The sequence below is a fragment of the Mangifera indica genome, chromosome 9, assembly GCF_011075055.1.
Source record: "Mangifera indica cultivar Alphonso chromosome 9, CATAS_Mindica_2.1, whole genome shotgun sequence".
In the NCBI taxonomy this organism is placed as follows: Eukaryota; Viridiplantae; Streptophyta; class Magnoliopsida; order Sapindales; family Anacardiaceae; genus Mangifera; species Mangifera indica.
In genome coordinates this window covers 1525353-1641667 of record NC_058145.1, presented here as the reverse complement: position 1 = coordinate 1641667, position 116315 = coordinate 1525353, and the positions used below count along the sequence as shown (strand labels likewise).

The window sequence follows — 116315 nt, the reverse complement described above, 5'->3', positions numbered from 1 at the left end:
CTGTCCAAAAGATTGATATGGGATTTTTCATTGATATAAAATATTTGATGAATATTTTTGTTTTTATTTTGCTTTTGATAGAAGACAGAACTTTGCAAAGAATTTTCAGAAAAAGAAAATTAAATAACTGTGTCTACTGTACTGCAGAGCAAAAGCTCTTTCAGTGTAGAAGTTATTCTGCAACTGAAGCTCTCTTCTTTCCGTAAACAATATTTCTACCTTTTAATTTGTCAACACACTGATGCCTGAATTCCAAACCTTGGAAGTGATAAAGTTTTCTCGGCCATTTGATCATAATGTTAATTATAGGGCTGCTCAAAAAAATCCGTAGACCAAATTGAACTGGAGCAGTATACAAGCCGACAACATGTTCGGAAAATAGGGTAGCCTAAAATCCTATTCAATTATCGGTTAGGATATTGGCTAAACCAGTGATTTTTGTCGATTATCGATTTGGTAGTATTTATAAACATGCTAACTGAACCGAACTAGTTTGATGGTTTGTTCAGGATGTTGAATGCTCGTTCCATTTCACAGATTGCTATAAAACGAACTCGTTCTATTATATGTTCATCCTTTTAAAAGAACTGAGAATAAAAACCAGTTTAATCAACCAATTTTTTTTAATAACTGGAGAACCTTGTCCAATTTGATTAGACAGGTAAATCCTATGACATAGTAACTGGAGAGCCTTGCCTAATTTGATTAGATGGATAAATCCTATGACACAGTATTTGAATCTACAATTACCGTATCAGATAAATCAGAGTTTCACAAATATAATAGAAGCTCAAACCAAGACCTTCTCTCTGAAATTTCTACTATTTCATCAATTTTGCTAACCCCTAGGGTTTAGTTAACCATTTTTTATTTATGGGCAAGACCCATGAGAAAATAGAGATGGGTATAGCTGAATCTGTAGACAGACAAACACTCCGGCCTTGCTTGTAAAATTATCATATGTATTCTCATGGAAAGTCGAGCAATACTGAAAGATTTAACATAAAGAAGGAGAAAAACATAGGATAGGAGTATCATTCTCAATTGTTGTTTGAAAATGAGAGAAGGAGAAACATGTAATCATAGTTGTGTCATGCTTATTTGGAACATAATTATGATCGTAACCTAAGATGTTGTATAAGGGAATTTATTAAATAAAACTTTTAATATTCAAAGTTGTAATGCCAACACTACATCACCAAAATATTGTGATTAGGTTTTCTTCGTTTTGTATTTAAAGAGAAAATTTTTGAACAAGATGTTGTATAATCGTCTTCAGATTTATTAAAATTTTCTCTATTTACTATCCATGTTTTCCTGAATTGATTTTTCACATAGAATATTTTGTGTTCTTGCTTGTTTTTCAGTTGATTAATTGCTATTTATTTTTGGGCTTCCTTAACACATTTATATTCTAATTTTCCCGACTTCCGTTGATATAGCATAATAATATTGAATAATTCTATATATACAAACAAATCTTATCAAATTATTCATGCAAACTAAATCGATATTATATAATTAAATGATTTTGAAATGATAAAAAAAGTAAAGATTCATATCACCAAACACATCTTACCACGTTAGTTTGACTAAATAAATTAGTGAGAATTATTTGTGTATATAATTCTATTTAATCTCATTTGTTGTTGTAATGTCACTTATAAAATAAATTAATGAATCATATACTGAAGATTGATTAGTATCACATTACTTGAAGTATAAAAATTGAAGCAATAATGAAACATATAACTAGGGTTTGATTCAATTCAAGCCTAACCAAAACAAAAACCTAACTCAAAATCAATTCGAATATAAAAAAGTTAGCCTTATATCGACAAATTAAGACTCAAATTCAGCTTAAAAACAATTTTACTTTGGAGTCCATCCAAGTCAACTTGAACTCAAATATCTAAATCTAACTCAAACTTTGTTAATTTTATGAGAAATAAAACTATGTGCACATACTTTTGAATACACAATTAATTACATAAATGATGTGTTATCATGTGATTCAGTGATTTTAGATTAAAAATAAAGTAACATGCAATTACAAGATGACACATTATTTGTATACCCTATCGTATACTCAAAATTGTGTCTACATAACATTGTTATGATTTTGATCTTAGTTTAAACTCGGCTTATTAAATCTGAGCTCGAATCGAATCCAACCTTACATATAACATATCTCAAAGCTGAAAAAAAAAAACAAAAAGGCCAAATTAAGTTGGTTAGAGAAAAAGAGGGAAAGGCTTCGGTTTGTATATGTAATACTTGTCTATGGAAGAAGCAAAGTCTACAGATCTTTGTACTTCCATGGCATATCACCCGAATTTAAGACATCATTTTCGTACATTTTAACCAGTATTTTCAGATCTTTTTATAAGCATAATATTTCAGAAAAGCCTTCAAGAAAGATGAGAGCTTCTCAAAAATCGAATGCCAAGGTTCAGGTTAGTACATTTCAAGCCCTAGCTCCATTAACTCTTTCTGTTCCTTTTTTTTAGTTATTATTTTTGGCTTCAATTATTTAAGAAATAGATATTCTAATATTTTTGCTAGAATAGATCTTGGATTTTATGAAATTAATATATATAAATATATATATTTTATGATTTTGATCACTATTAAATCACCTGCTTCATTTTAATCAAAATCCAGAAAAGCTAGGGAAAAGAAAAGGCTTTTTTTTAAAAGAAATTTTAGAGATCGCTTAAAAGGATTTGGTATAAAAACAGACCTAGAAATTAAGTTTAGAGAGTAAATTCATAATAAAACAATTAAATTATTAGGAAAAACAAAAGCCCAGGCAACGGAACTTCGTCAGGCCCAGAGTCAGTCAACATTGGAGGAAACACTGATAAACAAGACCTCTTTGGGAACAAAGGACCAAATAAAACAGTTTAATGTGAAATGACTGGTTCAACAGTGCCAAATTTTACAATAAAATATAAAAATGTACAATCCCAAATAATGGTGCAAAATATGTGAGAAATGTCAAAAACATGGCGACCTCAGTTATTTCTGTTCTGGATTATTTATCGGAGTTTAGTTTTAAATATTTAATTAGATATTCAGATAATATATTATTATATATGATTTTAAATAAATTATTAAATAACATTTAACTATATGATGATATTTAATTTGAATATTCAATTGTACGCTTAGATTTAAGTCGAGTTTAAGCTCAAAAATAAGTTTAGTTCGAACAAATTCAAAATGAGATTAACTCAACCAATGTCAAGCTTAAGTTTGAAAGTTAAATATTTTCAGGCTCAAGCTCATGTTTGAGAGGTGTTCAACTTACTAAACTCACAAGCATGAAAAACTCTATAAGAATTAACCAAAACGATATTATTTTAATTAATACACATTAAAACGATATTATTTTAGTCCTTTTTACAATATCAAATTAAACTCAAAACTTGATTCGACTCAAACTTGAATCAAACTTGAGCTCAACTTTTTTATGCAAATCGAACCCAAATAACTTTGAAGTGAATTCAACAAACTCAAGTTTGATTTGGTTAAAATCTAATCTTACTTAATTGGATACATAAAACTGAATACCTACATAGCCGGTCATTTATTATTTATTATCCCTTTTAATATTGATCTTCAGGCTGTAAAGTTGGAACCCTTTTGTCCTTGCTTGTGATTTGCCTATGGTCTTTCTTAATATACTTTCCTAGCCTTTTCCCTTTTCTCTCACAATTTCTTTCATTTTCCCTTCCTTTTTTCTGGTACCTAGTTAAGCTCTAGCTTTTCATTTCTAAGTGCACCCCACATGAGATCTTATTTCAGGTATTTTTGCTTTTATATTAGTTTGAAACTCCCTCAAAAGTAACAAACAATTAGAAATTTGCAGTGTCTGAGCTTTGGGGATTTCATGGAGCTTTTCAAGGACCTGGTAATTGTAAGTCTTCACCAGGGAGATAGAGCTCAAATCAACTGAAGTCTCATCAGCTCCACCGGTTTCACGGCACCACCAAATTTGATCACTTTCGGAGATTCATCAACATGCGGCATGGATCAGGATTGAGGCCTCTTGTTTATTTCACAGACTCTATCAGGCGTCCATTATTTACGAAGTCATCAGCAAAATCTTACCGTCTATTCATCTTCTTCTTCGCCCTCGCCGTCGGCGCGTTAGTTTCCACGCGCTTGCTCGACACCACTGTGAGTAAAGTAGTCACTTTATTTTATTATTATTGATGTGAATGTGATATAATTATTTCTCTCATAAATAATGTGCTCTCAAGAAAATTGACAATTGCCGTCATTGATTATTATTAGCTTCTAATTCTAATTTCGTGTTGTGAACGGTGTCGTGTTGACTTGGGGCATCGACACGATTGCCTGTCTGGCCAATTGTTTCCTCTGGTGACTGTAGATTCTAAGGCTTAATGTGCACTGTGGGTGTGGGTCTACCCAACTACGTTGAGAAAAGGTTGTTAAAATAATGGCCAAACGACTATTTCCCACCCAAGGTATGCTGTAATGACAAGTTTCCCCCCTTTAACTATGGAAATACCAAACACCCACCCATGGCCAGTTAAATTTAACAGAACCCTAACGCCTGAAAATTTTATCTCCTTTTGCCCCCCTAAAGTTTGAAAACAAAAATTTCCCCCCAGCCTAAGTTTAAGAAAATGGCAGTTTCACCCTAGGGTTTGGTTTTGAAATCTCCGGCGACCTCTCCGGCTCCGTTGCCGACGGCTTCTCCCTCCCGAAGAATCCTCTCCTTCCGGTGATCGGTTTCCTCCCATTTGGAGGCCCGATCGTCGCCGGAAAAGCGGTGGGAGACGAAGAACTTCGTCGGGGAAGACGAAGTTCTTCGTCTTCCCAGACGAAGACGAAGCCGTCGTCTTCGTCTGAGAAGACGATCGGCTTCCCAGGGAAGACAACCGTCTTCTTCTGGGAAGACGATCGTCTTCCCAGACGAAGACGACGGCTTCGTCTTCGTCTGGGAAGACGAAGAACTTCGTCTTCCCCGACGAAGTTCTTCGTCTCCCACCGCTTTTCCGGCGACGATCGGGCCTCCAAATGGGAGGAAACCGATCACCGGAAGGAGAGGATTCTTCGGGAGGGAGAAGCCGTCGGCAACGGAGCCGGAGAGGTCGCCGGAGATTTCAAAACCAAACCCTAGGGTGAAACTACCATTTTCTTAAACTTAGGCTGGGGGGAAATTTTTGTTTTCAAACTTTAGGGGGGCAAAAGGAAATTATATTTTAGTTTATTTTTTAATATTATAGAGAAAATGACAATTTTACCCTTAACCCCGTTACTTTTAACTGGCCATGGGTGGGTGTTTGGTATTTCCATAGTTAAAGGGGGGAAACTTGTCATTACAGCATACCTTGGGTGGGAAATAGTCATTTGGCCTAAAATAATTGGAACACGTGTAGTAAGTTTTAGCTACATGCATGTGCACGTAGGACCGGATTACTGACTTGTTTGCAGCCCTTGATGCTACCTTTCTTCTAATACATACAAATCATTGTTTTGGATTCTTATACAAATCGAACCAAACCCAAACATCCAATGGTTTGAGTTTGATTCAAATGAAAAATAGTTTGGATTGAATTTGGTTTAAGTTTGTTAAACTAAAATTATGAGTGACTTGCGTTTGACCTAAATGAAAATGATTTAACTCAAGTTGGACTTAAGTTTATGGTTTCAATCCATGACTCAAATTTGTTGTTGAATTCACTATTTAAATTCATGACTCATTAATAAAACGATGTTGTTTTATTTACAATAGACAAAACAATGTTATTTTAATAATTACTCAAGATTTTTCGAATCGAATCATGAGCCAAATTTGGATCAAATTGAACCATCTGCCTGACTTATCAACTAGACCGAATTGAATTTACTCTAGTTTGAGTTCAGTTCGGTTTTAAAGACAAAATAAACCTCCTAATTCAAACTTTATTCAAATTCGAGTCGAGTTAACTAGATTTAGATCCAAGCCTTTGTTGGGACTAAAATCATGTTGTTTTAACAATAACTTAAGATAATTCAAATTGAGTTATAAGCTAATTTCAAATTGAATTAAACTATCCACTCGGCTTATGAGTACATTAAACCAAACTCTCTTTAGTTCGAATTTGAGCAAAATCGACTTTTGAACTCAAGAGATTGATTTGGGTCCAGCCCTACGTCCTGACCTTTGTTGGGACTAAAAACATAGTTAAGGCTCAATCTCCACCTAGATGAACCCATTTTTTACGCGTGGATTTGGAAAGCATGAAAGAGTTGTTCACGCGTGGGTTTGGAAAGCGTGAGACATTATGCCCAAACCAACGCGGTCTAGCTGAGGCACGAATACACAATTTATTTGTCAATGAATCAATATGTTTCCGTTTCTTTATGCCATGCTTGTAGTTAAATGATTATGATGGGAAGTAAATCACAATTCCCACCCAAGATTTGACCAGAAAACCTTTTTCCAACCTTTGATAATATAAATAACACTTCTTTACCAAAATCAAAAGCTGTTCATATAAAACAAAAAAGGTGTGTAAGGGGCAAAATAATAATTTCATCATCTATCAATTTTGAAAAAAAAAATTTAACCTGTCCATATGTCTTAAACATCACAATTTTTCCTTTTAACAAATTTAAAAATTTACACTTATAGCCTTAAAAACCCTAATCACCATTCGACTATAATCCCATTATTACCAGTTGTGAAGTCGACATCAAATGAATTGGGAAAGATTGATATCGGTGAAATGAGCTATCAAAAGTTGTAATTGACATTAGAGGGAGTTGAAAAGGAGGAGATTAACACGTGGGACATGCTACTAGACTTTGTTAATATGAAATGAGATAGGAACGATGATATCGTTGGGGAAATGAGCCAAAGATGGATAAATTGGCCCTAGAAGTGCTTGTGGAAATCAAATCCGAGTAAGAGGTGAGTCGTCGAAAGTGAGATTGTCGATTGGGTTCCTAAAAAGTTGAGGGTGTGGCGGAAAGAAAATAAGAATAATAGGGTTTTAAGTAAATTTAATATTTGAAGGGGGCTTTTTTAATTTTTATTAATTTAGGGTGATATGATAATTTTGAAAAGTTAAATAGTTAAAGATAATAAAGTAATTTCACATATCCTAACATAGTTTCAAAATTGTTTTTTACTAACAAAATTTGATTTGAGTAGGAAGGTATTATTTTCCCACACAAGAGGTCGAAAGGTGTTTTCAGGCCAAACCTTGGGTGGAACATGTAATTTCCCCAATGATGGGAACCTGGCCACCTGCAATTCAAAGCAAACATATATTGGTAGGGTCTCATGTATTTGTTAAGCATCATCACTTCCCTTCCATGTTTTCAATTATGTTTTCTAAGTTATTTATGGCATCGTTCTAAAAACCGAATAGGATCAATTAATTTTTTGAATTCAATTAGGAACGGAGAGTCAATCAGCTTGTTGACTTAGGCATAAAAAGTTGAGGAAATTTTTGAGTCCACCACATTAAAGTGTATGACATGCATCATCAATTCCATGGAAGATCAATCAATTCCATTGTTAGACTGATCAAGACTGGTCCTTTCATCAGATCAAAACTTTGTCCAAATGATTGATATAGATTGTTTAATTGATATAAAATATTTAATGAAAATTCAAAAATCAAAGAAATTTTTGAGTCCACCACATTAAAGTGTATGACATGCACTACCAATTCCATGGACGATCAATCAATTCTATTGTCAAATTGATCTTGACTGGTTCTTTCACCAGATCAAGACTTTGTCCAAAAGATTGATATAGAATGTTTCATTGATATAAAATATTTGAAGAAAATCTTTGTATATTTTTTTTAACTTAAGAAGGGATTTAAACTTATACTCACTTAGAATCTCTCTTCTTTAACACTCAAACTATTTTTTGTGACAAATCTATGAATACTTACATTAACATAAATCCAAAAAATAAACAAGTCAGCTTTACCATCCAATATTTTAATATGCTTTAGACACTAGACAGAACTCTGCAAAGAATTCTCAGAAAAAGAAAATTAAATAACTGTGTCTACTGTACTACAGAGAAAAAGCTCTTTCAGAGTAAAAGTTATTCTGCAACTGAAGCTCTCTTCCTTCTGTAAACAATTCTTCTACCTTTTAATTTGTCACACATTGATGCCTCAATTCCAAACCTTGGAAGTGATAAGCTTTTCTTAGCCATTTGATCATAATGTGAATTGCAGGGCTGTTAAAAAAATTCCGTAAGCCAAACTAAACCGGGGCAGTATACAAACTGATAACCGGATTGGAAAATAGGAGAGTAGAAAATCTGGTTCAGTTATCGATTAGGATTTTGGCTAAACTGGTCTTTTTTTTCAGTCGGGTTATCCATCTTGTAGTATTTATAAACACGTTAATTGAACCAAATCAGTTTGTAGGTTGAAAAGCCTTGTTCAAGAGTTGAACGCTCATTCCATTTCCCAGATTTCTCTTTCAACATACAACAACATTGTTCTATCGGTTGTTTATCATTCTGAACAAATTGCAGAAAATGTGAAGTCTGAACCCAAAAACAATGCCAAGTTTGGAACGACTGTCTCTGAAAATTTGATAGAAAAGTGGTTAACTGAAATTCAATCTGCTTGTACAAAACCATTGGTTCAACTCAAAAATAGTTAATCTTTTAACTGATTCAGTTTAGATTTAAAATTTTCTTCAAATCAAATTTGGTTTGGTTAAAAGAATAAACTGGTTTGGTTAACCCTTTTCGAATTATAGGTAAGACCCATGAGAAAATTGAGATGGGTCCATCTAAATCTGCAAACAGACAAACCCTCTGGCCTTGCTTGTATATTTATCATATATATTCCCATGGAAAGCTGAGCAATACTGAAAGATTTAACATAAACCTGGAGAAAAACATAAGAGTATCATTCTCAATTTTTCTTTGAAAATGGGAAAAAGAGAAACATATAGTCCTAGTTGTGTCATGCTTATTTGGAAGCATAATTATGATCATAACTTACGATGTTGTATAAGAGAATTTATTAATTAGACCTTTTAATATTCAAAGTTCAAATGGGAGACTTCAAACTATTAAGCATACTGACAGAAGAAACAAGTTGCCGTTAAGTTTTATGATAGCAGTGTAAAGCAGTATGACCCGGTTTACTGCACGCCTGGAATATAACTCTAGGTTTTGGAAACATCCTCCCTCTACCTCTATTTCGGTAATTCTGCATATGATCACCTGTAACTCCTCAAGCATTATGCATCTGATCTGTTCGAGCAGATGAACTATTAGCATAGAACAATTTTACATTACTCGCCACACTATCAGTTGTTGAGTTCCAACTCTCATACTCTTTTCTCACCAAATTTAGTAGCCACATTATTACTGCTATCTTGTATATTCATAGAGTAGCAAGCATTCTTATGTATTCTTTGTTCGTATATTTGCAGAATAAACTTAGACTCAGCTAATGTTATAGTTTCTGTTAAAGAATCTAATTTTGAGCTTATGTAAACTATAGCAGGATTAAACTCCAATCCAAGTCCATCAATTATGTGATTCAGCAACTCTTCATCTAAAACAGTTTGACCACTGGCTCCTAAAGTCTCAGCAATGTCCTTCATTCGTCTTATATACTCATGTGTACTCATAGATCCTTTCTTTAGATTCTGTAAAGCATCCTTGAGTTTCACTACTTTGACTTTCGACTCAGTTACAAAGTAATTCTCTAACACGCTCCACACAACACTAGCATTTCCACACTTAGAAACATGACTGAACATAGATTCGGAAATAGATGCAAGTAGCCAACTCATTAAAAGCTTATCATATCGTTTCCAAATATTAAAATGAGGATTTGGTTGTTTGACAGAAGTACCTGACTCATTCGGTAAAACAACAAACGGCGAAGGACACTGCAACACACTAGTCAAGTGATCTTCAAGTTATATGCTCCCACCGTATTTAGCACCTGTGCTCGCCAATATCGGTAATTTTCTTCAGTTACAGCCTGCAAATTTGACACTGGAAAATTAGTTCTTGAACATGCATCAAATTTTAGCAACGGTCCAGAACCAAACACTCTCTCTGGAGTGACAGAAGAATCAGATAAGGATGAGAAACTAGCTATTGACGCTAGTCGTTGGCTCTGATACCATGAACAATTTCTACAAAAATAAGAAAAGAGAAACAGAGCTCTTAAGCAATCCATAAACAATAGATTGAATGATATGCAGAACTGACTTTATTCCAGAAAGTTCAACCTATTTATACAAGTTTTACAATGCCAGCTGTCAACTCAACTTGCATCAAGTCTACACCATTCATTTACTCACACACAACTCATGAACATAGACTTACATACCCGTCACAAGCACTAATAGAACAGGATTTCTTCAGAGCAAAAGTGAAAGAAGAAGATGAACAGCACCTTTCAAATGAGCAAAATGATTTACTGTTGCTACAACGTCAAAACCACATCACTATACCTTTAAACAATTCGCAGTGTTTCACTTTAGTGGCAAACAGCTCCCACACTATTCATAAACTTAACGGCAATTTGTTTCTTTCTTCCAAACGGTTTAAAATCATTTATTTATATAATAATATATTATCGTTTATATACATGTTAATACTTATTATTACTGTAGATAATTTTGTATTATTTTTTTGTTTTGTTTTCTACTTTATTTACGAGAAATAAATGTTAATCATCCACCTTAAGTTTTATTGTATAATGGTGATCTAAATTTTCAAATGGGTAATTCAAATATTGAAAGTAAGGATTCGAAATATGAACTTTGAATAAGATCTACGAGGATAGAAGAGAGATTGAGTATTATTATATACTCATAAATTTGTAATGTCTACACTAGGTCCTTAAAATACTATAATTAGGGTTTTGTATTCAAAGAGAAAAATTCAATCTCTTTTTTCTTTTCATAATCATCTTTGGATTTTATAAAATTTTCTCCATTTATTACCGCAGTTTTTCCTAAATTGAGTTTGTCACATAAAATCTTTTGTATTTTTGCTTGTTTTTGAGTTGTTCATGGCTATTTATTTTCGAGATTTCATATCAAGCTTATACTGTAATCTCACTTGTTATAACATAATCTCATTAAGTAATCTATATTTACAAATAAATCTCACTAACTCATTGATACGAATTGATGTGACAAAAATTAAATTTAGAGAATAAATTCAAAATAAAACAATTAAAATATGAGGGAAAACAAAAGCCTAGAGAAGTCCAACACTAGAAACATTAAGGCAAAAATTATCCGATCATCATCTGAGTAATTTGTTGTTCTTTTTAATTATTTAACTTTTTGTTTTTCACTCAGTTTAGGATTAGATTTGAGCTGAGCTAGGTTTGAACATAGGTTGGCTCGAATCTTATATAGCTAGCTCGTGTTTCAATCCAACCTAACTTGGCTTGCTTAAATGTACACCAAGGGGGATCACAATTCTATAGTCTTTTTTGTTGATACCTGGAAGAGATAGAAACAGGCTAAATAAGGAAATTTATGAGAGTAAATTCAATAGGTAATCTTATAGAGTTTCTTACTCTTACTCCAATTCTCTTCAAGTTGGAAAAATGGCTGATTAAAACTAAATGATGACCTGTATTTTGTTATTAGCATTAGCATTCTAGCTAAGCGGTTGACTATTTGATATTATTCTATCCAAAGCGTGGCATCTTTTCAACCATCATTGAAATGATTTCAAGCCTAACGTGACAACCCTTATGCTCCAAGACAAACATAGCTACTAAATAATGTTATAGGTTTTGAGGTTTGGCACAAAGGAATTGTCCGTGAGACATCTTGAAGACTTGAATACATTCACTTTTTGGGTGTAGTTATGGTTATAGGCATTAGTTTTATTCTTTTTTGGACTTGTTAAAAGAGTGGTTTTAGCTCTTGATCAATTTGTGTAGAGATAAATTACTTCATTCTTTAATATTACAATTGACTCAAATTCTACACTGTCTGCCCTCAAGCATCTCCTCACCTTTGATCTCAACACAAACCAATAATCTTGTACTCTCTTGTTATGTTGTTTTCCATGTCACGATGATTTCACTTTTAGTCATATCCATATGCATTCTATTACACGCCATTGGAGCATGCCAATTATGCCCGTATGTTTGCATGTGTTCACCAATTTGAACCCCAAAAGTCTTGATAGTCACCAACCAAATCAACTTTCAAATGATTACCGCTGTTTCATTTAATTTTAAAATTATGTTATTTTTGTTGATGCGATTTTTGACAGGATGAATGCAATTTGAAACCCTGCATAAGTTATGATAACAAAGATAAAAATGTTATTAGACTTAGATATTTGTTACAGTGTTTTATCAATATAGAAGAATTGAAATACAGAGCAAAAAGGATAAGATACAAAATTTTTTACAAAGTTTGACCCGTTAGTTGGAATGTTTACATTCATATGGCTCCTGGATGATTCAGGTGGGATTGTTAATTTTGTGAATGAATTGAATACAGTACAAAACTCCAAGTGGCTTACCAGAATATAAGTTACGGTTTAATTAGATTAGATGTGAAATATTATAACACATTAAAACTATAACATTTTATGAAATATTATAACACATTAAAACTACAATATTTTATAAAATTAGAAAATTTTTCCCATTTTTTAAACCAAATAAAAGTTAAGGGTGTTCAATTTAGTTCGATTTGTATTCAACTTAAATTTATGACTCAAATTAGTGTCATTTTTAATTTTAATTTGACAAACTTGAGTCAAACTCAAATCAGCGTATTTTTTATTTAAATCAAACTTATGTTAAGGCTTTACAACTACAAACTTAATTTGATTTATATCTATTTTTAAAATAATATTATTTTATAAATAAATTATAAATTAAAATTAAAATCATGTATTTAATTTAAGTTAAACTATTTTTAATTCGAGATAATAAAACTACTTAAATTTAAATTAACCTATTTTTTATCCAAACGAAATGATATAATTTTTGAATAAAAGAATTTTAAAAATTGTCGTTTCACTCTCCAAACAGCCTCAGTCCGGTCTCTTCAAGCCCAGATGTTATTACATCTGACATCTAGCAAATCAGCAATTGACAACGACCCAGCGACGACCGATCAAGTAGTGACCAACCGAGGAAAACAGACGAGATTGTACGATGATAACCAAAAGGAAGAACGATCGACAGACGCCGAGGAGAAACGAAATCCGACCGACCGAGACCGAGCGATCAACTGAGAGGATGATCGACTGACCAATGACGATGAGAGACAATATCCGACAGAGAATCGAACTGAAATTGTAAATTTCTGTATTTTTATTCCTCCATTCGATTTTGTTCCAGAGGAATTATATTGGATTTTATGTTTTTTGTTGTAGAAGTTTCAGCTTGTTACATATTTGTGAAGTTGAATATTGGTTAAATTTGATGCTCTGTTGAAACCCTAACACATTGCTGCCGATTTGTAAATTAGAAGTTGAAAATGTTTTTATATTATGCTTATTTTAAATTGGGAATCTGTTTGTTTATTTTGTCACATTTGTATTTGTTTGCCGACCTATTTGAGAATCATTTTTGAAGGTAAAAATTTGTTTGTTCATTTTACCCGAGCATGGTTTGGATCAGTTCAAAGTCACGTGTTACTATGGCTTGGAGTCATGGTATGGATTTTACCAGATTATAAGGCCTACACAGATGGGACTGTCTCTGAATATTGGTTTATATGTACTACTGTCAAAAAAGTTCAAAGAAATTAACATATTCTTCTAAGTCAGAATATTTCTTTCATATTCTCCATTCTTTTGTTCTACACAGATATGGCCTCAGCTGCATTCATCAAGCCTCTCCCTGTAATAGAGTTTGTTACGCAGCTTCTATGCTAAGATGTGCTGTGTAGGACATTATCTGATTCTGATTTTGTGAAGGTACTTTTTCTTATATTAGTTTAGTGTTTGTTGTTGATTTTTAGTAGTTACTTTGACTTGAAAAGTCTTTTTTTTGAGGTTTACTAGATTAAGAAGGTCTTTAGAGGAGTGAAAGTAGAAGTTTCTCACCAAGGTAATGTCCGTGGAAAGTATTGTGTTTCATGATTGACAGCTCATCTAGGAAAAATCTGGCACATTACAAGGTGGTTAGCATAGCATGTGATGTTTGCCAACCAGCTGATGTGCAGAAATTGGCAAATTTTGCTGTCAGTGAACTTGGTTCTTGTGATATATTGGTTAGTGATTGTGCCTTTTGACTTGGTTTTAGACTTCTCAAAAATTTTCAGCTGCTTCAAGACTTGTAATGTTTCCCCTCCCCAACTCTACTCCTTTTCATGCGATCATTTTGCTTCTGCTACAGTGTCAGCCTGACATTATTATTCTGTTCCTATTAGAAAGAAACAAACATTTATTGGTTCTTGTTGACTAACCATTCAAGCTAGGAACTTACTTTCACCTCTGGTAGTTTTGGCTTCTAGTTAATTGATGTATTGATTTGACTCCATTGATTTTACTTTTGTCCCAGTCTGTTTTAATCTGCAAGCATTGGTTCTTATTAATTTTTTATTTCAATCAGGAATGCAAAGAGCTGTTGTAATTAGTGTATGTTGCTACCTTCTGTTCTCTAGACTTAGAGTCTCACAATTTTTTCTTGGCTTCTGATTTACTCTTTACTTACCAGCTATTTGACAGATCAATAACGCAGGCACTAATAAAGGTTTCAGACCTTTAATGCAGTTTACTGATGGAGATATTAAGCAGGTATTGAACATATTTATTGTGATTGATAATTCCAGATTTTTTAATAAGCAAATACGATTTCCTATTCAGAACCTGTCAAGTTTGCTCTAGTACTGGAAACATCAATTGCTGTTAAGTTGCCATATATTTTAGCAGGACCAAATATTAATCATCACCTGTCTGAAAGCTTTGCATTAGCCCATCCCTTTATTGGAAAAAGAAAAGAATATAGGCCTACGCTGATTACTCACCAAAGTATAACGAAAGCCTTGTGAATCTGATAGGAACCTGGAGATTTGCGTGCGGCCTGACTGACTGCTACGGGTGCGGAATGTGGCTTCCAGAGAAATGGGATTTGCTTGAGGACTGTTTTGTGTTTTGCTTCCAATGTAACAGTGAATAATTGCTGAAAACAGAATGCTATTGAATGCTATGTGATATTCTGATTGAAATAAAATTCATTAAGAAGCAAAGATGTTCAGTATTTTCTTCCCCTGCTCTGGGGTTACAAAATCACCCAGCCACTACCTGGGCTCACACAAATATTCTCCTCACAAAACAATAACTAAAACTCAGACAAATAGCTTCCTCCCAAACAAGGTAAATATGACTCTCAAAACAGTAACCAGCCACAAAGAAATGCAATACAACACAACTAAAATTCACACAGAACACTTAAACTAGAACCCTCCCTGATTTTAATGACCCAATGGATCCCCGAAGACTCAATGCCAACCAGCTTTCGAGAGGCTGGAGCTCTCCCCACTTCCTAGCTATTTTCCTCCCAAAAATTCCCCCATTTCCTTATCCAGGTTCCTATTTCTAACTTCCTCACAACTCCTTTTCCCATCCTGGCATGCCAGCTCAGCCTCCAGCATCTTCACAATTTCTTCTTTTTCCAGCAGGTCCCAAAACTTTTGCTGCTTGTCTGCTGCTTTTTCTGCTTCTGGGGTGCTGCCAGCTGGAGCTCCTATGTACTGCTTAATAAAGTCACCGCCACTGCTGCCATCTGCATTAAAATTACAGCCTTCAGCCACCATGATTTGCTTTCCAGTGCCTTCCTCTGCACTTGCCTCTCTTCTTGCCTTCCCTCTTCCTTTCTTCTTCTTCACGTAAACTCGGGTCCTAACAGAATCCTTCTCTGTCTTCCTTGGCTTTGTGTGTATGTGACTGTTTGAGCCAAGGCATGTGTGAGGAAGAAAGATAGGAAGGGAGCAACTATGAGGGCGTACGGCAGCAACCTAGGAGGGATAAGTGTCAAGCAGCAGGAAAAAGTGAAGGCAACCAACCACTACTCACCCAGTGAAGGTGCAACAGGGAAGCAACTAAAACAGGGGACCACCAAGATACTGAATTCTGAGGAGGCAATCCGGGATTGGAGAGACAGTTGTGAGGAGAGAGGCAAGGATATGGGCCTGGTGAGGAAGGAAGAGAGGGCGGGCGGAAATTGAGAAGAAAAACTGAATGGGAGAGACCCAGCCTTTCAAATGCTGGATGAGTTGTTGAAGTCCTTTTTTTTTTGTTTCCAGTTAGTATGTAAAAAGAATCAAACAGTGTAAAAAGAACTGTTGTATTTCATTTCCAGAAAAATCACTCGATACACATTCTCAGTTAATTTCATCTCTGTTCTATACAATTTAATTTCACAATTACAATATTTCAATCTCTGGTACTTGTTCTGTGGTGTTGTGGTTTGTTGAATACTGGTGGAACTCAGCTTTTGATTCTTCTTCAGTACAGTAACTCTGGTAACTCCAAGTTTGTATCAACGTAGTATTAGAGCATGATGCGGATGGAATCGAGGGTTGAAGGATTGGAGACCGACATGACGATGGTAAAGGGCGGATTATAAGAGATGGGAGTGAAGACAGGGGAACTAAACTCAAGAATGGGAAATATGGAAACTGTTAAGGAGTTTTTATGTGACCTTAGGGAGTCAATGCTCAGTAAGAAAGGAGGTGATAAGGGTGGACATATAGGACTGAATGTTCCATATCAATCCCCATGATATGCAATAATCATAAAATGTTTTGGATATAAATCCACTAGTATTATTTAGCTATATTAATTTGATCGAATAATCTGAAAAATGTGTCTTTAATTTGATAATTTGTATTAACAATTTAACAAAAACAACAATTCGAGTTTGCAATAAATAAATATAAGACCATCATACAAATACATCAATTAAGATCATTAAATAATGAAATGGCTCACTTGGTGGATGAATGGGTATATGTCCCCTTGAATCTTTTGTAGGAATGTTAGAGTTGTTTAGTGCATGTCCATGTGAATTTTTAATAATTTTACGTATCATTTTAGATCTTGGGTAACCTACCTGCTTAGGGCTCGAGGGCGAGCTTTATTTAAGAGAGAATGGGGAGTGAATCGAAAGGCTTCCATTTCCGTTCTTGGTTTGGGGGCTTTCAAGATCCTCTCGATCTTATTCGTAGTTGGGGGGAAGGGGGAAAAAAAGTTACGTCAAAGCATAAAAACTTTTGAATCAGAGAACTTCTAGTTTGATACTACGTAGGATTCAATTACCTTTATGCTTATATAATATAATCCAGATGATAAAACGAGGCAATTTTTCTAGTAAATGCCTTCTTCTAGAGACATTGCCAGTTATACAGAGAAATTTTACACCATTTTCACTCATGGTTTCAATATGATAATCATTATTTCTTATATCATTAAAACTAAGTAGATTTCTTTGAATCTACTTGAATATAATACATCATTAATGTTTTTTAGTCCCACTTTTCAATAAAATTATAGCTTTATCAGAGTTTTCAATTAGATTTACTGATTCAGATATAGTATTTATTTTAGCTTCAATTGACGATAAAGTTAAGACAAATTTCTTTTCCTCAAGAATTGTGTGCATTGTTGTACTATCAATTAAATATATATCTCTATCATCAGTTTTTAAAGTCAACATTTAAATTTTGGAGTCTATATCCTTTCGTTTAAAAATTAAATTAGTTATAACATACACAAAATAGTGAAAAAAATGAGAATATGATAATAAAATACAAAATAATATTCATGATTCCAAAATAATTATATATGATGGATTCTAATTATAAAAATCATGGACATTCACATCACTAGTCAAGTACTCTATATTCTTATTTTTGAAAGAAGTATTGAAATATCAAGATTCATTATATCAACAGGATCTAAATCATTAATAAATTTGATTATATTTTTATAGATGTTTAATATAGATCCACCTAATGTTTGTGCGTACTACAAGTATGTGACCAATGACATTTATGATCATATCGATTGTTTTGTGGTTTACTTTGCATTATTCTTTATTTTGCTTCAGTCTTAATCCACTTCTAATGGTATGACTGAGATTTTCTATTATAACCATTTTCAAATCGAAATTATTTCATTCATGGCCTTACTCGTACCCATGATAACTACTTATGATAGTTGTGCTCACTTTATAGAACGATATAATGTTTGTGGGGGGGAGTTTGATGGTTTTTTATTAACAAACAAATATAATATTAATTCAAAATTTTCTTTTTCAATATTGCTACTATAGGAGCATATTATAAAAAAATAAAAGGTGGAGAATATTTTTCCTTCCACATAATTTCAGTCGAGGAAAAATTCTGAATATAGTAGAATTGTACCAAATAACAGAGTCATTGGAAGCATTATTGAATCTAATGTTCATATTTATCTTTTAAATTTCTTCACGAATCTAGTAGATCTATAATTATATCCACATATTTGGCTTGCAATTCTTCAGAGATATGATGCTGATAAAATAGTGGCATTAGATTTGTCTTTCTAGGAGATTTTATTTAATCACTTTTTCAAGACTCATAAATTCTAAATAGAAAATCGTGTAAAAAACTCAATATTATCTATCCAATTTTGGAAACTTTAGGTTCAAATATTATCTTATATTTATAGAACTTTTGATTTTGTAAACAACATATATAAATTAATCTTTAAAACTTTAAGTTCATATATTATCTCATATTTACAAAATAGCTAGTCTTATAGAAGAAATATTGTAATTAATTTTTAAAATTTTAGGTTCAGATATTATTTCATATTTACAAAACTTCTAGGTTTGTAAATAATATTAAGATATTATAGTATTTAAAACTTTAATTCTGATTATATTTTAGACTTCAAGTCTATACTTTTCACAATTTACACAAACTTCAAGTTGTAAATATGATATAGTTAATATAAAACAAATAAATATTTTGAAATTTTGATATAGTCAATATAAAACAAATAAAATTTGAATATAAATAAATATTCAAATGATATTCAGGACTTCAAGTACAAATTTATAATTTTGTAAACTTCGGATCTAGATTCATGATTTTGTAAACTTTAAGTTACAAATGATATTCAGGACTTCATGTTTAGATTCATGATTTTATAAACTTCAGGTCATAAATAATATTCAAGACTTTAAGTTTAGATTTATGATTTTGTAAACTTTGGATTGTAAATAAAATACAATTATAGTTTGCATTTATAAATATAAAATAATATAAAAATTAACATAACTACAATTTGTTTTTCACAAACGGAATATAATGGAATGATTAAATAGAATAATAATAATAATTAAAATAGCCATAATTTATGTTTTATAAATAGGATAATATCAAAATTAAAATACCCCTACTTGTATCATATAAATAAAACAATAATATAATTAAAAAATAAATAATATTAAAATATACTTGGGTTAACTGTATTGATAACGTATTATCAATTTTAATAACACGAAAGCAGAAACGAAAGAAAGATGAAATTCTTTCTGACAGTATCGGTATCTGTATACGAATACAAAGGGAGGGGATGTCCTAAGCAAGAAAAATCTTGCCTACTTCTTCCTCCAAGGCAATGAATGCATTAAATACAAAATTCCAAAATGTCTTCCACGTGACCAGTCATATTCTGATTCTCTCTCCCTCTTGTCTTCCACGTGACCAGTTACTGATTTTTCTTTCTTTTTGTTCCTTTGCTCGGTCATCTACACTTCTCAGCAACTTTGTGGTGACTGAAAATGGTCTGGGTTATCTTGATCTCGCTACTGCAAGAAAAAATTCAAGTTCATTTATCTCTTTCATGTAAATTAGGTTCTTGATTTATCCTTGTTAACTTTCTTGGTTTTCACTGTAGTGTGAATAGGGAGACTGGATTTTTTAGCTCCATCCAACAGACCATAGACCTGAAAATGACTTGCAAGGCTGAGATTCTTGCCGAGAATGGGGGGCAATTTGTTTGACTGATAGCTCAAAACTTCGTGGCGGGTGCTTGTGATAGCTCATCATCTATGTGAGTCAATGGTCTGGGTTATCTTGATCTCGCTAATTCAGGAAACAATACAAGTTCATTTATGTCTTTCATGTAAATCAGGTTCTTGATTTATCCTTGTTAATTTTTGCCTTGGTTTTCTCTGTAGTGTGAAGAGGGAGACCAGATGTTTTAGCTCTATTCGACATATCTGATGAAAGCCTCTCATCAGTTCCAGTTGATGGCTTCTTCTTGCAACATTCCAGAAGTAAAGTATGATGTTTTCCTTAGTTTTAGAGGTGTGGACACCCGGAATAATTTCACAAGCCATCTTGCTGCAGCTTTGTGTCGTAAAAAAATTCGAGCTTTCATTGATTACGAATTCGACAGAGGAGAAGAAATTTCACCATCTCTATTGAAGGCAATTGAACAGTCAAAGATTTCCGTTATCATTTTGTCAGAAAATTATGCCTCTTCCAGATGGTGTTTAGAAGAACTTGCAAAGATCCTTGACTGCAAACAAATGTTTCGACAGATGGTAATACCAATTTTCTATCACGTTGATCCATCACATGTAAGGAATCAAACTGGAGCTTTTGGGGATGGGTTTGTCGACCTCGAAAAGCGTTTTGAGGAGAGCTTAGATGTGCTACAGAGATGGAAGACTGCTTTGAAGGAAGTAGCTAATCTCTCTGGATGGACTGCAGATAGCAAAAAGTACATACGTATTTTACTTGTACTGTTTGAAAATATTTTACTTTGTTCTATATTTTTTAAGCCAACTAAGGAAAAGACATCTTTTATCAACTAACAAATTGGTTAGATCAACTATTTTGGAATGAAATATACGATATCTTTTTCTCTCTATTTATTCATACTAACTAATATTTTTTACCTTTTTAGGTGTGAATCTGAACTTATAGAAGAAACTATTGTGGATATATTAAAGAGACTAAACAAAATATCTCCAAGTGATCATAGTGACTTAATTGGAGTAGAATTTACCATCAAAGAAATTGAGTCTTTGTTGAAAATTGGGTCTAATGATGTTTGTATTGTGGGGATTTGGGGCCTTGGCGGAATAGGCAAGACATCTATTAGTCGTGCAATATTCAACAAATATTTGAGCTATTTTGAAGGTTCTTTCTTCGCTGAAAATGTTAGGGAAGAATCAGATAATCACAGGAGACTAACTGCCTTGCATCAAGAACTTCTTTCCAAAATATTAGAGGATAAATATGCCAACAAAAGATTCACCCTCACAAAAGAAAAACTTGCTTGTAAGAAGGTTCTCATTGTTTTTGATGATGTGACTTCTTTAAACCAAATAGAAAATTTAATTGGAGATCCCAAATGTTTAGGTTTAGGAAGTCGAATTATTATAACATCACGAGATAAACAAGTTCTTAATAATATTTGTGGGCCAGATAAGATATACAAGCTTGAGGGATTATTTTATCATGAAGCTTTTCAACTTTTTAGCCGTTATGCCTTTAGACATAATGGGGATACAATTGAAGAGTACATGGAGCAATAAAAAAGGATAGTAACATATGCTAGAGGTGTCCCATTAGCTCTGAAAGTTTTAGGCTCTTATCTATCAGGAAAGACAAAGCAAGAATGGGAAAGTGCACTGAATAAATTAGAAAGAAGTCCTCCTATGGATATCCAAAGTGTGTTGAAAATAAGCTTTGATAGCTTAGATTATGAAGAGAAGGAATTGTTCTTAGATATTGCATGCATCTTTAAAGGGGAAAATAGAGATCTTGTAATATGTGTCATAGATTCTTGTGGCTGCTCCACAGAGATTGGGTTAAGAGTTCTCATTGATAAGTCTCTTGTTATTGAATCATATGATAATAAGATAACAATGCATGATTTGCTTGAAGAAATGGGTAGAGAAATTGTTCGACAAGAATCTATTGAAGATCCTGGTAAACGCAGTCGCTTATTTCACCATAAAGACATATATCATGTTTTGACAAGAAATAAGGTGAGGAAAATGCATTGCTTATTCCTTTGTATGTTATATGTAAACTTGAAAAATACATTAACATTCATGTGTATCATTTCTTTTGTTGATTAGGGAACTGAAGCAATTAAAAACATATGTCTAGATGTGTCTCGAGTAGGAGAAATTCACTTAGCTCCTCATGCTTTTTCAAAGATGTCAAACCTAAAATATCTCAAAGTCTATAACTCGCACTATGGAAAGGGTTTTATTAAGCTGTATGGATTTCAAGACGCGGATTTTGAATTCCTTGAGCTAAAGTATCTCTCATGGCCTAGGTATGCATGGACATCATTGCCTTCGAAATTTCATCTAGAGAACCTTGTTGCACTTGAGATGCCTAGAAGCAACATTGAGCAACTTGGGTCTGGGGTCAAGGTATTTATATGTTATTATTTTTATGAAATTATAGCATGTTGTGAATTCAAGATAATATATATGCTAATTTCTCTGGTAAATCTTATTTGTTAAATTTCTTTTTCATTACAGGATATTGTAAATTTAAAACATATTAACCTTAGCCAATCCAAACATTTACTCAAATGTCCTGACTTTTCAATGGCCAAAAATCTTGAGACTTTAGATTTAAAAGGTTGTATAAGTTTGATTGAGATTCATTCATCTATTCAGTATCTCAATAAGCTTTCTATTTTAAATTTGACAAATTGCACAAGCCTTTGCAATATTCCATCAGGAATTTATTCAAAATCTTTGCGAAAAGTTCTTTTCACAGGTTGCTCAAATTTGGATACAGTGCCTAGTCTGTCACGTAATGTTGAAGTGTTAAGCTTAGATGGAACTGCAATTAGAGAATTGTCTTTGTCAATCGAGAATCTATCTAAGTTAGTGACTTTGAATCTTCATGGTTGTAAAAGGCTTGAGAGTCTTCCTAATGACATTGGTAAGTTGAAGTCTCTTGAACATTTGATTCTTGACGGTTGCTCAAGGCTTGAGAGTCTTCCTAGTGGCATTAGTGAGTTGAAGTCTCTTGAAAATCTAACTCTTCACAATTGCTCAAGGCTTAAGAGTCTTCCTAGTGGCATTAGTGAGTTGAAGTCTCTTAGAGAACTGACTCTTTGTGGTTGCTTAAGGCTTGAGAGCTTGCCAAGCAGTATTTTTAGTTTGAATGCTCTTAAAACTTTTGATCTCTCTGGTTGCTCGGGTCTTAAGATAGTTTCAAGCTTCCCATGTAACATTAAGTATTTATCTTTATGTAGAAGTGGGATACAAGAGCTACCCTCATCAATTCAGTATCTATCCAAACTAAAGAGATTGGATCTTACAAATTGTTGGAGCCTTGAGAGTCTTCCGAGCAACATCGGTAAGTTGGAGTCTCTTATGTATCTTAATCTCTCTGGTTGTTTGAAACTTAACATTTCAGAAGTTTTGTGTCAACTTGATGCTAAAGGTACTGGTATAAGGGAAGTACCACCATCCATAGTATGTTTGAATAACCTTGAGTGGTTATCTTTTGAGGGATATAAGGGTGAGGAACACGTGGGTTTGATATTGCCTTCTTTATCAGGTTTGCAACGACTCAAGTATCTAAATCTATCTAATTGTTGTATCACTGAGTTACCCAGCAGTCTTGGCCAATTAACCTCACTAAAAGAATTAAATATAGGCAGAAACAAATTTGAGAGCATACCGGCAAGCATCATAAAACTTTCTAATTTGATCAAACTTGATTTGTGCTACTGTGATGTGCTTAAATCCTTACCAGAGCTTCCATCGAGCATACTACAGATAGATGCACAGAATTGTAAATCACTTGAATTGTTATCTGGTTTATCGTCAACTGCATGGAGGCTTGGGCTTAAAGACATTAATTTCATCAATTGTTTAAAACTGGACCAGAGTGCCCTTAAAGACATTGCAAAACCTGTTCTACAAAATTTTCAGCGTAGAAAAATTGTATGTCAATTTCTCCTTTTATTTGTCTCTCTTTTCTTTTTTAAAAAAATAGATAACAAATCTTATAATTTCATACTTGATCTGAAGATTTCCACTGTACAGGAATCAAATGGTTACCTGGTGCTTTCAAATGACTATATATGTTTTCCTGGAAGTTCAATTCCAGAGTGGTTTGCCTTCCGAAGTAAGGGATCATTTATGGAACTATCACCGAGCTGTTTCAATGATGATGCAGTGAATTTTTCTTTTTGCTTTGTTATATCACTCCGAGACAATCATGATCCGCCCGAAGAGTTGATAGTTGACTATAAGGTGCAGTATGAAAACGCCAAAATGTATTGGAGATGTTGGCACGTTCGGTCGTCTATTGACTCAGACCACATATTCTTGGGATGCACGGATTATGGGTATTTGTCCGCTTGGTTTTCTATCAATAGTAAAGTTTTGTTTCAATTCTGTATTAAAGATAGGAAAGGTAGACGTCTTGAATGTTACGAGGTGAAAGAGTGTGGCGTCCTGTTCTACGTTCTACCGGAGGACCTAAAACAACAATATGATTTTCATAGATAAAATAGATTACATCAGCATCGCCACTTACAATTACCTCAAGTCAGTCTTTTGACTCCGTGATGTATGTGAAACAGGTTACAGGTGAAATTGAAATTGATATGCATGTAATTGAAGACAAAAGCATGTATAAAATCATTTGCTACAGATTAATTTTATTTTTGTGATATTAACATTCAAGTTTTTACAACATTTACTAATTATGTAGAATGCTAATAAATGAAAAACGTTTACTATGTTGTATCGAGAACAAATAACATAAATATATATGTAAATATATAAGATAAACATTAAGCACAAAATTACCGTAACTTCACACAAGCTTTTGTTCAAATACCTTACAAACGATAGTAAATAATCCAAAACTGACCAATTTTCTTCCAAACAATCACTCCCAGTTCCCACACAAAACAAACAAGCAAAATTCAAACAAGCTTAATCATATTTTAAAAATCTCTCTTTTGTCTTTGTAACTCCGTCTTCTTATTGTTCTATTTCTCTTTGTTTTCCAAAACTAAAAATTATTTTACCTCTAAGTCGTCGTTTTGCTGAGATGGGGAGAGATTTTCTCAGCTTGGCTTTAAAGACTTTGCCAATTACTGCGAAAGAAGAGGCACGTGACGAAGCTAAAAATTCAGGTATATTTATTCGTGTAAGTCACAAAATTTAAGTGATGTAAATTTTTCTTCATTTTCACCGTTGCCTTCTAACATTCCCTCTACTGACTTTCCTCTTCCTCATCACAACACTGATTTTGATTTTAGAACTAAGAACCCATAAAAAGAGGGAAAAGGCTTCGCTTTGTCTATAGAAGAAGCAAAGTTTACAGATCTTTGTATTATTTTCCATGGCAAATCACCCGAATTTAAGACATCATTTTCTTACATTTTAACCAGTATTTTCAGATCTTTTTATAAGCATAATATTTCAGAAAAGCCTTTAAGAAATATGAGAGCTTCTCAAAAATCGAATGCCAAGGTTCAGGTTAGTATATTTCAAAGACTTTGCCAGTTACTGTGAAAGAAGAGGCATGTGACGAAGCTAAGAATTCAGGTATATTTATTCGTGTAAGTCACAAAATTTAAGTGATGTATATTTTTCTTCATTTTCGCTGTAATCAAACAGAACTGCAAGGAAACATCAAAATTGATGTGGAAACTGCTTTTGTTAGTGTATTTTTAAACAAAACTAAACCTGAGAAAGCAAATATAGTATTTCTTCAAAATAATAAACAGAGGATGAAATTGGAGACCTGAATGAACAATTAAATATCAATTTGAAACAGAGGTGAAGAGAAGAAGGGTTGACAAAGCTGTAGCGAAAATGGTGAGAAGCGGCTACTCTATTTTGTCAGTGTTATTCAATAAAATTGGAAAGTTATTTCTGGTATAAAATTGTAAATTCTAATATATAAAGGCAGACATAATTGAAAATTCATTAAAACTTCCTGCTCAGTCGGCCACTGTGTTCTACCCTCTTACTAGTGGAGCATCACACGCCAAAAGACAAAAGTTGGCCTGATGAAATGTTTTTAGTTGCTTGATTCATACTTTTGAATATTCAACTAAATATTTAAATGATGTATTATTAGTTTAAAAAATATTATAATAATTTTTAAAAACAACATCTTTAATTTTTCTAATAGAAAAATTTTCAACATCACATGATATGTACAAATATGTTGTATTTAGTTTAGATAAAATATTGCATAATGACAGATTTCATAAAAGATTATTGGTTTTTTAAGTATAAATAATTATTATGTTTGATAAAATTTGATAAAAATTTATAGGTATAATTAATTATCATTTTTTGTTAGAGATAATAAAATTAAGATTATCGAAATCTTTTATTACTTAACAAATTAAACAAAGTAATATAAATAATAAAAGATAAATTATTATAGTAATCTTTAAATTCTTCAATCAAATGCCCCCATAATATATATAAATAATAATGCAATATTATCATATGATTAGAGAGTAATACAATCAGTACTAATAAATTATATAAACTTATTTATATAACTTGATGCGATATTATTTGATTGAGTGATTTTGAACTTACAAAAAAAAAAAAAAAACAATCATATCATCTAATCACAAACACTCATATATTTTTGTACTTTTTACATATAACTTTGTATAATTTGTTTATATCCATAGTATTATTTATGATTGGATATTTAATTTAAAATAATTTAATCACATAACAATAAAATACATGAAGTATTATTGAACTCCAATAAATAGGGTCCCCAATTTGTCCACAAACAATTCATTGTGTATAGATATTACTTTGTAATATGCGTCAATTAGTTTCCATAATAGTATTAGAATCACATGTCAAATCATGTATTGAAAACCTAATTTTGTGGATCATATATTTTATCGTATAATACATCTTTTAAAAATAAAAAGATGTATTAATTTGTATTGATAATATGTATCATATCGTATAATACACCCACCATATCTTACAGTTTTTGATATATCTTAAGATAAATATCGCTTACTATAGTGTATCTTATCGCATTGTACCATATGTATTATATTTTGTACTATACCAATAACTCTAGCTTCCATTACTTGATTTTCATTTATATTTTTGGTAATTGAAACTAGGGCTAGATTTGAGCGGAGCTCAAGCTCATAAGCTTGAAAATTTTGATACAAATTCATTAAAACGATATTGTTTTAAACAATACGCTTAAAAAAACATTATTCTAGTATTGAACTGAACTCAAGCTCAAACTCGAATCAAATGAGTCCAGTTCGAACACCTTTGAGATGAGCTAAGTTTGTGCTTAATTCCTTAAACACCTTTGAAACAAGTTAAACTCGAGCTTAACTCCACTGAAAAAAGCTTGAGTTCAAATTTGGTTTAGCTCGAATCCAACCCTAATTGAAAAAAACCTAAAGATGAATAAGTTCATAGTCATAGGATCATTCATGCCGAATTGAACCACCCCAATTGCTATAATGACAAGAAGTATAAGTACAAACTCACAAAAATAATACTATCTACATCCAATTTTAAAATTCAATTAAATACTAGAAGATATGTCATCATGTAATTGAGTGTTAGTATATATTTAATTTAAAATCATTTAATCAAGTGATGATACATCATCTATGTACAACATTGAATGCTCAAAACTGGGCATATATAGTTTTACTAAAACACACAAATGAACCGAAAATTACAATTACTAAATATTAATTAATATGAATTGAAGTTTTTTAACACCTACAAAGAAGCATGAGACTCGAATATAAAAAATTTCATGGTGAAAATCACATATAATAAAATTATGCATCCACACTTTTGAATACATGATGATATTGCATCTTGTTATTGAGTTATTTTAAATTAAGAATAAAAAAATATTTAATCATATAATTATATATAATATATGTACCCAATTATGTATTCAAAAGTTTATGCACATAACGTTGCCCAATCACATGATAGTGCAGGCATGGGGATTGTCATCGCTGAACAATGAAGCAACAGTTTCATCGGACGCCACAACGACTGAATAAACAGTAGGAGTGTGGAAGAATGAATGAGCAGCATTACTGGTTCCATGTGTATCATAATAATGGCTGACAATGTAGCTTGGATACTTGTAAAATGAAGCAAAATAAAAGTAGGGAAATTTTAAAAAATAGCCAAAATGCCCTCCCATTAAGCCAAAATGCCCAAAATCACTATTTCCAAGCCAAAATGCCCAAAATCACTGTTTCAAAAAAAAAAAATGCCTATGACTTTTTTTAAATACCGAAATTACCCTTTCCCTCATATTTATATAACTCTTCCACTCACTATAGGGTTTTAATAGAATTTTAGATAAATATTGGGGGTTTTTAGATATTTTACACTATAAAAGATTTTGATATTTATTTATTTATTTAAAACTTTTTCTAAAATGACAAAATTACCCCTCCCTTCATTTATATAACTCTTCTCACTCATTATAAGGTTACATGTAATTTAGAATAAATATGGGGGGTTTTTGGATATTTTACATTGTAAAGGCATTTTCATATTTATTAATATATTATATTACTTTTTCTAAAATGTCAAAAATACCCTTCCCCTCATCTATATAAACTCTTCTCACTCATTTTATTTCCACACACTTCTCATATCACTCAAACACTTACTCTCACTTTCATTTTTTTTGTTAACATCAATTAGTAGGGATTCGTTCGGACGAAGGAAGTTCGTATTTCTGAATTCGACTCGAAAAAATACTATTCATCAAAAAAAGGTATTTATGTCAATCTTATCCTAAAACTTCATTTTATTTGTTAAGTATAGTTTTTATGTCGTAATATGGGGGTTAAATGCAATATTTGACAAGTATTGGGGGTTAAATGTAATTTAGGATAAATATGAGGGGTTTTTGGATATTTTACATTGTAAAGGCATTTTCATATTTATTTATATATTTCATTACTTTTTCTAAAATGTCAAAAATACCCTTCCCCTCATCTATATAAACCCTCCTCACTCATTTTATTTCCACACTCTTCTCATATCACTCAAACACTTACTCTCACTTTCATTTTTTTTGTTAACATCAATTAGTAGGGATTCGTTCGTGCAATATACCAGGAACCAATCAATCCTCTTGGAAATCAATGTGATTGGTTACACTCACCGGAAGACAGAGTTATATTGCCCCCCGTCCTCGATAGTCGTCGTCCAGGTCGTCCAGCCAATAGAAATCGACGTCCATCACAAGGAGAAATTGTTACACAGAGGATTTGTAGTCGTTGTCATGAACCGGGGCATACACGAACCCAATGTAAATCCCCAGCACCGGTCCCGAGCTCTGCCCCCCAGCGTTCACAAACAAAAGGCAAAGGAACGAGATCTTGACATGCTGCTACTAAATTTTATTTTTTATATGATTCTTCATTGTTGTACTTCAGGTTTATGTAACCGATGTATTTTTATTATGTTTCAAATGTGTAATTGTATTGTCATTTGATGTAATAAATTTAGTGTTACTTTATTTCAGTATTACTTTATTTTCTCTAATTGTTTCAATTGTGTAAATATTTGAGTAATTATACGTTTTTATTGTTTTTTCATGACAAGATCAAGTAAAAAATGAACTCAAATACGATACACATCCATATATAATCACAAATAAAGTATATCATATACATATAAACATACAGTAAATATATACATCTACACATAGGAATAACGATAAATATACATCCGTGAGCTACTCGATACAATGAAAGTACAACTGCGTCGCTAATCGTCGACGCATAGAGGTAGACGAAAGCCCTGTCACCAACGCAAACTCGAATGGACTAAACCTCACATCAACCCCGCTAACCCTAAACCAAAACTCGTCTCTGGCAAAGGGTGGATGTAACTGTCGGAGTAAAAATGCATGAACCAATATCCCGCAGAATTTGGTTTCGGGTAAACGAAGGAAGGACCCGAAACACGTCCTCTCAAATGGTCGCAGCTGCTGAGGGGTCAATGTAGAAGAAATCCGGGATAATGCCGTACGCTGTGCACGAGATATCGCATCTGCCCGAAAGTGTCTGGACTCATCGGGAATGCGCAACTCGCTCTCAATCCGTCTTCTTTTGCGAGAAATATCCTGTAACAATCACGTAAAATTTTTTAGATATTCACAAAAATAAATTTGTAAACAAATGTATTAGTGAAAAAAACATATAAAGATGAGAAATATCAAATAATTAAAAAGGAAACGACAAAACTTAACAAATAAGAACAGAAATTCGAGTTCTATACGTTCAACTTCTGTGGAATGTTAACAATCGAAAAAGTTATCCTTAAATGACGGAAAATAGAAAAAACGAAACTGAAATTCATACTTTATAGGTTGAAATACCTTGAAGTGACGATAATCAGAAAATTGTTTGAAAGTTTTGAAAATACGAATCGATATATCCTAAAATGGTCAAATTTGAAAAACGGATGTGAAATTCAAATTCTATACGTTGAAGTACCTTAAAGTGACGATAATAAAAAATTCGTTCAGAGATCGTGAAAATACGAATCGATATAACCTAAAATGGTGAAATCTGAAAAAACGGAACTTAAATTCGAATTCTATACGTTGAAATACTTTAAAGTGACGATACTCAAAAAATCATTCGAAAATCGTGAAAATAAGAATCGATATATCCTAAAATGGTGAATATCGAAAAAACGGAACTGAAATTCGAATTCTAAACGTTGAAATTCCTTAAAGTGACGATAAGTGAAAAATCGTTCGGAGATCATGAAAATACGACTCGATATATTTCGAATTGGTGAAATTCGAAAAAACGGAGTTGCAATTCGAATTCCATACGTTAAAATACCTTAAAGTGACGATACTCAGAAAATCATTCGGAAATCGTGAAAATACGAATCGATATATCCTAAAATGGTGAATTTCGAAAAAACGAAACTGAAATTCGAATTCTAAACGTTAAAATACCTTAAAGTGACGATAATTGAAAAATCGTTCGGAGATCATGAAAAGACGATTCGATATATCCTGAAATTGTGAAATTCGAAAAAATGGAATTGCAATTCAAATTCGATACGTTGAAATACCTTAAAGTGACGATACTCAGAAAATTATTCAGAAATCGTGAAAATACGAATCGATATAACCTAAAATGGTGAAATCTGAAAAAACGGAACTGAAATTCGAATTCTATACGTTGAAATACTTTAAAGTGACGATACTCGAAAAATCATTCGAAAATCGTGAAAATACGAATCGATATATCATAAAATGGTGAATATCGAAAAAACGGAACTGAAATTCGAATTCTAAACGTTGAAATTCCTTAAAGTGACGATAAGTGAAAAATCGTTCGGAGCTCATGAAAATACGACTCGATATATTTCGAATTGGTGAAATTCGAAAAAACGGAGTTGCAATTCGAATTCCATACGTTAAAATACCTTAAAGTGACAATACTCAGAAATTCATTCGGAAATCGTGAAAATACGAATCGATATATCCTAAAATGGTGAATTTCGAAAAAACGAAACTGAAATTCGAATTCTAAACGTTAAAATACCTTAAAGTGACGATAATTGAAAAATCGTTCGGAGATCATGAAAAGACGATTCGATATATCCTGAAATTGTGAAATTCGAAAAAATGGAATTGCAATTCGAATTCGATACGTTGAAATACCTTAAAGTGACGATACTCAGAAAATTATTCAGAAATCGTGAAAATACGAATCGATATAACCTAAAATGGTGAAATCTGAAAAAACGGAACTGAAATTCGAATTCTATACGTTGAAATACTTTAAAGTGACGATACTCGAAAAATCATTCGAAAATCGTGAAAATACGAATCGATATATCATAAAATGGTGAATATCGAAAAAACGGAACTGAAATTCGAATTCTAAACGTTGAAATTCCTTAAAGTGACGATAAGTGAAAAATCGTTCGGAGCTCATGAAAATACGACTCGATATATTTCGAATTGGTGAAATTCGAAAAAACGGAGTTGCAATTCGAATTCCATACGTTAAAATACCTTAAAGTGACAATACTCATAAATTCATTCGGAAATCGTGAAAATACGAATCGATATAACCTAAAATGGTGAAATCCAAAAAAACGGAACTGAAATTCGAATTCAGAAAAACGAAACTGAAATGACGTCGTTACATCATAAGTTGTGTCAAAAAACAGCAAAATTTGAAAACTCGAATTTGAAATTTGAAAAATACATATAGAAAAACCTAAAACAGAAAAAACGGATATAAAATTCGAAAACTACCCGATCAGAAACCGTGGATGAGAAAAATCTCAATTTAACCCCAAATGAAAATTCTTTAATTAAAAGGTCCAATGTTACATCCAAAATTTCCATAAAACCCCATTTCTTGTAATGAATCTCATCCAGCTCTCCAAGATTTTAAAAAACCCAATTTACCCCCCAACTAATAGGAAACAGGCGCTGCCGTGGGAAATCACGTTCTGCCGTGGGAAATTCCGTTCCCACGGCAGACTGCCGATCAACATTTCAGCCAATTTCGGCCAATTTTTGGTCGTTTTGACCTCCGATTTTTGCATAAATCAAATCCACACATTCTATAACATAAAACCCCTCAATCAATTCAACAAAAACAACCAAAAATCCAAACATTTCAAGCAATATTCAAAGCGTAAACCCTAGAATTTCAAACCCAAAATTCTCAATCAAATCTCAATTATATCAGCAATAAATTGATCCAAACAAGATTACGGGAGATATACTAACCTTCTTTGCCATTTTCGGTTGCCGGGAAGCTCCAAAATCGACGGAAATGACGTTGCCGTGGGATTGACGTGGGAGGAGGAAAATTTTTGCGATTTTTCGTGGAATGCACAGTAAAATCAGAGCTGCCGTGGGAAATTTTGCTTTGTATATAAAGGGGGGCAGGTTCGTAATTTTGCTTTTCCCACGACAACCTGCGAAATTACAAAAAAACCCGACGTGGGATAATGATTTCCCCGACACCCCAATGTTTTAAAAAAGCCAGTTTACACCCCCACAACCCATTGTTCATTCAACTGCCGTGGGAGAATTCGTCCTGCCGTGGGAAATTCCGTTCCCACGGCAGCTGCCGTTCCATTTGGCAGCCAATTTCGGCCAATTTTTGGTCGTTTCGACCTCCGATTTTCACATAAATCAAATCTACATATTGTATAATATAAAAACCCTCAATCAATTCAACAAAAACAACCAAAAATTGAAACATTTTAAGCATTATTCAAACCGTAAACCCTAAAATTTCAAACCCAAAATTCTCAATCAAATCGCAATAATATGAGTTATAACTTGATCCAAACAAGATTACGGGAGATGTGATAACATTAATTTCCATTTTCGGTTACCGGAAAGCAAGAAAATTGGCGGAAATGACGTTCGCCGTGGGATGGCCGTGGGATGTGGAAAAAATTCGAATTTTCTTTGAATTGCACAGTGAAAATTTGCTGTGTTTATATATGGGGGCAGTTTCGTCATTTCACAAAACATGGGCATTTTTGCTTAAACCTGAATTTTTTGGGCAATTTCGCTTAGACCCCTTTAATTTTGCCTAGTTTTTAAAATTTCCCATAAAAGTATCCTGAAAATGGCCATGGCTCTGCTGCTTTCAACACCTTCCTTTCCTACACTCCAAACCCTCTTACCGTAATCTTTTGCATCTCCATTTCTATCTCCACTTCTTCAACTCCTGGAAAAAAATATCACAACCCAAAATTGAATCCATGAATCTTAAGGTCCATCCAGGCAGGGGTGGATACAAATCGAGCCGAGCCTGAACACCCTTGGCTCAAATATGGTTCGAATGAAAAAAAATTTGAATGAAATTTGGTTTGAGTTTGTCAAACCAAAATTAAGAGTGATTCGAGTTTCATTTGAGTTTATGGTTCGAATCAAAGGCTTGGATTTGCAGTTGGATTCATTCTTTGAATTTGTAACTCATTTCCAAATGAAAAAATTATGTGTACATACTTTTGGTGCACAATTTGTATATATCGATAATGTGTCATCATGTAATTAAATGATTTTGAATTAAAGATGAAGTAACATCTAATTACATGAAGACAAGTCCTCTGTGTATCTAAATTATGTACAAAAAATATGTACACATAATATTGCTTTTGATAAAAGGACATTGTTTTATCTAATAATGACAAAACAATATTATTTTAACAATTACTTCAGATAATTAAAATCGAAACATGAGTCAATTTTGAACCAATTTGAGTCATTTACTGGACTTATGATCCAGATCAAACTGAACTTTCTGTAACTTGAGTTTAGTTTGGTTTTAAAAATGAACTAAACCTTCTTACTCAAATTTAGCTTGAATTTGAATTAAACCGTTTTTCAAGTCCAAGCTAGTTTTGTTCAGGTCCAGCCCTACATTTAGGCCTTTATTGGCACTAAAAACAAAGTTAAGGCTCAATCTCCGCTTGGATGAACCCATTTTTCTGCTTAAAGAAACAAGACAAGATTTTAAGCCATACCTTTGAGCTTGAAGAGGGCTTTCTTTATCTAGGAAGCACAGCCTTCGCAGTCCAGGTTTGGAACTCTGACCTCCACCATCTGAAAATGACATGCATTGTTAAAATCCCATTTCCAGAATGGCTCTTTTAGTGAGTTTTACATGCAAAGAAAGAGAGAAGAAACTTACAGACATGGCTACTACTAGGAGTTTGAGCTTAAGCTTTTCAACAATGGCGAAACTGGTTGGCAGGTGACAAAATAGTAGATAAAAGAAGTAGTTTTACGTATCAGTATTTAATGCAATTAATTGAGGCTCCTCCCTACAGAAGGTTTTGTAATGAGGAAAGGGTCAGAAGGCTGAAGGCTTTTAAGCCCCTCGGGTTCTGAAATTTGAAAGCATGAAAGAGTTGTTCACGCGCGAGACATTATGCCCAAACCACAAAATACACAATGTTTGTCAACGCATCAATATGCTTCGGTTTATTCATGCCATGCTTGTAGTTAAATGATTTGGGGTGGTGGAAGGGGGGAGTGGGGTAAATTACATGTTCCCACCCAAAGTTTGGCTTGAAAACATTTTTCCACTCCTTTGTAGTATAAATAACATTTTTTTCATTTAAAATCAATCTTCTTAATAATAAATTAACTGTGTAAGGTCAAAATAATAATTTTATCATCTATAAATTTTGAAAAAAAAATGTTAAAATGACTATATTATTATTAGCCCCATCTGTTCTAAACACATGATTTAACTTTTATTAAGTTTGAAATATTGCATTTATACACCTGAAACCTTAGCCACCATTCAACTATAATTTTACCATCACTGTTGATGAAGACAACATTAGATGAGATGGAAACAACGATACCATAGAGGCAATGAGCTAGAGATTGATAGATCAAGACTAAAAATGTCTGTGGAAGGTATATTAGTATCAAATATGAATCATCAAAAATAAGATTATCAGCTCATTTTAGAGGAAAATGATTTTAATGTAAATTTTATATTTTAAATGACTTCTTTAGATTTTTGTTAATTTAGTGTTCATAATTCATTTTGTTTACATAGTTTAATTTTTTTTTTTTTGGGCAAGAAAATGTTATGTATGTCGTCAAAGAATTAAAAAGTATGTTAATGGTAAACCTTGGATGGGAAAATGTAATTTAATCAATGATATTATCACCTTTGAATATAGCATTCTTCATTTTTTTGTTATTAATTATAACCTAAAAAATGTTTTGAAAGTTTGATTTGAGTGCACATACACATCGAACTCATTTATGCTTTGTTAAGATGAGATTTTCAAAGGAGCAATATTATTTGTATTTTTAATTTAAAATCATTAAATCATATAGTAACACGTCATGTTTGATACCAAATTTGAAACTTATTGTATATGCAAATAATTTTATTATTTGTAGAAGGGTGTTACAATTAATTATAGTTTTTTATTTTTTAAATGATATTTTTGGTTGAAGAAGAATATGAGAGTGCGTCAGAAGTTTTTTTTTTTTTTTGGCTCAATTACATTGAAACAATGTTTTGTGCACCCAATTTTGAATATTGAGTTGGATTTATGTTATCAAGTAATTCAATGTTATTTTACCCTTAATTTATAATTACTTAATTATATAATAATATATTATCTATTAATCTAACTGATTTGTCAAAACTGAATACGCTTAGTTTTATTCACGCATACAAAGTAAGGTTTTTCAAGTTAAAAACAAAATCTAAAGATTTTAATAGTGTAACAGAACACATTAATAAAAGTATATTTTAACTGGTTAATTAATTAATAGATAATAATTAATTAACTTACTAAAAAAAGAGGAATATTAGGGTTAAAAAAAAAAGAAACGGATCCAATTCCTGAAGAAAAACGCGGTCCCGCCGTCAATCGCCGTCAAGCAAAACGCAAAATCCATCTTTCTTTAGTTTCCCGTTCCGCTCCGTCTGTGTGTTTCCCCTCTTTGTTTTCAGCAACTAGGAAACTGCAGATTTTGTCATGTAAACATGCAAAATTACAAAAATAACCTTTCTTTTTTATATTTATAATATATTAAAATAATATATATAAACAGTAAAATTGGACGCAACACATGACGCAATTGTTTTAAGGGTCATGGTCAAGATATAAATAGGTACCACGTATGAGGTATGTGAGTTGATAATGTCCCATCAATAATCAAATAGTAGAGATGTTGTCGAAGTCAACAATTGCGTCAATAAACAATGCTACTATATTTAGGTTTAATTTGAATTATTCAAGTCCAAAATCCTATTTAAAGATTTAATTCCTTTTTATAAACGAGTGAAATTCAGAGTAATCCTAAGTTGATTTAGACTGAATTAAAAATTTTAATTATTTTTTAATTAAATTTCAAACTATTGCCTACAAAGTTTTCATTGACTCTACGTTGACTTGACTGTAAATGGTATTTTCTATAAATAAACAAGGTGAAAGACAAAGACAAATAATCTCAAATGAAAATAATGTCTTTGTCTCAAATTAAGATACTTCAAACAAAAATGTTTTTCTTTGTTAAAGGGAAGAGTTTGAGACTACACGAAGAATACAAAACTTAAAAGAGAAAACCTTCAAAAGTCCCAAAAGACATAAACAAGTGAGACTACACAAAGAGAGAATTTCTTAATTAGGCTCTTGATTTTTTCTTTTCTTTACTTCTTCTACCAAAAAAAATCTTCATCAGCTCTCTTATCTATAGGTCAATTTTAATCTTGTTATAAATCATGTGATTGTCAATAAATTTGATGAGTTTTGACTCTACATAAATGCCTAAGGGTGGATTCAAGTCAGGCTACACCGAGTTTAAACACCCTTTAGCCCAAATTCAATTTGAATTAAAAATAGTTTGGTTCAAGTTTGTCAATTCAAAATTAAGTTTGACTCGAGTTTGGCTCAAATAAAAATAATTCAACTTAATTTGATTTGAGTTTGGCTCAAATTTGTAATTCAAATCAATAGCTCAAATTTATAGCTCGGCTCAGTTTGAATTAATGGTTTGAATGTATGACTTGGATTTGTGGCTCAAGTTTGTGGTTTATTGACAAAATGACATCATTTTACCCAAATAATATTCAAAATTTTTCATTTGAACTGAATCGAGCCATGAATTCAAACTACAAAATTTGAGCTGATTCGAGTTATAAATTCAAGCTAAATCAATCCACGAATTCTAATCACTAATTTGAGCCTTGAATTTGAACCGGATTCCTATCGAATCGAATCAAACATCTTTTGGCTCGAGTTTAGCTCGAATTAAAAAACGAGCTAAATCTTTTTATTCGAGTTTGGCCTGAATTTAAATCAAACAAATTTGAACTAAATTAAATTGAGTTGAATTAGTTTTTGTGGTCGAATGAATTCGAATCATATTCAAGCCTAAATGACTCCCTTAATTGACATCTATCACTTTTAAAAAACTGGGCATTAACTTCATAAAGATTTGTGGGAAAAGCAATTATTTTGCCACCAATTTTGAGTAATAAAAACTTTTACTTTTAAATATTATTAATTAAATTTGCCAACTTCACATACGTTCGGCAAGATTAAGTCAAGCCAATAAAGAGAAATGACGGAGCATCCAATGCATTGTCCAAGAAACGACGGGGCACCCAATGCATCCAATACAGTAAAAATTTTATATAAAGTTATCCTTGTTAACTTCTGTCTTGGTTTTCTCTGTAGTGTGAAGAGGAAGACCGGATTTTTTAGCTTTATCCGACAGATCTGATCAAAGCCTCTCATCAGTTCCAGTTGATGGCTTCTTCTTGCAACATTCCAGAAGTAAAGTATGATGTTTTCCTTAGTTTTAGAGGCGAGGACACCCGGAATAATTTTACAAGCCATCTTAATGCAGCTTTGTGTCGTAAAAAGATTCAAACTTTCATCGATGACGAACTCGAGAGAGGAGAAGAAATTTCACCATCTCTATTGAAGGCAATTGAACATTCAAAGATTTCCGTTATCATTTTGTCAGAAAACTATGCCTCTTCCAAATGGTGTTTAGAAGAACTTGCAAAGAGCCTTGAATGCAAAAAGATGGTAATACCAATTTTCTATCACGTCGATCCATCACATGTAAGGAATCAAACTGGAGCTTTTGGAGATGCATTTGCCGCACTCGAAAAGCGTTTTGAGGATAGGTTAGATGTGCTACAGATATGGAAGACTGCTTTGAAGGAAGTAGCCAATCTCTCTAGATGGACTACAGATGGCAAGAAGTACGTATGTCTTTTACTTGTTCTCTTTGAAAATATTTTACTTTGTGCTATATTTTCTAAGTCAACCAAGCAAAAGAAATATAATTTTATTTGGAGAAACTTAATGGAGAAGTGACATATCTTTGATCAAGTAACAAATTCGTTAGATCAGCTATTGGAATGAAATATCTGATATCTTTCTCTCTCTGATTTATTTACACTAACTAATGTTTTTTAATCTTTTTAGGTCTGAATCTAAACTCATAGAAGAAATTGTTATAGATATATTAAAGAGACTAACAAAAATGTCTCCAAGTGATTACAGCGATCTAATTGGAGTAGATTCTGTCATCAAAGAAATTGAGTCTTTGCTGGAAATTGGGTCCAATGATGTTTGTATTGTGGGGATTTGGGGCCTGGTGGAATAGGCAAAACATCTATTAGTCGTGCAATATTCAACAAATATTCAAGCTATTTTGAAGATTCTTTCTTCGCTGAAAATGTTAGGGAAGAATCAGATAATTGCAAGAGACTAATTGTCTTGCGTGAAGAACTTCTTTGCAAAATATTAGAGGATAGATATGTCAATCTAGGACTCACCCACACAAAAGAAAGACTTGCTCGTAAGAAGGTTCTCATTGTTTTTTATGATGTGAATTCAAGATATTCTATGGTAAATCTTATTTGTTTAATTTATTTTTCATTACAGAATATTGTAAATTTAAAACATATTAATCTCCGTGGATCCAAGCATTTATTCAAATGTCCTGACCTTTCATTGGCAAAAAATCTTCAGACTCTGGAGTTAGATGGCTGCTCAAATTTGGATACGGTACCAAGTATCTCATGTAATGTTGAAGTGTTATTATTAGGTGGAACTGCAATTAGAGAATTGCCTTCGTCAATTGAGAGTCTATCTAAATTATATCTTTTGGCTATTGACAATTGTACAAGGCTTGAGAGTCTTCCTAGCGGCATGTGTTAGTTGAAGTCTCTTCAACAACTTTATCTCAGTGGTTGTTTGAAACTTAATAGTTTGCCTGATGAGAAAGGAAAATTAGAAGCTTTGAATACACCTGAAGTTCGTTTTACTGGTATAAGGGAATTACTACCATCCATGGTATGTTTGAAAAAACTCAAAGGCCTCACTTTGAGGGGATATAATTTTAAGGAATGCGTGGATTTGATGTTGTCTTGTTTATCAGGTTTTCAATTTCTCTCAGGTCTAGATCTATCTAATTGTTGTATCACTGAGTTACCCAGCAGTCTTGGCGAACTAACCTCACTACAGAGTTTAAACATAGGTTTCAACAAATTTAAGAGCATACCGGCAAGCATCATAAATCTTTCTAAATTGTCCTGGCTTAATGTACGCGGCTGTGATGTGCTTAAATCCTTTCCAGAGCTTCCATCGAGCCTCAAATATTTATATGCATATGATTGTTATTCACTTGAATTATTGTCTAGTTTACCAATTTCATGGTCAACTGCATGGGGGCTTGAGGAAGTTAATTTCAGCAATTGTTTTAAACTGGACCAGAGTGTCCTAGAAGGCATTGTGAAATCTGCTCCACAAAATATTCAGCCAAGTGCAACTGTATGTCAATTTCTCCTTTTATTTGTCTTTTCTTTTTTTATAAATAACAAATCTTATAATTTTGATACTTGATCTGAAGATTTTCACTGTACAGGAATCATTTGGTTACGGTACAAATGGAAAATGGATATTATATCCTGGAAGTTCAATCCCTCAGTGGTTTACCTTCCAAAGTAAGGGATCATTTATAAAGTTGCTACCGGGCGGTTTAAATGGTGACCTAGTAGGTTTACTTTTCTGCATTGTTATATCACCCCGAGACCATCATGATGAGGTGAAAGACTTCAACGTTAAATACGAGTTGCATCTAAAATCAGATGGTGGGCAATATGCGCAAAAGGCCGAGGGTTCTTGGAACGTTATGGAGACTCCAGACTCAGACCACATATTCTTGGGTTACGAAGCTTCTTGGTCTGCCCAATTCTGTTTCAATAGTGAAGTTTTGTTTCAATTCTATATTGAAGATGAGGATTTTAGACGTCTTGAATGTTACGAAGTGAAAGAGTGTGGTGTCAATGTTCTACTCTACCTTCAAACTAGTAGTGGACCAATGAAAGAATCTGTCACAAGTTTCAGCTCTGAGGAAAATAAAGAGGATCAACAACACGCTGAAAGATTGGAGTTTAGGCAAATAACCAAGCAAGCACAGAAAAGCAGAATGAGAGTTTCAGCGTTTCGGAAATGGTTTGGTTTCCGAAAGGCCCCAAAAATGTTACAAAACCTTTCAGAGGCGTTTCGACAATTTAAGAAAGATAGAAAACGCGTTGCAGAATCTCGACAATTTGAGAACAAAAGGAAACGCGTTTCAGAATTGATATAAAGTAAATCCCCTCTCTTTCGTTGCTGGTTTCTGTAGGTTCTGCTCTCTTGGGTTTTATGTATTGCTTGTGGCGATTCCAGTTCTGGATGCTGTGGAGAGCTGTATCGTTGTCTGCTGTGTGATCTCCTTACTGTTGCATTGGTGTTGCTGGGTTTTGTCAAGTCATCTGTGTCAATGTCCTCCTGCTCTGCCTCCGCTCTGCTCTATTGGTGCTGTCTGGGGGCATTCAGCTTGCTGCTCTGCCTCTGCTGGTGCTGTATCAATGTCCTTACTGCTGTATGATCTCCTTACTGTTGGTGCTGTCTGGAAGCTTTCTGCTTGCTGTGGTGCTGGTGTAGCAGCTGTGAATATGTCATTTTTTCTGGTGTTGCTCCTCGGTTCAACTTGATGCAATGGAAGTTGCAGTTGTTGTGGTATTGAATGCGTTGTGCTGTTTCTGCTGGTGCTTGTTCTGCTGGTGCTCGCTTTCCCTGTTGGATGCTGACTCTGTGTTGAGGGAAGGCTCTGAAAGCTGGAAGTTTCTGCATTGTCGTGTCTGTTGTGGTGCATTAACCTTGGTCACTCTCTGAGCCTGCTAGACAGTCTGCTGTTCGGGCTATCCAGAGTCTTGTAGCCTGCTGTTTTGCCTATTCTGGATCTGGCTGAGTATGGCTGCTGATTCTGGAATGGTGCTGCAGAATTTGGTTGTGTATGGTTGTTGGAAGTGCTACAAATTGCTGGCTATTCCTTGTTGGCTGTTCAAGAGTTTTGGAAATGCTGCGTGCTGCTTCCTGCTTCCCGTTTAATGTTCTTGCAGGGGTGGAGCTAAGGGGGTTGCTGTTCCTCAAGAGCTTGGCTCATAGGTTTGTTCCTGCTGCAATGGCTCTGCTTTCAATAGCTATTGGGGCTGCCTTTGGGATCTGCAGGGTGATAATTCTGATGTAGTGCCATGTACATTTCCTTTAGTTTGTGTTTCTCCATTTTGGTTGCTGGTTTCCCATGAGTCTCAGGGTTTATGACTTATTGTTCATTTGAGATTTGTGTAGCATGGGCATAAGTTGGTTCTCTACACTAGTGTTCAATGATTATTATGTTTGATAAAAATTAATTAAAATTGATAGATATAAATAATTATAATGTTTGATTAGAAATAATAAAAACATAGTAAGATATTATTTTACTTAAATGTCTTTAAATATAATTATATTAAAATATTTTTTATGTTTTTTATTATATTAATTGTAAATGAAAGTATTTTTGTCCTAAAAAAATTAAATACTAAAGATATAATTATAATAAAATTAAAATTACGTAATATTTTAATATCTAAAGTGAAAATAGTAATCAGATTATCTCTTATATTAACTGTCACACCATCATTGATAATAGAAGAATACTAAAATTTTTTTTAATTGATAAACCAAATAAATTAATAAACAATATATTACTAAATTAATATTTAAATACTCCAACCAAACATCATTATTAGAGAGTAATACAACAAGTATAAACAAATTATACAAACTTATTTATATAACTTAATGTGATATCATTTGATTGCATAATTTTGAATTGAGAAAAAAAAAGTAAAAAATTATATTATCCAATCACAAACTCTCATAAATTTTTGTACTTTGTACAACTAAATTTGTATAATTTATTTATATTTATAGTATTATTTATGATTAAATATCTAATTTAAAATCTTTTAATTACGTGATAATTAATGCATGAAGTATTATTAAACTCCAATACATAGATCCCCAATTTGTCCACAAATAATTCATTGTATATAGATATTGTTTTATAATCCGCATCAATTAGTTTCCATTATGGTATTAGAATCACAAATTAGATCATGTATTGAAAATCTAATTTTTCGTATCATATATTTTATTGTAGAATACATTTTTTAAAAATAAAAATAATAAAATAATAATAAAATTTCTTATTGTCACAATATTATCTTGACAAATATCATAAACATCTGTTAACATTTTAAATTTTTGTAAAATGCACCCCTATCATATCAATATTTTTCCAAAAAATGTGTATTAATTCATATTGGTAATATGTATCATAACGTATCATATAATACACTCACTATATCTTATAGTTTTTTATGCATATTATGATAAAATTGTTTACTACAATATATCTTATTACATTGTACCATATGTATTACATTTCATACTATACAAATAACTTTGGCTTCCATTACTTGATTTTCATTCATATTTTCAATTATTGAAATTAGGGCTGGATTCAAGCGAAACTTGTTCAAGCTCAAGCTCAACTTAAGCAAGCTCAACCTTGAGAGTTTAATATTTTTTAGCTTAAGCTTTATGAGTGTTTCACTCATAAAGCTTGCAAGCCTGAAAATTTAATACGTATCGATGAAAATGATATCATTTTGACTAATACGTATTAAAAAAAATCATTTTAGTATTAAGTTGAGTTCAAACACCTTTGAAATGAACTCGACAAGCTCAAATTCGGCTTAGCTTAAATCTAACCCTAATTAAAGCAAACCCAAGGATAAATAAACTCAATAATAGAATCATTCATGTAGAATTGAACCACCCCAATTGCTTTAATGACAAAAAGTATAGGTATAAACTCACAAAAATAATACTATCTGTATCCAGTTTTGAGGATTCAATTAAGTACTAGATGATATGTTATTATGTAATTGAGTATTAGTTTATCTTTAATTCAAAATCACTCAATTACGTAATGATATATTATTTATATACTAAATTAAATATTTAAAACTGGGTGCACGTAGTTTGATTGAAACACACAAATGAACCAAAAATCACAATTACCAAGTATTAATTAAAATGAATTGAAGTTTTATAACACCTACATAGAAGCATGAGACTCAAAGATCAGAAATGTCATGGTGAAAATCACATACAATAATACTAGGCTTACACACCTATGAATACATAATTAAGTATATAAATTATCATGTGATTGAGTAATTTTAAATTAAAGTTAAAATAATATTCAATCACATAATTATATATACGCTATATTATACTCAAAAGTTTATGCACATAGCATTGCCCAGTCACATGTTAGTGCAGGCATGTGGATTGTCATCGTTGAATAATGAAGCAACAGTTTCATCAGACGCCATAGCGACTGAATAAACAGCAGGAGTGTGGAAGAACGTATGAGCACCATTACTGGTTCCGTGTGTATCATAATAATGGCTCACAATGCAGCTTGGCTACTTATAAAATGAAGCAAAATGAGAGTATCGTGGAAATGGCCATGGCTCTGCTTCTTTTCCAACTAGTTTAATGGCTTTCAACACCTTCCTTTCCTCCACTCCAAACCCTGTTACCGTAATCTTTAGAATCTCCATTTCTATCTCCACTCCTTCAACTCCTGAAAAAAATGTCACAACCCAAAATTGAAGCCATGAATCTAAAGGTCCCTCCAGGTAAGGGCGGATACAAATCGAGCCAAGGCCAAACAGTAGGGATGGCAATTTGGATCCGATTTTAGGGGCTCCGACCCTCTCCGACCCTAAAGGGGAGGGGATTCCCCGATAAAAACAGCGAAAGGGGCGGGGATGGGGACAAAAAAAATCCCCGTAATCAAGGACGGGGATGCATATGTCCCTGCCCCGCCCCGCCCCATCCCCTCCCCACCCTCTAAATCTAATATATTAATATAATAATTTCTAAACTATTAAATTCTAGAAATTTTTACATTATGATTTATTACAACTATAACTTTAATTTTACTAATTTTTGAATTATCAATTATCAGTTTTTACTAATTTCTGAACTATTAATCTAATATATTAAAAAAACCTCAGAATCTCATTATCATAAAATGCAAATGCACCAAATTAATTCTATTTTAACTTCAAAACTTAGTCAGTCAATCCACCGGTTTTACACAAAAAAACAAATTATAAACTTGATAAAATCAATTGAAGTGAATGAAAAATGTTAAATTTAATGTTATTATAAAATTACCCTAAATCACATACATGAAGAGCTACTAATGAAGAGATTAATTATTGCATATTGTTAGATTTTATGAAAACTTTGTATTTGAATTAAAATAATAATAAATATTTTGTAGCTCTTGTAGCAAGTGATATTTTGGGAGAATATGATTTATTTTATTTATTGAAATACATAAAAAAATTAAAATTTATATTTGCGGATATAGGGAGGGGATTTTTCCCCACGGGGACAGGGCGGGGATGGGGAGGGGATTTTTTCCCACGGGGACGGGGCGGGGATAGGGAGGGGATTTTTCCCTGCGGGGACAGGGAGGGGATGGGGAGGGGATGGGGATTCTTTGTTATCCCCGTAACGGGGACGGGGTGGGGACTGGGATGGGGATTGATATCCCCTCCCCGCCCCTCCCCATTGCCATCCCTACCAAACACCCTTGGCTCAAGTATGGTCTGAATGAAATTTGGTTCGAGTTTGTTTAACCAAAATTAAGAGTGATTTGAGTTCCACTTGAGTTTATGGTTCGAATCCATGGCTTGGATTTGTTGTTGGATTCGTTATTCGAATTCATAACTCATTTCCAAAACAATAAAACTATGTATACACACTTTTAGTGCATAATTTGTATATACAAATGAGGTGTCATCATGTAATTGAATAATTTTAAATTAAGGATAAAATAACACTCAATTACATTAAAACACATCATCTATATATCTAAATTATGAACTAAAAGTGTGTACATATAATATTGTTCTTGACAAAAGGATATTGTTTTATCTCATAATAGGTAAAACGATGTTATTTTAACAATTACTTCAGATAATCCAAATCGAAACATGAGTCAATTTTGAACCGATTTGAGTCATTTGCCTGACTTATGATCCAAACCAAACTGAACTTTCTCTAACTTGAGTTCAGTTCAATTTAAAAAATGAGCTCAACTTCCTTACTTAAATTCAGCTTGAATTTGAACTGAACCGATTTTCAAACCTGAGCTAGTTTTGTTTGGGTCCGGTCCCACATCCAGGCCTTTGTTGGGACTAAAAACATAGTTTAAGGCTCAATGGCCACCTGGATGAACCCATTTTTCTGATTAAAGAAACAAGACAAGAATTTAAGCCATAACTTTGAGCTTGAAGAGCGCTTTCTTTAACTTGGAAGCACAGCCTTCACAATCCAGATTTGGAACTCTGACCTCCACCATCTGAAAATGACGTACATTGTTAAAATCCCACTTCCAGAATGGCTCTTTTACTGGGTTTTAAATGCGAAGAAAAATAAAAAAGACTTACAGACATGGCTACTACTAGGAGTTTGAGCTTAAGCCTTTTAAGCAATGGAGAAACCGGTTGGTTGGGTGGTGATGAAATAGTAGAGAAAATTAAGAAGTTGTTTTATGTATCAGTATTTAATGCAATTAGTTGGGGCTCCTCCCTGCAGAAGGGTTTGTAAGGAAGAAAGGGTCAGAAAGCTGAAGGCTTTTAAGCCCCTCGGGTTCTGAAATTTGAAAGCATGAAAGAGTTGTTCACTCGTGGATTAGGAAAGCGTGAGACATTGTGCCCAAACCAATGCGCTCTACACAATATTTATGCTTCTGTATATTTATGCCATTGTGGATAAATGATTGCGAGTAAATTACATTTTCCCACTCAAGATTTGGCTAGAAATGCCTTTTCAACCCTTGATGGTATGAATAACCTTTTTTTAATCCAAAATCAAAGTCTGTTAATAAAAAAACTGTGTATAATAATTTCATTATCTATAAAATTTTGAAAATTTTAAAACAAATTCTTTTGTTGATCAAACTTATACGTTTTAAACATCATGCTTAACTCTTTAATAAGTTTATAAACTTATATTTATACCCTTAAAATCCTAGCCACCATTCCACTGTAATATCACCATCATTGATAGTGAAGTTAATGTTGGATGGCTTGGGAAAAGTAGATATCAGAAGGTAAACTATCAAAAGTTCTAATCAATATCAGAGGGAGTTGGAGAGTAGATTGATCCATGGGATCTATTGCCGAAGAAGTTAATATAGGATGAAGTGGAAAAGGTAGCTATCAATGAGATAAACTATCAAAAGTTGTAATCAATATCGAAGGGAGTTGGAGAGCAGAATGATGCATGGGATATGGTGCTGAATTTTGTAGACATGAAAAGAAGTGGAAACGACAATGTCATTGTGTGAATGAGCTGGAGATGGATAGATTGGCATCGAAAATATTTGTGAAAATCAAATTAACATTGAAGATGAGTCATAAACAATGAAATCGTCGGCTAGGTTAGATGAAAAAAAAAAGAAGAAGAGGGTTTTAATGGAATTTTAACATTTAATATATATATTTTTTACTAATTTATGGTGATATGGTAATTTTGAAAAGTTAAATAGTTGGAGATAGTGTGATAATTTCACATCCTAACAATGTTTCAGAATTATTTTATGTTAATAGAGCTTGATTTTGGGCAGAAAAGGTTATTTTCCCACCCAAGGGTTGAAAAGGTGCTCTTAGGTCAAACCTTTGGTGGGAACATAGAATTTACTCAATGATGGGTCACTGGCCATCCACAATTCAAAATTAAGTTATATAATTTCCATTAGCCTTCTAGGGTCTTTTTGTATTTATTAAAAATCATTACTTCACTTTCATGTTTTCAATTTTGTTTTTCAAATTTTATATAGCATGGTTCTGAAAATCAAATCGAACTGATTGATTTTACCAATTGGATCAAAAATTAAGAGTTAGTCCACCCATAGACGTAGACATAAAAAATTGAGGAAAATTACTTAATATTTTAATTGGTTCAATTTGGTTTAAGATTTTTTTCAAATATAAAAACTTTCAGTTTGTAAAATAAACCAATTTAGATGATGGATTTTGAATTATGGGTGAGACCCATGAAAAAATAGAAATCGGTCTAGCTGAATGTGCTGACAGACAAATACTCTGGCCTTGTGAAATTATCATATAAATTCTCATGGAAAACTGGGCAATACTGAGAGATTTAACATAAACGAGAAAAACATAGGAGTGTCATTCTCAATTTGTTCTTTGAAAATGAGAGAGAGAAACATGTAGTCATAGTTCTGTCATGCTTATTTGGAAACATAATTATGATTATTAGTATTTATTATTAGTGTATATAATTTTATATTATTTTTTGTTTTGTTCTTAACTACATTTACGAGATGGGTGATTCAATAAATGTTAGTCATTGACCTTGAGTTTTATTGTATAGTGGTGGTCTAAATTTTCAGATGGGTGATTCAATTGAAGTAGTAATTTTATTTAAAATTTTATTAATCCTGCATTTTAAATTTTTCTTCAGCTTTTATTTTTCTTGTGTATTTTTTACTTAACTAGTCATCATGTTTGAAACGATGTCTTTTATGTTCAGAATCAAGAGTGACTTCCAGATTTTGTTACATTAAGCAGCAATATTTTCCATCAGTAGGGTTATGGTCTACCTACTGTCTGAATATGAGCATTTCATTCTTGGTGCTTTAAAGGCCAAACGACTATTTCTCACCCAAGGTTTGATGTTTTCTCAAATATCCCTCCTTTAACTATGAAAACACCGAACACCCACCTATGGCTGGTTAAATTTAATAGAACTCTAATGCCTGAAAATTTTATCTTTTTTTGCCTCTCTAAACTTTAAAAACTAAAATTTTCTCTCAGTTTAAGTTTTAAAAAATAGCAGTTTCACCCTAGGGTTTCGTTTTGAAATCTCTGGCGACATCTCCGACTCTATTGCCAACGGCCTCTTCCTCCCGAAGCATCCTCTCCTTCCGGCGATCTCTTTTCTCCCATTTGGAGGCCCGATCAGCATCGAAGACGCCTTGGGAGACGAAGAACTTCGTTGACGCCGATCGGGCGTCCAAATGGGAGGAAAGATGACAGAAGGCAAACCACTCTGGAATTGTTATATCACTCCGAGACGATCATGATCCGACCAAAGAGTTAAGAGTTGACTGTGAGGTGCAGTATGAGGAAAGGGCCAAAACGTACTGGAAATTTTGGCCTATTCGATCGTCTATTGACTCAGACCACATATTCTTGGGATGCACGGATTTTTGGTGTTCGTCCACGTGGTTTTCTATCAATAGTGAAGTTTTGTTTCAATTCTATATTAAAGATATGAAAGGTAGACGTCTTGAATGTTATGAGGTGAAAGAGTGTGGCGTCCTGTTCTACACCCTACCAACGTTTCTAGAACAACAATACGATTTTCATGGAATAAATACAATTAATCAGTCCTACCAGTTAGACACACTTCGTATCGTATCTGAAACAGGTTACCAGTGAAATTGAAATTGATATACATGTAATTGAAGACAAATGCATGTACAAAATAATTTGCTATGGATTAATTTTATTTTTGTGATATTAGCATTCAAGTTTTTACAATATTTACTAAATATGTAGGACGTTAATAAATGAAAAACATTCACTATGATGTATCAAAAACAAATAACGTGAATATATATATATATATATATATATATATATATATATATATACAAGATAAACATTCAGCACAAAATTATCGTAACTTCACACAAGCCAAAATTGACCAATCTTCTTCCAAATATTCACTCTCAGTTTCCACACAAAACAAACAATTAAAGATTCAAACAAGCTTAATCATATTTTAAAAATCTCTCTTTTCTCTCTGCAACTCCGTCTTCTTATTATTCTATTTCTCTTTGTTTTCTAAAACTTAAAATTATTTTACCTCTAAGTCATCGTTCTAATGAGATGTGGAGAGATCTTCTTAGCTTGGCTTCAAAGACTTTGCCAGTTACTGTGAAAGAAGAGGCATGTGACGAAGCTAAGAATTCAGGTATATTTATTCGTGTAAGTCACAAAATTTCATTGATGTAAATTTTCTTCATTTTCGCTGTAATCAAACAGAACAGCAAAGAAACATCAAATTTGATGTGGAAACTGCTTTTGTTAGTCTAATTTTTAAACAAAAACTAAACTTGAGAAAGCAAATATGATATTTCTTCAAAATAATAAACAGAGGATGAAATTGAGACTTGAATGAATAACTAAATATCAATTTGAAACGGCGCTGAAGAGGAGAAGTGTTGACTAAGCTGTAGAGAAAATTGTGAGAAGCGGCTACTCTATTCTATCAACGTTATTCAATAAAATTAAAAAGTTATTTCTCGTATAAAATTATAAATTGTAATATATAAAAACAAACTTAATCGGAAATTCATTAAAACTTAGAAATTTTTATTTTAAAGGATCCTCTTTCACCGCTGCTCAGTCCGCCACTGTGTTCTGCCCTCCGACTAGTGGAGCACCACACGCCAAAAGACAAAAGTTGGCCTAATGAGATATTTTCAGTTCTTGATTCGTACTTTTGAATATTCAACTAAAGTTATCAGTTTAAAAAATGTTATAATATTTTTTAATATCTCTATTACGTATTATTGAATTCTATTACGCCAAAAGACAACGTGATGCATGTATAAGGTACCATTTGGGCCCAAGAATTGACTAATTTAACCCCAACACGTCAATGCAAGAAGGAACAGCAAATTCATTAATATACCTGAAAAGAATACAATGCAATGAAGGAATACCTATGTATGAGAATTTTGCAAATAAAATGAAGTTTTGACATCTAAGAATACAATCAAACGAGCAGATTTGGAAGGCCTTATCCAAAGCCAAACAGAGTTAGTCATGAACCTCTAAAAGTTATCACAATAACAATCAATAGAGGTTACAGGAGAAAAAAAAATCGTACATTAAGCTCTGTTTCAAAGCAGCTCAAAAAATCCAAACAAATAAGCCCCTCGTCTGGACGATGAAAAATATAATGAATTTTATGTTTTTTTTTTAATTTTTGTTAAATGATAGTTTTGCCTTTAACTTTAATTAAGTTTTTTAATAGAATTTTGCTCATAAATGGGTGTTTGGGTTTTTTGGAAGTTGAAGGGAGTCGCTTTGGGATTTCACTATACTTTGGATGGGAACAAGTATTTTGGCCTTTAAAAAAATTTATATAGAGAAGTTTACATAAGATTGAAGGGGTGTTTAGTTTGAATAATATTTTATTATCAAAATTAAAAAATTACTTTAATGATAGATTACTTAGAAGATTACTAAGTATAAATAATTAATATGTTTGATAAATTTAGTAGATATAAATAATTATTGTATTTGATTAAAGATAATTAAAGAATACTAATATATTATTTTACTTAAATACTTTTGGGCATAATTATTCTAAAATATTTTTTATATTACTTGCTATATTAATTGGAAATGAGATTATTTTTATCTTAAAAAATTAATAAATAAGAATATAATTATAATAAAATCAATATTACTTTAGTAATATTTTAATATTAAGGTAAAAAATAGTGATCAGATTATCACTTATATTACACATTATATTATCAATTGATAATAAAAAATTATTAAAATTTTTTATTATTAACAAATCAAATAATATAATATAAATAATGAAAAATAAATTATTAAAATTATTTTTATCGGCTAAAAGCCCAATAGCTCATAACGGTTAGAACATGTCATTAGGCAAAGAATGCGTGAGGGCTAGTCTTGTGGATTGTTGTATTAATTTTGGTCCAGTGAGTTATAATTTAGTCCATGAGGTTTTCAGTGTTACTGTTTAAACCACCGGAGGCGGACACTGTTGTTATGAAGCCTAAATCTCACAAACTAAAGTTCAATTTGGATTTGACTTAATTTAGTTTAATTTAAATTTGAATCAAAATATTTGATTTATTTTTTAAAATAAACTAACTTTGAGATAGAAAGAATTTAACTCAGTCCAATTTATAAGTTAGATATATAATTTGATTCAATTTAATGTTAACATATTACTTGATTTAAATTATGTAAGTAATTATCAAAATAATATTATTTTGTTAACAAGTTAATAATTTGAATTATAAATTTAAATTTAATTATTTTTTATTTAATTTGAATTTGAATCACTTTATATTCTAATTCGATAAACTTAAACTGAATGATTTTAAACCGAAATTAAGCTAGAGGGCTTGCGGAGAAAAACATCAAATCTCAACTTCTTTAAGCAATTTGCACGTAATTTACACGTGTGTCTCTACTATTGGCTCTACATATTAATGTTATTTGAGAGGAAACACTAGATTGCTCCCTCTTTGTTTTCCCTCAACCTTCTTGTCGTTTGTAATCTCAGGTCGTCTCCCCAGCACTTTACTTTGGGGGTGGATTCCGATCGAGGCAAACTTAAACATCTGTTGATTCGAGTTCAATTTGGATAAAAAATAATTTGATTTAAATTTAGTTTGAGTTCATCGAATCAATATTAAATTTAATTTGAATAAAAAATAACTCATCTTAGTTTGATTTGAATTTAGCTCGATTTCGTAGCTCAAATTAATTATTTAAATTTTTAGCTTAATTTGGCTCAAATTAATGGTTCGAATTGACGGCTCGAATTCATGACTCAATTTCGTAGTTCATTAACAAAATAATGTCATTTTACCTAAATAATATTCAAAATTTATAATTCAAGCTAAACTGAGTTGTGTTTTCGAACTGTCAATTCAAACTACTGAATTCGATTTGATTCTAGCTATAAATTCGAGCAGAATTGAGTCACGAATTTAAACTACTGATTTGAACTATGAATTTGTACCGAATTTGAGCCGAACCAAACCGAACATCCCTTGACTCAAACCGAACCGGCTCGGATCATATCCAGCCCTATTTAGCTTCTGTGGCTTACAACATCAAAGCCGTGACTGGGCGGGTAATATTCTAATAAAGCCCTCCATAATCAGCTTTATGCCAGGTAAGTTCCCTCTCGACCAATAACCTCTGCTCAATGGGCGTTTTTCTCTTCCATTAAAAGCCGTATTACGCAGTTGGTATTTAGTTTCAGTTTAATGGGTGGGTGCTCAACGTTCCTTCTGTTCTACTTGTTCAAATATCTCAATCTGTTACTGGGTTTCTTGGATTGTTTTTGTATTGTAAAGTCGCGGAGATAATGGGATCTCTACAGTGTCTTAACAATGAACTCCGTAGCTTTATCTGGTGCAAGAATAGTTAATAAATTTACATGTTTTGTTGTTATTTCGCGAAATTTCTGTTACCATAATGGTTTTTACGATTATGAATGCTCAGAGGGGCACTTCTCGGTGAGGAGGAGTTTCCTTGATAATGTTAAATTGGATGCTGGAAGAATATTTGAAATTTTACAACATGGTGGTCCTGGATTTGATGCAAAATTGGCTCTCAGTGAGTCAGGAATTAGGGTTTCAGGGATACTTGTCAGGACAGTTCTTTTGGGAAATTTGAGGAACATAGATTATGAAAACAAGACCAGGTGTGCAAAATTGGATTACAAGTTTTTTGTATGGTCTGGCCAGCAGAAAAAATTTAGGCACACAGCAAACACTTATCATTTGATAATGAAGAAATTTGCAGAATGTGAGGAATTAAACGCAATGTGGAGGCTGGTTGATGAGATGATAGAGAATGGGTTCCCAACTACAGCACAGACATCTAACATATTGATTTGTACATGTGGTGAGGCTGGTTTAGCTAGAAAAGTTGTGGAGAGGTTTGTTAAGTTGTAGGCATTTAATTATAGGCCATTTAAACACTCTTATAACGCAATTCTATATTCACTTCTTACTATTAAGCAGTATAAGTTGATAGAGTGGGTGCATCAGCAGATGTTTGATGAGGGTCACTGATGGGTACCCGAGAATGTCTCTCCAGAAACCAGCAGCAACAAGTCTCCTCAACTGCAAAACCAACCTCAGATTCCAGAATACAGACCAAGTTAAAGAATATAAGCAATGGAAGCAAGTTGTAATTATGGAGATTTGTATGTACAATGTAGAACCAACAACAATGAGATATACAAAGATCTTGTATTAAGCACTTGAGAAATGAAATACAGATTGTTCAGATAAACTTTCTGGCATATTTACTTTCATTAAAGCAAATCACGGAAAACATAACCACTGAGAATCAACAGAAACTCAATCTTCCTCCAGCTTTTGAGAGGCTGGATCTCTCCCTCACTGCCTCTTCTTCTATTTTCTTCTTCTCCCCTTTTCTTTCTTTCCCACGGCTATTATACCAACCTTCTCCTTGCAGTGCCTCCTCCAATCTTGTGATGCCACCTCATCTATGAATACCCTTGTGGTCCCCTGTGTTAGTTGTAGGCCTGTTGTGCATAATATCGGTGGATGGCTTTCTGTTGCATGCTCCTTTACCTTGCTGCCATGTGCTTTTAGGGACATTTTCTTCCTTCGATTATTCTTCCTGCAAGAGTGATATATGAGTTCATAATATTGGTAGATGGCTTTCTTTTGCATGCTCCCTTACCTTGCTGCCATGTGTCTTTAGGGACATTTTCTTCCTTTGATTATTCTTCCTGCAAGAGTGATACGTGAGTTCCAACAGTCACCCCCCAGATATTCTAACTTATAACATCATCATGTGTGCAAAATATAGGTTACGGAAGTTGGACCAATTCCACAAATTGCTTGATGAAATGGGTAGAAGTGGATTTTCCCCTGATTTTCATACGTATAACATCCGTCTCCATGTGCTTGGCAAAGGGGATAAACCACTTGCAGCACTTAATCTCTTGAATCACATGAAAGAAGTGGGTTTTTATCCATGTGTTCTTCACTTCACCACATTGATGGATGGCCTGAGCTGTGCTGGAAATTTAGAAGCATGCCAGTACTTTTTTGATGAGATGATCAAAAGAGTGTGCATGCCTGATGTGGTTTGTGACACCGTTATGATAACAAGTTACATATTTGCCGAGGAGCTTGAGAAGGCTCAGGGACTGTTTGATGAGATGATCATCAAGGGACTGCTTCCAAATGTATTTTCATACAATATCATGATTCGCGGTTTTTGCATGGCAGGGAAGTTTGACAAGGCATGTTCAATGCTGAAAGAAATGGAATCCAGAGCTTGCAATCCAAATTTCCTAGTGTATAATACCCCAGTGAGTAATAGAAAGCTAAAATTGTGCCTTTCACTGTTTCTTCCCAACTTGCTTGATAGGTTTATTTGTGTTAGCATGTCAGTATTAGATTAATCAGATTATCACAGTGTCACCGACACTTAAACTTAATGCTTATCATGATGATGCAAGATGATTTGTGAAGTGCCAAAACATAATTTTAATTATTATATTTTTCTAGTAGAATTCAAGATGGACTTATCCTCATAAAATGCTTCCTGTTAGAGTTTTGAGATCTGACCTTCATGGGAATAATTAGTACCTTCCTTTAAGGACAGAACATTTATTTTACTATGGAGTTAACCATAAATCCTTAATTGGAATCAACATGGGAAAATTAAATTGGGAGAAGAAAGAAGCTTGACAGAATTTCGAAAGAGTCGAATTTGGTTTGCCTTGTTATGTTGAAACAGGTAAAGAGCTCATGCAGATCATATTTTCCTTTACTCATTGGTACTCTAGGCACGGTTCTCTTTTTATGATTCTGTGTATGATTGATAATTGTTTTAGTGCTTAATTAATGGTCTGGTCACCATATTAATTTCAACTCCTATACTATTCTTCGTTTTGTGTGCACTAGACTAATCAGTATAAGATACTATATATCTTTCTGCTTTTCACTCCAGTCTCCATATACTCACATTGTGCAATCCTTGTGTTGTTTGGTGCCCATTCTTTGTTTATAGAAGACTTCTAATATATTACAACTGGAATGTCTTGGTTTAGAGTAATGTTATGTGTACATACTTTTGATATACAATTTGAGTACGTAAATTATGTGTGAACCCTAATCTAATGCTCTTCATGTTAAGTGTGAAAACTAAAAAGAGTAATGATTATAGTTGATTGATGATCTGTAATTTGTTGTCACCAGTATCATCCTAGCTAAGCAACTCACTGTTTGATATTCTTTTGTCCAAAGAATGACATCTTTTCAACCTTCATTTGACATGATTTCAAATCTTACAAAACAAGTCTTATGCTTCAAGACAAACATATCTACTATGTAATGTTATAGGTTTAGAGGTTTGGCACAATGAAATTGTTAGTGAGACATCTTGAATACGCTCACTTTTGGGGTTTAGTTAAGTTTAGAGTCTATGGTTATTTCTGTGTTGGACTCATTAGAGGAGTGGTTCCAACTCTCTATCAATTTTGTAAAGATGATTTAGTTCCTTCATTAATATTACATATAACTTCACCTATGCACTCACCACCCCCCTTTAACTCCTTACTATCATCCCAATACAAATCAATAACCTTAAACTCTCTTCTTATATTGTTGTGCATATCACAATGATTTTACATTGAGACATGACCATAAGCATTCAAGTACATGCCAATGCAACATGTCATTTACCCCTCCTTAAACTTTAGCCACTTATTCTTGAAAATCAGAACTCGTTGCCATAAATTTCATGCTTTGATGGTCAAACTTAAGGTCAGATTGGAATCGAGTTTGTTTGAGCTTGAGCTTTAAGGTTGGTCGGCTCATGAACCTTACAAGCCTAAAAAATTTAATACAAAACAATATCATTTTAATCAATATGCACTAAAACGACATTATTTTAGGATTGAATCAAGTTTAAAGCTTGATTCAAGTTGAACTCGAGTTTGGCTACTTTGAAATGAGTTGAGCTCAAGTTTCTTTGAAACGAGCTCGTCTCCCTACAAATCAAGTTGAGTTCACATTCAATTTGATTTGAATTTAATTCTAATCAAACTCAAAGTCCATTGTAACTTTTTTTATTGCGACGACGCTGCTAATGAATGCAATTCAAAGTTTCAAGTCAAAATAAGGATACATCTATTCATCAATTTAAACACCAAAAATTTCACTACTAACTAACTGAATCAACTTTTGAATGAATATGCATCTTCATGAAAAGTGCTCATTTATGTGAAAGATGTTATCGTTTTGTATTGAGTTTTTCATCTAAAAATAGTGATAGATGCAGATGGTTGAAAAATGATACAATTAATTTTTTTGTTCATAATCTACACCTATTGTTAAAATATTGTCATTTTGAATAAATAATATCATAATTTTGTTTTTCAGTTTTACAATTGAAAAAGAGTTTGATTCAATAATTTGACCTATTTTTTAGATATTATCACTTTAGAATATACAATCTTTCATAATTTTGTTATTAATTGTGACCTAAAACACATTTGGAAGGTTTGAGAATTCATGTAGTATTTAACTAGTCTTATCACCTTGAGGGCACTTATTTATCCAACTCTTCTATGTTTTGTTAATGTGAGATTTTCAGAGGAGCACTGTTTTATACAATTATAATAAAAACTAATAATGATATGTTATCATGTGATTGAATGTTACTCATATTAATCTTTAATTCAGAATCATTAAATCAAATAGTAACATATTTTCAATAAAATCCAATTTGGTATTTATTATAAGTGTATATAGTTTTATTGTTTGTAAAAGGGTGTTACAATTAATTATAGTTTTTTGTTCTTCAAATGATATTTTCTAGTGAAGAAGAATATGAGAGTGTACTAAAAGTTTAATATTTTTCGGCTGAATTAGACTGAAAAAATGTTATGTACACTCAATTTTAAATATTCAATTGGATGTGTGTTATTATGTAACTGAATATTGTTTTATCTTTAATTTAAAATCAATAAATCATATGATAATATATCATCTATCAATCAAATTGATTTATCAAAATTAGATACACTTAGTTTTATTGATTTGACTCAAAATCACATCTAAACTGTAATCAAATAGCAAGAACCAAGAAGAGAAAACTCATTGAGACAAAACCACTTCCTTTGTTCACTTTAATATTGCTTGTTCATAAAAAGAGAAATCTGGTTGTTCTTGTGAAAATAATTTAAATCTAATGCATGAAAAAAAATTTGCTATAATTTATTAAAGCAAAATTTTGTCAGCTAAATTATCAAAAGAAGATGAGAAAATGTTTTTTCTACATACTTTATTCATGGCCACTAAAGTTGTTTTTATATAAGCTGATACATAATAGAAAATAACACAAAATCAGACACTAAGTAAAACGTGTAAAGAGATAACAAAGAAACTCCTAAAGACCAGGATAATCATGGGTTAAAACAAGTAAATTAAATATTGCAGAGCCTAAGAACATGGTCTAGCTAATTTATTGACAGCTGGACAGCTTATTTCAACAAATTTCATCATTTTTTCTCTTTCTTTTCTTCCTTCTCTCTTCTTTCTTTTCTTCTTCGGCTGGCCCAACTGAGATGATGTCCACTTTCCCTACTTTCTTCAATTTCCATCTTTTAAGTAAAAAGTTTTACTTTTAAATATTATTAATCAAATAAGCACCGTCACATGTGCTATGCAATAATGCAAGTTTAAGTCAAGTCAATAAAGACAAATGGCAAAGCATCCAATGTATCGTCCAAGAAATTTTTACGGGAGCAAAAACTGCTTTTCTACAAAGAAGAATACAAAACTTCAAGCAAATTTCCAAGAGTTGAAAAAAAAATGGAGAGATACAAAAACAAACAAGAGAAAAAGAAAGCACAAAAATTACACAAGAAGAAATTCTCTTAAATGGGTTCTCTATTTCTTCTACTTCCAACAAAAAAAAAAAAAAAACTTTATCTGCTTCTTTATTTATAGGCCAATTTTAATCAATCAGAATTATTGTGAATCACATGATTATCAATAAATCTGATAATTTTTTCCTCATCATAAATGACGTATCATAATTGATACTCATCACTTTTCAAAAACTGAGCGCTAATTTTGGCTGAAATTTTGGAGGTTCAAAAACATGATTTTGCCACCAATTTTGACCAACAAAAAGTTTTACTTTTAAATATAGGCCAAAGGACTATTTCCCACCTAAGTTTTAACTTAATTTTAAAAACATATTTATGATAATTCAAAAACTCAAAAATCTACCCATAGACTAACTTAATATAAAATTTTTAACTATATATAAGAATAAAATCGTTATTTTATCATTAAATACTAAAACCTTAAGGGGCATTTGGATTCGGGGGTAAAAAAGATTACTCTGGTAGTATATCTTTTATTATCTATATTATTTTATTTGGTTTATAAATAATAAAAGATTCTGATAATGATGATGTGACAGGTAATATAAGAAATAATCTGATTACCATTTATATATTAGGTATTAAAAAATTAACAAAGTAATCTTGATTTTATTATAAATATGTTGTTATTTATTAATTTTTTTAGAATAAAAATAATCTTATTTTCAATTAGTATAACAAATAACATAAAAATATTTTGAAATAATTACACCTAAAAATATTTAAGTAAAATAATAGTGTAGTATTTTTTTATTATTTCTAATCAAACACATTAATTATTTATATCTATCTATTTTTATTAAAATTTATTAAATTAATAATAATAATTTATATCTAATAATCCTTCAAATAATTTATCTTCAAGATAATTTTTCAACTTTGATAATAAAACATTCTCTAAATCAAATGCCTCTTAAAAGTTAATATAATTTCTCTTATATTTTAAAAACGAACACTTCACATGTACTATGCAATAATTCAAGTTTTAGTCAAGTTTATAAAGAGAAATGGCAGGACATCCAATACGTTGTCCAAGAATTTTTGCCAAAAAAAGCTCGAAACTTCATGGCAGGTGCATGTGATAGCTCATCATCTAATGACTTTTTGCTTTGCACCTACCATAATTGACATCCATCACTTTTCAAAAGTTGAGCATTAATTTTGGATGAAAATTTATGGGGTCAAACATCGATCGATCTTGTCTCTATCGTCTGGGAAGATGATTTCTCTTCCCAAATGTTGTCTCTCGATGTCGGATAAGTTGGGGTGGAGTTGAGGGGGGTCGTTGGTGGAAGAGAAACTATCAGAATGGGAAGACAGTCGGCGATGGCGCCAGAGAAGGTGAAGGGGTTTGGAAACTAAAACCTAGGGGGGGAAATGTGATCTTTTCAAACTTGACTTAGAGAAGAAAAGTTAATTTTTAAAATTTAGGGAGGGAAAATGAAATCATATTTAAGTTTATTTTTAATATTAAATATTAAATAATGATTTTACCCTTACTATCGTTAATTTTAACTGTTTATGGGGGGTGTAAACGGTATTTTCATAGTAAATGAGGGAAACTAACAATTCAGCATAGTTTGGGTGGGAAATAGTCGTTTGGCCTTAAAATATTATTAATTAAATAGGGCTAATTAAGTCAAGTCAATAAAGAGAAATGGCGGGGTCTCCAATGCTTGATTTTTGTTGAAAATGGGCCGAAATTTGTCGGCTGGTAGCTCGAAACTTCTGGGTGGGTGAATGTGATAGCTCATCTTATATTCGAGTCTATGGTCTGGGTTATCTCATCTTGATCTCGCTACTGCCTGAAAAAATACAAGTTCATTATTGTCTTTCAAGTAATTAGAGTAAACCAGAGTCGACGGCGTTCCCCAGAGCCCTCCTCTTCATCCTCATCCACGGCAGATAGTGGGTCTCCTGACCCTGAGAGAAGAAGAACCAGACTAGCTCAGCTACCATTGGTAATTAATTTCTGATTCACTGCCAGTAAATCGGAACAATCAGCAGATCTTATTGCCATGTAAGTAGATTTTTAATTTTCTCTGCAAGTTCATGCAATGCGTGAAATTCACGACAATGGTAAAATTCCAAAATATTGTTTAAACTATACTGGTTCGAGGAGTGTGCGGACTGGATACAGTAAAAATTTTATATAAAGTTACCCTTGTTAACTTTTGTCTTGGTTTTCTCTGCAGTGTGAAGAGGAAGACCGGATTTTTTAGCTCCATCCGACAGATCTGATCAGAGCCTCTCATCAGTTCAAGTTGATGGCTTCTTCTTCCAACAATCCAGAAGTAAAGCATGATGTTTTCCTTAGTTTTAGAGGCGAGGACACCCGGAATAATTTTACAAGCCATCTTGAAGTAGCTTTCGGTCGTGTAAGCATTAAAACTTTCATCGATGACAAACTCCGCAGAGGAGAAGAAATTTCACCATCTTTATTGGAGGCAATTGAACAGTCAAAGATTTCTGTTATCATTTTGTCAGAAAATTATGCCTCTTCCAGATGGTGTTTAGAAGAACTTGCAAAGATCCTTGACTGCAAAAAAAGGTTTGGACAGATGGTAATACCAATTTTCTATCACGTTGATCCATCACATGTAAGGAATCAAACTGGAGCTTTTGGGGAAGCATTTAACGCACTCAAAAAGCGTTTTGAGGAGAGGTTAGCCCCCTCTTTTACCGCGTTGCTACAGAGATTTATTTTTGGGCTCTACTCCTGGTTTTACCCAAAAAAAGAAAATGATGAGCTACAGAGATGGAAGACTGCTTTGATTGAAGTAGGCAATCTCTCTGGAAGTACTACAGATAGCAAGTACGTATATATTTTACTTGTTCTCTTTGAAAATATTTTACTTTGTGCTATATTTTTTAAGCCAACTAAGGAAAAGAAATATAATTTTATTTGGAGAAACTTTCTTAACGGAGAAGAGACATATCTTTTATCAAGTAACAAATTGGTTAGGTCAGCTATTGAAATGAAACATGAGATGCCTTTCTGTCTCTTATTTATTTATACTAACTAATGGTTTTTTTATCATTTTAGGCGTGAATCTGAACTCATAGGAGAAATTGTTATGGATGTATTAAAAAGACTAACAAAAATGTCTTCAAGTGATCACAGTGACCTAATTGGAGTAGAATTTACCATCAAAGAAATTGAGTCTTTGTTGAAAATTGGGTCCAGTAATGTTTGTATTGTGGGGATTTGGGGCTTTGGTGGAATCGGCAAGACATCTATTAGTCGTGCAATATTCAACAAACAACGGAACAATTTCGATGGTTCTTTCTTTGCTGAAAATGTTAGGGAAGAATCAAATAATTGCAGGAAACTAATTGCCTTGCGAGAAGAACTTTTTTGCAAAATATTAGAGGATAGATATGCCAACATAGGGCTCACCCTCACAACAAAAAGACTTGCTTGTAAGAAGGTTTTCATTGTTTTTGATGATGTGACTTCTTTAGACCAAATAAAAAATTTAATTGGAGATCCCAAATATTTAGGTGTAGGAAGTCAAATTATTATAACATCACGAGATAAACAAGTTCTTAATAATATTTGTGAGCCAGATAAGATATACAAGCTTGAGGGGTTATTTTATCATGAAGCTTTTCAACTTTTTAGCCGTTATGCCTTTAGACCTAATGGGGATACAACTGAAGAGTACATGAAGCTATCAAAAGTTATAATAACATATGCTAAAGGTGTCCCATTAGCTCTGAAAGTTTTAGGCTCTTCTTTATTAGGAAAGACAAAGCCAGAATGGGAAAGTACAGTGAAAAATTTAGAAACAAGTCTTCATAAGGATATCCAAAATGTGTTGAAAATAAGCTATGATGGATTAGATCCTAGACAGAAGGAATTGTTCTTAGATATTGCATGCTTCTTTAAGGGGAGGGATAGAGATCTTATAATGGATGTTATGGATTCTTATGGCTACTCTGCAAATATTGGGTTAAGTGTTCTCATCGACAAGTCTCTCATTATTGTATTAAATAATAAGATAACAATGCATGATTTACTAGAAGAAATGGGTAGAGAAATTGTTCGACAAGAATCTATTGAAGATCCTGGTAAACGCAGTCGTTTATTTCACCCTGAAGACATATATCATGTTTTGACAAAAAACAAGGTGAGGAAAATACAATACTAATTCATTTGTATGTTATATATAAACATGAACAATGCATTAACATTCATGTGTATCATTTCTAACTTCATTTCTTTTGTTGATTAGGGGACTGAAGCAATTAAAAGCATATGTCTAGATGTATCTCAAGTAAAAGAAATACATCTAACTCCTTACGCTTTTTCAAAGATGCAAAATCTAAAATATCTCAAAGTCTATAGCTCGCACGATGGAGAGGATTTTAATCAACTGTATGGATTTCAAGACGTGGAGTTTGTATTCCTTGAGCTAAAGTATCTCTCATGGCATAGGTATCCATGGACATCATTGCCTTCGAAATTTCATCTAGTAAACCTTGTTGCACTTGAGATGCCTGGAAGCAACATTGAGCAACTTTGGCCTGAGGTCCAGGTATTTATATGTTATTATTTTTATGAAATTAAAACATGTTGTGAATTCAAGATAATATATATGCTAATTTCTATGGTAAATCTTATTTGTTTAATTTCTTTTTCATTACAGAATCTTGTAAATTTAAAACATATTGACCTCAGCGAATCCAAACATTTACTCAAATGTCCTGACCTTACATTGGCTGAAAATATTGAGACTCTGAATTTAGAAGGTTGTACAAGTTTGATTGAGATTCACTCATCTATACAAAATCTCAATAAGCTTTCTAGCTTAAATTTGAGAGGTTGCAAAAGCCTTTGCAGTATTCCATCAGCAATTTGTTCAAAATCTTTGCGAACAGTTGTTTTCACGGGCTGCTCAAATTTGGATACAATGCCTAGTTTGTCACGTAATGTTGAAAAGTTATACTTAGATGGAAGTGCAATTAGAGAATTGCCTTCGTCAATTGAGAATCTATCTAAGTTAGTAACTTTGAATCTTCATGGTTGTACAAGGCTTGAGAGTCTTCCTAGCAGCATTGGTGAGTTGAAGGCTCTTGAAAATCTGACCCTTAAAGATTGCTCAAGGCTTAAGAATCTACCAAGCAGTGTTTTTAGTCTGAGTGCTCTTGGAGATATCAATCTCTCTGGTTGCTCAGGTCTTAAGATAGTTTCAAGCTTCCCATGTAATATTAAGAGTTTATGTTTAAAAGGAAGCGCGATACAAGAACTACCCTTGTCAATTCAGGATCTATCCAAACTAAAGAAATTGGATCTTACAGATTGTTGGAGCCTTGAGAGTCTTCCAAGCAGCATTGGTAAGCTAAAGTCTCTTGAATTTCTTGATCTCTCTGGTTGTTTGAAACTTAACAGTTTGCCTAATGAGATAGGAAATTTAGAAGCTTTGTGGCAACTTTATGCTAAAGGTACTGGTATAAGGGAAGTACCACTATCCATAGTATCTTTGAATAACCTCGATGAGTTATCTTTTGCGGGATCTAAGGGTGAGGAACACGTGGGCCTAAAATTGCCTCTTTTATCAGGTTTGCAATGTCTCAGGTCTCTCAATCTATCTGATTGTTGTATCACTGAGTTACCCAGCAGTCTTGGCAAATTAACCTCACTAAAGGAGTTACATATAGGCGGAAACAAATTTGAGAGCATACCGGAAAGCATCATAAATCTTTGTAATTTGTTCAACCTTGACTTGCGCAACTGTGATATGCTTAAATCCTTACCAGAGCTTCCATCGAGCATACGTTATATACAGGCACAGAATTGTAAATCACTTGAATTATTTTCACCAACTGGATGGAGGAGCGTTAATTTCACCAATTGTTTTAAACTGGACCAGAGTGCCCTTGAAGACAGAGTGAAATTGGCTCTACAAAATATTCAGTCAATTGAAACTGTATGTCAATTTCTCCTTTTATTTGTCTTTTTTTTTTAATAAATAACAAATCTTATAATTTCATACTTGATCTGAAGATTTTCACTATACAGGACTCATTTGCGTATGCATGTTTTCCTGGAAGTTCAATTCCAGAGTGGTTTACCTTCCGAAGTAAGGGATCATTGATAAAGCCACCACAGGGCTGGTTGAATTATAAGCGAGTGCCTTTATGTTTCTGCATTGTTGTATCACTCCGAGATGATCATGAGAAGAGCAAAAAGTTTGAATTACACTGTGACGTGCATTTCAAATCAGATAGTGGGCCATATCGGACTTCTGCGCCTTGGATCAGTTGGCGCGGTAGGTCGTCTATTGACTCAGACCACATATATTTTTTGCCCTACTCCGTTGTGTGGCCTGTCGATAATGAAGTATCGTTTCAATTCTATATTGGAGATGGGAAAGGTCTTGAATGTTACGAGGTGAAAGAGTGTGGCGTCTTGTTCTATCGTACCCCAAAGAGTGTTGCAGAACCATACCACAAGGGCATGGATTGGTGCCCGTTTCATTCTAAATGTACGGTATTGCTTGAGTAGTATATTTGAATTTCCAATTAAATATTTAAATGATGTATTTTTGTATGATGAATATTTAAAAAATATTATAATATCTTTTAATATCTCTATGGAAAAATTAAAAAACAAAATATATGTATTATCTTGAATATTTCTGAGAGGAAAATTTCTAATAGCATCACATGATACGTACTAATATAGTATATTTAGTTTAAATAATATTTTATTAAAAAAATAAAAGATTACATATGGACAGATTACCTAAAAAGATTATTTGTTTTATTGGATATAAATTATTACTATTTTTGATAAAATTTGACAAAAATTAATAGATATAAATAATTATTGCTTTTTATTAGAGACAATAAAACTAAAATTATTGAAATTTTTTATTACTAGACAAATTAAATAAAATAATGTAAGTAATAAAAAATAGATTATTAAAATAATCTTTAAATCTCCCAACTAAATGCCCCCATAATATATATAAATAATGATAAGACATTAGCATACGATTAGAGAGTAATACAATAAGTACAAACAAATTGTATAAACTTATTTATATAACTTAATGTGGTATTATTTGATTGCATGATTTTAAATTTTAAAAAAAAAAAAAACAATCTTATCACTTAATCACAAACTCTCATTTATTTTTGTGCTTTCTATAGATAAGTTTGTATAATTTGTTTATATACATAGTATTATTCATGATTTGATATCTAATTTAAAATCACCTAATTATATGACAATAATGTCTGAGTTTATACTCATAGTTAATGCATTAAGTATTATTGAACTCCAATACATAAGGTCACCATTGCCTTCTCACATTCTCTCTACTGACTTTCCTCTTCTTCCATCACAACACTGATTTTGATTTTAGAACTAAGAACCCATAAAAAGAGGGAAAGGCTTCGCTTTGTATATGTAATACTTTTCTATAGAAGAAGCAAAGTTTACAGATCTTTGTATTTATTTCCATGGGAAATCATTCGAATTTAAGACATCATTTTCTTACATTTTAACCAGTATTTTCAGATCTTTTTATAAGCATAATATTTCAGAAAAGCCTTCAAGAAAGATGATAGCTTCTCAAAAATCGAATGCCAAGGTTCAGGTTAGTATATTTCAAACCCTAGCTTGGCTTCAATTATTTAAGAAAAAAAATATTCTAATATTTATGCTATAGATCTTGCATTTTACAACAGTGGATTTCAAAACACAGAATATGTCTCACCTGTTTACATCTTTATAAAAGGCCAAAGAAGGACTACATCCCACCCAAGGTTTTGTGAAATGACATTTTTCGCACATTAACTTTGGAAAAGCCAAATACCCACCTTTAAACAGTTTCCGTTAATAAAGTCTGTTGTATCCAAGGGTACAATAGTCATTGTCGTCATTGCAGGTGAAATGACAAAATATTCTAAAACTCACTGGATTACAATTACAAGATGTTAAAAGGAAAATAAAAAAATCAGTAACACTTTTTTCACCCAGATGATTAATCTCAACGATCGAAACTGCCACTGGGATCGATTTGCTTGCACAGTTCAAGATACGTGAGATGAAGAACACAGTCTTTAGCCCCAGTTCCATGGTTCTTCAATCGATGAGTGTACAACAACCCAACAACTATCCCAAGAGCAAAAGCAACCAATTCGTCTGCTTCTTCTTCAAGGGGCAGCATGAGGTTCATCCACACTTTGCGAGCCCTGTCATGCATAATGCTCTTGTTGTCTACAATAAACTCCACACTTCGAGAAACTTCTCTCGCAATTTTACTCCATCTTGTATTGTTTCTCGCATTTCTTGCACTGAACCTCATTGCTTATGGTCATTATATTCTTCGCCTCTAAACGGTTGAAATTGAGGGCAAGCTTGATTCCCATCCTTCCTCTCGCACTCATAGCAGGGCCTGCAGAAAAAAAAATGCACAACCATCGCAAGCAACAAATGGTTCCCCATCCACAATTTTGCCAACATTTTCACCGCAGATCTGGCACACCTGCATGCCCAAGTTCTTCTAGATCTAGACTTCCCCTGAGCAATCAATTATTGGAACTCTCTCAATTCCAACAACCCAATAGAGCAATGTCTATTAATTTAACACCAGCAACTTAAAATCTTGGCCAAACCAGCAGACTCAATTACATAAGAGTTTGATGTCTCTCTTGGTTACTACCTAGGATGGCGTATGGTCATTATATTCTTCGCCACCTATCAATCGAAACTCTGGATGGTAGCACGTTTCGTCGTAACCGACGGGAATAACGCAGGCACCATGTCGCCGTTTCCTTCGCCGAGCGCTTGTGTCAGGTTTTGCCGAACACGCGAATACGGTGCGGCAATGGGTTTTGGGTGACGACACAACAGTAAAACTCGCATATCTTTTCACGCACAATGACAATGACTATTGTACCCTTGATCTAACGGGATTAACAGAAATTGTTTACGAGTATGTATTTGACTTTTTCAAAGATAACAGGTGAAAATTTGTCATTTAACTAAACTTTGGGTTGCAATTGGTTTTTAGCCTTTATAAAATTATAATTTTTTTTTAATTTTAATAATTCTGATCAGTATTAATTCACCCGCTTATCTGACGATCTGAACAGCAACATTACAGTTTAATCAAATTCCAGAAAAGCTGGGGCAAAGAAATGGCTCTTCCTTCTTCTTTTTTTTTTTTTAAATAAATTATAGAGATAACTTATAAGGGCTAGGTGCAAGGGAACAGACGAAATTAAATTTAGAAAATAAATAATAAAAAATATGAGAAAAGAAGACAATCAAAAGACTAAATAGACACCAATAATTTTTTTAGTGGATCAAAAACCCCGTTATTTTGCATGTTGGCCTAGGGGTAAAAGATTATACAATGATATATCATTTATATATTTAAAATTAGATATATATATTTTTATGCTCAGAAAAACTTTAAAAAATAATATTACAAATAATTTAATAGTGTCATTTTCAAACAATATATTATTTGTTATATTTACCAAATTATGAAAAATAATTTTGTTTCTTTATATATTTATAACGTTTTATGGGGTTTATATATGTACTTAAATGAGTCAAAAACCATTGGATTTAACCTAATCTATGAGCTCTACGTTCATGAAAATCACTACAATTCCATGTGTTTTCATGTTATAACAAAAATTAGTTTGATCCATAGATAACAATACTTAAAAGCATTAAACTATCATAATTTTTCTATTGAAAAAATCTAACTTTATTTTTTGTTAATGAAAAAGCGGAACTTTCATATTTTTTTATTGAAGTAACCAAATTTTTATTATAATTTATTAAAAGTATCAAACTAATCACCTTATTTTCAACGATATTAAATAAAAATAGTATGTCAATTTTTTTGCCATTAATATTTAGTTATTTTTAAAATAAAATAAAAATAATAATCTTTGGTCATTATAAGTTTAAGAAAAAAGCATAAAATTTTTTTTTAAATCTGTTTGATAAATTTTATGTAAGATTGTAACATTACTATATTCAAATTATTTTTTAACACAATTGTATAAAAATAGATCGAGTAAATTACTTTGTCCCACAGGCTAAACGTGAAATACCTTTTCTACTCGTTAATATCATAAATAATAATTTTTATTTAAAATGTTAACTGAAAAAAATATTCTTAAAAGTTTAATAATCATATTATCTCTAATTATTTCACGTTTCAAAATTATTGCATCACCCTAAATTAATCAAATTAAAAACCTTTAGACACTTTTCACTTTCACCATGACTCCTTTCTTCACTTTCGCCAGCTCCCTTACACCTTCACAAGCTTAAAACAACACATTCATCTCCTCCAAAAATAATAACTTGTAGTTGGTCAACAAGCCAAAGAGAAGAGACTAAGTGGTCAAAAGATTAACAAAATCATTAGTTATAAGTTGGTTTGCACTGTCGTGATGAAATTTTCGTCGGCTCTACCAACTGTCATGATGAAATCTCCAAATAAGAAACTTTGAGAACATCTTGATCAACTCTAACAGTTAGAGCTAGATTCTTCACCCTAGGATACAAATCATATCAGAGTGGCTGGGCATTGTTCCCAATATGTAAGCTAGCATGTGAAAAATATAAGAAAATAGGTTTAACAACATTTGTGGAAAAGGCAGCTAAAATCCTAGAATACATCTAGTGCCCATGTAGTGGTTGAACCAATTTAGAAGAGGTTTTACAAATTCTAGATTAACCAATCTTCATGTAGTAACTTCCTAATTTAGACCATCCATTTTAGACCTTTTAGACCCACTATCACGAAGGAAATCCTGTTGACCCGATGTGTATAAAAATTATGTAGCTCATTACATGATAACCCCATGGACATTACCAAACACTTCAATGACCACCAGAAAACTTGCTCAGCCAGAATTAGTAATTTCAAATTACTCTGGGAAGTGTTTGACTGAAGAATTCCTTGAATAACTAGTAGTGAGGGAAGAGATCTAGTTATTTCTTTGTCAACCTTCACATCTGCTTCTACAATAAGTGACTGCAGTAACCCTAATCTTGATTTGACACAGTCCAGGCTATTGCATAACTTAATCTACATAAATGCGAGCTGTATGGATGCCATTGAAACAGATGTACCAAGCCATTTGTTTGATTGCACATAGAGTGACAAGTGCTGTAGATTTTTCATCTACATGGCAAGAGGCTGCCTGTAAAATCTTTTCAGTAATGTATTCCATCAGCTGGTTTTTTGGAAGGCTAAGCAATTTAAAATTATCTGCTGCTGCAAATGAGTTCAGCTCCATTTCATTCTGAACAATGGCTAGATAACTCTTCTCAAAGATATCAATTAGGGCCACAATATTGTCTGACAACACAACTTTATGCAATGCGATGTTCCACTGCTTCAATTGTAAGCCAGTGGACATGCATGCTGCTGCCAGATTACTGGAAGGAACAGCGGTCTCAGATTCCTTGACTGTGGCTTCACCCTTCTGTCCGGTGGTAGCTTTCCCTGGATTCAAGAAAAAGCCTAGATCATTGAACTGTGAAATAGATTTGAATAAAAGTGAAGCCTCCTTTGTATTTTCTTCAACTGATGATTTCATTTTTCCTCCTTTTGAACTCCCGTTGTGGTATAACTTCCCTTAAGCAACTCCCATAAGATGACCATCAAGCACAGAATTTCCATCATAATCGATTTTCAGCCATTCATCGCATACTTCCATGTTTTGCCCAATTAGAGAATCATCAGAGAGAATGAAGCTAGATCAAATTCAATCCTTGACTCTGCCTCCAACATATTCTGCTGACAACAAAATAGATTAAAATTGCAGTTATCTCCTTCCTAAAGATGCCAATCCAAGTATATCCCATCAGATGCAGACAACGGCTGTGGCCTTAATTCCGCTATTTTTTTCCTCCATAGCAGTGTATATTGATCTTATCTTGTCATGAACGGGGAGAACTGGTATGGGAAGAGACTTGAATGTTTCATCTGTTAGAGTTAGTTCATGACCAATGATCAACTCATTGTAATTTTTAAAATTCATGTCATCCCTGAACATCCAACCATATGAAATGGGTTCATCTGTTGTTTGTGTGCCGAAGAAGTTTTCCTATAGTTGAGATGAGTCCGTATCAAATATTTCAAATTCCTGACTTATCACTGGGCTTATTGACAACAGCCAAGCATCATCGACCTTCACTATATGATTCAGAATTTTCTTGAAGCTGTGAACTTTCCACCATGCTTATAAAGTCCACTTTATGGAACATATCTGATGCCAGCTCTGAGTCGAGGCACTGCTTTGATGAATCAAGATCTGAAAGAGGATCTAAGATATCATGGTCCACAGAGCCCAAAATTTCCTTGCTGTTAATAAGCAAATTATCTTTTAGACTCCAGTGTTGATGTTCCATGTTTTCAAGAAGTGAAAGAAGTTCATCCTCTGCAGACGCGCTAGTCAAATTACCTAGACTTATTTCATCCACTTCTAAAAGAGGAAATGTGCCACCCTGAAAGAGCAGTTGGTCTGGTAGAGAACCATCATCTTCTGAGAGATAAGTACTTTGCTCCATGTAGGAGTCCGAAGCAACATCTTCAACTGAATAAACTGATTCTTCAACCTCATTAGGATACTGTAATGCAAGATCTCGCATGACCATATCCTGCAAGAAAGACCTAAGTTTAGAGGTTAATAAACTCCTGGAAAACAAGAAACAAAATCTCAACCCTTCCGGACACTCTGAATAGATTGATCTGGTTGACAATGCCATTTAAATGAGAAAGAAAATTACATGCAACTTTTCAGGATGTGAGAATTACGTTAAAATTGTGTTGGCCTCACATAAGTTGCATATTAAGGTTGTGAGGCCAGTGCCAAGTGATGCAAAGGGCTGCAAACATTGTTATTGATTCTTCTAAATTAAGTTCATCATTCAGCCAGCAAAAGAGTTGTGAAATAGCTCTTTCATTCTATAGTCCATTCACTCTACAATTTGGGCAGTGTAGGTAAGAATCAAATGGGAGTTAAAAACTTGTGCATGTTCTATTTGCAATAAAATGGCCAGTGAAACATTATTGGGAAAAAGTCACCTATATATGCTGTCAGAGCATATTTAAGATTCAAGCTGTCAACTTTCTGCTTATAGCATTGAATTCAAGCATATATAAATAAACTTTGCTACCCTGTAAATAGGCACTGACAAACTTATAACCATTATTTAAAATCTGTGGTTATAACACTGTAAAGCTTGCAACAAATTACCAGCATCCAAAAAAATGAGAGATATGCTTCGAAATTCAAAGTTGTACACAACAATCAAGTCTTTCATGAACACGCAATAGTAAGCTTGTAAATTCTGAAAATATCATTATTACCCATGCAAAACACTGAAAAGGATATTAATAGGAAATACGGAAAACTTTAGATCAATGTAAATATGCTTACACATCTACACATTTATAGACAGGACCTATAATTCATCAGATTTTGAAATTCAAAAGGTAACTTACCCTGAACTGTTTATATAAATTTGGAGGGACATTAAATTCTAATACTCTATAGCATAAAAAAGCTATGATTAAAAACATGGTTCAGAGATTTACTAAATTGTTTTCAACCAAAATCTCCTCTTTATCGAAAACGGAAACATCTTCCTGATACAAATAAACTTTACTACTTAGCTAAAATGTTATCAAATAGATATACAGACGCTTATTGTATCAGAGTATTTTGAACAGATTTTCACTATACCATGGATAAAATCAGCTCTGGTGTTTCAAAATGGATTACTTCAACCCTTTGTGCATTCTTGTCAACAACAGCAGTCTCAATGTCCTTCTGCAGTGACATTAATTAAACCTGAGGGAATCCAAGCAGACCAAGAAAAGCATGAATTAAACTTAGTATTAACAGCGCCTTTTTGGAGATCCAACCTCCGTAGTGTCTGATTCCAAAGTTCTCTGATTCTCATGTTCTTTCTCTTTAAAAAGAATACCAAATACTTCCTGCAAGTCAAACAAATCAATTCCAGTTAATGGCAAACTATAAAAGAAAAAACCTAGAATTGCTAATATCCTTTCAATCTGATTCCATGACTTCATAGACATAGGCTGGATTAAAAATGATTGCTTCATCCAATTTGCTTTTTCTTTTTACCGGTTAATCTCATTCATCTTCCCTAATGTTTGACAAAGATCTCTTTGAAAAGATTTTTAGATGAATTCTTCATCAGATATTTTAACCATTTTACATGGTTTAATGACCATTTCTAATTTTAGAGAAATTTTCTACTTGATTTGATACTGCGTTTCATCTATGTTTAGCCAAACCTCAAAATATGTTGATATTATTCTTTGAAATCTGCGATGATTTCAACACAGCAGCCAATTTCTTTTGCACAAGCTTACCAGCATCATAGATATTAAGTTAAGTCAACACAATTAGAAGTACTATAACTGGAATGAAAAAGAAAACAGTATTTTTACTGTGCTCCTCAGAACACGCTTTCAAATGCGCAAGAAGCAGCTCCTCTTGTTAATCTGGCAACAAGCAATAACATTACTTCATATGCTTTTAAGTGAAGAAAAAACTTCCCTATAACTGAACCTTTCAACAAGAAATGACCAAAGAATCTAGAATCTCATACCTCTTTTTTATGTTTTTACAGATCCAGTCTTAAATGAAATGAAACATAGCTCTGGACTTTTATGATTCCATTGTTTCTATTTCTTTTAAAATACATAGCCTAAAACTGTAAATTGATCTTCCATTTAATATTAAATAAAACCTAAACTCGGTTCAAAGGACAGATTAACAACCAGATTCTGTATCATAATCGCACAGCTTCATTTGATCGCTAAATTAAACTAAAAAATGCCGATTCACCTCATCGTCGCAGCCTTTTCTAAACTTCGAACATAGAGAATCAAACTCGCGACAATCAACATCTGTAATTTGTGGAATAACTTTGGAGAAGAACTTGGAGACAGCGGAATGGATCGGCAATTGCTCGATCTCCAGAGATATGTCAAAGACGTCATCGAAGCGGAGAAGTTCGTCTTTTCAGGAGACTAAATGCAAAAGAGGCAGAGAAGGAACGGGAAGGTTTAGGAAATTTAGGGTTTCGATCGGAGAACATGAGGAGGTGAAGTAATCGGTATTCAGAAAGCGAGTTCGCATTTCAGCTCGGAAGTACAAGGCGGCAATTGATTTTGAAAATTAAAATTTTGGCGCTCGTGTTTGGATTGGCTTATTTATATGTAGTACAGTTGAGGGTTCTGTTCAGAGATGGCAATTTAAGCTCGACTTTAGAGGCCCTGACCCTCCCCGACCTTAACAGGGAGGGGATTCTCCAATAAAAACAGGAAAATGGGCGGGGATGGGGATGAAAACAATCCCCGTATTCGGGGACGGGGCGGGGACAGGGATACATATGTCCCTGCCCCGCCCCTCCCCACCCCACCCCGCCCCACCCCCTAAATCTAATATATTAATATAATAATTTATAAACTATTAAGTTCTAGAAATTTTTACATTATGATTTATTAAAACTATAACTTTAATTTTACTAATTTTTGAATTATCAATTATTAGCTTTTACTAATTTCTAAACTATTAATCTAATATATTAAAAAAACCCCAGAATCTCATTATCATAAAATACAAATGTACCAAATTAATTCTATTTCAACTTCAGTTAGTCAATCCACCAGGTTTTACACACACAAAAAAAATAAATTATAACTTGATAAAATCAATTAAAGTGAATGAAAAGTATTAAATTTAATGTTATTATAAAATTACTTTAAATCACATGCATGAAGAGCTACTAATGAAGAGATTGATTATTGCATATTGTTAGATTTTATGAAAACTTTGTATTTGAACTAAAATAACAATGAATATTTTGTAGCTCTTGTAGCAAGTGATATTTTTGGAGAATATAATTTATTTTATTTATTGAAATACATAAAGGAATTAAAATTTATATTTATAGATATGGGGAGGGGATTTCTCCCCGCGGGGACGGGACAGAGATGGGGAGGGGATTTTTCCCCGCGGGGACGGGGCGGGAATGGGGAGGGGATTTTTCCCCGCGGGAATGGGGAGGAGATTTTCCTTCTCGAGGAGGAGACAGAGATTTTTTTTTTATCCCCGTAACAGGGACGGGGATTGAAATCCCCTACGGGGACGGGGACGGGGATTGATATCCCCTCCCCGCCCCTCCCCATTGCTATCCCTAGTTCTGTTAGTTAATTGGCATTGTAGTTGCGCAAATCCACCTTGGTTATTTTTCTTTTTTTAAATCAATGTTTCTAATTCGAAAAATTCATTTTCCATTCAGATATACTTTTTACTAAAATCTATTAAAATTTTAAAAATTAATAAAAAGATAAAAATATTTTCTGTCTTGATTAAAAGTAAATAACAAGGTGCAAAAAATAAATTCTTTCCACCATTAGTTTTCTTTATTTTACAGGGATTCCTATCTAACTTCTCCGGACAGGGTTACAAGGGGAAATTCAAAGTCCAAGTTTTTCATCAGACAAGACTAAAATAGGTAATTCTCAGTTTAAGTTTTTCACGTGAAGAAAAAATTATATTAATCAAACTTCAATCTCACATGAAAAGATAATCATACTAATAGAACTTTATCTTTTTATGACAGAGTTATTTTATTTAATCACCCAAACCAACCTTTCAAACCCCATCATTAGTTATTAATTATACAAATTAGAAATTATAACAGTCGTTAGCAAGATTATTGTTATCCCATTGTTTTTATTAAAACTTACAAATGAATTTATCTACGTGTTTTTACAGGTGATACACTAAGATCTCAATTCATGTTTGATTGAATATTGACTTGAAGTTATAATGATGATAAAAGGTGGTGATAATGTTGTCGATAATGACTGAAAATTGTGATAGTGGTATGAATGGTAACAGAGAGTGGTATTATGAATTTGTAAAATAAATTATAAAATAATAATTTTGTTATTTTAATATTATAAAGTGTTTTTATTCATCCATGTTTTTACCATAAAATTTAAGAAAGGTCAAAAACACTATTTTTGACACACGGTATAGTAAAATTTCAAAGTGGTCCCCTTCAATTTTTAGAAATCTAAACATCTACTTATAAGTATAATTTCATTAAAAAACTTAGTTAAAATTAAAGACAAAACCATTATTTAACAAAAAAAATTTAAAAACATAAAATTCATTATATTTTTTCCCTAAATTTTAAAAATAACAACTCATCCCTACCTAAAGTTTTTAAACTTTGAAAAGTAGCAATCCCCCCCCCCCCCCCCCCCCCCCCCCCCCCCCCCCCCCAAAAAAAAAACTTAGGCTTTTCTTCCTCCTAACTTTGGCCACTATCTCCGACGAATGACAATTGGTCTTTCTTCCTCCCAATGAAGCCTCTTCCTCCGGTGACCTCGGACTTCCTTCGATGACCCTAAACAATCTCTAGATCAAAAAATCAATATTATTTTAGTAATCTTTTAATATTAAGGTAAAAAGTAGAAATTAGATTATCACCTATATTATATATTACATCACTAATTGATAATAAAAAATTATTAAAAATTTTTATTATTGACAAATCAAGTAATATAATATAAATAATAAATAATAAATTATTAAACTAATTTTTATCAGCTGAAAACCAAATAGCTCCTAACAGTTAGAACATGTCGTTAGGCAAAGGATGCATGAGAGCTAGTCTTGTAGATTGATTTACTTTTGAAAAAAAACCAACCTTGAGATAGAGAGAATTTGGATTCAGTTTGAAGTTGACATATTATTTTATTTGAATGATGTAAGTAATTATTGAAAGAACATTATTTTATTTAATTAGTTAAGGATTTGAATTATAAATTCATATTATAAATTTGAATTTAATTATTTTTCATTTAATTTGAATTTAAACCACTTTTTATTCTAGTCCAATAATTTCCAACCTAACTTAAGGTAGAGGACTTGCAAAGAAAAACATCAAATCTCAACTTCTTAGAGCAATTTGCACGCAATTTACACGTGTGTCTCTGCTATTGGCTCTACATATTAATGTTATTTGAGAAGAAACACTAGATTGCTCCCTCATTGTTTCCCCTCGATCTTATTATTGTTTGTATCCTCAGTTCATCTTTGCAGCACTTCACTTTAGGGGTGGGTTTGGACCAGGCCAAGCCTAAACATCCCTTAGTTCAAGTTTAATTTTAACAAAAAAATGGTTTAATTTTAATTCAGTTTGAGTTTGTTGAACCAAAATTAAATTTGGCTTTTTGATAGAGGTTTTAGTGTGCTCCAATCGATCCACCTATTTCTCATATTTTAGGTTATTTCTTAAGCATTATCTATTGCTTAAGCTTCGTTGTTTAACCTAGATTCTTGTTTCAATTTAAAATTATAAGTTTTTTCTAATTATTATCACTACATTGTAGATGTAAGATCTTTATACTTCTAACCAGGTCTTATCCATTTCATGAGACTTCCAAGAATTGAGAATTTATAAGTCATAAGGGTCTGCAAAGTTTTTAGCAAATCATGGTTAAGAATAAAGTTGAAATGGTTGTGGCATAGATAAGATGAAGGAAAACCAATAAAGACCAAGATGTTGAAATAAGTTGTGAATAATAGGCAACGAGTGGTATTTTGGCTGTTGGAAGTGGTTGTTATGGCTAATGAGCTTAGACAATGGTTGTACAGTGGAGGTAGTTAGGATGGTGATGTTTGCAATAGTGGTGATGGGATATATGGTGGAAACTACGATAATCGATGTTCTGATGAAGGCATTTAGTTGGAACTATAAAAAATGACATGGATGGATGTTATCCCATTACAGCCAAGCAATTTATGATGTTGGTAAGGTTGGTAGCAAGGGTGGTCATTGTTGTGGACCTGGTGATCTTGCCATTGAAAGCACTAGCAATGACAACAACATGATGAAGACCAATTTGGTTTAAAATTGAGTAATTTTCTTGTTTTCTTTAGTTTTTCAACGGATATCTAACTTTCTATTTCTCTCTTGATTTAGAGCAGGATTCAAGCTAAGTTATATCTGAATATGGGTTAGCTCTAATCCTATATGGCCAACTTGAGTATGAGTTCATCCCTAACTGGGCTTATTAATGCCCTAACAAGGTACATAAATGTAGCACAAAGGAAGATCACAATTCTATCATCCTTGTTTATCAAATTTCTTACTCTTGAACCCTAATCCAATGCTCTTCAAGTTAAGTGTGAAAACTAAAAAGAGTAGTGATTATAATTGATTGATGACCTGAAATTTGTTATCAACAGTATCATTCCAACTAAGTAACTCACTGTTTGATATTCTTTTGTCCGAAGAGTGACATCTTTTCAACTATCATATGACATGATTTCAAGTCTTACAAAACAAGCCTTATGCTCCAAGACAAACATATCTACTATGTAATGTTATAGCTTTAGAGGTTTGGCACAATGGAATTGTTAGTAAGACATCTTGAATACACTCACTTTTGGGGTTTAATTAAGTTTAGAGTCAATGGTTCTTTTTGTATTGGACTCATTAGAAGAGTGGTTCCAACTCTCGATCAATTTGTGTAAAAATGACTTTGTTCCTTTATTAATATCACACATGACTTCACCTTTGCACTCATCACCTCTACAACTCCTTACTATCATCTCAATACAAATCAATAACCTTAAACTCCCTTCTTATATTGTTGTGCATATCACAATGATTTTACATTTGAAACACGACCATAAGCATTCAAGTACGTGTGAATGCAACATGTCATTTACACCTATTGACCCTCCTTAAACTTTAGCCACTTATTCCAAAAAATCAGAACTAGTTACCATAAATTTCGTGCTTTGATGGTCAAACTTAAGGTTAGATTCAAATCGAGTTTGTTTGAGCTCGAGCTTAAGCTTTAAGGTTGGTCAGCTCGTCAACTTTATGAGCCTAAAAAATTTAATGTAAAATGATGTCATTTTAACAAATATGCACCAAAACGACATCATTTTAGTATGAAACCAAGCTTAAAGCTTGATTCGAATTGAACTCAAGTTTAGCTACTTTGAAATGAGTTGAGTTCGAGTTCCTTTGAAATGAGTTAATCTTCATACAAATCAAGCTAAGCTCAAACTCAATTCAATTTGAATCTAGCCCTAATCAAACTCAAAATCCATTGTAACTTTTTTTATTGTGACAAGACCGCTAATGAATGCAGTTCAAAGTTTCAAGCCAAAATAAGGATACATCTATTCATCACTTTAAACACCAAAAGTTTCACTCGTAACTAACTTAATCAACTTTCGAATGAATGTGCATCTTCACGAAAGTGTTCATTTACATGTAAAATGCTATTGTTGTGTATTGATTGTCACCTAAAAACAGTGATAAATGCAGATGGTTGAAAAATGATACAGTTGGTGTAATATTTTAGTCCATAATCTCCACCTATTGTTAAAATATTGTCATTTTTGAATAAATAATATCATAATTTTGTTTTTCAATTTTATAATTCAAAATAAGTTTGGTTTAATAATCTAACTTATTATTGAGATATTATCACTTTTGAATATATAATCCTTCATAATTTTGTTATTAATTGTAACCCAAAACATGTTTTGAAAGTTTGAGAATTCATATAGTATTTAACTATACTTATCACCCTGAGTGCATATACAAATCCAACTCTTCTATGCTTTGTTAAGGTGAGATTTTCAGAGAAGCAATGTTATATACAATTATAATAAATATTAATAATGATATATTACTATATGATTTAATGTTACCCATTATCAATCTTTAATTCAAAATCATTAAATCAAAGAGTAACATATCATCAATGATACTTAATTTGATACTTATTATAAATATATATAGTTTTATTGTTTGTAGGAGGGTGTTACAATTAATTACAAATTTTTATCCTTCAAATAATATTTTCTAGTGAAGAAGAATATGAGTGTGCTAAAAGTGTAATTTTTTTTTTTTGCCTAAATTAGACTTAAACAATATTATGTGCACCCAATTTTAAATATTCAATTGAATATATATTATTATGCAATTAACTATTGTTTTATCTTTAATTTAAAATCAATCAATTATATAATAATATATCATCTATTAATCCAATTAATTTATCGAAATTAAATACACTTAGTTTTATTGATTTGATTTAGAATAACCTCTAAGTTGTAATCAAATAATAAGATCCAAGAAGAGAAAACTCATAGACACAAAACTTCTTCCTCCATTCACTTTAATATTACTTGTTTATAAAAAGAGGAATCTGGCTATTCTTGCAAAAAAAATTTAAATCTAATGCTTGAAAAAAATTTTGCTATAATTTATTACAGCAAAATTTCATTAGTTTTTCTCTTTCTTTTCTTCCTTCCCTCTTCTTTCTTTTCCTCTTTCTGCTCTTACTTTCTTTTCTTCTTCGGCTGGCCCAACCGAGATGATGTCCACTTTCCCTACTTTCCTCAATTTCCATCTTTTTAAGTAAAAAGTTTTACTTTTAAATATTATTAATCAAATAAGCACCGTCACATATGCTATGCAATAATGCAAGTTTAAGTCAAGTCAACAAAGAAAAATGGCAGAGCATCCAATGTATCGTCCAAGAAATTTTCACAGGAGCAAAAACTTCTTTTCTGCAAAAAAGAATACAGAATTTCAAGCAAATTTCCAAGAGTTGAAAAAAAAAAAATAGAGAGATACAAAAATAAACAAGAGAAAAAGAAAGCACAAAGATTACACAAGGAGAAAATTCACTTAAATGGGTTCTCTATCCTTCCTCTATTTCTTCTACTTCAAAAAAAAAAAAAAAAGAAACTTCATCTGCTTCTTTATTTATAGGCCAATTTTAATTAATCAGAATTATTGCAAATCATGTGGTTATCAATAAATCTGATAATTTTTGCTCATCATAAATGACCTATCATAATTAATATCCATCACTTTTAAAAAACTGAGGGCTAATTTTGGAGGTTCAAAGACATGATTTTGCCACCAATTTTGACTAACAAAAATTTTTACTTTTAAATATAGGCCAAAGGACTATTTCCCATCCAAGTTTTAGCTCAATCTCAAAAACACATTCACGGTAATCAAAAAATTCAAAAATCTACCTATAGACTAATTTAAGATAAAATTTTTAATTATATATAAGGGTAAAATTATTATTTTATTATTAAACACTAAAATCTTAAGGGGACACTTGGATTCGAGGATAAAAAAGATTACTTTGATAATATATCTTTTATTACCTATATTACTTTGTTTGATTTATAAGTAATAAAATATTCTGATAACAATAATGTGACAGATAATATAAGGGTAATCTGATTACCACTTCTATATTAGGTATTAAAAAATTATCAAAGTAATCTTGATTTTATTATAAATATGTTGTTATTTATTAAATTTTTTAAGAAAAAATAATATCATTTTCAATTAATATAACAAATAACATAAAAATATTTTGAAATAATTATACCTAAAGATATTTAAGTAAAATAATATATTAGTATTTTTTTTATTATCTCTAATCAAACACAATGATTACTTATATCTATCTATTTTTACTAAAATTTATTAAACATAGTAATAATTTATATCCAATAATCTTTAAAATAATTTATCTTCAAAATAATTTTTTTACTTTGATAATAAAATATTCTCCAAATCAAATATCTCTTAAAAGTTAATATAATTTCTCTCATTTTAAAAACAAACAGTTCACATGTCGTATGCAATAATGCAAAATTTCAGTCTTTCTTTTCTCCTTTGTCTTTTCTTCCTTCTCTCTCCATTATTTTCCTCTTTCTTCTCTTCTTCCTTTTCTTCTTAGGCTGGCCCAACTGAGAGGGTGTCCACTATAGCCATTTTCTTCAATTTCCGTCTTTTAAGTAAAAAGTTCTACTTTTAAATATTATTAATTAAACAGGCACCGTCACATACAATCTGCAATAATTCAAGTTTAAGTCAAGTCAATAAAGAGCAATGACAGAGCATCCAATGTATTGTCCAAGAAATTTTTACAGGAGCAAAAATTTCTTTTCTACGGAGAAAAATACAAAACTTCAGGCAAATCTCCAAGAGTTAAAAAATAAAAAAATAAAAAAATAGAAAGATATAAAAATAAACAAGAGAAAAAGAAAGCACAAGGATTGCATAAAGGGAAATTCTCTTAAATGGGTTCTCTATCCTTTCTTTATTTCTTCTACTTTCCCAAAAAAACTTCGCCTGCTTATTTATTTATAAGCCAATTTTAATCGATCTGAGTTATTACAAATCATGTGATTGTCAATAAATTTGATTATTTTTTGCTCTTCATAAATGGCCTATCATAATCATAATTGATATCCATCACTTTTCAAAAACTGAGCGCGAATTTTGGCTGAAAATTTGAAGGTTTAAAGACTTGATTTTGCCACCAATTTTGACTAACAAAAACTTTTACTTTTAAATATAGGCCAAAGGACTATTTTTCACCCAAATTTTAATTTAATCTTAAAAACACATTTACAGTAATTCAAAAACTTAAAAATTTACTTATAGATTAATTTTAGATAAAATTTTTAATTATATATAAGAATAAAATTATTATTTTATAGTTAAACATTAAAATCTTAAAGGGGTATTTGGATTTGAGGGGAAAAAAGATTACTCTGGTGATTTATTTTTTATTACTTATATTATTTTGTTTAATTTATAAGTAAAGTTCAAGTCAAGTCAAGTCAATAAAGAGAGATGGCAGAGCATCCAATTAGGGCTGGATTCGAGCCGAGTCGAGCTCGGCTCGCAGCCAGCTCGGGCTCGGCTCGGTTTTTTAATGGCCAGCTCGAGTTTGGCTCGAGCTCGACTCGAGCCGGATTCGGCTCGGCTCGAGTTCGGCTCGTTTTGCGTTCGGCTCGGTAACGGCTCGGCTCGGCTCGTTTTTCATATCAAAACGGCACCGTTTTGTGTATATATGAGGATCAAAACGACGTCGTTTTGTATAAAAAAATTTTAAAAAAATATACCGAGCCAACCCGAGCCAGCTCGGGCTCTAACCGAGCCGAGCCGAGCTCGAGCCCGAGCTGGCTCGGCTCGAATCCAGCCCTACATCCAATGCATTGTTACAAATCATGTGGCTGTTAATAAATCTGATGAGTCTTTACTCTTCATAAATGACCAACCATAATTAACATCCACCACTTTTCAAAAGCTGAACATTAATTTGGAATAAAAATTTTGTGGGATTAAACACATGATTTTGCCACCAAATTTCATTAAAAAAAACTTTTACTTTTAAATATTATTAATTAAAAAGGGCACCGACACATGCATTATGCAAGTTTTAGTCAAGTCAATAAAGAGAAATGGCAGGGTATCCAATGCCTTGATTTTTGCTGAAAATGGGGCGAAATTTGTTTGCTGGTAGCTCGAAACTTCTTGGGGCATGCATGGGATAGAGTAAACCAAACTAGCTCATTATTGTCTTTCAAGTAATTCGAGTCTATGGTCTGGGTTATCTTATCTTGATCTCGCTACTGCCTGAAAAAATACAAGTTTATTTTTGTCTTTCAAGTAATTAGAGTAAACCGGTGTCGACGGCGTTCGCCAGAGCCTTCCTCTTCATCCTCCTCCACGTCAAATAGTGGGTCTCCTAACCCTAAGAGAAGAAGAAACCAGACTAGCTCAGTTACCATTGGTAATTAATTTCTGATTCACTGCCAGTAAATCGGAACAATCAGCAGATCTTATTTAAACTACATGTAAGCAGATTTTTAATTTTCTCTGCAAGTTCATGCAATGAGTGAAATTCACGACAATGGTAAAATTCCTAAATATTATTTAAACTATACTAGTTCCAAGTGTGTGCGGACTTGATGCAGTAAAATTTCATATAGAGTTATCCTTGTTAACCTTTGTCTTGGTTTTCTCTGTAGTGTGAAGAGTGAGACCGGATTCCTTAGCTCTATCCGACAGATCTGATCAAAGCCCCTCATCAGTTCAAGTTGATGGCTTCTTCTTCCAACAATCCAGACGTAAAGTATGATGTTTTCCTTAGTTTTAGAGGCGAGGACACCCGGAATAATTTTACAAGCCATCTGGACGCAGCTTTGCGTCGTAAAAAGATTCAAACTTTCATCGATGACGAACTCGAGAGAGGAGAAGAAATTTCACCATCTCTATTGGAGGCAATTGAACGGTCAAGGATTTCTGTTGTCGTTTTGTCAGAAAATTATGCCTCTTCCAGATGGTGCTTAGAAGAACTTGCAAAGATCCTTGACTGCAAAAAAAGGTTCGGACAGATGGTAATACCAATTTTCTATCGCGTTGATCCATCACATGTGAGGAATCAAACTGGAGCTTTTGGGAAAGCATTTAACGCACTCAAAAAGCGTTTTGAGGAGAGGTTAGATGTGCTACAGAGATTTATTTTTGGGCGCTGCCCCCTGTTTTACCCAAAAAAGGAAAATGATCTGCTACAGAGATGGGAGACCGCTTTGATGGAAGTAGGCAAAATCTCTGGAATTACTACAGATAGCAAGTACGTATATATTTTACTTAGTTCTCTTTGAAAATATTTTACTTTGTGCTATATTTTTTAAGCCAACTAAGGAAAAGAAATATAATTTTACTTGGAGAAACTTTCTTAACGGAAAAGAGACATACCTTTTATCAAGTAACAAATTCGTTAGATCAGCTATTGAAATGAAATATGTGATGTCTTTCTCTCTTTAATTTATTTATTCTAACTGATCTTTTTTTAATCTTTTTAGGCGTGAATCTAAACTCATAGAAGAAACTGTTGCGGATATATTAGACAGCCTAGACAAAATATCTCCAAGTGATCACAGTGACCTGATTGGAGTAGAATCTACCATCAAAGAAATTGAGTCTTTGTTGGAAATTGGATCCAATGATGTTTGTATTGTCGGGATTTGGGGCATCGGTGGAATAGGTAAGACATCTATAAGTCGTGGAATATTCAACAAACATTTGAGATATTTTGAAGGTTCTTACTTCGCTGAAAATGTTAGAGAAGAATCAGAAAGGAGGGGACTAACTTTCTTGCGTGAAGAACTTCTTTGCAAAATATTAGAGGATAGATATGCCAACATAGGGCTCACCCTCACAAAAGAAAGACTTGCCCATAAGAAGGTTTTCATTGTTTTTGATGATGTGACTTCTTTAGACCAAATAAAAAATTTAATTGGAGATCTCAAATGTTTAGGTTTAGGAAGTCGAATCATTATAACATCACGAGATAAACAAGTTCTTAACAATTTTTGTGGGGCAGATAAGATATACGAACTTGAGGGATTACATCATCTCGAAGCTCTTCAGCTTTTTAGTCGTCATGCCTTCAAACACAATGGGGATACAATTAAAGAGTACATGGAGCTATCAGAATGGATGGTAACATATGCTAGAGGTGTCCCATTAGCTCTTAAAGTTTTGGGCTCTTTTCTATTAGGAAAGACAAAAGAAGAATGGGAAAATGCAGTAAATAAATTAAAAAGATGTCTTCATAAGGATATCCAAAGTGTGTTGAAAATAAGCTTTGATGGATTAGATTATGAAGAGAAGGAGATATTTTTAGATATTGCATTTTTCTTTAAGTTGAGGGATAGAGATCTTATAATAGGTGTCATGGATTCTTGTGGCTACTCCACAAAGATTGTGTTAAGTGTTCTTATCGACAAGTCTCTCATTATTGTATCAAATAATATGATAACAATGCATGATTTACTTAAAGAAATGGGTAGAGAAATTGTTCGACAAGAATCTATTGAAGATCCTGGTAAACGTAGTCGTTTATTTCACCCTAAAGACATATATCATGTTTTCACAAAAAACAAGGTGAGGAAAATACAATACTAATTCATTTGTATGTTATATATAAATATGAAAAATGTATTAACATTCATGTGTATCATTTCTAACTTCATTCTTCTGTTGATTAGGGGACTGGAGCAATTAAAGGCATATCTCTAGATGTGTCTCAAGCAGAAGAAATACACCTAACTCCTGATGCTTTTTCAAAGATGCAAAATCTAAAATATCTCAAAGTCTATAGCTCGCACGATGGAAAGGATTTTAATCAGTTGTATGGATTTCAAGATGTGGAGTTTGTACTCCCTGAGCTAAAGTACCTCTTTTGGCATAGGTATCCATGGACATCATTGCCTCCAAAATTTCATCTAGAGAACCTTATTGCACTTGAGATGCCTAAAAGCAACATTGAGCAACTTTGGCCTGGGGTCCAGGTATTTATATGTTATTATTTTTATGAAATTAAAACACAATGTGAATTCAAGATATGATATATATATATATATATGCTAATTTCTACAGTAAATCTTATTTGTCTATTTTTTTTCATTACAGAATATTGGAAATTTAAAACGTATTGACCTCAGCAATTCCAAACATTTACTCAAATGTCCTAACCTTTCATTGGCCAAAAATCTTGAGAGTCTGAATTTAGAAAGCTGTACAAGTTTAATTGAGATTCATTCATCTATTCAATATCTCAATAAGCTTTCTACCTTAAATTTGAGAGGTTGCAAAAGCCTTTGCAGTATTCCATCAGCAATTTTTTCAAAATCTTTGCGAACAGTTGTTTTCAGTGATTGCTCAAATTTGGATACGGTGCCAAGTATCTCATGTAATGTTGAAGAGTTATACTTAGATGGAAGTGCAATTAGAGAATTGCCTTCGTCAATCGAGAATCTATGTAAGTTAGTAACTTTGAATCTTAATGGTTGTACAAGGCTTGAGAGTCTTCCTAGCAGCATTTGTAAGTTGAAGTCTCTTGAAAATCTTTTTCTCTTTGGTTGTTTGAAACTTAACAGTTTGCCTGATGAGATAAGAAATTTAGAAGCTTTGATTCGACTTCGTGTTGGAGATACTGGTATAAGGGAAGTACCACCATCCATAGTATGTTTGAATAACCTCTGTGAGTTAGATTTTGAGCGATGTAAGTTTCAGGAATTGCCTTCGTCAATCGAGAATCTATCTAAGTTAGTAACTTTGAATCTTAATGGTTGTACAAGGCTTGAGAGTCTTCCTAGCAGCATTTGTAAGTTGAAATCTCTTGAAAATCTTTTTCTCTTTGGTTGTTTGAAACTTAACAGTTTGCCTGATGAGATAGGAAATTTAGAAGCTTTGATTCGACTTCGTGTTGGAGCTACTGGTATAAGGGAAGTACCACCATCCATAGTATGTTTGAATAACCTCTGTGAGTTAGATTTTGAGCGATGTAAGTTTCAGGAATTGCCTTCGTCAATCGAGAATCTATCTAATTTAGTAACTTTGAATCTTAATGGTTGTACAAGGCTTGAGAGTCTTCCTAGCAGCATTTGTAAGTTGAAGTCTCTTGAAAATCTTTTTCTCTTTGGTTGTTTGAAACTTAACAGTTTGCCTGATGAGATAGGAAATTTAGAAGCTTTGATTCAACTTCGTGTTGGAGATACTGGTATAAGGGAAGTACCACCATCCATAGTATGTTTGAATAACCTCTGTAAGTTAGATTTTAAGGGATGTAAAGTTCAGAAACATGTGGGTTTGATATCAGGTTTGCAATGTCTCACGTCTCTCAATCTATCTAATTGTGGCATCACTGAGTTACCTAGCAGTCTTGGCCAATTAACCTCACTAAAACGGTTATATATAGGCAGAAACAAATTTGAGAGCATACCGGCAAGCATCATAAATCTTTCTAATTTGTCATACCTTGATTTGTGCTACTGTGATGTGCTTAAATCCTTACCAGAGCTTCCATCGAACATAGGACGGATGGACGCACATAATTGTAAATCACTTGAATTGTTATCTGGTTTATCGTCAACTAATTTCGACAATTGGCATCTTCACAATGTTAATTTCATCAATTGTTTAAAGCTGGACCAGAGTGCTATTGAAGACATGGTGAAAACTACTCTACAAAATATCCGCCGTGTTCAAATGGTATGTCGATTTCTCCTTTTATTAGTCTCTTTTTTTTTTAAATAAATAACAAATCTTATAATTTCATATTTGATCAAATTATCAGGGAGCATTGAACCATATATGTGTTCCTGGAAGTTCAATTCCAGAGTGGTTTACCTTCCGAAGTAAGGGATCATCTATAGAGCTACCACCAGGCTGTTCGAATGATGACCTAGTGGGTTTTTCTCTCTGCGTTGTTATATCAATCCGAGATGATCATGATAAAAGCAAAGAGTTTCAACTTCGTTGTGACAAGTATTGCAAATCAGATGGTGCGCAATATGAGAAAAGTACTACCTTACCTTTCGGCACTTTACCCATTCCCCCGTTTGTCGACTCAGACCACATAGTCTTCGGATACATGCGCGCAGATTCCAACCTCAGATACACGCGCGCAGATTTCAATAATGGAGTTTTGTATCAATTCTCTATTGAAGATGAGGAATATAAACGTGTTGAATGGTACGAGGTGAAAGAGTGTGGCATCCTGTTCGACCCTCTCACTAGTAGATCACCACACGCCAAAAGACAAAAGTTGGCCTGATGAGATGTTTTCAGCTGTTTGATTTGTATTTTCGAATATTTAATTAAATATTCAAATAATATATTATCAATTTAAAGGATATTATAATATCCTTTTTTATCTTCACGGAAAAGTTCAAAAATAAAATATATGTATTATCTTGAATATTTTTGATAGGAAAATTTTCAATGGCATCATATGATACAGTATTGATATAGTATGTTTAGTTTAAGTAATATTTTATTGTAAAAAATAAAAAATTACTTAAAGATAGATTATTTAAAAGATTATTGATTTTATTGGATATAAATTATTACTATATTTGGTAAAATTTATTAAAAATTCATAAGTATAAATAATTATTATTTTTTGTTAAAGATAATAAAGTTAAAATTATCAAAATCTTTTATTACTTGACAAATTAAACAAAGTAGTAAAAATAAATTACTAGAATAATTTTTAAATCCTCCAACTAAACGCCCCCATAATGTAATCTTCCAAACAAAGTATGGCATTATTTAATTGCGTGATTTTAAACTAACAAAAAAAAACAATTATATCACTTCATTACAAACTCTCAACTATTTTTGTACTTTTTAAAGATAAGTCTGTAAAATTTGTTTATACGTATAGTATTATTTATTATTGGATATCTAACTTAAAATCACTAAATTATATGACAATAATGTCTTATTGCATGAAATATTATTGAACTCCAATACATAGGGTCCCCAATTTGTCCACAAACAATTCATTGTGTACAGATATTACTTTGTAATCTGCATCAATTAGTTTTTCCAAAATCACATCCTATTATTTATGATTGGATGTCTATTTTTAATAGCATTAAAATCGCATATTATATCATAAACTAAAAATTTAATTTTTCATATCATATCTTTTTATCATGGAATACATATTTTAAAAATAATTATAATAAAATTTCTAATTGTCCTATTATTATCTTGAAAAATCATAAACACCTCTTAAAATTTTAAATTTTTGTAAAATACACCCCTATCACATCAACATTTTTCCAGAAAATGTGTATTGATAATATATATCATATCATATAATATTTGATTGCATCGTATCATATCGTATACTTAAATTCATCTGTAAATTGATATTAAACCATTCTATTATCTAATTTTATTAAACAAAACTATAATTAATGTTACACTACATCAGGAAATTTCTAACAAATATGACATACCAAAATTAAAGTTTTATGGGTGGATACAAATCAAGCAAAACCCAAACACCCAATGGTTCAAGTTTGGTTCGAATGAAAAATAGTTTGGATTGAATTCGGTTCAAGTTTGTTAAGCCAAAATTATGAGTGACTCGAGTTCAATTTGAAGAAAAATGATTTAGCTCGAGTTTGATTGGAGTTTATGGTTTCAATCCATGACTCGAATTTGTTGCTAAATTTACTATTTAAATTCGTGACTCATTGACAAAACGATGTTGTTTTATTTAACAATAGACAAAATGATGTTATTTTAACAATTATCTAAGATTTTTCGAATCGAATCATGAGTCAAATTCGAATCAAATCGAACCATCTACCTGATTTATGAGCTAGACCAAACTAAATTCTCTCTAATTTGAGTTCAATTCGATTTTAAAAACAAAATAAATCTTGTAACTCGAACTCGATTCAAATTTGAGCCGAGCTAACTTGATTTAGATCCAAGCCTTTGTTGGGACTAAAGTCATGTTGTTTTAACAATAGCTTAAGATAATTCATATCAAGTCACAAGCCAATTTCAAATTGAATCAAACCATCCACTTGGCTTATGAGTAGACCAAACCGAACTCTCTTTAATTGAAATTAGGCTAAATTTCAAAAACAAACCGTTGGAAGCCAACTCAATTGTAAATTAAATGAATTCAAACAAAACCGACTTTTAAACTCAAGAGATTGATTCGGGTCCAGCCCTACGTCCTGGCCTTTGTTGGGACTAAAAATAAGGTTAAGGCTCAATCTCCACCTAGGTGAACCCATTTTTCACGCGTGGATTTGGAAAGCATGAAAGAGTTGTTCACGCGTCAGTTTGGAAAGCGTGAGACATTTGCCCAAACCAATGCGGTCTAGCCGAGGCACGAATACACAATATATTTGTCAATGAATCAACATGCTTCCGTTTATTTATGCCATGCTTGTAGTTAAATGATTATAATGGGGGAGTAAATTACAAATCCCACCCAAGATTTGACCCGAAAATCCTTTTCCAGCCTCTGATAGTACAAATAATACTTCTTTACCAAAATCAAAAGCTATTCATATAAAACAAAAAAAGTGTGTAAGGGTAAAAATAATTTCATCATATATTAGTTTTGTAAAAAAATTTTAAAATGTCCATATGTCTTAAACATCACAATTAATTCTTTTAACAAATTTGAAAATTTATACTTATACCCTTAAAACCCTAACCACCATTCCATTGCAATCCTATTATTACCAATGGTGAAGTCGACATCAGATAAATTAGGAAAGGTTGATATCAGTGGAATGAGTTGTCAAAAGTTGCAATCAAAAGTTGCAATCAACATCGAAGGGAGTTGAAAAGGAAGAGATTGACAAGTGGGATATGCTTCTAGATTTTGTTGATGTGAAATGAGGTGGGAATGATGATATCGTTAAGGAAATGAGCCAAAGATGGATAAACTAGCACTAGAAGAGTTTGTGGAAGCCGAATTAGAGTTGGAGATGAGTAGTCGAAAGTGAGATTGTCGATTGGGTTCCAAGAAAGTTGAGGGTGTGGCTAAAAGAAAATAAAGATAATAGGGTTTTAATGTAAATTTAATATTTAAAAAGGCCTTTTTAATTTTTATTAATTTATGGTAATATGACAATTTTGAAAAGTTAAATAGTTAACGATAATAAAGTAATTTCACATATCCTACACATAGTTTCAAAATTATTTTCTACTAACAAAATTTGATTTGAGTAGGAAAGTATTATTTTCCCACCCAAGAGGTGGAAAGGGTTTTCAGGCCAAACCTTGGGTGGAAAATGCCATTTACCCAGATGGGAGCCTGGCCACCCGCAACTCAAAACAAGCATGTATAATTTCCCATTAACCTAGTAGGGTCTTATGTATTTATTAAGCATCATCACTTCCCTTTCATGTTTTCAATTATGTTCTTCAAGTTATTTATGGCATCTTTCTCAAAACCGAATCAGATGAACTAATTTTTTTGAATTCAATTAGGAATCGAGAGTCGGTCTACTTGTTGATGTAGGCATAAAAAATTGAGAAAAATTTTGAGTCTATCACATTTAAGTGTATGTCATAGACCACCAATTTCATAGATGATCAATTAGTTCTAGTGTTAGATTAATATATACTAGTCCCTTCATTGAATCAAAACTCTATCCAAAAGATTGATATAGAATTTTTCATTGGTATAAAGTATTTGATAAACATCTTTGTATAATTTTTTTACTTTAACATTACTTGGAATCCCTCTTCTTTGACACTCAATCTATTCCTTATGGCAAATCTATGTATATTTACATTTACATAAATCCAAAAAAATAAACAAGTCAACTTTACCATAAGTCACTAATAAAATAAAATTTGAATTATATACTGAAGATTGATTGTAATGTCACTAATAAAATAAATTAATTAATTATATACTGAAGATTGATTAGTATCACATTACTTGAAATATAAAAATTGAAACAATGATAAGACATATAACTAAGGTCTGATTCAATTCAAGCTTGGCCAAAATAAAAGCCCAACTCAAAATCAATTCGAAACTAAAAGAGTTAGCTTCGTATCAACAAGTTAAGACTCAAATTCAGCTAAAAAACAATTTTACTTTAGATTCAATCCGAGTTAGCTGGAACTGGAATGTCTAAATCAACTCAAACTCTGTTAATATTATGAGAAATAAAACTATGTGTATTATTATATGATTCGGTGATTTTGAATTAAAAATAAAGTAACATGCAATCACAAGATGACATATTATTTGTATACCCAATCGTACACTCAAAACTATGTTCACATAACATTGTTACAATTTTAATCTTTAGCTTAAACTCAACTTATTAAATCCTAGCTTGAATCAAATCCAGCCTTGTGTATAACATTTCTCAAAGCTGAAAATAAATAAAATAAAATAAAAAAAGGCCAAATTAAGTTGGTTAGAGAAAAAGAGGGGAAGGCTTCGGTTTGTCTTGGCAATACTTGTCTATAGAAGAAGCCAAGCTTACAGATCTTTGTATTTCCATGGCAAATCGCCTGAGTTTTAAGACATCATTTTCTTATATTTTAATTAGTGTTTTCAGATCTTTCTAAAAGCATAATATTTCAGAAAAAAACCTTGAAGAAAGATGACAACTTCTCAAAAATCGAATGCCAAGCTTCAGGTTAGTACATTTCAAACCCTAGCTCCATTAACTCTTTCTGTTCCTTTTTTTAAATTATTATTCTTGGCTTCGATTATTTAAGAAATAGATATTCTAATATTTTTGCTAGAATAGATCTTGGATTTTATAAAATATATATATATATATATATATATATATATATATATATATATATATATATATATATATATATATATATATATATATATATAATGATTTTGATCACTATTAAATCACCTGCTTCATTTTAATCAAAATCCAGAAAAGCTGGAGGAAAGAAAAGGCTTTTTTTAAAAAAAAGAAATTTTAAAGATTACTTAAAAGGATTTGGTACAAAGACAGACCTAGAAATTAAGTTTAGGGAATAAATTCATAATAAAACAATTAAATTAGGAGGAAAAACAAAAGCCCAGAAAAGTCCAACACTAGAGACGAAAACGAAAACTTTTTTTTTAGGGGAGTTAAAAACCTTATTCATTTATACATTGGTCTAAAGGTGGATCTTAGTCGAATTAGTTTGGTGTTCGATTTGAAAAAATCAAAGCCAAATTAAGATAATTTCAATTTAATTTGATCAAATCGATAAAAAATTATCAACATATTCATCTTCTTCCATAATTTTTTTCTTTAAGTTTTTCTTTTTCATACTTGACCACCCTACATCTTCTCATAGGTGAAGCCAAAGTATACTCGGTGGGGTCAAACTAACCCAGTGAAATTAAAAAATTTCAAAATATTTTATAGCAATTAACAATTTTGATCCCACTGAAATAGGTAGGTATAAAATAGGTATATATTTTATGGTAGATCTTTTGACTCCACAGATTGGCTACACCCATGTTTCTTCTACTTTAAAAACTTTCTAATAGCTTAATTCAATCTCAAACTAATTATTTTAGATTTAAATCAAGTTTAAACTAATCTTTATTTGGTTTGACTCCACTTGAATCCATCGTTGGTCTTTCAAGATAAAAACTTCAAATTGAGGTGAGAAATTACTTCAACAATCAAAGTTCCAGCCACATAAAATAAATAGGCACCTCAACTGTATATATGCCACAGAAATCAGAAAATAGTTTCAAAAATCAAATCGAACAAGCTAGTCCAACTGGTTGAATCGTCAACCATTAGTCAAACCAGTTTTAGTTTATCAGAATGCCATTTTTGAAATTAAACTGAATTAAACCATTCGAACTGTGTAGTTGGACCTAATATAAAATCGGGTTTGACTCGATAAACATTAAAAATTAAAATTTTCAAAAATTTATTATGAAAACTTACCCAAGACATTATTTATCACATTTGAATAAATAAACTATTAAACTAAGCTTATTTTAATATTAAATCAGTCAAATAATATAATTAATGATAAATTATATGAAAAAAGATTTTAAATATTATTTTTGAATAATTAACTAAAATAACCATTAGTTAATCGATCTAACCATAAGTTAAACCAAATTACACCTTTATCGGATCTATATTCAATCCAGAAAAACTTTGAAAAACAATATTACAAACAGTATAATATTGTCCGTTTTGATCAATAGGTTATTTGTTATATTTACCAAATTGTGGACAATGATATTATTTTTTTATATATTTATAACATTTTGAGGGGTTTGTACATGTACTTGAATGAGTCAAAAACCATTCTACTCAACTTAATCTATGAATCCTACATCCATGAAAATCACTAGAATTCTAAGTGTTATTACGTCATATGGAACACTACTTTTATCTAGAGACGACCACACTTAGAGATATTGAACTATCATAATTTTTCATTGAAAAAACCCAATTTTTAAAAGGATGAAAATTTTATGTTTTCAATTGAAGTGATCAAATTTCTAATTTTTCTATAGAATTAACTAAACTTTTACTATAATATATTAAAAATACATAACTACTCACATAATTTCCAATTACGTAAAATAGAAAATTTTTTATGCAGTCATTAAACCCATTTTTGTTTGATAAATTGAATAAAAAAGACATAAGTTTTATCTCTTCAATACTAAATTCTAAAGGTTAATAAAATAAATAAAATATTATAATTTTTAGAAAGTTTGTGTCTAAGTCTGCACATTTGGGAAAATGTAATTTACTCATAGGTTTGAATCCGAGAGATTTAACGGTAGATATTGACCCTTAGATTGCATGATCTGGGTCAATCTGATATTGACCTTCAGGCATTTATGTTGCTACAGTGTAATCGAATTTAATGGAACTTCATCAGGTCCAGAATCAGTTACCATTGGCGGAAACACTGATAAACAAGACCTCTTTGGGAACTAAGGACCAAATAAAACAGTTTTTTCGAATGTGAAATGACTGATTCAACAGTGCAAAATTTTAAAATAAAATATAAAAATCTACAACCCCAAAAAATGGTGCAAAATATGTGAGAAATGTCATAAACATGGCGACCTCAGTTATTTCTGTCATCGGAGTTTAGTTTTGGATATTCAGATAATATGTCATTATATATGATTTTAAATTAATTATTAAATAATATTTAATTATATAATAACACTTAATTTAAATACTTAATTGTAGGCTTAGATTAAAGCTGAGTTTAAACTTGAAAATAAGTTTAGTTTAAATAAATCCAAAATGAGATTAACTCAATCGAACTAGAGTTTGAGCCTGAAGGTTAAATATTTTTCAGTTCAAGCTCGTGTTTGAGAGTTATTCAACTTATTAAACTAGCGAGCATAAAAAACTAGACAAGAATCTACCAAAACGATGTTATTTTAATTACCACGTATTAAAACGATATTATTTTAATTAATACGTATCAAAACGATATTATTTTAGTCATTTTTATTTGATTACAATACCAAATTGAACTCAAAACTTGATTCGACTCAAACTTCAGTCAAATTCAAGCTCACTCTTTTATACGGATCAATCTCAAACAACTTTTATTATCCCTTTTATATTGATCTTCAGGCTGTAAAGTTGAAACCCTTTTGTCCTTACTTGTGATTTGCCTATGGTCTTTCTTTATGTACATTCCCGGCCTTTTCCCTTTTCTCTCACAATTTCCTTCTTTTTCCCTCCCTTTTTCTGGCACTTAGCTAAGCTCTAGCTTTTCATTTCTAAGCGCACTCCACATAAGATCTTACTCCAGGTTTTTTGTCTTTTATACTAGTTTGAAACTCCCTCAAAAGTAACAAACAATTAGAAATTTGCAGTGTCTGAGCTTTGGGGATTTCATGGAGCTTTTCAAGGGCCTGGTAATTGTAAGTCTTCACCAGGGAGATAGAGTTCAAATCAACTGAAGTCTCATCAGCTCCACCGGTTTCACGGCTCCACCAAATTTGATCACTTTCGGAGATTCATCAACATGCGGCATGGATCAGGATTGAGGCCTCTTGTTTATTTCACAGACTCGATCAGGCGTCCACTATTTACGAAGTCATCAGCAAAATCATACCGTCTATTCATCTTCTTCTTCGCCCTCGCCGTCGGCGCGTTAGTTTCCACGCGCTTGCTCGACACCACTGTGAGTAAAGTAGTTATTTTATTTTATTATTATTGATGTGAATGTGATATAATTATTTCTCTCATAAATAATGTGCTCTAAAGAAAATTGACAAGTGCCCCCATTGATTATTGTTAGCTTCTAATTCTAATTTCGTGTTGTGAACGGTGTCGTGTTGACTTGGGGCATCGACATGATTGCCTGTCTGGCCAACTGTTTCCTCTGGTGACTGTAGATTCTAAGGCTTAACGTGCGCTTGTGGGTGTCGGTCTACCAACCTACGTAGAGAAAAGGTTGTTAAAATAATGGGAACACATGTACTAAGTTTTAGCTACATGCATGTGCACGTAGGACCGGATTACTGACTTGTTTGCAGCCCTTGATGCTACCTTTCTTCTAATGCATACAAATCATTGTTTTGGATTCTTATACAAAATAAAAGTCATAAAACAAGGAAATATGATAATCTAGCGTCCTGGCATCTGGTGCATTGTTATAAATTAAAATATTACTGTGAAAATAAATTATTTTAAAAATTATTGTATATAAATTATTAGTATATTTGATAATTTTAATAAAATTTATAGATATAAATAATTATTATAATTGGTTAGAGGTAAAAAAAATATTAATATATTATTTTATTTAAATACTCTTTGATATAATTATTTTAAAATATTTTTTATTTTATTTATTAAATTAATTAAATATAAAATTATTTTTATCTTAAAAATTGATAAATAAGAATATAATTATAATAAAATGAAGATTACTTTAATATCTTTTAAATCTTTTATTATTTATAAATCAAATAAATTGATGTAAATAATAAAATATATATTATCAAAGTAATTTTTCTTTACCTTAGCCAAACCCCCTTAAGTGTATAGATAAGTTAGTCATATGGAGACCTTGTAATATGTTGATAAATCAATGTCTAGATGAATCATGTTGCTTAGATATGTAGTCATATAATGTGAATTATGATTGAATTTGAATTAAGTATGTTTGAGCTTGAAAGAGTCAGAAACAAGTTCAACTCAAGTGAACTCGATCTTAAGCTCAAATTTTAGAGTTAAATATTTTTTAATTCAAACTTCAGAGTTATTAATAAGTCTGAAAATTTTCAATACTAATTGACTAAAATGATATCGTTTCGATCAATATGTATCAAAATGACATTATTTTAATATTTTTTTTATTGGGCTACAATACCGAGTCAAACTCAAAGTTTGGCTAAAGCTCAAACTTGAGTTTGACTCTCTTCAAATGAGTCAAACTCGAATAAGTTTGAGACGAGTTTGATTTTATTCAAATTTAATCTTAACACAAATAAGCAAATTCACACAATAAGCATCTAGACAAACATCTTTCTAGGTAAGAAAGAGCATATTGTTTCATTGCCTCTACACATTTGCCATCAAATGAGATACAAATTGCTAGAATAGGTCATTAGTTATAATCATCAACTTGCTGACCAAAAAAATTATGTCTTATTCAATCCAAAATAGTTGTTCCACTTCGATGACACAGTAAATGCAAAGTAATTAAGTTGGTTAAATTGTATGTATCACATTATATCTAAAATTGTGGCATTGCATCCAACTATCTCTATCATGTACAAATTTTGGGTATATACATCCCTTTAATCGAACAAACGTGCAAACCAAAGAACAATCTGAAACTTAGATAGTGGGAGTTTGGGAATGGACTAAACTTTAAGTGGGAATAAGTCTTTTGGCCGTTCAATTATCTAAAATTACTTAGTTAAAGACAGTAACCATAACATTCCCAAGAACAATCTGAACTTCTGATGAATTTTTTGTACATTACTTACGTTTGTGGAGTGTGTTATGTTGCAGACTAATGCTGCTAGCAGCTTTGCTCAGAGAGTAACAAGTGCCGAAACCTACAATTTCAATTCCCGGAAGCCCAAACACATATTAAAATTTCCGCTTAACTGCACTGCTCTGCAGCTCACAAAAAGCTGTCCCAGAGATTACCCCACGACCTTCAATCCGGAAGATCCTGACCCTTCGTCCCTTCCCACGTGTCCCCAATACTTCCGTTGGATCCACGAAGATCTCCGACCATGGGCTCATTCTGGTATTACTCTAGACATGGTTGAAAGAGCTCGACGAACCGCAAACTTCCGATTGGTTATTCTTAACGGCAGGGTTTACTTCGAATCATATGTGAAGTCATTTCAAACAAGAGATATTTTTACACTGTGGGGAATCCTACAGTTGTTACGGAAGTACCCAGGCAAAGTCCCGGACTTGGATATGATGTTTGACTGCGTTGACTGGCCCGTCATCAAGTCAAAAAATTATGCTGCACCTGATGCTCCAGCTCCACCGCCATTGTTTCGATACTGTAGCGATAATCAGTCACTTGACATTGTTTTCCCTGATTGGTCTTTCTGGGGATGGTAAGTAAGAATCAAACTATACATGCAAATCTATTTATATTAACTGAGGTGATGGCTGATGATAAGGTGATGTAATTGATTTTTTTTTTAATTTCAATTCAAAATCACATAAGTAATGTATTTTGAAACTTTTAAGCTGAATTCCAGCGGTTCCTTCGTGAGTTCTAAGCCTGACGTTTAGAGAATTTGCAGGCCTGAGATAAACATAAAGCCATGGGAGCCACTACTGGAGGATCTTAAAGAAGGAAACAGAAAACTGAATTGGGAAGACAGGGAACCGTATGCATACTGGAAAGGTAATCCAGCAGTAGCTGAAACCAGGAAGGAGCTTGTTAAATGTAATGTCTCTGAGAAACAAGACTGGAATGCTCGCATTTATTCCCAGGTAAATTTTAATGCTAGGCTTTTGCCTTTGTTATTTAACAAGTGTGAGGCATTTTGTATGAAACCCAGAAACCTTTTGCAGGATTGGATCAAAGAATCAGAGCAAGGCTACAAGGAATCAGACTTAAGAAGCCAATGCAATCACAGGTGAATATTTTTTAGCGCATTATAATTTAGTACTTCCTGGATCCGAACAAGTTGGCTCGGTTTTAGATACCTTGACTCATTTTGACTCAATTTGAATTTGTTTTGTTCAAATTTGAATTGAGTTTGAGCTGGAAGAGACAGCTCGTTTTTTAAATCAAATCAAACTCAAGTAAAGGGTATTCAGTTTGATTTAGGCTCGAATTTGTAGTTCGGATTCATAGTTTAAGTTTGGTTCAAATTTATGGCTTGACTCCATGGCATAAATGCAAGGTTCAAGTTTGCGATCCATTTACAAAACGAAGTCGTTTTGCCCATTATCGGGTAAAATGATAATGGGTAAAATGGCTTCGTTTTGTCAATGAGTTGTGAAGTTGAACCACGGATTCGAGCTATAAATCAAGCGGAATCTTTTTTAATCGAACCAAACTTAAATCATCTTTAATTTTGGCTCAAAAAGCTCATACTAAACTCGAGTTGAACTATATTTTATTTTAGGATAACTCGAGTCGAACTATTTTTTATTTTAGCTGAACTTGAGTCAGAGGTGTTCAGGCTCAATTTGGTTCAGTTTGTATTCACCCCTAATTTGTACCCTATTTCCCTGTTATTAGCTAGCTAATTCATTTTGGTCTTCTGCAAATCGATGAGAATGCATGCAGGTATAAGATCTATATTGAAGGATCTGCTTGGTCTGTCAGTGAGAAATACATTCTTGCCTGTGATTCAGTTACCCTACTGGTAAAACCCCATTATTTTGATTTCTTCACAAGAAGTTTAGTGCCGATGCTCCACTATTGGCCGATAAAAGAAGATGATAAGTGCAGATCTATTAAGTTCGCCGTCCACTGGGGCAACAACCACCGGAAAAGGGTAAAAAACTATCACTAATTACAAACTTCTTCAATTTTACCTCAGTAGTTGTCTTGGCCTCTAGAACTGAGTAGCATGCAGGATTAAGGATGGATTTGGACCAAGTTGAACCCAAAAATTTGCTGGCTCGAAAAATAGTTTAACTTGAGTTCAACAACCCAAAATTTAAACGGTTGTTTAAGTTTGGCTCTAATGAAAATGATTTGACTCGATTCAGTTTGAATTAATAGCTTTAATTTGTGTCTTAAGATTATGACACATCAATAAATGATGTTATTTTACCGAGTAATGGCAAAACGACGTCGTTTTAATAGTTCTTTGACATATTTCAAATCAAGTCGTGAGCCAAGTTCAAAACACATTAAACCATCTCTCGACTTACGAGCCAAATTAAACTGAATTCTCCCTAACTTGAGTTTGAGTCAATTTTCAAAATGAGTAAACATTTCCTACTCAAACTTGTCTCAAATTTGAACTAAACGAATTTGAGTTAAGTTAAACCAAGCCTACTAGGTTTGAGTCCAACCCAATGTAGAAGAAGTGTTAGGTTTTTGTCATTGTTTGTCCAAAAATAAATGAGTAAATAAAAAGATAACATCAACTAGAAATATCGAACAATTGCTTTTTTCTATTAAAATAATCAAACTTTTAAATTATCTTATTAAATGATTAAACTTTTAAATATTTTTATTGAAGGGATCAAATTTTTACTATTTGTTATTATAGATAGTTATCTAATTATCTTGCTTTCAAAACAAAATTAGAACAGCAATCTTAATTAATTTTGTTCGCTACATTCAGTAGGATATAATGAAAGTCTTGTTCATTCAATAGAAAAATGTGATAATTTGATAACTACAAATGTCGTTATCCCTAAATATATTTACTAGAAGAGGCTTTCGATACCAGCCATTTGTTACATCTGAATTGAATTTCCCGATCCGGTTACACATTTTGTTCGCCTAGTGGTATTGTATGTCAAATAATATTCCTATTCTGGATGAATCTAAGTTTGTGTGTGTTCGTAGGATTATGAATCCGGATTCAAATTTCTATTTAGACTAAGATTCAAGTTCTCTTGTAATATTATAAATAGTACATCTTTTGATCAATAATATTATTCATTTACCACCCCAATTCGAAGTTCTTCATTGTAACGATCTCTTCTCTGTATACAATTTTTTTCCTCATTCAGCTGTTTTGTGTGGATCTATCAGGTACAAAATATGGGAAAGACAGCCAGCAAATTCATCCAAGAGCAGTTGCAGATGAAATACGTATACGACTACATGTTTCATCTGTTAAGTCAGTACTCTAAGCTTCTGAGATACAAGCCCACAATACCTAAAAATGCCGTCGAGTACTGTTCGGAGAGGATGGCTTGCGGATCGGAAGGATTACTGAAGAACTTTATGGTGGAATCTATGGTGACAGGTCCATCGGAAACAAGTCCATGCAGGCTGCCTCCCCCTTATGATCCTTCTTCTTTTAGCTCCATTCTTTGGAGAAATGAAAAGGTTTTAACTCGAGTGGACTCAATGGAGAAGAAGTATTACTGGAAGTCTGAGAATCAAACTAGGCAATCATAGGAAAGTTTTTCTTTTGTTTACAGTTTTTAATCTCTGAATCTCACACTGTTCATTGTATTGGTAGATTGTTTAAATAAATAATCACAGCTTTTTTTTTTTTTTTGGATTAAAAACTGGCTTAAGGGGGTCGATTCTGGAAAGGATTCAGATAGAAAAAAGATGAAGCAAGAGTGGAGAAAGATTAATTAATCTGAAGGCTATTTGTCTATGATGCCATTATTGTTAAATTAAGGTCGTTTGAATTCGAAAATGTGTCAGAACAAGCGTTCCATCAGAATTGAACAGTCCTTCCAGATGTTGTATGGTGCGGATCAATCATTGTAGAAATTTTGTCGTTGTCTGTTCCATAAGTGTTTTGGCCATTCCAAGATGAAACGAGGCCATTCCAGGGAGAATGAGGTTGTTCCAAGTATATAGCAAAATATGAAAAGCGACGAGCTCGTTTCATCCAGAAGAGATAAGTTGGAAAGCTTTGAATACCCCCTTTTTTGGTCGAGGAGACTGAAGAATTTTGGTCCAGATAAAATTTTATTTTGGGTTCCTTCGTATAAAGAAAACCCTAGTTTGTTTTTATAATGTGGGTTGGATGGACATTTATATATTGTCAAATCACATTAATTTTTGTGTCTTTCGTGATTGATTGTTTTTGCCGTATTATTTAAATTGAGTTGTATTATTCAATTCAAGTCTCTTTCTGGTCAGAAATTTCACAACAATAAATTGCCTCAAAGACAGTTTTAAAGTGAATTGACCACAAATTATACTTAGAAATTATATATCGCCACTTTATATATACAAATATGTAAATATTTATATGTGTTATCATATGATTATATGATTTTGAATTTAGAATAAAGTAACACTCGATCATGTAATAACATATATAAGTGTATATACAATTGTATACCCAAAGTGGGTATACATAAAATTGCTTGTAAACCAGAATGTTTTAAGAAAGCAGTATTCTGGTTTAGAATTTGGGAGAGAAGTTGCAGGAAACTAAACAGAATGTTTTACATGTGTAATGATCTGTTAAGTGCCTCCAATTCTTACATACAACTCACAAATCCGCAGCGTAAACAGAAATATATTCATGAACGAACTTATGATTCAGAAGTTGGAGATAAGATATTGGAGGAAATTAAACAGACTGTTGTATTTTACCTATCTGTTTAGTTCCCTCCAACTCTTACATACAACTTATAAAATAAAATCTCAGGTTTTGAACTCTTGCCTGTGTTGAATGCTTTTCGAGCAGGTGGGTATTTATAAGCAAGGCAAACAAGAGAGAGGATCACTTTTCAGAGGCTCAAAGAGCATGCACTGAAAGCTGCAAAACAGATTGCTTGGTACAATATCAGTCAAGATTTGGTTTCTGTTAAAGGGATTATATGCCATGATTTGGAGTACATTTTGTTTCTCAAATCAAAGGTCTTTTTTCTACCCAACAAACGGTCTTGATTTGTGTTGATGTTAAAAGTTGAACCAAATTAGCGAGGCTTGGGGGGCAAGATTGTGAAGCCTTGAAACATTTAATAATAAGGCAAACGATTTTTTACATGGTTCGGCCGGAAAATTTTATATGAGTTCATGTCCATGGTGTTGTTATTCATACAAGTGAAAAGAATTACAAAAGTATTGGAAGATTTCTCTCCCCGTTTTTTCCCTCAGGTTTCCCTATATATATTAAGGGAAAGGGTAATACTATGCATACCCATGAGTAAACAAATGAGTATATTATTGTGTATATCATTATATGATTGAATGTTATTTTATTTTTAATTCAAAATCATTAAATTATATAATGACATATATCAAATGTGTGTATATTAATATATTCAAAATATGTATATATAATTTTATTATTAAAGAAAAATACATTTGAATAAATGCAATAATTATAAATGATGAAAAGATAATGGTTTGTATAAGAAAGAGTAAACGGACTTTTGTTGGTTTATTGTTTGGGAGGATGGGCTAGTCATCCTAGAAAACTAATATGTTATGTTGAGTTTTCAGGGGTTTGTGGTCTTAGTTGTCTCGAACTGACTTTCTAGATTTTTTAATCCCATTGGGTGGAATCCGACCACCAAACCACTGAACCCTTGAGAGACTAGTTCAACAACCCAAGATCATGGCCTCACACTTCAATACAAGTATATCAAAGATGCTTCTATATATACTTAAATCTATTTACATGAGTGTAAAGTCAAATCTAAGACCTCTAATTTCACAATGAATAGTTCACACGTTTCCAATAAGGGTAGTATAGGAATAAGAAAAATCCTTAGTGTGGGATTAAGTGGTTATAATTGATAAAATTTCTTAGATGTTGATAAACAGAAAAATGCCCCAAGTCAGGGAAATGGAAAAGTATTTCACATGATAAAGTACAAGTATTATGCGCATACAGTTTTGAGTACATAATTAGGTATATAAAAACCCAATCACATGATCTATATACCCAACTGTATTGTGCATATAACATTGTACATAAAAATATGCATACTACTGCATAGTATAAAACCCATAAAGCAAAAGAAAATGGCAGCTTAATTTCCGCTAAACTGCTCGCCCTTTAACAATGTCGAGGCTCATCTCACTGGGATCTGTTGCCTGCAACTCAAACTGAATCCCATCCAGTTCCCTTTTGAATCTGTCCTTGGTGCTCGCATACACCATTTTCATCCTCACCTTTGATGTATCAGGTGACCTTCAAACATAACAATAAATTCAATCAACTTCATTTTTTATCAAGTTTCCGATAAAGAATGCAGGAAGTTTTTACCAGGCGATGAAGAAAATTTTGCTTCTCTGGCAGTTCTCAGTGGTAGTGAAATCGAAGTCGAAGACAGCATAACGGCATTCATCGGCAGGAAGAGATGCAGTGAAGTCATCATAAGAGTCTCCAGGGCTGCCAAGTTTCTCTACCACCACCTGCTGGTTTTCAATCTTGAAGATTATAAATCGGTAGTGCCTTCTTGCTTTTAGTTCTTGAAATTTCAGCTTACATTCATCATTTACAGCCATTCCAGATGCCGCGTTCGCCTAACCCATTTGAGTATATATATGATTTCAATTCCATACAACATATAATACACACATTAGTCTACGGTTGGATTTGAACCGAGTTTGTTCGAGTTCAATTCAAACGAGCTTGACTCAAATGAACTTGAGCTCGAACTTTAGGGTTAATTGGCTCACCAAGCTCGCGAATCTAAAAAATTTCAATATGAATCAACTAAAATGATAGCAACATTTTGACCGATATACTTAAAACAACATCGTTTTAGTTATTTTTTGTTCGATTACAATACCAAAAGCTCAACTCTAGCTCGACTTTATTCAAGCGAGTTGATTTCGAACAACTTTAAGACAAACTCAATTCGGTGCAAATCCAGCCCTTATTACATACATGAAGAATGAATTTCAGGATGCAGACTATGCACCAAAGTTGAACACCCAGGAAGCTTGCTAGAGAATGGTATTTTGAAATGGCATACCAAGAAGAAATGCTATGCACAAGACAAGACTGATAAATAAACAATTGTATATGATAAATTTAATGAACCATTGTTTTGACACAAGTTCATGTTTGTCAATATAAGTTCCATATTGAATTCAGCTTGTTCAAACTAAACATGGATTCAAATCTGAACCAGCTCAGCTTGATGCAACCCACCTATGAAAATATTCATGAATATTGCATTTCCCATGTTTATTAGTTCACCAGCCATAACAAGATAAATGATTCAAAAACTGACAGGAAACAGAGTGAATAAGAATTACCATGTTGCCGGTTGGATCCTTCGGAGAAGCAAAGAAAGAAAAAGATGAAGAAGAAGAGAGGAAAACAAAAGTGGGAAAATGGAGAACAGGATAGAAGAAGAATAGAGAGATCCATAATTTGAGGGAAACATTGAAGGAGAGAAGAATGCGGTGGAGTAGAGAAATTTGAGGGAGAAAGCAAGGGCTGAGAATTCTCTCAGCCTCCAACGCTTGTAATCTTCTAAACAATCCAATGTTTCAAGCGTGATATATATTTAATAACACTATATGTATCCAATTTTAAGTACCCAATTGAATATTCAAATAACGTGTCATCATATAATTGAATATTTTAAATTAAGACTAAAACAACAATCAATCATATAATAATATATTTGAATATCCAATTGGATATATATATATATATATATATATATATATATATATATATATATATATATATATATATATTCATGAAATTACAAAAATATATATAGATACAAAGCCTTTCATTTTGCGACGTTAAGATTAATTGCACGGCTTTGTCATCAAAATAAAAGTAGCCTTTTACCCCAAAAGGAAACTGACATCCGAAGCAAGACTAATATCACTCATGCCACATTTAGGAGCAACGCTATACGTACCACTTTTTAGTACACTAATGCATACATATATGATGTGTCATCATATGATTCGATACTACTTTATTTTTAATTTAAAATCATCCAATCACTTGATAACACATATCAAATGTATATCTATTTGTGTATACATAATAGGTACATATAATTTTATTATTAAAAAATGTGTATTATATCAATAATTGGTATTAACTAAACATAAAGCCTGTAAAAATAAAGTACTAACAGATACAAACAAACTAAGGTGTTATCATCTAATTGGTTTATCTAATTATTTACTTTATCTCTAATTCAAAATCACTAAATCAAGTAAGTAACACATAAATTTTTTTATTGGTTAGTACACAACCTTTTGTACATGAAGCATTATTGACAAAAAAAAAAAAAAAACCTTAGTGCAAAATATTAGTACTCAATTTCACTTGATAAATATAACCATCAGCAAAATACATGACTAAACAAAGGACAAGACAAAACAATAACACTATAGATATATTAAAAAAAAATTCATGCCAAGTGAGAAAACTGATGGGAGGAAAAGATGATCAAGTTACTTTGTTCAATGTACTCTGAAATTTAGCATGATCTCTTGATGTATAAATGAGAAAAACTCAATAATCTTCATCCAAGACAAGTTTCCTACAAAATTTTGACCAACATAGAGACATGTTCTCCTCTATGATTTACAAAACTCTTAGTGCATATCACAAAACGAGCTCATGAGTTCATCAATAGACAGTTTTCATCCTACAAAATTTACCACTTTGGTTCCTTCTTTCTTCTTTGACTTTACATTACCTTCTTTAGAATCAGATGCAGAACCAACTTTTGATGCAGACTTGCCTTTGTTACCACTAGACGTTTCTTCTATCACAAAGTCGCCATCAAGATCATCACCGCTCACAAATTTTGTCACCTGTGGTCTTGGCCTATCTTCAAATGCTGAAATCAAGAGATCATATATAAAGGTTCATTAGCATCAACATTATCAGAGTAGAATTGAGCAACAGCAATAAGAAACTTGAATATGTTACCTTCTATTCTTGTAGGGGCAGAACCTCTGTTGCCTTTATTAGGACAATCTTTTGCTAAATGTGTTACACCACCACAAATCTTACAACAGCCACCCTAAGAAAGGCGAAAAAAAAAAAAAAACAAATTGTCAGAAGAGGTCATTTTCCTTTGACAGTGAATCCTTTTAAGTAATTAATACTATTTACCAAGTTTTGAAATTAGGGACTCTTTGATTCTACAACATTTGGTCATAACGAAGCAATAGTTATAATATTCCAAAGTAGGCCACCACAAGGAATATTGAAACTATAATATCTTGGTTAGAAACCAAAAGTCATGCCATCCAAGCAGGCATATGGGTTACAAGAGATAGTCTTGCTTAAGCATGGTCTTTAAAAGAACAGCCTAGATACAGTACTAGCATCCAGCAATTATGCATGAAGTGGCCATTCTCAAGAATCAACCTCTGCATACTATGGCCCCTCTGAATGAAACAAGGAATTTGAAATAGTCATTAGATACCTTAGGGTAGATTCCATGCGTATTTTGTGGGCAGTTCTTGCTTAGATGTCCTTGTTCCTTACAGATAAAGCAACTGGCAAATTTTGTTCCACCTACATTACCCAAGAGTGTTATCATGTTCCATGGTAAGAAATGATGAAAACCCCAAATTCAAATATGACATCAAATCCATATTTTGTACATTTGATTACAAATACACAATCATGAAAGTCAAGAATGAAGAGTGTGATGGAGCTAAAAAGTGTACCATAAAATTGGCAAACTCTTTTTTTCCGAATTTTTCCCGGAGGTAAACCTTTTCCTAAACTTTGTAGGTTGAGAAGAAGAATTTCCATAGGATTGTTCAATATAAAATAAGAGTGAGAAAGGGAGGGAGGAAATCTCCCATTTTCCGGAATGACCAATATTTATTCTTGAAAGCCCTGACCCTTAGAACCCTAAATGTCCCCTTTGCAAACATATGATTGAAATTGCCATATGTCAGGTCTTCAAATCAGACTTATCCCTAAACTGAAATCCACCACTAATTATAGGATGCAAGTTTTTGTATACTGTTGGCAGATAAAAACAAAAGCTTATCATGCACAATCCTCAAATTCAAGGGTGTTAAATCTTGTATGACAAAATGCTAAACACAAGTGAAAAAAAAATACAACTTAATTGAAAAAATGCTGTTCATATTATTTGCTGCAACCAACTCCTAGTGTTAGTAATGTCTATGGATAGCCAATTCCAAACCCTGCAAATTATTCATAGTTTTGAACAGTCCATGACAATTGAACTTGATAAAGACTCGATTATTAATCATAACCTGTAAGATTACTGCACTACTGTAAAACATTATCAAATGTAGTATTTATAAAGATGCAAAGTCATGTACAATTCACCATCAAGCAATCAACTGGTACTGAGCTCACTATACAAATTAACTACATAAAAATAAGAAACCAAGTACATCTAAATTCCAATTAAAATTATTCCAAACACATATTGAACAATTTTCAGTATCCTAAATTAATTAAAAGAAGCAATTACCATCTTCAAGTGTCTGGGGACATTGTGCAAGTGAATGCCCAGTTTCGCCGCAATTATAACACAACTTTTTGCTCTCGCTGCCTTCATTCTTAGAAGGGCAATTCTTTAGACTGTGCCCACGGTGCCTACAAAGCAAACATATCTGCAAAAAACCATACGACATCAATCAATTCCAAAACCACGTACAAAATATAAACACACAGCCAAATTTTAAATAAAAAGATAGGAAAAATCAAACCTTATTCTTCTCCCATTGTGCTTTCTCGGGGCAATTTTTGGCAATATGGTTTTTGGCTTTGCAGATGAAGCAGCTCTCACCAGGCTTCATGCCAGGGACCCTAAGTGGGTGTTTTTTGAAACTCCTTTTAATGGGTTTATTCGGATCTCTGGGCTCTTTAGCCTCCGATTTTTTCCGTTTGAAGCCCTTCTTTCTTTTCCTTTTATCCGGGTCTTTTGGTGTCGTTGGCTCAGGCTTCGGGAAGAGTTCAGGGTGCTCTTCCTTGTATCGCTTGCGAGCTACTTTCTGTCTGTTGCTCACCATCGTGGCTAAAACTTTGAACGGGAGCTTAATCAATTGAGATATTAAAAGGTTTAAGCAGCAGCACAGAGGGCTTTAGAGGCTACGCGATGCGAGAGAAAGGGTCCAGGGATGGGCGTTAGCCCCCCTACGGCGATAACTACAGAACCTACCAGGTGTCAAATTTCCACTGGCTATAATGGATTAGAGTCAATTTTTCGTTCTCAACTTATTTGCTTTCTTTCTATTTTCTTGTTGCAACTGACACATGATGAAAATATGTTATACAAATATTAATTTGAAGATTTTATGTATAAAAAAATATAAAATTAAATTTTTTTAATAATATATTAAGAGTAAATTTTTTATTTATATAATTTAGTAATTATAAGATTGATCATTAAATCTGAAATTTATTCAATTTAATATAATTAGCCCAGCCTTAAATATAATGATTTAATTTGGATGAAATTCCTTAGTAAAAAGAAAATTGATTTAGATTTTTTTTTTCAAATTACAACCTTTATTTCCCACTCTAAAATCCATACGGTTGTTTGACATAAATTGTGCAGATCTAGATGATTTATGTCTTATGGATTCAAAGATTTATATAATACAACGAGGGGTGAAATCAAGGGTTTGAACTTAATTTGAATTTAAAAATTTTATTTGAGTTGATAATTAATAAAACCGTTAAAGATGGATAAAACAATGTAATTGTCAGATGAGATAAGAGAGAAAATGAATATATCATTATTTATTGTGAATAAAAAATTATTTGAGGAAATTAATTGTCGACAACTTTTGAGAGGTTCAACGAAATCAAGTTTGAGTTATCTTACTTTGTATTTGAATTTATTCAAACTAAATACCAAGTCAAGTCTAAGGGGACTTAGCTTAGATGCAACTTTATACACAATTACAATATTGAATCTAAACTTCGTTATCCCCCTTAATAACATTGAATATATGATTATTTGTAAAATCATATTATATTGAGTGAGTTTGAATTAAAAAGTTGACAAAAGGGTGAAATCAAGTTTAACCAACTAATGTTTGTCTTTGATTTAGATCGATTATAGAAAAGTTTGAGCTTGTCAAGTTGGTAATATCTCGAATTGAACTTGAGATAAAAGTGAATGGTTGGAGTTTGGATTATAAAATTACATTTAAATCTCGTAGTTTTTAAAATATTATATTTAAACTTCATTATTTATATATTTATCAATTATTTTCTTATAGTCGAAGTTTGGAAGCAAAATTTAAAAAATGTAAATACAAATTTTAACAATTAGGGATACATTAAATTTTTATTCAAACTAAATTGTGCATATACGAACTAACCAAACCAACATTAAATTTGAACTCAACTCAAGAGTGGACTTGGAGTAATTTGAATTTAAGTTCAGTTTGAGACGAACTCAGTCATGAGCTTTTCATGAGCGGGACTAGCTATTTTACACCCCGAGGTAGACGTGATTAAAAGGTCCAAGAGTTGAAGCAGTGGAATTGGTACGGGATCTACTCTCAATTTGTTGCTCATTTTGAATTATGATTAATACATTGCTTCTAGTGGTGGATACGAGCTAAACTAATTATTAACTTGAGTTTGATTCAAATAAAAAATAATTTGATTTAAGTTTATCAATCAATATTAAGAATAATTTGAGTTCAATTCAAGTAAAAATAAATTTATTCGAATTTATAGTTTAAATATATGACTCAAATATATGAGTTAGATTCATTATTTAAATTTATAATTCATTGATAAAATGATATTATTTAATATAATTCGAATAGAGTCATAAATCAAGTTTAAAATTAATTGAGTCATCTACCTAACTCGAGAGTCAAACCAAGTCAAACTCTCTCTAATTCAAATTTAATTATGTTTTAAAATAAGATAAATTTTTTAACTCAAACTTAATTTAAATTCAAACTAAATAAATTCAAAATGAATTCCCTTAGCTTTCAAACCCAACCCAACTCAGCTTGGGTCCAAACTAGTTGCTTCTAATTTTGTTGTCCATTTTGACACTCTTCTTTCCTTGCTTTCCCATGGCGCATGGGGCCATTTATTCTACAGTTAACCATTGTCACTTCCAGTAACCCTCTCGTTTGATATGATTCTTTTCGTCTCTTCACGAGTTTCACTCCTGAGTAACCCTCACGCATGGTCATGATTTTCCCATGCCATTGTAAATGGGCCCAATTAAAGGAATTCCAATTGCGATAACTTGGCTTGAATTGGCATTGGCTCAATTCAAACTAAATTCTAACAAAGTTTTTCCATTTGACTTTGGCCTAAATTATCTCATGCTGATATTGTTCATAACATCCTAAATATTATTTATTTTGTTAATAACAATGATTATCACTATTTATCTCTTCTATAATTTTATTTATTTTATCAAGGATCTTTAATAATGAAATTCAAGTTAAAATTAAAATTTATTTTATATAATAAGTTGAGTTTAAAAAATCTGATTAAACCCTAAACTAAAATTATTTTTTAATTGAATTTAAATATAAACATATTAATCTTAAATTAAATATTTTAAATTCGAATTATTTCATCCAAACATTTTCAAGGGAGATATTGATTAAAATAATAATTTTTCTCCGTATACATATATCATCACTTTTTTAATATTTTATATATATAACTTAAAACATAAAATATTTAAAATATGTTTAGACTTTGTATTTACCCAATCAAACATAAACACATTTTATCAATTATGAAAAGATTGGTCGGGTGATTGGCTAAATATCTAACCAACTAATTTACTTTTAAAAAATTAGTTAGACGAATATTTGATCAGTCAGCCAACCCATCCTATTAATCTTAAATCTCATAATTAACTTAAAAATAATTATTTTTGTATAATAAAAAAATAGTTATATATATTAGAAACAAAATAAATAAATATTTTAATCAGTACCCGCGTTAATCCAGTGATATCCAGAAGTGCTAAAGGCACATGACACTTTTCCCATCACGTGGCCGCTTTGTACCTTCACGTGGACGGCGACAGACACAAACCCTATTTACCAGCCTTCAATTCTTCCCCACATGCCTCAAGCACGTGTATTACACCTTCTCATTAAGTCGCGTGGCCTTTAGAGAACAAAAACCGAATGGTTTTCCTGTTTCATAAAAAATTCAAAATTCAAAATTCCCCCTTAAAACTAACAATTCCGTCATATCCCCGTCAAATATAGACCTGTCTAATGGCGAAACCTTACTCCGTTATGTCCCTTCTATAAATATCTCCTCTTCTCCGCCCAAATTTCCCCCTTGCTCCGTTCGTCGCCTCGCTTTTTTGGGGGAAAAAAAAAAGTTCTCACTCTCACTCTAAAAATGCGTGAGATTCTTCACATACAAGGAGGCCAATGTGGCAACCAGATCGGAGCTAAGTTCTGGGAGGTGGTGTGCGCCGAGCATGGGATCGACTCGACGGGGAGGTACGGCGGAGACAACGATCTGCAGCTTGAGAGAGTGAATGTGTACTACAATGAGGCGAGCTGTGGACGGTTTGTTCCTCGGGCCGTGCTTATGGATCTGGAGCCCGGAACTATGGACAGTGTTAGATCTGGACCGTACGGTCAGATTTTTAGGCCCGATAACTTTGTGTTTGGACAGTCCGGTGCCGGAAATAACTGGGCCAAGGGACACTACACCGAAGGAGCTGAGTTGATTGACTCTGTCCTCGATGTTGTCAGGAAAGAGGCTGAGAACTGTGACTGCATGCAAGGTATTTAGTTACGGTGAAGTGTTTTTAGTATCCTTTTTAGTTCATTTTAGTTTTCGAGAAGTGATTCTTGAAATTATTTTGTTATTTCTGTTTATTGTTTAATGTTTGTTCTTGAGTCCTTGACTGTAAACGCTGTATCCGAGTCGATTCAGTGGTGTTACAGATCTATTGGATTTAGGCTAAATGTGGGTCTTGAATTTTCGTATTTCTTTTGGCAGTTGGATTTATACATAAAAATTTAGAAGAAAAATAGTAGGCGATTGAATTATATAGTTTAGCAAGTTGAGCAGATGTACAGGACTTACATTAATTTGATAATATCTTTACACAGAGTGGATTGATTGTGGAATTTGATTGATTTTAATTTCCTTTGGACTAAACGACGTGTTAAGTCATGTGTTTGTGGGTTCATGTAGTAATCATTTTGTTGATTTTTGATTTCAGGTTTCCAAGTATGCCACTCTTTGGGAGGTGGGACTGGTTCTGGTATGGGCACTCTTTTGATTTCGAAGATCAGAGAAGAGTATCCAGATAGGATGATGCTTACTTTCTCCGTGTTTCCATCCCCAAAGGTGTCTGACACTGTTGTTGAACCTTACAATGCTACCCTTTCTGTTCACCAGCTGGTTGAAAATGCAGATGAGTGTATGGTTCTGGACAATGAAGCTCTCTATGATATCTGCTTCAGAACCCTGAAGCTTACCACTCCAAGCTGTAAGTTAATGTTGCCTTGCAATTCAAGTTTGAAGTGCTTAATTATATACCCTTTTTCTGCTTCAGAACCCTGAAGCTTACCACTCCAAGCTGTAAGTTAATGTTGCCTTGCAATTCAAGTTTGAAGTGCTTAATTATATACCCTTTTTGTCCAATATATGACCATGCATTAGCAAGTGAGATGATGTAGTTTATTCATTATTTGATCTTGTTACTTGCAATGATTTGCAAAAATGCTTGGGTGCAAAAATGTATCAGAATCTTCTTTTAGAAAATAGTGCAGTTTGTTGTCTCACTTGTCGAATACCTGAATTCTGATTTGGGAATAAGTTGACCTAGACAATCAAAGTAAATCCAAATAAATGGTTGTAGTGGTATAACATATCTATTATATTTAGCTAACTAGTAATTTTAAAGGAGAATCGGAGAGATGGTTAAATGGTTCTGTATAGATAAGAATTATCTCTTATTTTTCATGTTCTTGTTTGTTATCAATGTTATGCTTGAAGAATTATCACAATTGACAATTTTTTCTTTTTACACCAGTTGGAGACTTGAATCACCTTATTTCTGCCACCATGAGTGGGGTGACTTGCTGCCTTCGATTCCCTGGTCAACTCAACTCTGATCTTCGCAAGCTTGCAGTTAATCTTATTCCATTCCCTCGCCTGCATTTCTTCATGGTGGGGTTTGCTCCACTTACGTCACATGGATCCCAGCAATACAGGGCACTTACAGTTCCTGAGCTCACTCAACAGATGTGGGATGCTAAGAACATGATGTGTGCTGCTGATCCTCGTCATGGTCGGTATTTGACTGCTTCAGCAATGTTCCGTGGCAAGATGAGCACCAAGGAAGTTGATGAACAGATGATTAATGTGCAGAACAAGAACTCATCCTACTTTGTTGAGTGGATCCCCAACAATGTGAAGTCCACTGTCTGTGATATCCCCCCAACCGGTCTTAAAATGGCTTCAACATTTATTGGCAACTCTACATCGATTCAGGAAATGTTCAGGAGAGTGAGTGAGCAGTTCACAGCCATGTTCCGCAGGAAAGCTTTCTTGCATTGGTACACTGGGGAGGGAATGGATGAAATGGAATTTACTGAGGCTGAAAGCAACATGAATGATTTGGTTTCTGAGTACCAACAGTATCAAGATGCAACTGCAGATGAGGAAGGTTATGAGTATGAAGATGAGGAGGAAGTCCAAGAAGAGGACTGATAGTGTTGTACCAGGTTAGTGTCTGCATTTATGTTGAGAAGTTGTCATCTATTTTCCGCCTGAATATCTTATTTGGGTGTTGGGATTTTTTGTGTTGTGCTTTTTCTGTTTAGTTATGGTGTTGTAGTTTATAGCACTGAGTTCTGGAGAACATATTCACTTTTAATAGTTTGTAAGAGGCTGTTGGTAGTCCTCTATCTTAAAACTTACAATCAATTCCAATGCTTCCAAAGTACCTGTGTTATTATATTCATATATGTTATGGTACGATAGCTACATTGCCTTTAGCTTTGAGTAGATCCTATTTAACCCAACTTGGTTTGAATTCATCACTTGATCTCGATTTAGAGTTTTAATGTGGCAACTGAATTGAGAATGGCTTGTTAATTTATTTGGTCATATTGTTTCTTGTTTGTTATCACATCGATAATCCATTATGGATATTGTGTATCAACTTAATTAAGAGATTGAGCTTGATATTTTTTATGCGAGTTTGAGCCACGTTTAGGCTTGGTCTGGTTTGGTTAGATTCCATCCATATCTCTGGCTCTTCTATATCATTTACTTTTCACAATGGTTTATTATCTATGGAAACCATTTTATTATGTTAAAAAATTTGGACAATCCTTTACTCCAACGTTGAATCTTACCACTAGCAGATTTTGGCAAAGAATTTGAGTTGAAATCTCTTTTGGGGACCTTAAGAGGTGCAATATTTTTCTTTCCAAAACTCAGCATCTCCGTGTATATTTATTGATGATACCCAGTTAAACAGCTATTAATGGATAAATGTCATATTAGCTCATACGTTGAAAGAAGTCATTCATCGAGGAAAAATTACAAGGTAGAATGTGTCATATATGATTCATGTGATTAAATATTATTTTATTATTAATTTAAAATTATTTAATTATATAATATTATTTATATATTAAAAAATGTATACAGTTTTATTCTAATTAAGTTTTATATATTGATTATAGTTATCGGTATCTTTCAATATATGATATGTATCGGATGATTTGATACAGATAAAAAACTATAGGTATCTTAGGATGTATTGAAATTTGATATGATATGTATCAAAAAAATTAATGATACAGATCGATATATATTTTTCTAAATTTGGCTTGTAATTGGGGGTGTATATAAACTAAGTTGAGCTTCAATACTCTTTGGCTCGAGTTTGACTTAAATATAACATAATTCAATTAATTTAGCTCGAATTAATAGTTCAAATTTATTGTTTGATTTGGTTTAGTTTCGATTTATGATTTATTAATAAAACAATATTATTTTACTTAAATAATAAACAAAATTATTGATTCAAATTGAACCAAACATTTTCTAGTCTGAGTTTGGTTTGATTCCAAAAACAAATAGAATTTTTTAATTTGATTTAATTTAAATTTAAAGTAAACAAATTTGAATTGAATCAAACTCAATCAAGTTTACTTCTTAGACGAAGCTGATTTAATTTGAATGTAACTCAAAACCGATTGAGTCAACCAAATTTATTTTCTTTTATAAAGCAAAAATGAATTTCTTATTATAA

At 32.5% G+C, this 116315-nt stretch overlaps 9 protein-coding genes, 1 long non-coding RNA gene and 3 pseudogenes across 18 annotated transcripts; 8 read left to right on the top strand and 5 right to left on the bottom strand.

The window, feature by feature from the left end:
• Positions 1 to 3620: 3620 nt before the first annotated feature.
• On the top strand, positions 3621 to 15210 carry LOC123225860. Of its 4 annotated transcripts, XR_006504215.1 has the most exons (6): positions 3621 to 4185; positions 13044 to 13312; positions 13827 to 13936; positions 14574 to 14599; positions 14679 to 14758; positions 15022 to 15210. It is a non-coding gene; the product is annotated as an uncharacterized LOC123225860 (long non-coding RNA). The 4 variants fall into 4 exon arrangements; XR_006504217.1 differs by lacking the exon at positions 14574 to 14599 and having other exon boundaries at positions 14690 to 14758; XR_006504214.1 differs by lacking the exon at positions 14574 to 14599.
• A 4380-nt stretch (positions 15211 to 19590) lies between these two features.
• On the top strand, positions 19591 to 24673 carry LOC123225649 (annotated as a pseudogene).
• A 3305-nt stretch (positions 24674 to 27978) lies between these two features.
• LOC123225648 lies at positions 27979 to 33147 on the bottom strand. The gene is made up of 3 exons (XM_044649759.1): positions 32800 to 33147; positions 29858 to 30150; positions 27979 to 28123 (listed from the first exon to the last, which is right to left on the bottom strand). Exons 1-3 carry the CDS (start codon positions 32809 to 32811, stop codon positions 27979 to 27981), a joined length of 450 nt encoding a protein of 149 aa, XP_044505694.1. The 5' UTR covers positions 32812 to 33147.
• Positions 33148 to 38208: 5061 nt separating this feature from the next.
• Positions 38209 to 38915, top strand: LOC123225855 (disease resistance protein RPV1-like). The gene has a single exon (XM_044650165.1). The coding sequence runs from the start codon at positions 38322 to 38324 to the stop codon at positions 38898 to 38900; it is 579 nt and encodes a 192-aa protein (XP_044506100.1). The 5' UTR covers positions 38209 to 38321; the 3' UTR covers positions 38901 to 38915.
• A 507-nt stretch (positions 38916 to 39422) lies between these two features.
• LOC123225851 (disease resistance protein RPP2B-like) lies at positions 39423 to 42225 on the top strand. The gene is made up of 2 exons (XM_044650160.1): positions 39423 to 40361; positions 40456 to 42225. The coding sequence occupies exons 1-2, from the start codon at positions 39882 to 39884 to the stop codon at positions 41179 to 41181; spliced, it is 1206 nt and encodes a 401-aa protein (XP_044506095.1). The 5' UTR covers positions 39423 to 39881; the 3' UTR covers positions 41182 to 42225.
• Positions 42226 to 44236: 2011 nt separating this feature from the next.
• Positions 44237 to 46353, bottom strand: LOC123225856 (annotated as a pseudogene).
• A 6597-nt stretch (positions 46354 to 52950) lies between these two features.
• LOC123225647 lies at positions 52951 to 55259 on the top strand (annotated as a pseudogene).
• A 5142-nt stretch (positions 55260 to 60401) lies between these two features.
• On the top strand, positions 60402 to 88358 carry LOC123225848 (disease resistance protein RPV1-like). 6 transcript variants are annotated; one of them, XM_044650154.1, is made up of 6 exons: positions 83137 to 83449; positions 83688 to 84292; positions 84525 to 85608; positions 85713 to 86015; positions 86137 to 87717; positions 87803 to 88358. In XM_044650154.1, exons 2-6 carry the CDS (start codon positions 83760 to 83762, stop codon positions 88280 to 88282), a joined length of 3981 nt encoding a protein of 1326 aa, XP_044506089.1. In that variant the 5' UTR covers positions 83137 to 83449; positions 83688 to 83759; the 3' UTR covers positions 88283 to 88358. The 6 variants fall into 6 exon arrangements, with proteins under 6 accessions (XP_044506091.1, XP_044506092.1, XP_044506089.1 ...); XM_044650153.1 differs by having other exon boundaries at positions 83138 to 83513; XM_044650152.1 differs by having other exon boundaries at positions 83138 to 83572.
• LOC123225857 lies at positions 72146 to 73937 on the bottom strand. Its single transcript, XM_044650167.1, has 2 exons — positions 73632 to 73937; positions 72146 to 72751 (listed from the first exon to the last, which is right to left on the bottom strand). The coding sequence occupies exons 1-2, from the start codon at positions 73784 to 73786 to the stop codon at positions 72574 to 72576; spliced, it is 333 nt and encodes a 110-aa protein (XP_044506102.1). The 5' UTR covers positions 73787 to 73937; the 3' UTR covers positions 72146 to 72573.
• Positions 88359 to 95624: 7266 nt separating the features above from the next.
• LOC123226436 (O-glucosyltransferase rumi homolog) lies at positions 95625 to 101663 on the top strand. The gene is made up of 6 exons (XM_044650953.1): positions 95625 to 96165; positions 98007 to 98575; positions 98768 to 98960; positions 99042 to 99106; positions 99766 to 99976; positions 101194 to 101663. Exons 1-6 carry the CDS (start codon positions 96007 to 96009, stop codon positions 101563 to 101565), a joined length of 1569 nt encoding a protein of 522 aa, XP_044506888.1. The 5' UTR covers positions 95625 to 96006; the 3' UTR covers positions 101566 to 101663.
• Positions 101664 to 103869: 2206 nt separating this feature from the next.
• Positions 103870 to 105604, bottom strand: LOC123224987 (actin-depolymerizing factor 7-like). The gene is made up of 2 exons (XM_044648802.1): positions 104354 to 105604; positions 103870 to 104278 (listed from the first exon to the last, which is right to left on the bottom strand). The coding sequence occupies exons 1-2, from the start codon at positions 104593 to 104595 to the stop codon at positions 104128 to 104130; spliced, it is 393 nt and encodes a 130-aa protein (XP_044504737.1). The 5' UTR covers positions 104596 to 105604; the 3' UTR covers positions 103870 to 104127.
• An 896-nt stretch (positions 105605 to 106500) lies between these two features.
• Positions 106501 to 109221, bottom strand: LOC123224986 (uncharacterized protein C683.02c-like). The gene is made up of 5 exons (XM_044648801.1): positions 108784 to 109221; positions 108546 to 108687; positions 107511 to 107602; positions 107009 to 107102; positions 106501 to 106916 (listed from the first exon to the last, which is right to left on the bottom strand). Exons 1-5 carry the CDS (start codon positions 109084 to 109086, stop codon positions 106717 to 106719), a joined length of 831 nt encoding a protein of 276 aa, XP_044504736.1. The 5' UTR covers positions 109087 to 109221; the 3' UTR covers positions 106501 to 106716.
• Positions 109222 to 112348: 3127 nt separating this feature from the next.
• Positions 112349 to 114995, top strand: LOC123226094 (tubulin beta-1 chain-like). The gene is made up of 3 exons (XM_044650570.1): positions 112349 to 112820; positions 113265 to 113534; positions 114081 to 114995. Exons 1-3 carry the CDS (start codon positions 112427 to 112429, stop codon positions 114758 to 114760), a joined length of 1344 nt encoding a protein of 447 aa, XP_044506505.1. The 5' UTR covers positions 112349 to 112426; the 3' UTR covers positions 114761 to 114995.
• Positions 114996 to 116315: the final 1320 nt, after the last annotated feature.

Excerpts from the sequence above, each read along its gene's own strand:
- LOC123225648 (XM_044649759.1), bottom strand. Across the intron at positions 28,124-29,857 it reads GTTAGCGGGGTTGATGTGAG|CCATTATTATGATACACATG; the intron begins GTTTAGTCCATT and ends CTACATTGTCAG.
- LOC123225855 (XM_044650165.1), top strand. The coding sequence starts at position 38,322 with ATGGCTTCTTCTTGCAACATTCCAGAAGTAAAGTATGATGTTTTCCTT.
- LOC123225851 (XM_044650160.1), top strand. The coding sequence starts at position 39,882 with ATGGTATGTTTGAAAAAACTCAAAGGCCTCACTTTGAGGGGATATAAT. Across the intron at positions 40,362-40,455 it reads ATATTCAGCCAAGTGCAACT|GAATCATTTGGTTACGGTAC; the intron begins GTATGTCAATTT and ends TTCACTGTACAG.
- LOC123225857 (XM_044650167.1), bottom strand. The coding sequence starts at position 73,786 with ATGACGTCTTTGACATATCTCTGGAGATCGAGCAATTGCCGATCCATT. Across the intron at positions 72,752-73,631 it reads GAAAAGGCTGCGACGATGAG|GAAGTATTTGGTATTCTTTT; the intron begins GTGAATCGGCAT and ends TTTGACTTGCAG.
- LOC123225848 (XM_044650154.1), top strand. The coding sequence starts at position 83,760 with ATGGCTTCTTCTTCCAACAATCCAGACGTAAAGTATGATGTTTTCCTT. Across the intron at positions 85,609-85,712 it reads ATGTTTTCACAAAAAACAAG|GGGACTGGAGCAATTAAAGG; the intron begins GTGAGGAAAATA and ends TCTGTTGATTAG. Across the intron at positions 86,016-86,136 it reads AACTTTGGCCTGGGGTCCAG|AATATTGGAAATTTAAAACG; the intron begins GTATTTATATGT and ends TTTTCATTACAG.
- LOC123226436 (XM_044650953.1), top strand. The coding sequence starts at position 96,007 with ATGCGGCATGGATCAGGATTGAGGCCTCTTGTTTATTTCACAGACTCG. Across the intron at positions 96,166-98,006 it reads CGCGCTTGCTCGACACCACT|ACTAATGCTGCTAGCAGCTT; the intron begins GTGAGTAAAGTA and ends GTTATGTTGCAG. Across the intron at positions 99,977-101,193 it reads GCAACAACCACCGGAAAAGG|GTACAAAATATGGGAAAGAC; the intron begins GTAAAAAACTAT and ends TGGATCTATCAG.
- LOC123224987 (XM_044648802.1), bottom strand. The coding sequence starts at position 104,595 with ATGGCTGTAAATGATGAATGTAAGCTGAAATTTCAAGAACTAAAAGCA. Across the intron at positions 104,279-104,353 it reads AAAATTTTCTTCATCGCCTG|GTCACCTGATACATCAAAGG; the intron begins GTAAAAACTTCC and ends TTATGTTTGAAG.
- LOC123224986 (XM_044648801.1), bottom strand. The coding sequence starts at position 109,086 with ATGGTGAGCAACAGACAGAAAGTAGCTCGCAAGCGATACAAGGAAGAG. Across the intron at positions 108,688-108,783 it reads CACAATGGGAGAAGAATAAG|ATATGTTTGCTTTGTAGGCA; the intron begins GTTTGATTTTTC and ends GGTTTTTTGCAG. Across the intron at positions 107,603-108,545 it reads TCCCCAGACACTTGAAGATG|GTGGAACAAAATTTGCCAGT; the intron begins GTAATTGCTTCT and ends TGGGTAATGTAG.
- LOC123226094 (XM_044650570.1), top strand. The coding sequence starts at position 112,427 with ATGCGTGAGATTCTTCACATACAAGGAGGCCAATGTGGCAACCAGATC. Across the intron at positions 112,821-113,264 it reads GAACTGTGACTGCATGCAAG|GTTTCCAAGTATGCCACTCT; the intron begins GTATTTAGTTAC and ends TTTTGATTTCAG. Across the intron at positions 113,535-114,080 it reads GAAGCTTACCACTCCAAGCT|TTGGAGACTTGAATCACCTT; the intron begins GTAAGTTAATGT and ends TTTTTACACCAG.